The 144,179-nt window shown below is 42.8% G+C and overlaps 1 protein-coding gene and 2 pseudogenes across 1 annotated transcript; all 3 read left to right on the plus strand.

Moving 5' to 3' along the window:
• The first annotated feature begins 9,290 nt into the window (after positions 1-9,290).
• PARM1 (prostate androgen-regulated mucin-like protein 1) lies at positions 9,291-120,650 on the plus strand. Its single transcript, XM_024579491.4, has 4 exons — positions 9,291-9,640; positions 79,720-80,415; positions 105,348-105,426; positions 116,615-120,650. The coding sequence occupies exons 1-4, from the start codon at positions 9,598-9,600 to the stop codon at positions 116,697-116,699; spliced, it is 903 nt and encodes a 300-aa protein (XP_024435259.2). The 5' UTR covers positions 9,291-9,597; the 3' UTR covers positions 116,700-120,650.
• LOC128780772 (small ribosomal subunit protein uS3-like) lies at positions 82,691-84,449 on the plus strand (annotated as a pseudogene).
• Positions 97,760-105,335, plus strand: LOC112321899 (histone chaperone ASF1 pseudogene; annotated as a pseudogene).
• Positions 120,651-144,179: the final 23,529 nt, after the last annotated feature.

The following is a 144,179-nucleotide window of genomic DNA, read 5'->3' on the forward strand; positions in this document are numbered from 1 at the left end:
AGCTGGACAGAGAGGAGGCGGGGCGGGGAGGACTGCCACAGGGCAGAAATCAGAAGTACTTCAGTGATCTCCCAGCCTTTGATTCCAAAGACCTAATCCCTAAAGCTGGGAGACAGATAAAGTGTGGAGGAAGTATCTAGATTGGAATCGCAAAAGGAAAATAATTTCCCTAAAACAAGAAAAACTTCCTGGGACTTTAGGGAATAGGTTAAATCAGGAGAACAGAGAGGTCTGAGGTCTAAATACAGAGGGGGATTCCTAGGCAAAGCTGCTCAGGGAGTGGAAAGACTTCGGTAATGAAAGGCCTACCTTTGTGAAAATCTAGGCAGCCTTGCAAAAATCCCCCACACCCCACCATCCCCACCCCCCAACAGAGAGCCCCTGGATTTGAAGAGCTCTGTGGAGGAAAATGACTGATTCTCAATAGTGACCTGGATTTCAAAATAGATGACACAATAAACAGATGCTCTCATCCCCACTTCAAACTTCAGCATGGCATAAGATTCTGGAACTATGGGGGAAAAAATCAAGAAAGTTCAGAGTAAACCCTAATAACAACGGCTAAAGCTGTTCACCAACATAATGAGATGAAAGGCTTAAAATAGAAATCAAATTAGAGAAAGTAAAGGGAAGGACAAAGAAAAGGGTCCTGGGTGGGGAGAGGAAGGAGACCAAGAAAATACAAGGGACTTTCACATCTGTAATATATAGATCTAATCATTCTAAAATATCACTTCCTGATTGCAAAACATCTTTAACATGCTAAATGAAATACTATAAACTTTTTACAGATAGGTACCAGACTTACGAGAAAGTAAAGGAAATCCCCAGTTCCCTTTTCCCCTAAGAAGAGAGAATCAAGCTGTAATTAGAGTGGTCAGCAGTTGTTAGAGTTGTAGATGCCCTCGGTGTAATGGCCAAGTTGGGAACGAGCCATAACGGCTTGGCTTGCATAAGTTGAAGTAATGGGATCAGATTCCTTGCTTAAAGTGAGGGCCCTTGAAGGCTGATTACAAATTAAATAAAAATGTAGGCTAGAAAAAATATGATTGATAATAGAGACACAAAAGTTAATTTATCTGCCAAGGCCTCAGCTGAGCTCCATGTAAAAACGGAAAAATAATAACAATAAAGAAAATAGTTTTCCTTGGACGTCAGAATCATAGCTCTAACCTCACATGGATGTGGCGTTTCAATAGACATTACATAGTTCAGGAAACCCCAGGCCAGTAATCTGAAGCTGTTGCGCGTTTGAACGAGTGCAGTATATCTCGCAGAGCCCAATGCAAATCTTCCATGGCGCAGAGGTGGGCAAACTATGGCTAGCAGGCCAGACCTGGTCTTGTACCGCCTGTGAGCTCTCAATGTTTAAAAAGAATTAAAAGAAGAATATTGCATGACACATGAAAATTGTATGAAATTCAAATTTCAGTCTCTCTAAGTTAAGTGTGATGGGAACACAGCCATGTGTGTTGTACGTGTTGCCTATAGCTGCCTTCACGCTGCAACAGGAGGATCTGTGCGGACTAGCTGTGACAGGCACGGTGTGTGGCACCCTCACGGCTTCTCACTGGGGCTCGGTGCACTACAACCCACAGTGATGAAGTCGTGCTGGCAGCGTGTGGAGCGTCACGCATATCAGCACACCGCCACATTTTATTTCCTTACTTTTGACTACAGCATGCCCCTCATGTGAAAACAAATAAAAGGGAAAATGAAAAGTAGACTCTGAGTATCGCACTTTTAAGACACAGTGGAATGTGGATTATTTTCTTAATCTAATTAAACTGCAAACCATTATACTATTGCTGTAAAAATACAAATTGGTCAATATTACCAGGCTAAATAATTACTGCACTGTTGCCAATGCACAGTATTCCCAAAACAGTCAGAAAAATTAGAAAATGTAAAACAAAGACCTCATTAGAGCAGAATTTTTCCATGAGAATTAAAAATCAAAAGGAAGCTGCCATCAAAGAAATGTTCTAAGTGGCTCATTTTTTAGCCAAGCGAGAAAAATCGTTTACCGATTGTGAGTTAATTAAATTGTATTTAATTGTAGCAGCCAAGAAACAGTGTCCAGAGAAAATAAACTTGTTTGAATGATTAGACTTTCTGTTTCTCAAAGAACAGAGGACATTAGAGGCAATATCAATAATCAACTTAAAAACATCAAAATCAACTTTAAATGATTTTTAATGGTTTGCCTTGGCTCTGGATGAGTTGAGAGATGTTACCAATACTGTTCAGTTGTGGTTATTTGAAGATTCAATGCCAAGTTTGAAATGACAAAATAGCCTCTATTAATGGTTTGAGTAAAACTACAATCAAGAACATTTCTAAGAAGATAAAAAAAATGAATGCAGTACCCCTGAGGTGAATCTACTAAGATATGTTACAACCGATAGTAGCAAAAATATATGTACAGCAGGGGAAAAAAAGCTTAATTGAATAAATTTACAAATATTGTGAAAGTGTAAGGTGTTTAAAGCCAAGATTATTTGATGTATTTTTACATTATTTGTGGAAATTATTGAAGTTTGTCATGTATTAGGAAGGCTGTGGTGTCAACGGTGAACTTTATTTGCTGTCATGGACTTAACCATTTTTAGTTCCACGTCTTTTTTTCCCCCAAAATAGAAGCTGAATATTCTGACTCATTGTACCATACATTGGTGCAAATAAGTTAGCAGGGGTGTGGTCTTATTATGGGTTTTTTTTTTTTAGGTCAGATCTGAGAATGAAATTTTCCTCAATGAGAAGACCTGTCCTCAATCGTATCACTGAACACTGAATGACTTTGGAAATTAGCCTTTGCTGCCCTCTGCATTAGTCACCTTCTTCGTGTTGCGAGCTGCAGAAACCTAATTTGAACTAGCTTGACCAAAGGAGAAGTTTATCAAAATGCTCATAGAGTAGTGAAAAGGGTGAGGCTGTAGTTGCTCTTCAGAGACAAATGTGACTAGAGGCTAGAACACCACACATCTCTTTTCTCCCATTTCTCCTTCACTCTGAAAGTTGGGTTTCTGCTATATATCCTTTTTCTGACCAGTTTCCAGAAAAATCCACCAGTGTAGCAGAACCGCATACTTTACCTCCAGAGAGCAATTATAAGTAGAATTTCCTGGTTCCAAGTGTAAAAATCCTGAGAAAGTGCACTCCGTAGGGCAAACAGAGTCTGATGTCCACCCCATACCAATCATGTAGCAAGAGAGGCTGCACAGGAAGATGCAGCCACCACTGGACCACCTGCATAGAAAAGGGGACAGAGCTTTCCCTGAAAAAAAGGTCTGCTCTGGACAGATAAAACAACTGATGCCCTGCCCTAGCCTGGTGGCTTAGTTGGTTGGACCATTGTCCCATACACTGAAAGGTTGCTGGTTCAATTCCCTGTCAGGGAACATAAGGGATGTAACCGATCGATGTTTCTCTCTCACACATGGATGTTTCTCTTTCTCATAAGGATAATCTCTCTCTCTCTCTCTCTCTCTCTCTCTCTCTATCTATCTATCTATCTTTCTCTCCCTCTCAAATCAATAAACATATCCTCAGGTAAGGAATAAAAACAAAAAACAGTTGATGTCCTTAGCAACCTTGTAAGATGTTTCATTAAACCAATAGTCCTTAACATGTGGGCCACAGACTCCGAGGTCCCCAAGATCCTTTCAGGTCTGCAAAGTCAAAGCTATTTCCATAATAATACTCAGATGCTATTTACTTGTTGACTTTTGCATTGATGGTGTAAAAGCAACTATAGGTAAAACTTCTGGTGCCTTAACATAAATGAAGGTAGTGGCCCCAAATCGTACTACTAGTCAATATATTCTCCACCACTATGCAGTTTAAAGGCGGGGAGGCAAGTTCCACTTAAGAAGGTCTTATTAAATCTTAATTTCAAATACACATTTTTTCGTGTCTGCATAAATAATTGGGATATAACCCATAAAGCTTGTTGGCTGCATACCAAAATGAGATGACTGTTTCAAAGCAATGCACTTATGTGATGACTTCATTTGCAATCTGAGCTAACCACTTTTTTCGTGGAACACAATTTTTACTTCAAGAATGACTAACAGACAAACTATCGTTATTCAGACTTAGACATATGTATGGCATTTTCTCCATCCAGTTAGCCTATCACTTCAAGGAAAACAATTGCCAGTATTTGCCCATAATAACATTGAAGCTTTCAAGTGAAAATTAGAATTTTGACCAACGTGTATCCTCCACCATTAACTTTACAGCTTCCCAACATTTAAAGACTTTTCTGATTATACAGGTGGAGATATTAACAGATTTTATTGTTTGATGTTGTATAACAGAATGTGTTAAAATTTGGAAGACCTGCATAACTCAGAGAACCACTATTTTCTATATGACCAATTCACCAGGTTACAAAAATCATACATTGGTTAAAGATATGTCCAAAGTGCAAGATAGACCAAAGGATTTTAATGTAAAAAATATTAAATATTCACTGAGATGCTTTCACATTCCACATTGCTGCTAACTTTTAGGAAACTACTACTTGTTGAGTGTTGGTACAATATAAAAGAAAAAAAAACTATAATTATCTGAGAGGGCCCTTAAAATGCCCCTCCAACATAAACAAATGGTTTGGGGAGTTCTCAATCCATTTTAGGAGTGTAAAGATGTCCTAAGACCAAAGTGTTTGGGAAATGCTGCTCTAACCTATGCACACGGAGACGTCTGGAATCAGGGGCTCCTGTCAATGTCTCTGAGTAGTAAGGAACCTCAAATACCACAAGGACAGCAGGAAGATTTCACCACTCATAACCATTGTTCATCAAAACCATTCCTACCAAATGTAAGGGTAAGCGTTTACTGAGGCTCTGTCTAAGGTCTGCTCTAACTGCCTTCCATGTATTTAATCTTGACAATAATCCTTTTAAGCAAGGTATCATTATTATAATCTTCACCTCTATTTCATAGAAGGGGAAACTGAGAAAGAGGTTAAAGAGGCCTAGAAGCCATACGGTTAGCAAGTGTTACGCTTCCAACCACTCCCCTGTCAGCGAAGGAAGTCCCGCCAGCGCTGCTCTGTGCTTTTGCAGAACATACCCATGAGGGACGGGAACAGGCTGGGTCAATGGGCTGTAGCTGTTCTGCCCATTGCGACAGTTACTAGTTACATTTACCCAAAATGTGCTGAGTATTCAACTGAGATGTCATGTAAGTATAAAATACATTAGATATCAAACACAGATTAAGAAAAAGAATATAAAATACTACACTAATATATTTATTTTCATTATATGTGATGTGATAAATATTTTAAATATATTGTGGTAAATAAAGCACATTGTTAAATATACTTTGACTAATTCATTTAAATTCGCTTGTTCTTTCTCCTTTTTAAAAATGAGACTTCTGGAAATGTTTAAGTTACATGTGTGACCTGTATGTTAGTTCTATCGACAACACAGGTGCACGGTATTAACTCAATCAAGCTTTAGGCTCCTTTAAATTAGAATTTCCATTATGTGTTTCACCTCCTAAAAGTCTGTTTCTTCCACCCTGAAATATTTTAGGGGCTTTCTCCTTAATTAAAATACAAATGAGTGATACTTAGTTTACTGTCCTCAAAGAGCTCAAGCAGCTCCAAACAACTTTATATAAATCAGGAAAATAATCATGTTTCATCCTACTCCATTAAAACTGCCTTTGTTCAAGCAAATATTTCTTGGCAAAGTTCCAAATTTACCCTTTACACATCTTGCATAATTGTCTTTCATCTTCTTTTTGCCATTAATGCTTTCAAAAAGAGAGAGTCAGAGTTAAGAAGGGAAATTAAGAAGGGAAAAGCAAAGTGATAGGAGGAAGTGTAGCCGAGCCCATGCAGATGTTTCTGCAACGTGGCCTGGGGAAAGCAATGCAACCAGGGCAGGATAAACCAGGGTGTGGGGGCTGCTGCACTCCTGCCGTTGGGGAAGGAAGAAGGAGGGGTGAACCATGGGTGTCAGAGACAGTTCAGAGCTCTCCCCCGTGTCTCAGCTGTAGCCGGAGTGGAATTACTGAGGACAGAGCCTGAGTCACAGAACTGTACGTGTGAAGAGGTGGCTACAGCTGGCATTAATTTTTCTCCTTGTACTTTAGATCCAAAAATTTTTTAAATGTACCCCAAAGTTTGTCCTCTGATAGTAAATAATAACATTTACTGGCAGTTAGACCATGCCAAAATTTTCACATTTGTAATCCACTTAATCTTCCCAATAATGCCAGGAGGAAACTGAGGCATAGGGGTGTCAAGTAATTAGTCGCTCAGTTAGTATATGGCAGAGTGCAGGTTAGAATCGAGCCGTCGGGGCCCATGGGCTAGACATCAGCACCAGCCTCTAACCACTGCACACACTGTCTCACCCAGCTCTCTCATCCACGGCTTTCTGCTTCTCCAAGGCCACGATGGACCCCAGAGTCCAAAGCTAACACTTCTATGTTTATCTAACATGTATTATATGACATTATCTATAAATTATAATAAATTCAGGATATCAAAAACTAAGTCCACCAAGGACGATTTTTTTAAGGTGTTGAAAGTCTACAACACTAGAAATTAATTTTAACAGTAATAAAAAAAAAGTATAAGTCAGTATAAGGCAGATTTATTTTAGATTTTATCCCAGGAAAATTCTATAAAGGCACTAGCTTTTGCTGTAAGGTGTGACTAAAGGGTTGCACGCAAATTCCATTCCTGACTCCGCCGAGGAGTGCAGGTGACCCTGCTATAATATCTCATAGCATTTTTGGTTTCCTTCCTACGTAAACTCTCTTTAGTTATCTCTCAGTTTTCTGGATCGTGTCTTTCTTTCTAAAATTGGAATAACTTTCTAGGATGTAAAGTTTAAACAGATTACATAAAATGCTTGGATTAATTCCTAACACATAGCAGAAACTGCATAAATGTTAGTGGGTGTTATTATTTATATCATTTAACATAAGCTATTGCATATATTTTGGTGATCATTCATTCAATGTTTGACTCCTCACTGCTAGCATGGAAGCTTCCTAATGGCAGGAGCTATCAACCACCGTGGCACACATCACATCTGTCCCCTGCTGTCCAGCTCTCCTCTCCACCTGGGCACACTTCCTTGATTTCTTGAAGCTGAGCTTGACCGCTGATTTGCTTTAGCCAGTGAAGTATGAGCGGAAACTTCCAAGTGGAAGATTTAAACATTGCAGTGACTCTCTACTTCTCTCCTTCCCTGTCCCAGTGAGTGGGGAGGCAGGTTTTGATGTGGAGGTACGACCCTGAGCCTGGACATAGAGAACAGCTGGCCTGGGGAATAACCAGAATCCACAGCAGACTGTGATGAGTGAGAAATTAACCATTATTTTCGGAAGCCTCTGAGACTTCGGGGTGATTTATTATGGCAGGATAACCTAGCCTACCCTGTCTATTCCAATCTATTGCATTTCCACAGCCTAGCAGAGAGTCCGGCACCTAGTACGTGATCAAACGTGTTTTCACCAAATTGATAAATTAAAAGTTTTAATCATTAATAAAAATAAATGATTTTTGTTAAAGAAATTATTTCAACTCTATTCTGTGTACAAAAAAAAACCCTTGGAAATTTTAACTGATTAGTAATTTTAACTGATTAACTGATTCTGAGTACCAAACAATCATCGTTGGTATCAAAGTCAGAATCACATATGCTTTGCACTCCAGAGGGACTTCATTAAAGTTTTCTTGAATATTAATTAAATCATTCCTTCTGTGAAGTGGTTTTGAAAAAAAACTTTATTTCTGTCATAGAGTCACTTACTTAAATGGCCCTATTTAAAGGCCCCTGTTCCTTATAGAACGGCCCTGCAAAAATCCATCTGTGTGTGTGGTCCCTGCCTCCATGACAACCACAACCCAGATGCAGAAATTCTTTATAATCACATAGATTACACCAGAAGCCAGAAGGACCTAAGGTCAAAAGCATTCAGAGAACGGGTTTAACAATTCGAATTCGCAGTTTCTCTGGCCAGGGAGAAGGGAAAGGGGATGCACACAGTCGTACTAATATCTTTCACTTCTCATTCTAAAAGGAATCAATAAATTTACCAACACAAAAGGAAAACCATGAGCTCAGTTTTTGTCTTTCTGGTTATAGAAGCATAACAAGTTCTGCAGCGGAGACGGTGATCAGGCAGAGGAATTGACCTTGTCACAGATAAAATGATGAGGCCGGAAAGAGTGAAAAGATAAAACCTGAAGCTCTGGTATGTGAGAAAGAAGTCACAGAAAAAGCTGCTCTCCAGGGCTATTAATGGTCCTGAACAAATCAATTCTTTTGGGAGGCTCCTTAATTGCTGCAGCTCACTAGCTCTAGTGACTAGGGGACCGCCAGGCTCATAGTCACAAAGATATGAGGCGAAGATCCGACATCCGGTCTGATAGAGGCGTGAGAAGTAAACAAGTCTAAGACAGTGGGGAGGACCAAGCAAAGGCCAGCTTCGATCTGTGTGAACACACAGGACTTTGGGGCTTTGAAAAAAGAGTAGAGTACAGGGGGTGACCCAGGGTGTCTTGGCAGGCATCTTATCTGTATCATTAGCTAGTTGTGTGACCTTGGACAAGTACATAAAGCTCTCCGGCTTCTGTTTCCTCCCCCTGAAAATGAAGCTGTAACAGGGCCCACCTCAAAGGACTGTTGTGAGAACTTGACTTGGTCAAAACCTGTACTGCACAATTGTCCAGCATGCAGCAGTTACTTAGGAATGTCAGCCTTTGCCACTATGGCCCCGTTGCACACAAACTGTTCAAATACGGACCGAGCCCTCGCCAGCAATGCAACATTGAGCACATTACTTCTCTGCGCCTTAGTTTCCTCCTCTGTGAAATGGAATAGTTGTTATTATTATGGCAGAGGGTTGTTAGAAGGAGTCACGCTACAACACCTAGTACGAGGCCACGGTCAGTGTTACCAGACATTGGTACCGTCTCTTCCAGTGAGAAACTGAACAGGGCAGCCGACATCCTGGCTCAGGCACCAGGAAGTGCAGCGGGTCGAATGTGTGTGAGGCTTTGCTATACAATCAGGAAGGTTTGGGGAAATGAAGGAAAGGGTTCTCCTGCTTAGAAAGAAATGGGTGTGCTCTCTTATAATAGTGGGTTTGGCTCTTCGAGGTGACGCCTAAAATGTCATGCAGTCACTCCAAACATCTGCTGAATCTAGTCAAAAGGAGGGTCTCAGGCGCCCTGAGTGTCCAGCAGAGGCCGCCCTGGGCCGGGGCTCCCGGGCCTGAGCGCCGGGAGAGGGACGGCCGGGGGAGGCCGCGTCGCCAACGCCGCCGGGCCCAGGTGGGAGGGGTTTCGCAGCGGCAGGCGCGGCGGCGGAGGCGGCCCCCCGCTCCCGCGGCTGGGATGGAGCAGAAGCGCGCAGGGCGCCGCAGGACGCGCAGCTGACGGAGCAGCGCCGCGCGTGTCTGGCTTCACCGCCGGCCTCCCGATCCTCGCGGGCCTCCCGGCTCCCACCACAGCCCGCTGGGCAGAGGAGGAGCAGTCCGCGCCCCGTGCGCTAGGTCAGTCCGGACGAACTCTCCGCTGCCCGCGCTGCACTGGGCACCGAGCACCAGGATACCATGGTCTCCAAGACTCTGTTCGCTCTCTGCATCTTCACTGCAGGTACTTTGGGGCGCCGTCCTCCCGGAGGGGTCGGGCGTGGAATGGGCACCGGCGACTAGCGCTGGGGTAGGGGCTGAAGCAGAGAGGCTGAGAATTAAGTCCCCGCGCGCGGGTGGTCCGAGCGGTGCGGGCCTTCGAGGTTGTGTAAAGGGTTGCGCGCCTTTGGAGATCCTGAAGCAAGCCGGTCGGAACCCAGGGGATGACAGGGTCCTTCCTGGGGCAGTCGGCGTCCCCACAAACTCTAGGCTGAGTTTGTAGAACAGGTGGCTGCGCGACGCGTTCAAGCCCCGGGTGAGCGACACTGACTTACGACTCGTGGCTTCGCAGGTCTGCAGGCACACCCTGCCAGAGTCGGGCAGCACACTTGTTGACGCGGTTGGACCCGGGGAGGAAAGAACAGTGGAAGAAGCTGGGCGAGGGTGGGGAGGTGGGGATCGCAGCGCGGAAAGCTTTAAGCAGTGGCCGCGCACCCCGCGGAGCTAGCTTGCGTTCACCAGTACTTGGTGTTCTCTGGTTTCTGGTGTCCCTTCCTGGGGACGACGATGCGGCATTCAAATCCCACCAAAGCTGCCCCGACCGGGTTCAAGATCGCGATCACCACTGGGATTTACAGTTTTACGCATTGGTCCGGAGCCTCCAAAAATGTGTGCCATAACAGAAATTGTTAACTGGGCTAAAACTAGCATTCCCCCGTTTCACCCACCGCCCCGACACGCACGCGCCGCCTCCAACAGCTGCGTTGCTAGCCCCTCGCAGGTCTTTCGAGCACCGACGGCAAGGGGCTGGAGGGAGATGAGCAGAAGAACTGAGCTCGGCTTGGTGCGGGCCGGGGAGAGATTCGGGCCAACGCTTTGAGTCTAGAGTTGTGATACCCAGTTTTTGCATAATATGCTGCCCGACAACGAAAAACAGTATGGACAAGGCACGGATGGAAACAGTAGCTCCTGTGCGCGGTCACTGGCATGTTTACATAATAATGTTACAGAACCACGTACACACTCCAAATTGACTCCTGCTGGTGGTCCGTGGATATTTTTCCTCCTGAATTGCTTGGGTTGCTGTACTTGTGGACACAAGTCGCGCTACAATCCCTTGAAAAGAAGCTAGGGGTTCTGGCAGCTCCCAAAGCATAATGCCGTTTTGAGGAAAAGTTTCCTAACCTGAGGCTATAGCGTGCGTTTTCCCTCTACTTGCTGAACGCCTGAGAAAAATTCCCCCTTTTCTCTCTGGCGTCTGCACCATTTGGAGACGCGGCAGCAGACGGTTCCGAACAGTCTCAGGTGACTTTGGCTGCGAAGTCCTGGTTGGGACTGCGAGCGCCCGGGTCCGGCAGGTGTCAGCCGCATCCAGCCCCAGGATTGCCCTGCGTGGCAATTGCCGTCATCCTCCAACCTAGAGATATTTCGGAAGTGACATGAAAGGTTCCTTTCTCTCCGCACTAGAAATCCTTTCATGAGGCTCCAGAGAGGCTCAGAACACCCTGAGTGAGACAGTAGAGAGCTAGTAGGCAGGTTTGTTTGCTAATTCTGTTTCGTGGCTTGTCTTATTTTATTTTTAACAGCGTCGGTGGTTGACTAAACCGGGATTAATCCTACTAGGCTGGGTGGGACTGTGACATGTTTTTTCCCAAGGAGCTCAAGAGTTTTTTATTATGATTATTTTTAGCTAGTTTTAGATTTAACCCCACTATTCCAGGGACAGGAATCTTGCCCTTGCTCACTGCCGAATGAGGAGGCTGGTGGCTCAGGGGCCAGCCAGGCAAGCCGACTCACCTCCATCTCTGCACACTTGTGTGGGGGTCCGGGCCAAGCAGGTCACAGCCTCCCAGTTCGAGGGCTCTCCTGACCCCAAAGACAGTTACATTTCTGTGTACTTCTCCCCAAGAGAGTGATGAAGCTTCATTCTTTCCTCTGAGTTTGCACTTCTGAAGGAGTCTATTTAGAGGGTCAGTGTGGTGTTAAAGCTACTTGACATAAATACCTCATGCGGTTCTTTGCATCCCAAAGTAAAGTGTTTACAGAAACTTAAACAAAGCACTTTTTAAGGACTAAATAGATGTGCCAGTAAAGGAAAGAGGGCTGAGTGGCCTAGAGGTGGAAGCAGAATGCGTGTTTCAGCGGCTCATCCTGGAACTCTTGGCAAAGCTCTAGTTTGTTTCAGCAAGCAGTTGCTTCTTTTCTGTTTTCTTCCCCCACCCGTCGTCGCCCCCTCCAGCTTTACAGGCTTCAGGGAATTTTCTGTAAAACTTTAAAGGTAATACTATCTTGACCCAAGAATGGGGTTTGGCAGAGGACTTTTTTTTTAGCTTAATAAATCAATATATACATAGCATTTCCTCCCACCCACATAATAAACATTTGCAAATATGTCCATTGTCAACAGAGCAAAAGGAGAACTCTATATTTACTCACTTGCATTTTTAAAAGAAGGAAGAGAAAAACATGAGCAATGTCTTCAGTTCTCTTAAAGTTAACTGTGGGAGAAAACCAGCATGGCTACTGTCCAAGCCATTCCCCAGCACCTCTACTGCGCTTGCAGGGCGCACAGGAGGTCTGCCTACGAGCTGAAGTACGAGCCGGAACTCACGAGGTTTGGCAGCAGAAGCTGGAGTGAGGGAGGATGGCCGGCCACAGGAAGCTTCCATCTTCTTCCCTCTCCTTCTCCCCTCTGGAATCTCTTCCTCCATTCCCACCGCCATTATTGCCACCCTCCATGTTCTATGACCCAATTTATTTTTAAAAACTCCCTCACTGAGACATCTGAAATATACTGGAACTTTCAAAAGGACTTTTCCAAACATTCAAGAAGGACAAAGAAGAAACACAGGTTAAAGAGGCACAAATCCCAAGGACCCAACTTTTCCTGCTCTGGGTTCTGCCCTGTCTGCCCCTTCTCTCCTCCCCCAGGAGACAACTGCATTCCAGCTCACTACACAGGCCTGCTTGCTGGGTCCTTGGCGGCCAAGACCAGGAGCCAGGTTCCAGTCGGCCACCCTGCTAGAGATCCTGTTTGTGTTTTGCGCCTGTCCTGGCTCTTCTCCAAGTGACTAACATCTAGAACGTCCTTGTTCTTGAAAGAAGACCCCACCCTACACATTTCTTACCTGTGGTTCTTACCACAGGTCCTGATATGTCATAAGCATATCGAAGCCTTGTGATAAGTCTTATCACAAACATGCGGAAAATAAACTAAAAATATGCACACACATTTACAGGAGCAGCAAGGTTGCCTGTGGTTGGTTGGGAATAGGGGTAAAGCGCTGTTTGTGTTCTTTTAGCCTGGTTACCTCCTGTTCCTCCAAAGTCCGTGTCACAGTTCAAGAAGTGACACCTTTACCTGAGAAGGTGGAAGTTCTTCCTTATTACCTGATACATGTACTGGGGTAGAGTTGCAAAGTGGTAAAGCACACAGATTCTGCAGGTAGATTGCCTAGGCTAAGTTTTACTGTTTACTGATTGTGTGAATTAGGGCAAGTAACTTAACTCCTCTGAGTTTTCTTATCTACAAAATTGGGGGATTAAACTTCGTAATGTTGGTGAAGGTGTTAAATGACCGAAGACACCTACAGGACCTGGGACATGGTAAACACTCAGTAAATATTAGCTATTGTTGTTGTTATTAATTAGTCTTATTAATAAAATTTACTATCTTTGGCAGTGATTAGGTCATCCTCTCCAAAAGCAGAGTTTACATGTTTGCTCTTAGGCAACGTAAATCAGAGGGCTCCACTAATATTCCAGCACAGTGCCAGCTGTTCAGGCAAACCCTAATGTGCAAATTAAGAAAAGACTCAGCCTAGCCTACTAAATGTCTGATTTGAAAAGGTTAATAACATGCCAGCTCAGATTTAGCACAACAGTCCCAAAAATGCTCAGTAACAAATAGAAGTAAAGCCTCACTAAGGACTTTATTTCTTCCACGAAGTCATTTGCAAACTGGTATGTTTTAAATGCCCAACTCAGCTAAACCTTAAGGTCAGGTTCCAACAACTTCGGAAAAGACAGTTTCATGGTATTGGAATGATCCAGAATGGCTCTCTTCAGTACCCAAAGTCACATTGCCCAGATCACTAATTTAACTTGAGCATTTGGACCTGATCTAATTATGCTTGTGTTTTTATAAGAAAAATGTTGGCCAAGTATTTTCATGGTTTGCAGAAGTCTTTTTTAAGCAACAGTTTTTCCCTAGGGGAATGGTGGACTGGGGTGTGGGGAAGCGTATAGAATCCACTGGAGAGGGCATTTAAATGGAGAGAAATGTTTAAAAAATATTTTCAAGAGGATTGGCTGTCTTAACACCCAAATGAAAGGAATTCTGCCATTGCATTTACAACTGTTTGCTTTCTTTTAGAAGTATCTGTCACTGAAATTGGATATGTTAGTTCAGGAACCAAATATTTTCTTTGCTAATGAGAAATTGAATGAGCCAGTTGCTTGGAAAAATTAATGTTTCATTTAGAAGGCAGAGGCAGTTCTAAAAAGAGGGGGGGCAAATAATGAGTACATGTGCCTTACGCAATGCTTACTTTTCACTTGGAAATGCGGGGCTAATAGGTTATCATCTAGTTCCTGTGCAAGCAGGGTAACAATAAAATAAGACTGATTTATGTATGTAGTACACGGCATTACTTTTTATAGTCACAGCTTAGATTATTTAAATGACAAGAGTTGACATAACATCAGATTTTCTGATTTGTGGATCTTTAAATGTTCGCCATAATCCTTTACAACAACATAGTCTATTTCTTTTGTTTTTAATGTCATTTATAAATCTTGAGACCTTTGCTGTTGTATAAGTTATAGAAGTCAATAAAACAAAACAGACAATGATCTAATTCATTTTTTTCATTGGTGCAGGGTGATATAATGTCGATCAAAAATAAGCTGTTTTAATTTTCCTTTGGCTAATGTTGCCAGATTTAGCAAATAAAAACACAGACTGCCCAATGCAATTTGAATTTCCAATAAACAGTGAATTCTAATGATATCCCGTGCAATACTTGGGATACGCATAACCTAAATAATTCTTTGTTGTTTACCTTAAATTCAGATTTAACTGGACATCCTATGATTTATCGAGAAACCCTACCTTTGACCTTTCACCTGCGGTTCATCTGTGCAATGAGTTTGATATTACGATTAGCTTTATTTTGAACCCTGCCTCCCTGGGCTTTAGTTGCCCTGCACCATTTCATTAGTAACAATCTTTTGATGGGAAGGTGCAGAGATTTCATAGCAGCTCTCTCTAGAACAGCAGCTACAAGGGTGAGGATTCAGAGGCAGCTCTTCAATGAAATATTTTGAATCTGACGGCTTATCCAGTAACAGTGCATTGTCGTGTGTTTCTGAACAGTTGCTGGGATTTCTGTGGCCTCCCGGAGGCCACATTGCCGGACCCCCTTATAACCTTCCCTTTTCACAGAACGGTATGTTTAAAGGGTAGGAATGTTCTTGCATAGGAGCTGGAACTAGAAGCCTTCTAGAGTCCAGCTGGCAGCTGATTAAAAAAGAAAGTTATAGAAGAGCTTTGGATTTCAAATATCTCTTCTGTGCCAGGATCTTAATACGATCACAAATATTGATTCGATAAGGTTTACATAATTCTTGCAGGATAGGCCTGTTTGTATTACTTGAACGCGGTGTCTACGTGGAGCCTGAAGCAGGTACCTGACAGAACTTCAAGGCAGATTAAAAAAAGTCTCTTCAGCTATTGGACTGTGGTAGAAATTATACCTTATATATGTACCTAAGGCAAAAATCTGTGAATAGATAACTGTTAAATGAGGAAAACCTGTGGGAAGTTACCAGGTATGATATTTAGAAAACACGTTTATTCAATTCCAAATAAGATGAATGGTACAATACAACTTTGATGATAACATCTTCCAGTTAGTGTCCAAATTCTGATACCTGACTTCCGTTTCACTGGTGAGGAACTATGTACATGGGAACTTGACTGCAGGTGTTAAACATGAAAAGAATTAAAGGAGAGAAGGTTTTATTTGTTTATTTTTGTGTTTTTGTATTTTGGCCATGGTTGTCAACTCTCAGCTCTCATTTCAACTTCTTATCAGTTAGAACATATATTTTCCTATATGGGGTTATTAAAATATACAAGGGAGGGCAAAAGTAGGTTTATAGGTGTGAGTATGTGAAACACAGAGTTTATTCTTATATTAATTAATTTTATTATATTGTTTATTTGTATTATTTCTCATTTTATTATTATTGTTATTATTTCTTATTACTTATGATTTATCTTTTAGGCAAAGGTGGCTGGTAACTTAGCCTACTTCAGCCTACCTCTGTCTGTCATCCTTTAAATTACGGTATTCTTGCCAGCTCTGCGTAATCCGGGAGCATAACCTCGTTCCTGACAGAGTTCATTCACCCACTGCTGTGTTCATGATGGATTGTTGCTGGCGCTGTCTGCCCCTTATGAAACCTTTTCAGTTTCTGCTGGAAACGCTTTTGTGATCCCACAGATAGACAGCAGAATGACACCACTATTCTGGCATTGAACTTTTATTTGATTGTACACGCTTTATACCATAGGATTTTTGCTTCGTGCTTTGTGATGTGGATCTTTTAGGAAGAACAATAACAATTATTATGAGGATTAAAAGATGCTCTCCTTATTCATTATGCAAAAGCTACAACACACTGTCTGCATGTGTTTAGGGAAATGTCTAGGGAATGTTTAGGGAAGTATTTAGGGAATGAGCCTTCACTCATTCTACTGAGTTAATGTCATGTGTCATATTATGAGAGAACTTCAGTACATCTCGCAGTTACAACATGAGGGGGTCCGAGTGCCTATTTACTCAACAGAGGGTCTTAAAGAAATCTGGTGGACTGAACACCTCCCACTTTGCCTGGGCAAGAGGCAAGGTACTGATGGATCACACTCTTCTGGCCATGGCAGTTCTTGCTCTTGGTGGAGCTGCTGAGTGAGAGGTAAAACTCAAGGTGGTTACAGCCATCAACCAACCCATGGGGAAACCCGGAGGTTTTGACTTAAAAATTGCAATTGTTGATGGAGAAGGCATGCAAGTGGGAAGACCCCTGGAATTCCCCTGCTTGAAAAACTGTTCAGGCAGGCCTGAGTAGGAGAAAGGATTAATCAGTTTCTGAGACTAAATGATCAATCATTCATCATTTACATTCCAGGAGGTGTTGGTGAGGAAGGAAGTGTGATATCAAATTACATGTGGAAACTGGATAAGAAATGAACAGTAGAAAGGGGCCACGGGGCAGTTTCAGAAATTCTGGGGAGGATTCGTGGGAGAGGCTGGAGGTAGTCTGTTGTATGAGGCCGAGAGAATAGCAGAACAGGAGGGGGCTGATAACTAGAAATTATTTGGTGCTACTAAAGAGCAAATCACCCTCTTCGATGATGCTGCTGGGAATGGAAGATTCATTGTTTCATTTTTAGGGGGCAGGATAAGAGAGTCTTCCTCAAATATATATATGAATATAAAACATATTTTAGTACACTGTTTTAGTTTTGTGAAAGGTTGCCAGTGGAGCCTCTTAGATTTAAAAATGTGATGGCCCTTAATGGCAGGTGATTAAAGTACCCTCGGCATTGTGAAAGGGGGTGAAAAATGACAATATGCCCTGAGATGTCGAGAGGAATTCTTCTGCATGGTTTGGATCCATTAGGGAGGGCAGAGTGCCCTGGGGTTATTCCCTTCCAGGCAGGCTTCCTAGAACTGCACTTCAGAAAGGGTCCTGTTTTGAGCATATTTTCCTTGAAATGCTTACAGGAAGAGAAACACAGCTCAGATGAGAATGGGATTTGTGTTAATTTATATGAGAAGCAACATGGGTAGAAGGGGCTTTGGACTATGACAGGCTGGCATGGAATGCCAGCTCTGGGATCTTAGTTTTCCCCCTGCAGGATTATAACACGCGTGGAGTGCCGTGTGAGGAAACATTCAACACGTGTTATTAAGCAGGCGTACCGACAGACAGAAGGTTTATTTTATTTTACTTCATTTACTTGTCTGCCTCTCACTACTAGATTTTAAGATGCATGAGAGCAGAATTTTAGCTATTTTTGTCCAAGCATTTTCCTCAGCACATAGAACAGAGCAAGACATGTAATGAGTGCTTAGCAAATATTAGTTAAATTAATTGTTCATTGAGAACTTACATGTGCTAAATACTGTCCAAGGCTCTGGAGATACAGCAATGAACAAAATAGATAAAACTGGACCCTCAGGGAGCTTACATCCTCTGAGGATGACAGATTTTGACTTGGTCAGAAGAAAACCAAAAGTTGAATATCCAAGTGTCATCTCAAACTCAGCATGTCCACATCTGAGCTGCTGGATTCCCCTCCCCTGAGGCTGCACCTGAATTCAGCCTTCCCCATCTCGATTAATGGCAACTCCAGCTTCCAGTTGTTCAGGCTGAAAATCAGGAGTCATGTTCCAGTCTCTCTCTGAACACCCCTTATCTAATTCTTCAAAAAATATGTTTGTCCTACTTTTAAAATATATACAAAATTCAAACACTTGCCACCACCGTTGCTCTTACTCCAGTGTGAACCACCTTCATCCTTCCCCTGGGATAATGCGGTGGCCTCCTCTCCGGTCCACCAGCCTTTACTCCTTCCCTTGCAAGATCTGACCTCTGTATAGCAACAGTTGATCCCGTGGAAATGTATCAGATGATGTCATTGCTCTATTCACAGTTCTGCAATAGCTTCCCATTGCATTCCGAGTGAAATTCCAAGTCCTAAAATGATTGTCAACACCTGTTTCAGCTGCTGCCCCATCCATTCTCAGACCTGGCCATCTACCGCTCCTCTGCGCACCCTGCACCAGCCACACTGGCGTCCTTATAGCCTGCAGTGGCTCACTCCTCCATCTGGAGCATGCTTTCTCCACATGTCCACATGGCTAAGTCCCTCACCTCCCTTAAACCTTTGGTCAGATGTCATCCTCTCAGTGGGACTTGGCCCGACCAACACGTAAAAGTCGCATTCTGTTTCACTTGCCAACACCATATTCCCAGTGCCCCTCGGCTGCCTCTTGCCTTTACTGTTTCTTTCACGTGCATCTCTCTGCATCCCTTCACCCCCCTTTGCCCCCCGGAATGTTGGCTTTGATGACTACGGCATCCTCATTGCTAAAGACTGTGTGGCACTAAGGGGAACCCAAAAACAGCTGTTGGACTGAACGCTTAAAATACATTTTTGAGGACTGGCAAAATGAAAACTTAATCTGAAATTATCCTTAGCTTCCCCCAAAATGAGACACTGGTAAACTTGCTTACTCTCAGGGGCTTATGTCTAGTGCTTCCACGTGCTTTTTTGAAAAATGAGCCAGGTAGTGAGTTTTCACTGAGGGCTACAAAACCGGAACTTTAAAAATCAGCCTTTTTGGGGAGCTGTGCTCATACAAAACATTTTTTTATAAAAATGTACTCCTTTTTATTTTTGCCGTGGATATCACTGTAAAATAGCTGAAACCTCTGAAACCTTTCGGCCAATTTAGAAACTTCAAGCTCAGCTAGAGAGATAAAGAGACCTCCACTATTTGAGCATTTTTGAGCATTTTCTGAGTAACCGAAAACAGCCTGCCGATGAAGAGTGATGTGGGTCTGAGGGAAGCGGCACCCGCACTTTCCCGGCCACGTGTGAGAAAGTCAAGTCCAGTGAGGCGCTGAGAGCTGAGCGCATGAGTCAGTCACTAAGAAGCTGAAGAATAGAATGAGAGTTTTCTTGGCCCTATAGACTCTGAGTTTTGCTTTCATTGGTGATTCTGAAACATATACTGTGTTTTAGTCCAAGCAATCCATAGAAGTAAAGTCCTGCCTAGAACCAAAACTATAACCTCTGAGCAACCTGCAGGGCTGACACCCCTCGGCATGGCTGCTGCTAAAATCAACCAGTCTCATCCTCCAACAAATCTTCATGGTACTCTCTGGCCTCAATAGGAACACTTGGTTATTCAGCAGCTGCCAAAAAGAACATGAGCTTAAAATATAGCACCATATTCATCTTGAAGCCCTAAGGATAATGGTAAAATTTCTGATTATACCAACTTGAAGAACGACTTATAAACACACAGAAAGGGAAGAGATAATACCTTATATTAAAAGCATGTGCCTTGCTTGTTCATTGAGGTCCACTTCTCCCTTCCTGAAGTGAGAAGTCACTCAGCCACCTTGAAATGCAGCAATGTTGACTGGAAGCAAAGGAGTGGCCAAGGAGAGTAGCCCTGGCCTTGTGCTGGAGTACCCACAGGAACTCTGTGCCAGGTGTTACGGGTGTGATGCTGAGGACAGGTGACCATTCCCACCCCACCTCTCCTCCAGAGGAGATAGCATGTGCCCTGATTAAAATGAAAAGCAGGACCTAAGTCCTCACTAGAAGTTTAAGGAGCACGCATTGAACAGAGAAGACTGCTAAAGGAGAAAAAAATCCTCATTACTGAGAAGAGTTTCAGTTTCGAGGGTTATCAGAAAAAGGGGAAGTGTGGTTTTTGAGATTCAGAAATTTACAGCCAGTTTTTTGTTAAAACAAAGTTAAATGCCATCAAGTGACAGTTGTCTCTTGTTTTGATAACAGTTTTTAAAAGCAGCATTCAAGCACTGATTTTTTTTTAATTGTTATGGTAACTATAAACATACACAGAAATTGACAAGAATATACCTATCATCTGTCCAAACTCCACTTAGAGTTTGTTTTGGTTTAGAACTTTTACAAATATTAATACATTGGAAACAATGTAAATATCTAACTAAAAAGTGCTAGTCAGAATAACTAGAATACGTTTAACATTTATTCAAGTGGACCACACTAAGCAACTGCTTAAAAGAAAGAGGTAGTTCATCTCTGTACTGACAGGTAAAAATGGTTACAATATATTGACCTAATTTTGTACACTAATAGTTCACAATATATTGAAAAAGTAAGCTACAGAATAAAATGTACATTGTGATGAAATATTGAAAATATTATGTTTATGTGAGGAAATGGTTAAGAAGGATACAGTGGTTTTCTTTGGGCTAGTTTCACTTTTTATGCTCTTTTGTTTTGCTTGAATTTTTTAATAGTTCATATTGCCTTCATAATTAAAAATAAATATATAATCAATATTTTAATCCCTCTTTATCAACAGTTATTATGGCTGTATAACTGCTGGGTGGCTGTTCATTTCTTCACATCCTGATTCAAAAGTCCATCTGACACAGCCCTCGAAGATAAGATCTCAGAAAGGTTTGCAGGATATCACTGATGTAATGGGCAAGGAAGTTTCTGGGAAGAAATTGACTTAAAGTAATACGTTTTCGAAAACCAGAGTGCTGCATAAATCATTGATCAGGACAGCCATCCTGGACAGTCTTTTAAGAGGCTCTGAGCTAACTGGCCAGTATTTAGGCTGCTTTGTTAGTTTTTAATATCTTCGACATTTGTCACTTATGGGAGCAATTTAAAATTAAAACATTATTCTGAGCTTTTCTAAAAAGATATTCGTCAACTTAGATATCAAATAAAAACAGCCTTCAGAAGAATAGATGATTTGTTTTTCTTTTGGCAACACTAAATTTGTTACATTTTCTTTTCAATAAAACAATCAATAAGATGTGGTCTAGGCAAATGCTGGAGGATCCATTATTAATACTCCGAGGCATTACCAGAGAGCAAGGCGAGAGTGACCAGAGAGGGGGCTGGAGCAGAGAGGACTGGAGGAGGCTTTGTGATCTGCACCAACCCCTTCCCTCACATGACAAATAAAGGGGAGTCGGGATTCAACATTTTTAATTTTTAGTTGTACTAAGTATCACACATTATACTGTGTTCACTTCATCTGCAACTTTATCTAATCTTTTAACAGCCCCATGAGGAAGACAGTGATGTGCCCACTTAGCAGTTCAGGTCACGGAGGCGCACGAGTCAAGCAATGAGCTGTACCCACATGTTGGTGTGAGAGAGCTAGGCTTTGAACCCGGGTTACCTTTTTCCCATCCCAGCCCCTACTGCCTTGAACTGCCAAATCAGTTGATAAATCCTCTTCTGTAAATTTAGTTTCTAGAATTTCTCCCAACTCGATCCTCTTCCCCATCCTACAGATACTGCCTTGGTTGAGGACCTTACCATCCCTTCCTGGACTCTTCTAGTAACCCCTAAATAGTTCTTGTTCACCCTTTTTTTTCTTGCAGTCTCTTGCCACTCTTTTAGGACTCATCAGGCAAGGCCAAAGTGCCTGCCCCCCTCCAAAGAATGAGAAGCAGACCCAGATCTGCTTCAGAGTCTTCCAGGTGTTTGGATTGTGATCGCTAAATTCCATGTCCACTAACAGGAGTGAAGCCTTCTTGGAGAGGCAGCTAATTCCATGTCTGGGTTAAGAAAGGTACATGATAAGCCTGGAATATCTTGTTATACCAGATAGCGAGGAAGCTATCAGAGACTACCAGGGTCCTGTCACAGAAACTCAAAACCACTAATGAGGCTCCCATTGGCCAAAAATAGGACAATCGGAGCATCAATAAGGATAATTGCAATATTGAATCACATAGTTTAAACTCATGAATTCATAATATACCAGAAACAAAACAACAATAACACAAAACTTCATTGATCTCCATTGGAAGGTGCTGATAAACCAACACATTATTTTCAAAAAATAATAGATAAATAGAAAGAATTAAGTGATACTGATTGATTGACCTCATTTTGCCTTTATGAGGTACAACACTGGGTGACCAAATATTGAATGATGGAGTGACTGACTGTCTCCATACAAGTATTACCGCAAATAAATGAAGATGGCACAGTAGAAATAGAGTATCACCGTATTGCATGACGTAATGAGGTAGTAAATCTCGGCACTGACCATCAGTGGCTGTCAACGCCATGCAGTACGAAACAACCAGAGCCTGTATATATATCTCCTGGTGAAAGAACACATCATTCCCTATGAATCCGTGTTGCCACATTGAAAGGAAACAACACCCGAGCAAGCCTCCACATCCAACAATCGAGTTATAGGAAACACAGAGGGCCAAGGAAGATGTTAAATAACACCACAGCAGTAAAGTCAGCAAACTCCAGACTCTGGAAAGCTCCACAGGACAAACAACATGGTTTTGTCAACAAATGAAATGGAAGGGGAGAAAAAGAACAAGAATGAGAGAAAGGTTGGGAGGGCAGGGCATATAGACTGAAGAGAAATGTAAGAGACATAGCAATTCTGGATCTTTATGGATCCTGAATCAAACCTAAACTCTAAATGTCAGTAGCGGCATTTATGAGACAATTGCGAATTTAATCATTGACTAGATATTTGATGACATTAAGACATTATTTTCAGCATGATAATAATATCCCTTTTATGTTTTCAACTAAAGTCCTTATCTTTTAGAAACATATGTGGTTATATTCAGATAAGAAAGGGTAACTAATATGGGAGTGAAACAATAGGTGGGGTTATTAGAGAAAAAATATTGTGAAATAATTCTTGAAACTGAGCAGAGGGTACACAGGGGCTCATTATACTATATCTCCCATTTCGTAGATGATTAAATTTTTCTATTATTAGAAAAATTGTAAAAAGAATCTTTCAAAACTCCCCATTTCTTACAGAAACAAGTCCAAACTCCTTAGCAAGTGGCTTAAGATCTGAATTAGACACAGAACAAAAGAAAGACGGTACAAGTAATTATGTTGTGACAGGCTGGAGGAGTACATGGGTCATTCTTACTTGAGAAATCTTCCCCAAGACAGAAACACCTGTCACGTGCCTTCAGGCCTTTGCCCCTGTCAGCCCCCAATCTGCAGCATCGTATTCCTCCATTCTCTGCCACCCAGACCCTCTTCATCCCGCAAGTTCAAATGTCCCCTGACGTCGTTTGCACATGTGAGCCTCGGCAGACTTCCGGCCTTCGGAGGGCAGGGATCTGTCTTGCTTTCACGTCCCTCCCGCCCAGGTATATATGAGTGCACACACGTGCGTGCTCAGTACTTGTTCAATTGGACTAAGGTAACTGAGGCTCAAACATGTGGACCCTGAGGTCTCCCAGTGGTTTAGTCCAAGTCCAGTGGCTGAACTTGGACTAAAAATCTCATGTACATAGGAATGAAGTCCCCAACTTCAAAGTCTCCAAAACCCTTTCAGCTTTGGTCACACACTTCTCCCCTTGAGAGTTAGGATTTAAGATGCATGGTCTCTGAGGAAAATAACACATTAGCTTAGAGTACCTGAAGTTATTTCTCCATGGCCATGCCCTGACAGGCAGAAAGCAGAAAGCCTAGGGGAAGTGGCCTAAGAACAAAAGGTTTTGATAGCAGAAAGTGGCCTGGGAGCTGGGACCCCCGCCGGGATAAGGACTTGCAAAGTGAGGAGTTACACTGCAAATGCACTGGACCCCACTGCCAAAGGACCCCAGAGAAGCAAGGAAAGGCGAGGAGGTCCATGAGGCCTCCTTCGCATGGTCACACAACAGCACATGAAATCTGAAAAGGAAATAGAATCACTTCCAGACAAGCTTGCAGTCTGTGGGAAAGCACCCTTGCCCGCACGTCTTAATAGAATAATATTTCACTCAAGGTAAGTGAGTCCAGTAAAGATCGTCCTTTAAAGGATCCACAGGTGGAGAGAACTTAAAAGGAAGTGTGCCCACCGGGATAGAAAGGAAAACCTTCTCCTGTCCTCTCAGTTACCCAGCAGCCTGGGCTGCCAGTGAGTAAGTGTCCGGTCCCCAAGCATTACTGCCCCCGAACTGCTGCAAACTGCTCTCCCCTTGAACTGTGTCAGCCTGCCGAGCTTGGGATAAATGCGGACTAGCTATTGTCTTAGTTTCCCAGGGTTGCTCTAAAAACTTACCCCAAATTTGGATGGCTTAAAACAACAGAAATTTATTCTTTCATTGTTCTGGAAGCGAGAAATTTGAAATCAAGGTTTCAGTAGGTCCATGTTCCCTGGAAAACCAAAGCCTGGAGGGGAGCACCCTTCCTTGCTTCTTTCAACTTCTGGTCGCCCCAGGCATGCCTTGACTTGTGGAAGTCTTAACTGGCATCTCTCCCTCCATCTTCGAGTGGCCTTCCTCACCTGAGTCTGTCTTTACCCAGATTCCCTTCTTACAAGGACATCGGTCTTCCAGCCACGTGGGATCAGGACCCACCCGCACTCAGCATGACCTCGTTAACTTGATTACATCTGCCAAGACCAGATTTCTTTATAAGGTCATATAAAAGGCAGTAGGGGTTAGGACGTCAGCATATCTTTTTTGGTAGGGACACAACCCAAACTAGTTTTATTTTCACAGCTAAACCATGTTCGTGAAAGACCCTCCTCCCCACTGATAAAAGAAAGTTAATAATGTAATCAATTATAAGTTACTTTTATATTCAAGATAGCAGCTACTATCATCCCAAGTATTTTTTATTTGTTTACTTGTTTATTTATTTAGTTATTACCAGTCTCAACCAGCCTCTCCCACAATGATAGGAGGCTGGTTGAGCCGATTTAAACTACATGTTTCTCAACCACAGTGCCGTGAGCACTTGGAGGGCACGTACACGTGGAGACAGCATCCTCGGTCCCTGAACACTGAGTAACACCTGAACACTGCATTAACAGTAGTCCTCTACAGGCATTGTGACAAGCAAGATACAAGAAAACAGAGGGGAAAAAGAAAAAAGGGGGGAAAGGAGGAGAAGAGAAATGCCTTCATTTATTTCTAAACTTATCAGACTCATTGAAAGCCAACAGTCGAAGTTAATGAGATTTTTAATGGCCCTTCTTAGAGCCCCACACAGAATGGGCTGTGCTGAGCAATAGCAGGTCTGATTACTCAGCCAGCCTGCTAACTGTGAGCGGTCTCTGGGTGCTGCAGGGACATTCTGACCCGGCCATGGCTCAGAGCACGTGTGCTGCTTGGAAGGCATGTGGCACATTTTAAGGGCACTCTTTCACTTCTTATTTGACATGTTTAATACTATGTTGTTTTCAACGTTGTACATAAGGTAGAGTCAGAAAGAAAATCGAAAAAGCAAAAGGTTGCAGGAGGCAAAAATAGCTTCTGCTCTTTTTCGGTGTAGCTCCCTGCGGTAAGGATGTGATGCCTGCCTTTCCTCTGCGCACAGGGAGAAAGTGAGCCACTCCTGAAAAAAGCATCTTTTCAGTTTTTCAAATTAAATGTATTGGGCTAACATTGGTTAGTAAGATTTATAAGTTTCAGGATTACAACTGTTATTGGGTGTAGGGCATAGGGGATCACAGGAATCTTTCGTGGAAAATACAGAAATCATGAAAGGACATTCTAGAACAGTGGGTTTCTGTTTGCCTGTGTGTGTGATGTGTGTGTATATACAGGTGTTGGCAAAAGGAGGTCTACATTTGTGAGTATGTGAAACACAGTTTATTCTTGCATCATTATGTATTAATTATTGTATTATTATTTGTATTACAACTCTAAATCTACTTTTGCCCACCCCGTATGGATATTTGTGGGTAGGATGTCTGTTTCTCTTCTTCCTTACCTGCATCCTTCCTTCTAAAATAATTAGAAGAATTTTAAAAAGTGGCTTGGGAAAGAATGTCTTTTTCAGGAAGTATGAATATTCAGTGGATTCATACATTTCCTGAAATATCTGAAATTCATCTTTCTTTTCCCATCAGAAAAGTAATGTACCACATACATTTAGCAGCTATAATCATATATATATCCATGCCTTCTAATTAGTAAGCAGGATGTTTATCAGGTAGGACATGGATATTTATTTGTTTCTGTAGCTACCTGTTTAATGTTTTTTGGAATCATAGCTTCCCTTATAAGACAGAGTAAAAATCAACATTTGAAATACTTGCCCCTGGAAAATTATAATTTCACTTATTAGGAGATTCAATTGCTTAGATAGTTTTTCTTATAAAAGCAAGAGAAATATTTTAAGAAAAATGAGAGGTCTACTGTTTAAAGCTTTTATTGATTTGGGTTATTCTTAAAGGAATAAAAATTTTTAAGCTCTGATACTAAAATCAAAGCTGCTGGATGAGAACTGAGTTCATGCTGAGCTAAAAAGTTACAAAGCAAGAGAACAGCCTCATTATATTTTTAAAATCCCAGGGAGAGCCATTGTTTTACCAAAGCAATGTGATAAGACAGCCTGGGACCCAACATTGGTGCCCAGGAGACTACGAGTAAAAAGCTTTGGAAGCTTTGAATTTTTTTCTAACACAATTAAGATTAAAGGACTTAATCAGGAAATCTTAGGTTATATAAGGGTGAGCAGGTCAACCAGCTCATATATCTGGTTCGGGGCACATGCCTGCAATGACCAAACTTTCCCGTGGAAGATCGTACTTTGCGATAATTCTTCCAGAATGAAAGAAGTGACAAGAAACATTAAAGTTTGAAAGTGATCCCCACCACCACCGACATCTGAGAACATCCTGGCCTCTCCAGAGACATCTGCCTGAGGAAAGCAGATGAGCCAGCTGGGCCTTGAACCCTGAAGGGATGGACAGGAAGAGGAAGGAAAGTGGGTCACATTTGGTGAAGCAGCTTGTCTGCCTTGGCAAGTCAAGCTGGCCAATTTGGAGGCTGCCACCTCTACTGTGGCTGGCCTGACCACCTCAAGACCTCTCTCCAAAGGTGGCATGGCTGCTGCTTGAGACTTTACATGGCACTGGAGGCAGAAACTAGACATAGATGTGGACTATATCCTCTGAAGCTCTGAGGCTCAATACCCACAGTAAATTATTCTCAAAATTAGTGGGAAGAGATCATTCACTATTTAAGCAAGAACCACTCAGGAGAAAAAAAACCTTTCTGAAATGCTGTGTGAAGGGACAGGAGTTCTAGGGGAATGATCCAACTTCATCCTGACTTAAATCGGGGTTGCGTTTCTAGGAAGGCACAGAAAATTTGAACCAGAGGACAAAGATCATTGACATGCACCAGTTGATATCTCATTAAGCCTTTGCTAGTCAAAGTGACATCATTTATATTCTTCCTTAAGCTGTGCCTGCTCTGGTCAAACTTCACTGACAGCTTGGATTGGAAAGGGCACCTATGTTCTTTGCACAGCACTTACTGCAAGGTTTTTAACAACCAAGACTTCCCCTGTGTTTGACCCACAGTGCCTGACAACAACAACAGCAACAGCAACAGCAACAGCAATGCCACTATTTTGACATTGCACCGTGAGCATCCTGTAGCTCGGACCTTGCTGCAAACTCAGTGGTTCTACCTGCTCATTCTCTTTTCACTTGCAACTCACGGCCCATTCTAGCGTGGTGTCCAGAAAACACAAACAGACCCCACCACACCTACAGGAGGGCAGTTTCCCCTGGTTGTGATGACAGTGAATAAGTGACAGGCACCAAGTCCCATCTGTGATGGGAGTGTGGGCCCTCATCACCTGGACTCCTGAACATGAGAACTACAGTGTGCATGCATTTTCTTGATTTTTTTTAATAAGAAATATGCTTTTCTTGGCATCAGACTTAAGCAACACTTGATTTTTCTTTTTGATACAGAATTTGACAGAACATAGGCAATGCCAGGAGCTGAGTAAATTCAAGGAAACTGATTTTAGAATTTAGGGTTAAGCCCTGGTAAATACAGTATCCTCCTAAAAGCATTAGCTGTTTGTCTTTAAATGGGACACTGGATTAATTCAGTCTGTGTTTCCTTGCTACAAAGCATCCTTTCAAGGTATAAATTCAATTTATGGTATGGAAAATGGACACGATACACATAAGCTTGTCTTGATTTAATGGCATGATGACTTCAATGTTCTGGTAAATAAAATATTCCCAATAACTATGCTTCCTCTATAGAATGTTGATTGCCATTTTTGAAAATGGGAAAGAAAAAACTCAACATATTTAAAACTAACTAACTATGCTTTCTCTATAGAATGTTGATTGCTGTTTTTGAAAATGGGGGAAAAAACTCAACATATTTAAAACTACAACATTTACATTAAGGTCACTGATAAGCTCCATGCCCCATTTGTCATCTGTGAAATAAGAGTTCTAAATCAGATGAGCTTTAGTATTGGCTCTTTATGATCTAAAACAGATTCTTGCGCTGAGGTCGACCAAAACGTAGATGACCCATGAATGAGCACGAGGAAGTCCACAAAACACCTAAAATTGTATCCAATATTGCATGTATGTACTATGGGCCTTTTTTGCTTGGGAGAAGAACCATGGATTGTATCCAATACTTGAACTCTGGGTTCCCCTACAAGGTGAAGAACATCTAACATTCATTCTGCAATGAATTTGACCCTTAAGTGATTTACTCTTTGAAATTCATAAGGCTCCTTGGGATGGTCTGGTATGTGAGGGTACTATACTAGCCTTGTACTAACAGTAGTACTGACTCAGGTTTATTCAGGCCATGGCTTTCAACCTGCAGGTTTCTCTTGCAAACAGCAAAGGCGAAGCATGTCCTTTCAAGTTATGGATAAGGAAATGGGGAGGGGGAACGGCTCAGGGATACGTTACTGAGGTGGACAGTGAGAGACAGCCGTGGGAGTCGGTCATGGGTGTTTTTACTTCCTGGTCTGGCGTTCTTTCCATTATAATCTGTTATGTAGAACGCCGTAAAAGGTACACTTTAATGCACACAGCTCACTATTTTGGAAGTCCCCTTTGTTAGTTAAGATCTTCCAACTCTAAGCCCCCCAAAAAACTGATCCAAATTAATCAGACTAGTGGCAAGTATGACTTTCCATTTTAAAATGGAAAATACCACCCTGAGCATACATTTTTTTTCAGGCTCTTGCTCCTTAAATTATAACAACAACCTCTGAATAGCACCTTGTGGTTTCCACAGAGCTTTCAGGTACAAAATGACCCTCAGTCCTCACACAGTATTGGCAGTCAGCTAGTACCTCCATTATGTAGATGAAGAAAATCAAGACTCCTAGAAGTGAGGGCACATGTCCAAAACCACAGACAAAGGGGCAGAGCCAGAACACAGTGCCGATCCCAACTTTGCACCTGTTCATTTTACCACAGTTGTCTCTACAATGTGCTTAGGGCATTGGGGGTGGAGTGCACAGCCTGGGAAATACTCGTATGTTGTCCAGCAAGACCATTTTCATGGACTTAACCAATGAAAGGGGTGCTGTGTGCAAAAGAAATTCTATCGTAAGATAACAGTGCATTTCCTCAAATCTGGATTTGAAGGACAAATATACATACCTCTGACCAAGTATGAGACTGGAAATCCTCCAGATTTCTGTAGGAAATCTCCTGAGACTGACATCCTCCAAATGCAGCCCACAACTTCTCTCTCTCTCTCTCTCTCTCTCCCACACACACACACACACACACACACACACATTGTAGACTTACATGTTTTTTCTTTCCAGAGGAATACATAGCCTATTCCAAAGCAGGGGAGCTAAAAGAGAGATTTAGGACAAGAAAAGCCATTGTTGCTTCCTATTTCTTACTGGCTTTTTGCAAATTCCATAGGAACTGAAACCCAATAATTATCCTATTATCTTTTGCCAGCATTAAGCCTTTTTCCTAAGCAGTTCTACGACATTAAGTAACTGGTAGAGATATTTATATGATCAGGTTGTGCTGAAGGCACATTATAATGCACTGGAAGATGCATGATTTATGGATTTTGATTTTCAGTTCTAAGATATTTACAACTGGGCACAGATATGTAAAATAATAGAGAGTGTTTTGCCAATACAAAGGAAGAAAACATTCAAGTTCAGCTAGTCTGATTCTATCACCACGGTGGTAGAGGAGCAACTCAGACAAGTTCTCATCCCACAGCTGCAAAGAACTTGGATTTGGGGCCTATGACCCTGCTTTCCAATTCCAACTCGGCCATTTGGCAGACAAGAGAAAGGATCTAACGTTAAATCTAATACAGTATTAGCCATGGGTTAGGCACCTCACAGATATGTTCTTATCTGACTCTACAGCAGCAGCCCTGGAAGGTTGGTACTGCTGGTTTCTAATTCCAAATGAGGAAACGGCTTAAGGATGTCTAATAATTTACCAAATCCACAGAGCTAGTGGCACCCAAATTTGAACCCAGAACTCTCTGCCATTAAACCCATTCTCTTTCTATTATTGCTGGCTTCTTTTCTGGGCTTCAGTGGCTCTATACGTAAAATGTGATCATTCAACATATCTTTTAAGATTGTTGGACTATAAAAGGTTAATCTACCCAGAACAGTCTTGATATACAGGAGGTCTTTGATAAATAGTATTTCTCTTCCTACCCTTTGCTCTGGTAATAGTTCTGATTTTGTTTGTGTGTTGATTCATTTGTGAGGTTGGTTGATTTGGTTTTATTTTGCTTAACTCTTTAAAATACAGAAGCAACTCTTTAAAATACAGAAGCAAAAAAATGCCTGTAAGTAGACCTGCCTGTATGACCTTAGAGGACAGGAAGGCAGGGGTAGCTTTTTGTTCTTCCATTTGTGTTTGAGGGAAGAGCTGCTGGGCAGGGAGTGTGGTGGTGTTCTGCTCCCGTGGAGGATGTGTGGAGTTTGCACGTGTCTCTTTAACTGTGCACCAGGCCTTGTGAAGAACTGTAACATCCCTTCGTAAAGCAGCTGCAGTCCCATTGCTGCGGGAGGAGCTGAGGCAAGACACAGCCAAGCTGCACTCTGACGGGTCTACAGTGTTTCTGAGGGGCCTCTGTCAAGGCAGGCAGGGATGGCAGAGCGCTGCCCAGGCCTGGTGCATGGTGGGAAAGGTGGGCAGGACTTCACAAGAATTGGTAAAAAGTGGCTGTATTTCCTTGCCTGTAAATGACAACCTGCTTGCTAGTAAGGAAGAACTCCTAGTGTCCAAAATAATATTTAATTATGTATGTATGTGTGTGTTTGACTGTCCTCCCTATCTGAAGGCTCTAGAGTCCTCTGCTTACAGATTATGAACTATCAAATAATAATGAACTACCTAAACTGAAAGTTCCAGGGAGAAAGGAAAGCATCCAGATAAGCTGGAGTGGTTGAAAAAGGAGGTGACTCAATCTCGGAAAGATATCCTGACATTTTCATTCAACAAATAGTGACTCAGCACCTTCTTTGAAGGGGGGATACAAAAAAGTGATTGAGGCACAGACTTCATCTTGAATGCACTCAAGGTCTGGTGGGAGATCAGACTTTCAAGAAGATATTATAGCACAGCCTGGTGGGCTCTGTGTTTGAGGTGTGCATGGAGTACAGTGAGACGCCAAAGCAGTCAGGGCAACCATTTTGCCTGATGGAGAAGTGATATTTGAGTTAATTTTTAAAAGATAAACAGGAAGTTGCCAAGAAAAGAGAGGTGGAGAGGGAGGGCATCCTAGGACAATGCATAGGCAAAGGCCCAGTGCCCACAACAGGGGACTGGGAGGAATCTATGAGGCGTGGCCATAAGCCAATGAGACCAGATGCCAAGCTTGGGGCCAGGGTGAAGCATGTGGGCTCTGGGTTATGATGGTCAGGGGGCTCAGGTCCTGGCTCTGCCACTTCTAGAATGTGACTGAACAACTCAGTCGCTCTCACAGAGGGTTGTTGTGAGCATTAAATCAAAATAGCCCTTAGTCCAGTTCTAGCAATGGTAGCACACAATAAACGTCAACTCTTAGCAGTATTGGTGGCAGCAATAATCAATTTGATAATAAAGTCAATAACTAAGAACATGAATAGTATTCACATTAGGCGTCTCAAGGGTATTTTCTAAAGAAAAAAATCTAGAAAAGGGCAATCCAATAAAACCTACTGTGACGATACAAGCGTTCCCTGTTTGTACCATCCAATTCAGTAGCCATTAGCTGCCTCTGGCTATGGAGCATTTCAAACGTGACTAGTTCAACTGAGAAACTGCTATTTTAATTTTATTTAATTTAAATGGCTCCTGGCTCCTGTATTAGACCGTGGAGGTCTAGAGTCATAGAATCATACAATGTTTAACTTGTAAGAGAACTTGGAGGTTGATGTAAACTCTCCTCATTCTCCCTCACCACTGCCATTTCATAAATGTAGAACTGGAGGTTCAGAGAGGGAAAGTGACTTGCCCGGGGTCCCACAATTAGTTAGTGGCAGACCTAGCACTGGAACCCAGCAGGTCTTCTGCTCTGTGGGCAAGGTTCTTATTATCCTGAAGTCTGGCTGGATTATCCTTTCCCCTTTAGGAAGTTCCCAATGCCCAAGCATTGTGAGTCCTCCTCGTCCACCTCTCCTGTCCCCACTAGGCACGTTTATTCTCCTTTCATTTCCAACACACAGGCTGCATCCAGTAGATCCCCAAGAATCCACAACTCACACTGACAGGTACTTCAGCTCCCAGCTTTCACAGCTGCTAACGGGAACATTATGTATTGGCAGCAGCTCATGTAGTACAAGATGCCCAGCACCATTGTTTTCATAACTAGTGCTTTTTGTTGTTGTTACACTATTTTTATTTTTTGTTACTTTACCTGGGCGTTAATACAAAATGTCAACAAAAATATGACTCCTCTTATGCTATTTATAAAACACCAGCCCAAATTCTGTTTCACTGGAATTTTGAGATGATTAAACCACTTAACCATTATTAAGGAGGGAAAATCAGATGTAGACACAAGTCTTTGCAACAACCAGTGTCGTCAGTTATCCTTGAACTCAGAGGCAGATATGCTGAGGGGACTGTTGTGATCCCCGATCCACAAATGTAGCTCTTCCCTTCTTCTGCAGAGAGAAGCATTCACCTTTATCTGGAGCAGACCCGGGTTAGGAAACCGGCATGTGGTACCAGGAAGCTGAGCTGCAGATTTGCTGACTCACTCACCTCCTTCCTGAGCCGTGGCTGTGGCTGTCGGCGTGGAAGGAGCAGGGTGAATAGCTAGGGAGGTGCGGACAGGTCATTTAGCATTTAGTCACACAGTGCTCTTCTATGAAGTGCAGGAGCTACTCAACTCTTATCCTCCCAGCACTTCTCATTGCCGCCTGCATAAAGCACAGCATCACAACCTTGAATGTGCTCTTAACCTGGCTGTCATGAGTGCTGAGGTCACATGGGTCTCTCTCTCTCTCTCACACACATACACACACTGTCCTCTGCAGTTCCTAGAACATTCCAGCAGGCCCTCCTTTCAGCCTGGGCTGTGCTTTTCATAGTCAGCATAGATAACTCTTACTCACTCTCCAGATCTCCTAGAAATGTTGGTCCCGCTGATAAGCATTCCCTAACCCTTACTCTCAAAGAATAAATCAGCTCCTTTAACACCCTACCAAAAAAAAGAGAAAAAACATACCCTGCAAATTACACACAAGAGTAGGTCTCATTGCATCCTTCCTTGATGTTTTCATTATGATTCTTGTCATAATGCTTGAAATGATCCCTTATTTTTATTATTGTGTTTAATATCTGTCTCCTTAAACCAGTGACTTTTAACCCGTATACCACAGGAATTTTTTTTTTTTAAATATATTTATTGATTATGCTATTACAGTTGTCCCATTTCCCCCCCCACTCCACTCCATCCTGCCCACCCCCCTCCCTCCCACATTCCCCCCCCATAGTTCATGTCCATGGGTCATACTTATAAGTTCTTTGGCTTCTACATTTCCTACACTATTTTTACCCTCCCCCTGTCTATTTTCCACCTATCATCTATGCTACTTATTCTCTGTACCTTTCCCCCCCTCCCCCTCCCACTCCCTTAATGACAACCCTCATGTTCTAGTTGTTTGCCTAGTTTGCTCTCGTTTTTGTTTTATGTGTGGCCATTAATAACTGTGAGTTTGCTGTCATTTTTACTGTTCCTATTTTTGATCTTCTTTTTCTTAGGTAACTCCCTTTAACATTTCATATAATAAGGGCTTGGTGATGATGAACTTCTTTAACTTGACCTTATCTGAGAAGCACTTTATCTTCCCTTCCATTCTAAGTGATAGCTTTGCTGGATACAGTAATCTTGGATGTAGGTCCTTGCGTTTAATCTTGGGTAATGTAATTATGATGTGCCTTGGCGTGTTCCTCCTTGGGTCCAGCTTCTTTGGGACTCTCTGAGCTTCCTGGACTTCCCAGAAGTCTATTTCCTTTGCCAGATTAGGGAAGTTCTCCTTCATTATTTGTTCAAATAAGTTTTCAATTTTTTGTTCTTCCTCTTCTCCTTTTGGCACCCCTATAATTCGGATGTTGGAACGTTTCAAGGCGTCCGGGAGGTTCTTAAGCCTCTCCTCATTTTTCCAAGTTCTTGTTTCTTCATTCTTTTCTGGTTGGATGTTCGTTTCTTCCTTCTGGTCCACACCATTGAATTGAGTCCCAGTTTCCTTCTCATCACTATTGGTTCCCTGTACATTTTCCTTTGTTTCTCTTAGCATAGGCTTCATTTTTTCATCTGTTTTTCGAATAGATTCAACCAAGTCTGTGAGCATATTGATAACCAGTGCTTTGAACTGTGCATCCGATAGGTTGGCTATCTCTTCGTCGCTTAGTTGTATTTTTTCTGGAGCTTTGAAGTGTTCTGTCATTTGGGCCATTTTTTTGTTGTTGTTTGTCTTGGCGCGTCTGTTACTTTAAGGGGCGGAGCCTTAGGTGTTCACTGGGGCAGGGTAACGCTGGTCGCTGCGCTGTGATGCTGTACGTGGGGGCGGGGCCGAGAGGGAGCAATGGCGGCCGCCTCACTCTCCTCCGGCTTTCAATCTTTCACTCCGCTACCCACAATCAAACTGGGCCACTCTGGTGCTGGTTCCCGAGTGAGTGGGCCTGTGCACACTCTAGGCCCCTGTGGGTCTCTCCAACAACCTCTCCTGTGAGGCTGGGAGTCTCTCCTGCTGCCACCCCAACTCCCACGGGCGTTTTCAATCAGAGGTTTGAGGCTTTATTTCCCTGAGCTGGAGCCCTGGGTTACGCGGTCTGCTTCTCTCCCCGCCGTTCGTCCGGTTTATCTGTGGGCGAATGTGGTGCCGTGGGGTGCTACCCGCTGCTCTGCCTGCCCCGCTCTCCGCCACTCTGAGTCCGGCCCTCTGGGTTTATCTGTGCAAATGTGGGGCCGCAGGGTCTGCTAGTGCTCAGACTGCCTGCGCCATTTGTCCCACACTCCGCCAGTCTCAGTCCCGCCACAGCCACACGAGTCCTCTCCACCCCGGTGCCCGTCTCCGCCCCTCCTACCAGTCTGGATGAATGTTTATTTTCTATTTTCTTGGTGTTGGTCCCCCTTGCTGTTCGATTCTCTGTCAGTTCTGGTTGTGCGAGGAGGCGCAGTGTGTCTACCTACGCCGCCATCTTGGTTCTCTCAGGAATTTTTAAAACACGTAAGACCTGACTATTTTCCCAGGGGCACTCACCTCTTTTCCCTTAGATTATCAAATAAAAAAATGACAACAGCCAACACAACAATAGCCATCCAGTGTGAATGAATCAAAATTATGCCTATTTGTTTTGTCAGGCTGTCAAAAAATATATCTTTTTTATGTGCAGCAAAATTTTAGTAATTAGTTTATGTGTGCCATGAGGCAAAAAAGGTTGCAAATTGCTGTCTTAAATTATAGATTCTATGAGGGTAGGGATTATGTCTGTTTTACTTATCTTATTCCTAGGATCTAGTCCAGTTCCAGATGCTTAGAACTTAGAAAATATCTGTTGAATTCACAAACAAATAAAAACTGTGTCATGGGTAGGAACTAACTTATTTTGCAACAAAACACAAAGAAGAATTTGTGTTGAGCGAATGAATGAGTGAATGACCTGCCCTCCCGAGTCTCTAGGTTAATTTCTATTTCTCTGGGAAGTGTAGTTGCCTACAGAACACAGGACACAGAGAGGGAGGAGTTAGTGGCACACAACTAAAGCAGTGTGATGAGTGAGTTTGTGTTTGCCTTGTAAACATAACTTTGAAAAAAGCTAATACTGAACACTTAGGCAAAATAAGCTTCTACTGACCCATCCTGCTGGACAAGTACTGGGGCCAGTACAATCTTCCCCAACTCCGCAGTTTGTCTTGCATGGGTGGACTCGTATTGAAGTCACTTCTAACCTGATAGTGCATAGAAAACATTTTAATAAACCTTCATTAACATAAAAGAAAAATACTGTTTGTGATTGAAAAAAATTTTCTTATTTATTATCCTAGGTGACTTCTGTGCAGGTGGGTCTTCAGAAGTGCCTTTGCTGAACCAAATGGTGGGTGGGTGCAGAGATGCATAAGAGGAGAGTTGGGGAATATGGGATACAGATCAGCTGGAATTAGTGGGTTCCAGGGCCCACTGAGCCACGTAGGCTGCCCCTGCTGTGGAAGAAGGCAGAACACTGATACTAGTGGGGATTTTCATTAACCTGTGCTGTGTGCCATGCAACTTCTTCCTCCTTCCCCTCTCCCACTTTCCACCATGAAGTCTTCAGTGAAATTCCTTACTAATACCTTGCAGTGTGGCTTTCCCTTTGGATAGCTATGGCATGTGAAGGAGGGTCTTGCTCTACGATTAACAAGCAAAAGCTGCCATATTTGAGACACTCAGAACAGTCGAAATCATCCAAAAAATATGAACATGTGATAAAAAGGCATTCTTTCCAAAACTCCATCACACCGGTCTCATGAGAAAAACATCAGACAGACCTAGATTTGGGGACATTCTCCTGCATACCTGACCAGCATTCCTCAAGACTATAAAGACGATGGAACAAAAAAAGACTGAGAAACTGTCACAGATCAAAGGAGGCTAGGGAGACGTGGACATGGAATGCAGGGTGGTGCCTGAACTGGGTCCCAGAACAGAGGACATTAACGGGGAAACTAATGAAATCCAAGTCGGGTCTAATTAGTAATAACATTAATTAAATTGAAAACACTTATTAATAGTAGTGCAACAATTGTGATTTCTTAGTTTTGATGAACGATACTGACGGGTAGGGGGCACAGGGTGAGGGACATATGGCAACTCTGTACTATCTCTGCACTTCTCTGGACATCTAAAATTACTCCAAAATTAATACTTTATTTAAAGGTAGAGCCTCATTACTAAAATAGCCAATGTTTTCTGTAAATCTAAAATTATTCCAAATAGTTTGTTTAAAGATAAAACCTCAAAACTAAAATAGTCAGTATTGGCTTTTTGTTAAACTAGTGAAGGGAGTAAAATAATGACTAAAGTTTTTCTTTAAAAAAATATTTATTTAAACAAAGTAATCACAAAAAGAAAAACTTCAGCTGCCTGCTGAGCAGACACTGACAGCCATTGTTACCAAAATGCCTTGACCTTTAGCACCTAATGCAGCACAGTCATCACCGTTAAAGAAAAAATCATGTGTCTGTTGGCCGCTGTGTGTCCTCCTTGGAGAAGGGTCTGTTCAGGTTCTTTGCCCATTTTTTAAATTGGGTTGTTTGTCTTCCTGGAGTGGAGTCATGTGAGTTCTTTATATATTTTGGAGATCAAACCTTTGTCCGAGGTATCATTGGCAAATGTGTTTTCCCATATAGTTGGTTCCCTTTTCGTTTTGCTGATGTTTTCTTTAGATGTGCAGAAGCTTTTTATTTTGATGTAGTCCCATTTGTTTATTCTTTCCTTTATGTCCCTTGCCCTAGGGGACATATTGGTAAATATATTGCTGTGTGGAATATCTGGGATTTTCCTGCCTATGTTCCTCTAGGGCTTTTATTATGTCACATCTTATATTTAAGTCTTTTGTCCATCTTGAGTTTATTTTTCTGTATGGTGTAAGTTGGTGGTCTAGTTTCATTTTTTTGCATGTAGCTGTCCAGATCTCTCTACACTATTTGTTGAAGAGGCTATTTTTACTCCATTTCATGTTCCTGTCCCCTTTGTCAAATATTAATTGACCATATTGACATGGGTTTATTTCTGGGCTCTCTGTTCTGCCCCATTGGTCTATGTGTCTGTTCTTATGCCAGTGCCAGGCTGTTTTGATTGCAGTGGACTCATAATACAGTTTGATATCAGGTATTGTGATCCCTCCTACTTTGTTCTTCTTTCTCAAAATTGCTGAGGCTATTTGGGGTTGTTTATGGTTCCATACACATTTTTGAAATGTTTGTTCTGTATCTGTGAAATATGCCCTTGGTATTTTCGTAGGGATTATGTTGAATCTAGATTCCTTTGGGTAGTATGGATGTTTTTTTTAATGGTGTTAATTCTTCCAATCCATGAACACAGTATATGCTTCCATTTACTTGTGTCTTCCTTAATTTCTTTATTCACTGTTCTGTAGTTTTCTGAGTACAGATCTTTTACCTCCTTGGTTAAGTTTATTCCTAATTGTTTTATTTTTCTTGTTGCTATAGTAAATGGGATACCCTTCACAACAGCGTGGATGGAACTGGAGAGTGTTATGCTAAGTGAAATAAGCCAGGCACTGAAAGGCAAATACCATATGATCTCACCTATAAGTGTAAGCTAATCAACAAAACAAACAAATGAGCAAATAGAACCAGAGACATGGAAATAAAGAACAAACTGACAGTAGTCAGAGGAGGTGGGGGAGGGGGATACAGAAGGGGAAGGGGCAAGTCAAGGAACATGAGTAGAAGACTCACGGGCACAGACAATGGGGTGGAGATTGACTGTGGAGGAAGACAGGGGAGAGCCATGGGGGAAAAGGTGGGACAACTGTAACTGAACAAAAATATTTTAAAAAAAGAAGACACAGAAAGCACTACAAATAAAATAAATTGAGAAATAACGAATTAAAAAAAAAAGAAAAACTCATTCTGACACTTGTGAAAATGGTAAGGAAGACTTTATTCAAGTCTTGCAATGCCATCACAATAAAGGAGAGAGGCTGGGCTCAACTCTGAATCCAGCAAGGACACGTGGGGACTCACAGCCAAGGAGCAGAGTGAGGGGGCCGATGGATGGCAAATCACAAAGAGGAGACATCAATGGCAGGGGGTTGTTGCTAAAGCAACAGGAAATCAGGCCAAGACCTATGTATCAAAGGTGGGGGATAAGGAAATTGGTCAGGTATCAAAGGGGATCAGATGTGAAGCGGGGCAGGGGGTTCTCAATAAACTGGCCTGGCACAATTCTCGATAACATTGGGCTGTGCAGGCCAAAGACAGAATGGGGAGGGGGAAGGGAGCCTCCAGTTAGAGGACGGTTCACAGGAGCCTGACCAAAGTTTGGTTAAGGAGAGTCTTTGTCATCACCAGCCATGCTAATACCATCTGAATTCAACTGGAGAGGCACCCGTGCTACCAGCTTTGCTTGAATCTTGTCCAGATGATTTGGTTGCATCTCTAATGTTGGCATGCTGTAGCCAGAGAGCAGACTCCACCTGTGATCTCACATCCAGCATCTGGATCTAGGCCACTGACATTGCCTCGTTAACGTTATATGAGCCGATTTCTTCCTAAATTGATTGGCTGGGGGGTCTGGAGACAGCAAGCTTTGACGATTCGGCACGTACTCTTGTAGATGGTTTGGTATCCACAACCCACCAGGAAGTTCTTCCCCAAGCAGAAGTCCTTTTTTCCAGTCCAAAGATCCTCAGGCAGGTGTGAGAACTATATACAAAGAGTGCAAAGGCGAGGCCTGCAGTCCTGCCAGTTGTGGTGAAGAAAATGAACTGCACGAGGGCTGTATTTCCCCATCCGTCACATTCGTTCACATTAACATGTCCAGGTGCACAGGGCTTTGCAAAAATTGATAAGCTCCGTCTCCACTTTGCATTCCTCTTGGTGTAGAAAGAATGTCATGGTTGTTTGTCATTTGGGTAGGTCCTGGAGTCGTGTCTCTCCACGGAAAGCCAAGTGATAAAATGAGGACAGCCAGACAACTTCCAAGCAGAATCAGTTTTGGTTTTTGGCCGGTAGTCTAACCTAAAATTATCTTCCCAATAGCCCTATTTCTCCAGCTGGCCTAGGCTATGGGGTCCCTTAGAGCTCCATCTGCAATGAGACAGACTGTGTCACGGGGGGCATTTTAGGGGACGGCCTGTGGGGGAGGTTGATGTTGGAACATGGGCTGAATTGGTGAAAACTTAAATTCAAAGCTGTAGGGTTCCTTTTTTAGTTTTAGTTCCAAATAAAATTTCATAAGCTAACACATTTTGACTCTCCCAATTTCTTAAATAAATTCTGAAAGGACATGAAAGGTGGTCATAAAATCCAACCAAATTCATGTCTACCTGTAAGGTCCTCTGTTCAGCTGCTATTTAACTTACGGTTTTTCTTCAGAGGTAGCTTGACATATGAAGAAGGTGAAACATTTGTTAGAATACTGGGCAAAACGGAACCATCATCAAGCAACACGCTGACAGATAGTCAGCTAATACCCCAGTGCTTCGGTGGATACTTAAGCCTCCCACCAGCACAGTGGATGAAGGAACACACACAGGATTCTGATGTCTTAGAAGAAGCTGGCAAGGAAATGTAGGTGTTTCATTATTTTTGAAGGCTTTGCAGGATTTCGTTTTCCCCCTTCTTTTCATTTCCCTTCTTGCAAAACTCTTTAATTTTAACTCCATATCCTAGCTAGCTTTCAAAATAAAATTATGTATATCTATGACTTCATTTCTTTTCAGCTGTTTATAATATTTAAGGACAAGCCAACCATAATTTATTTATAGAATTTTATCCCATTTCTGTTTCTCTATTTTGTCTCTTAGAAAGCACAGGAAAATTGCTCTAAATATATCAGCGAAATTAGGCATTGAACTTCACTTTCCCCCAAATGCTACAAATAAAATTAGAACATTTGTCTCAAGAAAAATTTAGGAAAAGAACACTGCATCATCTGGAAATCAGATTACTAAAACATCAGTTCTAGATAATTAAGTTTGTACAGGTCAGGAAATAAAAAAAGTCAATTTGTTCTGGTTTTATGCCTCACCCTATACGTGGGTGCTGTATTCTGCAATAAGGCTTTTGTTCTTCTGAATGCCATACCATCTCAACAACAAGTGAGTTTTGACATTGTTATATGTCCTACCCTAATTATTTGTTGGTGTGCATAGAAGAAGGAAAAATAATACTGGCCCTTAAATGAACTGAAACAGTAATTAACTGTGAAACCAGCCTCCTTCCCCTGATGGGGTTCTGCTGACAGCAGAGACAAAAGGCTGTCTTTTGCTAATTTTTCATCCATTTTTTCCAGAGCAAAAGAAAGAATTTTTCCATTTGATCATTTAATTCTATCTTCCTATTACTCAAAGGCAGCAAAATACATGTCTTAATTTCACTGGACAGAATTAACCAAGCTTAAGTTTGAGAAGGCGTCAAACTTGTATTCTAGAAACACAGCCAAGTCAGTCGGACCCTTGGTTTCTGTTTATTCTGAGCAGCGGTGTTCTCTGATATTTAAGAAATGCTGTGATGCATCGAGAATGTTTCCAATGACATGATTCACTTGGTGTCATGGCAATGTCACGGCCCTACACCAGCGCACATAAGCCTGAAACTCTGGGGACGGAGCTTGGATGTTGCTCTAACGTACAACACAGAAGTGAAAACCACAAGTGCAAAAATATTTCTTTGTAAAAGAAGAAAAGAAATGCAGGGAAAGACAGTGGTACATAAGGAGCTGGCTTGCCAAAGTTGTTCATGTTCAAAAATAGAAATAACCTTCCAGACAGAGAATCAGAGTAGACTGAATACAGGCACTCAGTACACCGAGTTTTTGCTGTTAGTCTCTCCTTGCAGGTAGATATGAGCAAGGTGGCCACGGAGAGTGTGCACAGGGCTTCTTCTGAGGACGAGAGAGAGAATGGGGAAGAAGAGCTGATGTCCTTCTGTCTGTCTCACTTTCCAGAGCACCCAGAGGCTCCGGAACTGAGCTCACAGGCCCCTCGTGGTTGTGTTGGGGGGCTGAGCGCCCCTTCCTGGCTGTTAGGTCACTTTAGGTGTGTTTGCAAGCATCCGGAGGGAAAGCACAAACCTAAACTGCAACTTAACATACAAGAAGGGGCTTCCATGCAGGGAGCATAGCACAGCACCCAGAGTGTTACACGGTCCATGTTGCTGACATGCAAATACTGGATCTGAATACAATTGCCACCCCCATTTTGCCCAGCAGGAGCACGTGTATCTTGCCTTCCAGACTCTCCCAGCGGCCCCGCACAGCCAGGGGAAGACAGAGAGGGCAGACAGCCCCACATTTCATTACAGGAGCTAAAGCACCTGTCTTGCTTGTGAAAACAGTCCATGTCTCAAGAGGAATGATGCATTTTCTCAAGCAACTGGTCTGAAGGCACAGCTCTGAGAGCAATTCCTTTCTTCACACACACAGAAATAAGGGCCAGAAGACTGGACGGTGGCGTGAGGGAACCAGATACCTTGTGAGGAGGCGATGCCTTTGTTCCTCGCCCAGCACAGACGCCTGGCTGCTTCTTCCCTTTTGGGTGCCCCTCAGCACCTGACTGTCAGGCCCTGGGCAACAAGAGAGAGGCTGGGGAGCAGCGGGCTTTGTTTCCCACAGGTTTTGAGATCATAGTGCACCACACTGTCATCTTAAGAGCTGTAGGCTGAGCTCCCACAGCTACTAACAGGGGCCAAGTAAATGTGGATGCAACCTTATTTTATTGTCTGAGTCATTTAGCATACTCATAAAACAAGGCCGTTCCCAGCCAGATGGCCAGTGTGCACTCACCTGTAATCCAGGTGTTGGAGTGCTCTGGGTTAAAGGATAGTCATCGCACACAAGGAATTAGAGGCTACGCCTCCCTAAGCTAAACTTGGAAGTGACAGTGCGTGGACAGGAAGCTCACAGTATCTGGGGTGCCTGGGGCACCAGCCACACGAGACGTTCCAGATCATTTCCTTCCGAGCCTAATTTGTGCCTTGATACCAGCCTGGCCAGACTGGGCACTGCACAAGCAGGCGGCTGTCCTCTTGTGTGGCCTCGTCTATCTTCCCAAGACTGAGAGGTTTCTGGGCCACCTGGGGCTGGAGAGTGCACGTGGCCAGAGCATTTCGTGGCAGGCACAGCAAGCTGCCACCACTTATGTGTGGCACAGGAGCTGTGGAAGCATCTGAGCACGCTAGCTTTGGGGTGGAGGGGAGGGCCAGGCCTACAGGAAATAAAATTCTCTTACCCCTTTCTCATTATATGATAACTCTAGATCGAGTAAAACGTCAATCTACCTGCCATAAGCAGCTCTTTTGTTGCCAGGCATGCGGATTACCTACTTTATAGATTTTTCTGAGCCCATTTTCAGTCCAGAGGCACCATCTTCCCCACTGGCAAATGTCTACCCAGGCTGCTCCCAACCTGTATGAATGTGTCCAAGGCAGCAATTCAGTTTTTATTAAGTCAAAAGCAAAACCTAAGCAAGAGCAAATGGTCTGCAGATGAATTTAGTTTTCTTTTCCAGAGCTAGAGATAAATACCTTGAAATGAGAGGCCACACAGAGTCGTAGGGACCACATGTCTCCATTCCTGCCTCAGCTCCTTAGAAGCTCAGGACATGAAGTAAGCGACCCAGGCTCCGGACTCTGTGTTTCTCACGTGTGAAATGAAGCTACACACAATAGCGGCAAACAGAAAGAGACCTAAGGCCGAGTACTAGTGTTTGGGGCGACTTGCGTACTTCATCTCATCAATGCTCAGACACCCACTTTTTCCCTCACGTTTGCCACCTCTGAAACTGTAGTTTATTGGCAGCATTTGCCTCGCTTTTAATGGTGCAAAAAATAATGGTACATCGTTTCACCCCTCCTTTTCAGGTCATGTTTCTGAGCTGGGTGTGCTTGTATGAAAGTGAAGTGGTTGGGCGAGGCCAGGGCTAAGGTTCTGGGTTCTGCTTTGCTGAAGTGCCCATTCCGTGGCTTTCCTCCATTGGTTGGGCTTATGAGGAGCTGGCTTAACCTTTTAATGACCTTACTCCTGATCCCAATTTTCTCCCAGGCTGGTCTAGATGCTTCTTTCCAGAAGAAAGTCCTCAAAGTTTCTGAGAAGTCTGAGATATTGGAAACATTCTTCTGCAGCACTGGTTAGCAGGGTGTTGCCAGTCGCTGCCAGGACCAGAGCACAGCCACGAGCATAGTGATTTCAAGGGACCGGTCCTTCGTTATTCACACAGAGCTCCTGGAGGTCACAGGTAGTGGGGGCCTGGCTAGGGTTGCGCGAGGATGAACAGGGGTACGGGCAGCATCCGACTCGCTGTCTCTGGGCAGCGCAGGCCTGAAAACACTGACATCGCCCAGTGGAGCAAGGCTGCCAGCGCTCCCTGCCTGGGGAGCTATAGAGACTTCCCAAGGATAAGCTGAAGGCAGTGCCACATAGCTCTCACAGGAATCTTCCTCGCTTCCCTTTTTTAGGTGTGGCCCGGGAGGGTTTGTCTTTTTAACTAGAACCAGCACCTGGAAATTTGTGGACACTGAATTACAGTTTGCTCTGGCTTCCCTTTGCCCCTCAACCCTTCACCTTTCAGTTCAGATATCCTCCACGACCTATTTTGTTATCTTTATTCTTTATGTCAATGATGTCTTCCTGGCTGCTTTTGTTCATTGTACTCTTCAAAGGCTGTCTGGGCCATGAAGAACTAACCAGTTAGTATGACATTAGCATCTCCTGTCCTGCGGGAGAAGCCTTTCCACAGTCACCTGGGATCAGCAGAGAGACCTCAAGCCCTTCTGAGGCCATGCCTCCTGCACTCTAGCTGAAAATAGTGGTCTGAACGTGTAAAGCCTCTTAGGTTATACACCAAAGCTGTACCTTACAAAACAATCACTTAATGACTTGAAGCAGTACTTAACAACTTATGTCATGCCTTGGCATACCTAGGAAATGATAATATTTGCATAGCACACTGGAGTTGACAAAGTAGAGTGTCTGGGGCCAGTTGCCTCGCTGCCCGAAGGCTGAGGGGCTTCATGTCTACACACACCCATTCTTGGCTCCGCATTGGGAAGTGTGATATAAAGAACTGTTCTGTTACCAAATAAGCAGAATTCACTTGTCAGAGTAGAAAGAAGTATTAGATGTGCCTTATAGGTGTACCAGAAAGTTCTCTGTTATCTGGAAGCATTATTTTGAGTACTACCAGGGTTTCCTTATGTTTAGAGAAGAACAAAACAAAACTCATGCACTGTGAGAAGAGCTAATGCTTTTTGAATATTCACTAATCTAGTACCTGGGGTTTTGAGTGCATTATGTGGCTACCAGGGAAGAACACCAGCCTCCTAAGAGTAGGGGTCCTATAAGCCCTCAACCTATTTTAGTTCAAGTTGTGAATGAAAATGGTTTTTATATTTTCAAAAAGTTGTTCTAAAAACACAAAAAATATGCCTAAAGCCTAAAATACTGTCTGGTTCCCTATAGAAAAAGTTTGCCAACTCCTGTCATAGAGGATGGCAAGAGGTAATAAGACTCCAAAAAACATCCAAAAGGCATGAGTAAGCAGCAAGAGGAAGGCTGGCTTGCCAAAACTGCATAGCTGCTGAATGTAGACAATGAGACTCAATGGATAAGAGCGAGATGATTTTTATTTACAGCACTGCCAACAGCCAAGAGCATCACATGGGAGGGCCAGCTCCTCTGCCACTAAGTCCCACAGGACGCTATGGGACCAGATGATGCCCCTATTGGCACTTGTGCTGCAGCTGAGAAATCCAGGACCAAGGGCTCAGCACCTTTTATGGCAAGTAGTAAGCCAGCCAGCCTCCCCCTGGGGAGCCAATAGTCAGATGGCAGGCACTCTGTGTCCCTTTGACCTACTTAATTGGCTGTGTGACTATCTACAGAAATGGCTCAGTGTCAGAGGATCATTCAGGCTTGTAGCTGGGCACGCACAGTGGGAAGTATACAGACACCTGGGCTATGGCAGACCACCTGTTCCAACAATGGGTTGTCCCTTTCATCCTCATTACAATCCTGTGAAGTAGATATGACTACTACCCCATTTTACACATGAAAAAACAGGGCTCAGAGGAAGAAAGTAACAAAGTAACTTGCCCGAGGTCAAAAGTAACTTGCTCAAGGTTGCATAGCAACTAGGTGGTGAGCAGTGGTTTAACCCTGAGCTGTCGAAGTGCAGAGCCCAAACAACGTACAATCGCCTCATTTTATTCAGCAAGAAGCCAAGAACCACAAGGACTAGACTTAAATTATATACTGATAAAATAATTCATTGTGTTTTCTTCTTTCTCTAATAATAATAATGCTAAAAGATGGCACTTTTACAATACATAGGGCCTGCCATGCATAATCCATTTAAAGATTTACAAATGTTTAGATGCCAGCAGAAGTTTGCCAAAAACTTTCCTGGTTAAAAAAAAATGGATTTGGCCAGGTTTAACATCTCCCAGTTGTTGTGAAAGTTTCCCTTTGCAGTATGAAAGGCAAAATACAGATTTAATTACTCTTCTTCAGCTTATGTTCAAAATGCCTAATTACACTAAAAGCATTAATTGCAGATATTATGAACGGCAACTCACAATAAAATATTTCCTCATAATTTAACCAAGCCCATCAATTAAACAAAGTCCCAAACATCTTCTTCCAAACCGTTTTACATTTTCTCTCTACATTTCCACAAACAAGCAATTGGTTTGTATGCATAGTGTAGAAGCAGGTGCAAAGACGTGCTGTGCGTGTGTCTGTGTGCAGAAAGCAGCACATGCAGCAGAGGAGGTAGTGGAAATGGGAATGCGGGCATGTGCACATGAACCTGGATGACAAAGCCAGGTCTGACACAGGGGGTGTAAATAAAGAAGGCAGGGCTGTTGTATGTGACTTTTGGGCTGCAAGTAACTGAAACCCCTGAAGGTGTTTAAGCAAAGGGGGAGAATTTAGTGAAAGAAATTGGTCTTCCTTATAATATCCACAGGCAGTAAATTCAGACAAGTTTGAGGCAAGGTGAAGAAATCTCTTAAGGAATCCAGCACTCTGACGCCCAAGTCACAAGGTCCCACCCCCCACCCCCGCTCTGCTGTCCAGGGCAGAGTAATGTCACACTGACAAGCCGGGCTCTGACCTCAGACTGCCGGATTCACGCCCCTGCTCTGCCTTCCATTAATCTCTCTTTGCCTCTTGACTGTAAGCACTTGAGTTGAGTTGTGTTCTAAGAGAATTAAATGAGATAGTACCTGACACATACTAAATTCTCAATGTTATTTGTGCTTCTCTTTCAGGTTGCTTCCTTCCCTTTCATCTGCAAATTGCCTTCCCCTTCTATTTTACACACATGGATTATGCCCACCCAATTTAAATGTTAATTCTAACAGACTACCTGGTATCTCAGTCACACATACAATTTCCTGGAGGAAGATATCTCACTGAGCCAGCTTGGGTAAATGGGTCAAGCGTGTACCCCGGTCCAGTCAGCTGTGGTTGAAAGACAGGACTCACTGTTTAGGGCTGACTGCAGGGACCTATTCCTTTGAAATGACACAGAATTTTCATAACACTTTTATATGTACTATAAATATTCATAGTTACAAATGAAAGAGAGTGAATGCTCTAGTAGTCTTGTTCATAAACAGTGATGATATTAAGGACACGTGTGAAAATTAAATCCTATTTTAAGTAGTATATGAGATCATGAAATAAAATTATTTGAATGACTCCTTTTAAATGTGAAATAATAGCTACACCAAATATTCATTTTGTACATTAAAATATAAAATATTTGAGTTGTTATTCAAGCCAAGTTATATTAAGATCAGGAGATAAAATTGTGGAGTTTTCAAGTCTGCTGCACTGGAAAAATAAATTAAAAAATAAAAACAAGTCTGCCGCTCAGTTAGCTTGACTACCTTTCAAAGAAGGTAAACTTGCCAGACTGTGTTGTTTCGGTGTTCTCTTATGATGGATTGATAAGAACAGAGTTCTGTTCCATTTTCAAAGGGATTCAAGTCAGACACGCAGAAGCAAGTCAGCACCTACTTCCTCCAAGGATATTAAAAAATCTTTGTCCTCCGTTCAAGTATTTGAGACATAAACGGACTGTCAGGCTCCTGACTGTTATCTGAACTGGGTTTGTTTCACTAATTCAGAAAAAATCCAATCCTATTCAATTCAGCATTTACGGTGTGTCACGCAAAGTCCTATGCTGGGCTCCCTGAGTCGAGCCAGGAGGAATAAGATGTGGTCTTTTCCCTTGGAAACTTCACTGTGGGAGGAAACGGCCATGTATGCAAGTGGACACATTCACACTGCTATGAGGAAGACAGCCATGTGTACACTGGACACATTCACACTGCCATGGGATAGATGCCCCTGTGTACACTGGACACGTTCACACTGCCATGGGAGAGATGCCCCTGTGTACACTGGACATGTTCACACTGCTATGAGGAAGACAGCCATGTGTACACTGGACACATTCACACTGCCATGGGAGAGATGCCCCTGTGTACACTGGACACGTTCACACTGCCGTGGGAGAGATGCCCCTGTGTACACTGGACACGTTCACATTGACGTGGGAGAGATGCCCATGTGTACACTGGACACGTTCACACTGCCGTGGGAGAGATGCCCCTGTGTACACTGGACACGTTCACACTGCCGTGGGAGAGATGCCCCTGTGTACACTGGACACGTTCACATTGCCGTGGGAGAGATGCCCATGTGTACAGTGGACACGTTCACACTGCCATGGGAGAGATGCCCCTGTGTACACTGGACACGTTCACACTGCCATGGGAGAGATGCCCCTGTGTACACTGGACACGTTCACATTGCCGTGGGAGAGATGCCCCTGTGTACACTGGACACGTTCACACTGCCATGGGAGAGATGCCCCTGTGTACAGTGGACACATTCACACTGCCATGGGAGAGATGCCCCTGTGTACACTGGACACGTTCACATTGCCGTGGGAGAAACCACCACTATTAGTTAACTCCACAGTATGGGCCCTTTGCACATCATGGGTGGTCAGTCACTTCTTGTTGAATGAATTAACCACTTGGTATACCGACGCAGGATGATAAAAGTTCTATTGAACAAGTACTAAACGTTATGAAAGTGTGAAAGAGTAAGAGTCATTCATTCACCAAATAAATACGTCTTGTTTGCCAGGCACTGTTCTAAGCGTAAGTGTCTGACTATTACTTCTGGCTAGAAACGTTAACAAAGTGACACAGAGTTGGCATGAGTGCTGGCCCTTAAAGATCAGATTCATAGGTGTAAACAGGCATAAATGGGCCTGACAGAATTCTGGGAGAAGCTAGAAATTCAGTTTGGCTGGAGATGACAGGTGAGGCAAGATGGCTAAGATTACAAAGGTAACAGAAGCCAAAAGCACTGAAAAAGGGCCCTTCGTTATTGGAGGATTGGCTTGCACTTAGTTTTGTAGACAGTGGGAACTACTAAAACTTTGGAAGAGGGAATTCACATAAGCAGGCCATCCTTCAGGGAGCTTTACCTGGAAATACTACGTGGGATGAATTTGTGATGCTGGAGGCAAGGGACTGATAATGGGAGTGTAGAAGGAAAAATGAATAAGAGAACAATTGGAGTGTCGGAATTCATTAACATGCAAGAGACACCATAAATGTGAAACTGTTGGGACTGGAAAACACACTGGGTGAAAATAGTAAGAAACCAAGGTGCTGAAGCTGACGCCTGAGCTCCATGCTTGTCTAATCAGCAGACTGAAGCCACCACTAATGAAAATAAGGACCACAGGGGGAGGATCAGATTGGCAGGGAAAATGAGAAGGCGAATATATTGAGCTTGAGCCAAGAACAAAGAATCTACAAGGAAATGAATAGCACATCCATTGACAGAGTTTTTAATTCAAGCAGGACCAGGCAGCCACAGCCATTGGCCCTGAATGGAGGGACCTTCACCTGTGAGATAGTAATTTTATTGATATTTTCACCTATCAAACCCGTTTCTCCAGCTGGAAGGAGGAAGCATTTTACAACTACAGCATAAATAGGGACTTGGTGAGCTCCTCCAGAATACTGTTGGCCTCAGACCAACCCAGATCTAGCCAAAGATGAAACATAGATGTGTGGAAACTGCGAGAAACCTCAGGCTCTGTCTGCGATCCAAGAGATGAGGACTTAGAACCATCCAAGGAAAGTCTTAGAAAGTCACAGGTTGCTACCAGCTGAACTGAGAAGACAATGGAAATCCCAGCAGAGTGTGGGAGCTTCAGATCAGAAGTCAGGGAGATAGCCAAAATAATGGGTGTCAATCAAGCATAATAATTAGGATGATCAGACGAACTTTGTCAGGTGGCAGTTTTTCACTTCTGTTCACCTTTAAAATATTTGGCACATAAATTCCAGTTTGAGGCCCTCTGGTGCTATTACTTTGCCACTAAGTATTTGACAAAGATAATAACTAAAGCCAAGATAAAAATGTTTCCAAGTAATTTAATCATATCTCAGAACAAAGTTCAAAAATAGTTAAAATAGTAGAGGAAAATTAACACCCAACAGCATAAAAAGTTATAATGTCATGTAACAAAAAATTACCAGGCATGTAAAGAAGCAGTAGAATACAACTCAGAATGAGGAAAAAAGTAATTAATAGGTCCAGAATTAGAAGTGATATAGATGATAGAATTAGTAGAAAAGAACATTAAAATAATTATAGTAAATATACTCCATATGTTCAAGAAGATGGAGGAAAGAATGAGCATTTTAAGGAGAGTCGTGGGAGATATTCAAAAGAGCCAAATCAAATCTGTGGAGAAGAAAACTACAATGTCTAATATGAAAAATATACTAAATGGGACTAACAGGGCCTGGCATGGCATAAGAAAAATTAGTATATTCAAAGACAAAACAATAGAAATTTTCCAAAATGAGACAGTGAAGGAAAAAAAAACTTAAAAATTAAATGAACAAAGCAGCAATCAGTTGTGGGATGGTTCAGCTGGCCTAACATACATGTTCTCAAAGGCGGAGGGGGGGGGTACAGAAAAAATATTTTTTTGATATATTTATTGATTATGCTATTACAGATGTCCCATTTCTGCCCCTTCACTCAACTCCATCCTGCCCACCCCCTCCCTCCCACATCCCCCCCTATAGTTCATGTCCATGGGTCATACTTATAAGTTCTTTGGCTTCTACATTTCCTACACTATTCTTACCCTCCCCCTGTCTATTTTCCACCTATCATTTATGCTATTTATTCTCTGTACCTTTCCCCCCTCTCTCCCCCTCCCACTCCCCTATTGATAACCCTCCATGTGATCTCCATTTCTGTAGTTCTGTTTCTGTTCTAGTTGCTTGCTTAGTTTTCTTTTGTTTTGGTTTTAGGTGTGGTTGGTAATAATTGTGAGTTTGCTGTCATTTTTACTGTTCATATTTTTTATCTTCTTTTTCTTAGGTAAGTCCCTTTAACATTTCATATAATAATGGCTTGGTGATGATGAACTCCTTTAACTTGACCTTATCTGAGAAGCACTTTATCTTCCCTTCCATTCTAAATGATAGCTTTGCTGGATACAGTAATCTTGGATGTAGGCCCTTGCCTTTCATGACTTGGAATACTTCTTGCCAGTCCCTTCTTGCCTGTAAGGTCTCTTTTGAGAAATCAGCTGATAGTTTTATGGGAACCCCTTTGTAGGTAACTGTGTCCTTTTCTCTTGCTGCTTCTAAGATTCTCTCCTTATTTTTAATCGTGAGTAATGTAATTATGATGTGCCTTGGTGTGTTCCTCCTTGGGTCCAGCTTCTTTGGGACTCTCTGAGCTTCCTGGACTTCCTGGAAGTCTATTTCCTTTGCCAGATTAGGGAAGTTCTCCTTCATTATTTGTTCAAATAAGTTTTCAATTTTTTGTTCTTCCTCTTCTCCTTCTGGCACCCCTATAATTCGGATGTTGGAACGTTTCAAGATGTCCTGGAAGTTCCTAAGCCTCTCCTCATTTTTCTGAATTCGTGTTGCTTCATTCTTTTCTGGTTGGATTTTTCTTTCTTCCTTCTGGTCCACACCATTGATTTGAGTCCCAGTTTCCTTCATATCACTATTGGTTTCCTGTACATTTTCCTTTGTTTCTCTTGGCATAGGCTTCATTTTTTCATCTACTTTTCGAACAAATTCAACCAATTCTGTGAGCATCTTAATAACCAGTGTTTTGAACTGTGCATCCGATAGGTTGGCTATCTCTTCCTCGCTTAGTTGTATTTTTTCTGGAGCTTTGAAGTGTTCTGTCATTTGAGACATTTTTTTTTTTTTTTTGTCTTAGCGCGTCTGTTACTTTAAGGGGCAGAGCCTTAGGTGTTCACTGGGGCGGGGTAACGCTGGTTGTTGCTCTGTGACCCTACACTGTGACACTGTATGTGAGGGAGGGGCCGAGAGGGAGCAATGGCGCCCGCTCCACTCTCCACTTTCAGCCACTCCCTCCGCTTCCCACAATCAAATTGGGCCCCTCTGGTGCTGGTTCCCGAGTGGGTGGACTTGTGCACACTCTAGGCCCCTGTGGGTCTCTCCAACGACCTCTCCTGTGAGGCTGGGAGTCTCTCCTGCTGCCGCCCCAACCCCGAGGGGCGCTTTCAATCAGAGGTTTGAGGCTTTATTTCCCCGAGCTGGAGCCCTGGGTTACATACACTGCTTCGCTCCCCTCCCTTCGTCCTGGTTTATCTGTGCATGAGTGTGGGGCCACGATGTGCTACCCGCGCTCTGCCTGCCCCGTTCTCTGCCACTCTGAGTCCGGCCCTCTCGGTTTATCTGTGTGCGAATGTGGGGCCGCAGGGTCTGCCAGTGGTCAGACTGCCTGCCCTGTTCGTCCCACACTCCGCCAGTCTCGATCCCGCTGTGGCCACGCGAGTCCTCTCCGCCCGGGCTGCCCGTCTCCGCCCCTCCTACCGGTCTGGATGAATATTTATTTTTTATTTCCTTGGTGTCGGACTTCCTTGCCCTTCAATTTTTCCATCAGTTCTGGTTGTGCGAGGAGGCGCAGTATGTCCGCCTACGCCGCCATCTTGGTTCTCCCAGAAAAAATATTTAGAGACCTAATGACTGAAATTTCCCCAAACTTGATAAAAACTATAATCCCAGAAATTTAACAAGTTCAGAAAACCTCAAACAAAAGAAACACAAAGAAAATTACAGCAAGCCACATTTTAATCAAATTATTTAAGACCAGTGAAAAAGCGAAAGTCTTTAAAGCAGCCAGAAAAAACAGACACAATTAATAAAGGACAAAGATAAAAATGACAGCAAACTTCTCACTAGAAACAATGCTAATCAGAAGAAAATGAAGCAACAGCCTCAAGTGCTGAAATCCTAGACTGACAGTCTGAAGTACTGTGGAGCTAGAATTCTACAACCAGCTAAAATAACTTTCAAAAGCAAAGGCAAAGTAAGGTTTCTTCAGACACACTAAAGCAGAAAGGATAATCCTGTCAGCAGAGAAGCAATGTAAGAAATGTTAACGGAAATTCTTCAGGCAGAAGGAAAGTGATGCTGGATAGAAATCAGGACCTAAACAAAGGAATGAAGAGCTCCAAAAATTGTCTTTTTAAAACAAACGTGGTAACAGCGTGTTGTGTGCCTCATAATATATGTACCTCCAAAAACCACAGTTCATAGTAGTAAGCTTCTCAAATGGCTCCCAGGGATTCCCACTTTCGGATGTAATCCACTCTCCTGTGTGTAAGATCTACCTAGAGACTTGCTTCTAATGAATGGAATACAGCAAAAGTGCTAGGATGTCACTTCCAAAATTAGGTTATAAAAGACAGTGACTTCACTGCTTGCACTTGCCCTCTCTCCTCCTTCTTCCTTTCTCATTCAGAGGCAACAATCTACCATGTTGTGCGCTGCACTGTAGAGAAGCCCAAGTGGCGAGAGGGGAAGATGGCGGCAACATAGGTGGGAGCGGAATCCACTTCCCCGCAACGCCAGGGAAATACCTAGCTGATCTGAGGAGCAGAGCGAGCAGCCAACAGTATTCCAGCATATACGAAGATCAGAGACCAAAGATAGAGGACATTGAAAGATCTGACGGTGCGACAACAAAACCTGGAGTGCTGAAAAGACTAGAGTTAGACCGTGTTAAACACAAAAACGTCAGCTGAAGACCAGTGAGCACAGGAGAGTAAGGAGACAGCACCACCGAATCCATTGGCATTCTACCATAGAAGTTCATATCATAAACCCAGGGATTCAGAACAAAGCAATTTAAGAAGCAGAGGCCAACAAGAAGAGCCTCACAAACAATGGGAAGACAAAGAAACAATTCCCAAATGAAAGGAAAGGAGGAAGTCTCAGAAAGAATACTAACCGAAAAAGAGGCAAGTCAACTATCAGATACTGAGTTCAAAGCAATGGTCATCAGGAAGCTCACTGAGCTCTCTGAGCTCAAAGAGAACTACCAGAAACTACAAGGAAACTACAATGAACTCACTGCAAACTATATCAACATGAAAAAGGAAATAGAAAATATCAACAAGAGCCAAGAGGAAATGAAGAATACAATTTCTGAATTGAAGAACACAGTAGAAGGAATGAAAAGCAGACTTGATGAAGCAGAGGATCGGATCAGCGAGCTGGAGGATAAAGTAGAAAAAAACACCCAGAAGGAGCAAGAAAAGGAAAAGAGGCTCAGAAAGAATGAAGAGGCAATAAGGGAAATGCAGGACAACATGAAACGTAACAATATCCGTATAATAGGAATACCAGAAGGAGAAGAAGAGGAGCAAGGGATAGAAAACCTGTTTGAAAAAGTAATGATGGAAAATTTCCCTAATCTGAGGAGAGAAAAAGTCACCCAAATCCAGGAATCACAGAGAGTCCCAAACAAGAGGAACCCAAAGAGACCCACTGCAAGACACATCATAATTAAAATGGCAAATTTCCAAGACAAAGAGAGGATCTTAAAGGCAGCAAGGGAGAAAAAGGAAGTAACATACAAGGGAGCCCCAATAAGGTTAGCAACTGACTTCTCAATGGAAACGCTCCAAGCCAGAAGAGAATGGCAAAAAATATTCCAAGTAATGAGAACCAGAGGCCTGCAACCAAGACTACTTTACCCAGCAAGGCTCTCAATCAAGATAGAAGACCAAATAAAGAGCTTCCCAGACAAAAGAAGTCTAAAAGAATATAGCTCCACCAAACCAGCTCTGCAAGAGATGCTAAAGGGACTGCTTTAAGGAAAGGAAGGAAAAGAGAAAGACAGAGGAACACAGGTAGGAAATAATGGCAATGAATAACTACCTATCGATAATAACCTTAAATGTAAATGGATTAAATGCTCCAATCAAAAGACATAGAACAGCTGAATGGATAAGAAAACATGACCCACACATATGCTGCCTACAAGAAACCCATCTCAGGACAAAAGACTTACACAGACTGAAAGTGAAGGGCTGGAAACAAATTTTCCAAGCAAACGGACAGGAAAAAAAAGCAGGGGTAGCAATACTCATATCAGACAAAATAGACTTCCAAAGAAGGGCCATAAAGAGAGACCCAGAAGGTCACCTCATAATACTCAAAGGAAGAATCCACCAAGAAGACATAAGCATTATAAATATATATGCACCCAACATAGGAGCACCCAAATACATAAAGAAAATCTTGGAGGATTTCAAGAAAGATATTGACAGCAACACAATTATAGTAGGGGATTTTAACACCCCACTATCAAAAATGGACAGGTCTTCCAAACAAAAGATTAACAAAGATATTGTGTCACTTAACAATACCCTAGAGGAAATGGACTTAACTGATATATACAGAGCTTTTCATCCCAAAGAAGCAAAATACACATTCTTTTCAAGTGTCCATGGAACTTTTTCAAAGATAGACCACATGATAGGACACAAAGCAACCCTCAACAAATTCAAGAAAATTGAAATCATATCAAGCATCTTCTCTGACCACAAGGGTCTGAAACTAGAAACCAACCCCAAGGGTAAAAACCCGAAACACTCAAAATCATGGAGACTGAATAGCATGCTATTAAACAATGAATGGGTCAAGAACGAGATTAGGGAAGAAATCAAAAACTTCTTGGAAACAAATGAAAACGAACTCACAACAACCCAAAACCTATGGGACACAGCAAAGGCAGTCCTGAGAGGGAAGTTCATAGCAATACAGGCCTACCTTAAGAAGTTAGAAACAGTTCACACAAACAACCTAACCCTACGCCTACAAGTACTGGAGGAACAACAACAAAGACAGCCCAGAGCAAGCAGAAGGAAGGAAATAACCAAGATCAGAGCAGAACTAAATGACATAGAGACTAAAAGCACAATTGTAAGGATCAATGAATCCAGAAGCTGGTTCTTTGAAAAGATAAACAAAATCGACAAGCCTTTAAGTAGGCTTATCAAGAAGAAAAGAGAGAGGATCCAAATAAACAGAATTAGAAATGAAAGTGGAGAGATTACAACTGATACCACAGAAATACAAAGGATCGTAAGAAATTACTATGAAGACCTATATGCTAAGAAATTTGAAAACCTAGATGAAATGGACACATTTCTAGAAAAATATAATCTTCCAAAACTGACTGAAGAAGAAGCAGAAAACCTGAACAGACCAATATCAGCAAAGGAAATTGAAGCAGTCATCAAGAAACTCCCATCACACAAAAGCCCTGGACCAGATGGTTTCACAGGAGATTTCTACAAAGCATTTAAGGAAGAGCTAACCCCTATCCTTCACAGAATATTCGAAAAAATCCAAACTGATGGAATACTCCCAAACTCTTTTTATGAAGCCAACATCATCCTAATCCCAAAACCAGATAAAGACACAACGAAGAAAGAAAACTTCAGGCCAATATTGCTGATGAACATAGACGCTAAAATTCTCAACAAAATATTAGCAAACCGCATCCAGCAATATATTAAAAAGATCATCCACCATGACCAAGTGGGATTCATCCCAGGGATGCAAGGATGGCACAATATTCCCAAATCAATAAACATAATACATCACATCAACAACAGCAAAGACAAAAATCACATGATCATATCAATAGATGCGGAAAAAGCGTTCGATAAGATACAGCACCCATTTCTGATAAAAACACTCAGCAAGGTGGGAATAAAGGGGTCATTCGTCAATATAATAAAGGCCATATATGAGAGACCTACAGCCAACATCACACTCAATGGACAAAAACTTAGAGCTTTCCCACTAAGATCAGGAACAAGACAAGGATGCCCTCTCTCACCACTCCTATTCAACATAGTATTGGAAGTCCTAGCCACAGCAATCAGACAAGAAAAAGCAATAAAAGGCATCCAAATTGGAAAGGAGGAAATGAAACTGTCACTGTTTGCAGACGACATGATAGTGTACATGGAAAACCCTATAGACTCCACTCAAAAACTACTCGACCTAATAAATGAATTTGGCAAAACAGCTGGATACAGAGTCAATACCCAGAAATCAAAGGCATTCCTGTACACCAGCAACGAAACTGCAGAAACAGAAATCAGGAAAACAATCCCATTTGATATAGCAACAAGAAAAATAAAGTACCTAGGAATCAACCTAACCAAGGAGGTAAAAGACCTGTACTCAGAAAACTACACAACACTGAAGAAAGAAAGTAAGGAAGAAACAAACAAATGGAAGCATGTACCATGTTCATGGATTGGAAGAATTAACATCATCAAAATGGCCATACTACCCAAGGCAATTTATAGATTCAATGCAATCCCTATTAGAGTACCCATGACATATTTCACAGATATAGAACAAACACTGCAGAAATTCATATGGAACCATAAACAACCCCGAATAGCTGCAGCAATTTTGAGAAAGAAGAACAAAGCAGGAGGGATCACAATACCTGATATCAAACTGTATTACAAGGCCACTGTAATCAAAACAGCCTGGTACTCGCATAAAAACAGGCACATAGACCACTGAAACAGAACAGAGAGCCCAGAAATAAACTCAAGTCTTTACTGTTAATTAATATTTGACAAAGGAGGCAGGAGCATAAAATGGAGCAAAAACAGCCTCTTCAACAGATGGTGTTGGGAGATCTGGACAGCTACGTGCAAAAAAATGAAACTCGATCACCAACTTACGCCATACACGAAAATAAACTCAAGATGGATAAAAGACTTAAATATAAGCCGTAACACCATAAAAGTCCTTGAGGAAAACATTGCCAGGAAAATCTCAGACATTCCACGCAGCAACATCCTCACAGACACATCCCCTAAAGCAAGGGACATAAAGGAAAGAATTAACAAATGGGACCTCATCAAAATAAAAAGCTTCTGCATGGCTAAAGAAAACAGCACCAAATTACAAAGAGAACCAACAGTATGGGAAAACATATTTGCCAATGATACCTCAGACAAGGGCCTGATCTCCAAAATATATAAAGAACTCACACGACTCCACTCCAGGAAGACAAACAACCCAATTAAAAAATGGGCAAAAGACTTGAACAGACACTTCTCCAGGGAAGACATACAGAGGGCCCAGAGACATATGAGAAGATGCTCAGCATCACTAGCCATCAGAGAGATGCAAATTAAAACCACAATGAGGTATCATCTCACCCCAGTCAGAATGGACAACATAAACAAATCCACAAACAAATGTTGGAGAGGTTGTGGAGAAAAGGGTACCCTAGTGCACTGTTGGTGGGAATGCAGACTGGTGAGGCCACTGTGGAAAACAATATGGAATTTCCTCAGAAAACTAAAAATGGAACTGCCCTTTGACCCAGTAATTCCGCTGCTGGGATTATACCCTAAGAACACTGAAACACCAACCCAAAAGAATCTGTGCACCCCAATGTTCATAGCAGCACAATTTACAATAGCCAAGTACTGGAAGCAACCTAATTGCCCATCAGCAAACGAGTGGATCCAAAAACTATGGTATATTTACACAATGGAATTCTTCGCAGCAGAGAGAAAGAAGGAGCTTATACCCTTTGCAACAGCATGGATGAAACTGGAGAGCATTATGCTAAGTGAAATAAGCCAGGAAGTTAGGGACAAATACCATATGATCTCACCTTTAACTGGAACATAAGCAATAGAAGAAAAAAGCAAACAAAATATAACCAGAGACATTGAAGTTAAGAACAATCTAACAATAGCCAGGGCGGGGGCAGGGGGTGGGGGCGTGGACAGTGGGTAGAGGGTATTACAGGAACTACTATAAAGGACACATGGACAAAACCTAGGGGGAGGGTGGAGGGGGGGAGGGGATGGGTTCACCGGGGGTGGGGTGGAGGGATGGGGAGAAAAGGCATACAATTGTAATTGAATAACAATAAAAAAAATGTAAATGAAAAAAAAAAGAATATTTTTCAATTTTCCAGAATAAAGATTTAAAAAGAAAAAAAAAAAGAAGCCCAAGTGGCAAAGAGCTAAGGGTGGCCTCTAGCCAATAGCCACGAAGAAACTAAGTCTTCAGCGCAAAACCTCGCCAGGGCCTGAATCCTGCCAACCATCACAAGAACGAACTTGGAAGCAGACACTTCCCTTTGAACTGCATGAAGCTCCAGACACCTTGTTTGCAGCTTTGTGGAGGTTTGGAGACAGAGGGCCCAGTGAAGCAGCACATTAGTTCCTGACCCACAGACACTGTGAAATAATACATGTTGTCTTAAACTGTTTCAGTTCTGGGGTAATTTGTTATGCAGCCATATATAACTGATACACCAGGAGAAGGGAAATCTATGGGCATAAAATACTTTGTCCTTTATTTTTTACATATAAGATAATTGAGCATTTATGACAAAGATAATTTTATATAACAAATGAAGAAGAGAAATGTATGACAGTTTTTGATTTTTTTGGTGACAGAAAGCAGATCAGTAGCTGTCTGGGAACAGGGATGACAAAGGGGTACGAGCAAACTTTGAGAGGTGATGGATATGTTCATTCTCTTGATCATGGTCATGGTTTCATAGGAGTACACATATGTTAGAGTGCATCAGTTTTGTACACTTTGACTATGTGCTGTTAATTGTACCTTATTTATATGGAGAAAAAAAGATATAAATAAAAGAATAAGGAACACACAACAGAAGTTGAAAGAAGGGAAATGTCGATGTGGGTTGTAATTATTATAAAAGACTTCACAGAGGACAGAGGACCCAGCAGCAGAGCCAGGCTCTGGTAAGATGTAGAAGAGGGCTGAGTACCAGCGAGACCAGGAAGCAGGAATTGGTACGTGCAGGGAGGAGATAAAGACACTGATGCCCAGCACTGAGCATGGTATGCCTTTGGAAGGCCACATTCTTCCCCAGTCTTTCAAGGGTAATTTCTTCCTGAAAACCTCCATAAGGCAAATTTCTGTAAGTCTAAAACATTCAAGAGATGTTGATGCTTCTTGAGCCCCAAAATTAAGCCAATTATACCAAAACACCACCAAATCGCCTTTCTGATGGACAGTATCATTTCAGTAAATGACACCAATTGTCACAGCATGGCCTCCAAGGCAATCCTCCTCCATTAATTACTCTGTGATAAAGCTAAATGCCTTTGTTCAGCTTATTTATGGCTATTGAATAACATACACTTAAGCCTTTAGTGTCCTTTCCTTCTTAAGCCCACAAAAGACAAAATAAATCGATAAAAGCAAAGCAAATGGTGCATAAGACTGTCACTATTACAGACTTGCAAACCAGAAATACTGGGAATACTTCACCACTGGGAAGATGACCTCATAGGGCTCTTCCTGGCATTCAGCTACTTGGGAGGTCCACACCATCCAAAATAGTTCTCATACATGTGAATAAATGCATCAGCACAAGCCAAAGCAGATATTACATGAAACTCCTTGCAAATTTAAATTCTTGTAAACCGAAAGGGCATTCCCTGAGTTGTATAATGGGAAATAAATAAGCTTAGGGAAGAGTAAATAAGACTAGGTTAAGGAAGGGTTTTAGTTAGATTAAGGATTTTTTACTTAATTGGGAGGCATGTCAGAGCTGTAAAGGGGAGCGACATGTTGAAAGATGTCTTGAAGGTTAGTCAAGAAGTCATGTGCAGAGTAGAATTAGGCAAGGAAAGAATAAGGTGGGAAGGCTGTGGAAGGTACCATCATGGAGTTAACAGAGTAAGGTGTGATGAGGCTGTGAATAAAGGAAATATCAATGCAATACCAAACACATTTAATAATAAAAATTAGTATTTACTGAGTGTTCCTTATGTGCCTGGCACTGTACATATATTAGCCATGCGTTTACTGTATTTTTACTGTGGGATGTGTACTATTATTATCCCTCTTTTACATTTGAGAAAACTAAGGCACCAAGAGATTAAATACACAGAGCAAACGAACAGCCAAGTCAGAATTTGAACAGCGCAGTCTGGATGCAGAATTCCATGCATGCTCTGCAGACCTCAAGTATTCACCGTGTGCAGGCCCATGACAAGTACTGAGAGTGACATTCAAGGAGCCCAGTCCAAGGGAGGTCCTGAGTACACTCACTTCTCTCATGGCCATGGCCACTACCATCATGCAGGACAGCAGCTTCTGTTCTCTGAAACAGTCTCGAGCAGCTTTCCCAGGCTCCAGACTTGCCAGACTCCAATCAGGTTTCTACCCTCACCAGAGTCATCTTCCAAAGGCCTAATGCTGATCACATCAACCCCCTGTTCAAAATCATTGGGATAAAGTCCAAAGTTCATACGTGTCTTATAAGTCCCTGCATGATCTGGTCCCAGATCATTTGTATTCTAGGTTCCAGACATAAGATTTCATTTTTGGGATTTTGTACATGATGCATTTTCCGTTTAAAATGCTGTTCTGTTCCCCCTTCTTCCCGCCCTCTTCCCTTAGAAAGTCTCCTGGAACACCCTAACCCACACGTGCCTTAGGCCCTTTCATGTGCTTGAACGGTACCCTGAACCATCACTAATTACACAGCATTCTAACCTCATGCTTAATCACTGACTCACTCCACTGACTATTAATCTCTGTGAGGGCAATGACCTTATTTATTATTTTATACCAAGACTTAGCAGGGCACCTAGTACATAGTGGCCTCTAATTTTTTTAATTGAAAGATATACCAGGATTGAGTTTGACAGAGTATAGAAAACAAAAGTGAGAAAGGAATCAAACTTTCTTCTAATACATTAAACCTAACTAGTGCCCTTGGCAGCATGAAGGGAGCATTTTGGGGAATTGTTTTGGAGTTGCTCAGTTTAGATTGGGAGCTAATGAATATGGTGATAAAAATGTCTTCCAAAAAGAAATGCCCTATTTGCAGCTGAAACAATGGAATCAGGTCTCATTGGAGAGGCTGGAGATTCAGAGTTGCTAATTTCTGGAGAGTTTACCACTTTTTTAAAAAAAGAAAATTTTTTTCCTCCTTTTTTCTTGGTAGTGTTTACCTAGACTGTGGCTTTATAACAGTAAAACAAATTAAAACTATTACCAAGTAATTAAATTAATTACCATTAATTATTTTATTACCAAAATAATCAATAATTATTGCCAGAATTATTATTATACATAGAAAGGAGAATTAATTTTCTCTGCGTGGTTCATAAAGATTTCTTGTATCTTTTTTATTTTACTGTTGCCTGCTGAGGTCGTGAATGAAAGGGTGGATTTCAGAGAGAGAAGCCAAAGCTGAAATGCTCTTGATTCAATTACACAGCAAATAGAAATGCTATTTCTGATCTTGCAAAGAATACTTTTGGCTTTTCTACATAGCATTATTTGATAAAGACTTAGTAAAAGGTAGATTTTCTGGATGAAGACTTGTGAATGCAATTACAGCCCCGGGGTCATACCAAGTGGAGTGCTTTTGCTTCAATCCACAGAGACCTGACTAACAATTGGTGAGTGGTTTCAGGGTAAGATGTGAATCTGATGTGCTAAGAGCAGCCTTTAAGCTAGAGACAATGTTTGTCAGCAGTTTGCGTGTCAGAGAGCTCCTGCCAAAGGACATGCGGGTGTCTGTCCTGTGGCTTGACCCACCCGTTTCCTTCTGGCTAGCTCCATGTGGGACTTCGCTGGACCAGCAAAAGTTCTTCCTCTCTGGTGGACCATTTAGAACGGTGTGTGTGGGCATCTGTGTGTCTGTGCATTTGTGTGTTCAGGTGTCACTTAACATTTCACTGCAAACAAAGAGCTTCCCTTGGTATTCTCCATATCTGCAGGGTAAGGTCCTCCTTACAACAAGACCTGAAGGGTTACTGGAATAGTCAGACATATCTGGGCCCAAACCCCAGTTTTGCTTCTTGTGAGCTGTGTGACTTTAGATGAATGGGTAAAGAAATTGTGAGATATATATACAGTATATATAAATACATAAAATTTAGCCTTAAAAAAAGAAAGAAATCCTGCCATTTGCAACAACGTGGATGAACCTGGAGGGCATTATGCTAAGTGAAAGAAGCCTGATAACAGAAAGGAAAAAAGCTGCTTGATCTCTTTTACATGTGGAATCTGAAAAAGCCGAATACATAGAAGCAGAGAGTGAAATGGTGATGACCATGGTGGGGAGGAGGGGGAATAAGATGTCGGTCGAAGGGCACAAAATTGCAGTTATGCAGGTTGAATAAGTTCTAGTGGCCCAATGCACAGCACGACATGTACAGCTTATATTATATATTGTATGCTGAAAGTTTGATATGAGTGGATTTCAGGAACTCTCATCACAAAACAAATGGTAAATATGGGAGGAGATGCTATGTTAATTAGCTTGACTGTAGTAATTATTTCATTATATATATCTCAAATGATATATTCAACACCTTAAATATATACCATTTTATTTATTTTTATTATTATGTAAGTTTCAGGTGTACAAATTATAATTCAGTGTCTTGTATACTACAAAGTGATCACCCCAAAAAGTCTAGTTACTACCCATCATCATGTCGGCCCCCATCCCCTCTTTTGCCCTCTGCCAACCCCCTTCCCCTCTAGTAACCACCTATCTGTTCTCTGTGTTTATGATCAGTTTGGTTTGGTTTGGTTTTAGAGCCCACATATGAGTGAAATCATGTGGTATTTGTCTTTCTCTTTCTGACTTATTTCACTTAGCATTATACCCTCAAGGTCCACTTATGTTGTTGCAAACGGCAGGATTTCATTCTTTTTTATAACTGAGAGGTATTCCACTGTATGTAGCCTATACTACATCTTTTTTATCCATTTACCCATTGACACTCAGGTTGTGCCCATATCTTAGGTGTTGTAAATAATGCTGCAATGAACATAGAAGTACATACATCTTTTCAGATTAGTATTTTTGTATTCTTCAGATAAATGTTCTGATGCAGACTAGCTGGATTATATTAAAGCTATATTTTTAATTTTTTGATGAATCTCCATACTGTTTTCCATGGTGGCTGTATCAGTATACAGTGTACAAGGGTTCCCTCTTTTCCACATCTTCTCTAACACTTGTTATTTCTTTTCTTTTTGACAATGGCCATTTAACAGATGTGAGGTGGCGTCTCATTGGGCTTTGGATGTGCATTTCCCTTATAATTAGTGATGCTGAATAGCACTGCATGTGCCTGTTGGCCATCGCTATGTCTTCTTTGGAAAAATGTCTATTCAGATCCTCTGCCCATTTTTTAAATGGGTCGTTTTGTTGTTGTTGAATTGTATGAGTTCCTTATACATTTTGGATATTAACTCCTTATTGGATGTATGACTCGTAAATACCTTCTCCATTCAGTAGGTTGCCTTTTCGTTTTAATGATGGTTTCCCTTGCATGTGGACTTAGATCCACAAAAACATTGCTAAGACCAATGTCAAGGAGCTTAGTGCCTATGTTTTCTTTTAGAAATTCTGTGGTTTCAGGTCTTATATTGAACTATTTATTCCATTTAATTAAATTTTGTGCATTGGGGTAAGATAGTGATCCAGTTTAATTCTTTTGCATCAATTTTGGTTTAAAAAATAAAATAAAAAGAACTTGGATAAGGAGAAGGGTGATGACAAAGATAAAGGAAGCCCTGAGGAGCTGGCTTGATGGGGAAAGATAAACCCATTGCTGGACTTACTGACTTTGAGTGCAAGGCTCGAAAGGCATTTGGAGATAGAAGACTGGAACACAGGAGAGGACGCAAGCCTGGATATTTAAACCTGGGAGTCTCAGTCAGAATAAAGTCACGAGGTAGAACTGCCTTTGCCTCAAATTAAGCGTGTGCACACTAGGAGTGTCAGTGCATAATCCCAGCATGGCCAGAGAGAGCATGGAATATTTTTAAGAAGTGGTCCATAAGGTATAGAATGGGCAGTTACTTTTTGAATAATTTCTCTCTAAGTAGCAACATTTATAAAGCCATTCTAAATTATCCTTCAAGTTGAGCTACCAGCAGAGCCAATTTTTATATAGCTCCGTAATTCGCCCAAGTTAGCGCACGTTGCCAGATTCCCTACTTCCAGATTGATGTGTTTAATAGCATCTGCCAGCAGTGGCTGTGGAGCAGCATTTTAATGGATCCCAGGGATTTTCATCAGAATCTGCTGTACTCCAATAACAGGGCCAGGAGGGGCCTCCCCAGGTGGTGGTGCTGACACTTTCCTTAGCCGAGGTTGCCCTGCCGCAGGAACTTAAGAGATACTGAGAGGAGCAGCAGTTGGAGGTTGGTTAACAAATGAAACCCTGAACACCAAGTAGTGATTTATGTTATTTTAAGCCGAGATGCAAACTCCTTCAGTAAGAAGAGCAAGTGGCTTCTTTCTGGAGTAGTGAATGTGTTAGGAAACAAGAGCATAAGAGAGTCCGGATTTTTAGGCAAATTAAAAATCAGAAAGCTTATTACACAGGTGACAAATTAAGAGGTAATTAATCACATTAAATAAGGATTCACTGTGGAACTTCTTCAAACAGCCAGTCCCCCTCATCACGTAAAGTATTTGATTAAAATTCATTACCCACAACATCTTTTACATAAAGCATGGTTCCTCATATTGATTTCAATCAATTTAGTTCATTATGAGGAACATTTCTACATAAGGCATTCACTCCTGTGAAGTTAATAGTTTACCCTAATGACACGTAAATGGGAAATAAGATTTGTCCCCACCCCCAACTTAGTTTATGTTCTTCAAACCTTTGTGTGAGCTACAAACTTGTACACATAAGCGGGGCCTCCTAGTGACTGAGCTCCCACTCCCTGGGCCTCTTCTTCTTATTCAGGGAAAGAACATGGGAAGAGGCATGGTTCCCTTCTTCCCTAGGGTGGTCTGCCTATCTTGAGCCACATTGCACAAGAAAATGAGACACAAAATCCTCCCCTGGAGTCTGTGGTGATGAGTGGGGTCTTGCTGTACAACATGGTAGAATCCACAGCCTCCATCCTCCAACCAGACCCCCGTCAGCAGAAAGGCCAACCAACCACAGGACTGAGGGTCCTTTGTAGGGAAAGGAGTTAATAATCAGGGAAACTGGATCTTAAAGAGGAAAAGTAGCTTGTCCATAAATTACAGCCTCAATATACACAAAACCAGATAGAGACTTCAAGTTCTAAATTCTGCCTCAGCACCTCTAGCCTGGAGCACTCAAGTAAATAACAAAACTCATTCTCATTTAGATGTCTATAAAAGACAAAAAGAGCTAAAGGGCAAAAATTATAATTAATTAATACCTTACTTTAGTATGTTAGTAAATTGCCTACCAATCCCCTTCACCTACTTGTTTATTCCCTTCCACCTTAGTGAGTTTGGGTTGATGTAACAAAATTCTACAGACTGGGTGGCTTATAAACTACAGAAATTTATTTCTCACAGTTCTGGAGGCTGGGAAGTTCAAGATCAAGGCACCAGCATGGTCTCATTCTACTGAAGGCCAGCACCTCTCTCTGTGTCCACACCTGGAGGAAGTTTGCTGGGGAGCTCAGTGAGGTCTGTTTTGTAAGGACTGTAATGCCATTCATTAGGGCTCTACTGTCGTGACCTAGTCACCTCCCCAAGACCCCATCTTCAAATACATCACACTGGGGATTAGGTTTCAACATATGAATTTGGGGGCGGGTGTGAAACCCAAGCATCGAGTTACTACTTGATGAAACAGATGATCTGTGTGCAGAAAGGTGGTACAGGAGGAAACAGACTGTGCCAGTATGAGAGGTCATTATTCAGAAAGGTCAAGTACAAAGGGCATTAAGCACCAACATACATGGGGGAAAAATAAAGCCAAATTGCAGCTGTCAGTGACAAGACTATGTGAAATATAAAACAAATTTCTTTCTCTTCCTGTATGCCCTCCTCCATGGCACTTAGATACCCGGGTGCCTTGGTCAGAGCTGGCATTCAGTACGCATTGGTTGCCTTGGACCCAAACAAACAAAAGTCTAATAGAATATTTAAAATGGAAACTCCTAAGTGATGCTTAAAATTTAAACAGCAGGATGCCATTCCAGTGAGCGTGTTCTTGCCTGCACCGCACAGCACGATAAAGGCAGGCCAGCTTGTCTGATAATGACAAGGTACAGATCCCTGGTTGTTGCTCGGTGCTATTTCCTCCGCTTCCTCAGCCAGCTGAAGCTACTTGATCTCATGCATGTCATTCTAAGACTCATGGTGAAAAATGTCCCAGAAGTTTCTGAACCACTTTTTAATAAAATGGAAAACTACAGATCACGTGTATCAGGTTTTGTTTTTTTTTTTTTTCCTTTCTGATGCATTCTCTGGGTTTGTGAGGCAGCTCAGCTTTCACAAACATCAGCCTAGAGAATACATCCAGGTATGCTGGTAGGCCCAGCTGCCTGTTGCTTTGCTGAAGGATGCTGGGAGCATTCTGTCCCTGAGGCTGCAGCTGACACCATAGTCTCCCTCTGATGATGCCTAAAAAGTAACTTTAGAAAATTAAAGGAACTTAGAGGTCAAAATAATAGCCTAATATGTATTGAACTCTTACTTTGTGCCAGGCATTGCGATAAGATTTTTACATAATCCACCATCCATACTATAAGAAAAAGAAACCCTGACCAACAGTGCCTTAAACCCCCAGGGCATCTCCTGTTTATTTAACAGGAAGTCTGGAGACCCCCAAACCTAGCTTGGCAGAATCAACAGTATTGTTAAGAAGAAAGCTCTTTCTCTTTTTTACTTTTGTGATCCTTAGTGCATTGGCTTTCATCCTTGGCGTCACAATATGACTGCCACTGTGCCAGACATCACACCCACATTAAAGACAGGGAGGAGGGGAAAGGAATAGGCACTGAGAGAATTTTCTTTTCTTCCATATTCCTCTAATAGGTAAGCAAAATTTTTTGTTCAAAAGTCCCTTAGCCTCTATCCCATGAGTCTCGGCTGTGTAGATACATACAGCAAGATTGTTAGGAAGGTGAGTCATTGAAGTCGACTGCTTTCTTGAGTTTGCATCGAGCTCCACTACTTTACAGTTATATGTATTGATAAATTATTTTAAGGCCTTTCTGCCTCAGTTTGCTTACCTGTATTTTTATTTTGAAGAGTAATGTTTTTATTATTTTATTTTTTATCAAATTTATTGGGGTGACATTGGCTCACAAAACCACACAGGTTTCAAGTGTACAGTTTTCGACAAAACATCACCTGCACACTGCATCGCATTCCCATCACCCCAAGCACAGTCTTTCTCTGCCCCCAGTTCCCACCCTTTGCCCGCCTCCACCCACCCCCACCCCTCTTTTCCTGTCCCTGCACTGTTCTCTGTGTCTATGCATTTTATATATATGGCTTTTTTGCTGTGCAAAAGCTTTTTAGTTTGATGTAGTCCCATTTATTTATTTTTATATGCATATATATACATATATTTATATGTTTTTACTTAATCCCATCACCTTCTTCCATCCAGCCCCACAACACTGCTCCCTTCTGAGAGCTATCAATCTGTTCCACATGTCCATGCCTATGTTTCTATTTTGTTTGTTAGTTTATTTTTTTCATTAGATTCCACATATAAGTGAGATCACATGGAATTTGTCTTTCTCTGACTGCCTCATTTCACTTAGCATAACAACCTCCAGGTCCACCCACACTGTTGCAAAAGGTAAGATTTTCTTTTTCTTTCTTTCTTTTTTTTTTTTACGGCTGAGTAGTATTCTTTTTTGTAAATGTACCACAGCTCTGTTATCCACTCATCTACTGGCGGGCATTTGGGCTTGGGTTTCCAGAGCTTGGGCATTGTATATAAGGCTGCGATGAACTTAGGGGTGCTTATATTCTTTCCAATTAGTGTTTCGGGTTCCTTCGGATAAATTCCCAGAAGTGGGATTGCTGGATCATAAGACAGTTCCATTTTTAATTTTTTGAGCAAACTCCAAACTGTTTTCCACAGTGGCTACACCAGTCGACATTCCCACCAACAGTGCACCAGGCTTCCCTTTTCTCCACATCCTCTCCAGCACTTGTTTGTTGATTTATTGATGCTAGCCATTCTGACAAGTGTGAAGTAATGTCTCATCGTGGTTTTAATTTGCATTTCTCTGATGACTAGTGACTTGAGCATCTTGTCATATGTCTATTGGCCATTTGTATGTCCTCTATGGAAAAGGGTCTATTCAGGTCCTTGGCCCATTTTTTAATTGGGTTTTTTGTCTTCTTGGGGTTGGGCAGTGTAAGTTCTTTATGTATTTTGGAAATTAACCCCTTATCAGTTATATCATTGTAAAATATGTTCTCCCTTTTCATTTTGTTGATGGTTTCTTTTGCTGTGATGCAGTCCCATTTATTTATTTTCTTTGTTTCCCTTGCCTGAGGAGATAGATATATCAGCAAAAATATTGCTACAAGAAATGTCTGAAATTTTACTGCCTATATTTTCTTGTAGGATTTTTATGGTTTCATGATTTATATTTAGTTCTTTAATCCATTTTGAGTTTTTCTTGTGTATAGTTTGCTTACTTTTAAAATGAGGACTATATATAATAACACTTATCCTAGGTTAGTTGTGGAGACTGACTTACCATATTTTTCAGACTATAAGATGCACTTTTCCCCCCAAATTTGGGAGGAAAATGGGGGTGCATCTTATAGTCTGAATGTAGCTTACCTCACTCACGAGGGTGGGGGGGGGCAGCAGTAGAGTGAGGTCATAGGAGGCAGGAGCAGGACCACATTTTTTGCATCATAATTTTTTTTCCTATTTTCCTCCTCTAAAACCTAGGTGCGTCTTATGGTCCAGTGCATCATATAGTCCAAGAAATACAGTAATTCTTATAAAGTGCCCAGAATTTGGCATTAGGAAAGTGTTAACTAAGATGCTATGAAACCAGCAGCTTCATTTATCCGACTGCAATTCATTGGCATTGTCTTGTGATTAGTCAAACTGTCTACTAATTCTCCAATGAGAATGCCGGGAAACATCAGCCTGGAGTGACCCTAAGAACTGTCCTTCCAGAGGCAAATTGCCATGGAGCTGACCGTCTAAAGATCTGTAGGCCCTGGGTGGTGTAGCTCAGTGGATTGAGCACAGACCTGTGAACCAAAGGGTCACCAGTTTGATTCCCAGTCAGGGCACATGCCAGGGTTGTGGGCCAGGTCCCCAGTCAGGGGCACATGAGAGGCAACCACACATTGATGTTTCTCTCCCTCTCTTTCTCCTTCCCTTCCCCTCTCTCTAAAAATAAATAAAATCTTTTTTAAAAAAGATCTACAGCTCTTTGTAGAACAAGAAGTCATGGAGAAGTCATGGACGGGGCTGTCAGCTGAGCGGGAGGAAGTGAGGGAAGAAGTGAGCAGGTGCATTTAGTCTGAGGAGGCAGTGGTACAGAGGCACTAGGGCTATCTCAGCTATTTGGGCAATGCCAGGTCTCAAAAACAATCCTTTGAAGTAAGAGGTTCAGATTCACAGCAGGCCGATATTATGGGCTTTTTTAAGTTCTAGGCATTTCCAGGGGTTGCAGGGTATGAGAAATGACTTGATTGTATAATTTGGGCCTGTAGGAGGTGGAATGGAAGGAAGAGTCTGTCTCCTTGCCCTTGACCAAGCAAGACACTGCATTTTACAACCCCCCCAAGTACAAAGCCTTTTTTTTTCTTTTTACTCCCATGAGGATTTTTTTTTAAATTTCAGTAACTGAAGAAAAACGAGAGGCTACTGGATCCGAATTGGGCCCCTGGACCAGAGGGTGTAGCAGTGAGCACAGGAATGTAAGGAGGAGAGGTCAGAGCCTCAGCTCTGAGCCACCAGCGGAGTGGCTGCCTTTGTTTGAAGTTGGTCACTACAAGTCACCCATGGTGCTACCTGCACTCCCTCCCTGCTCAGGAATGCCTGAAAATTCCACCAGAAAAGTGAGGCCTGGGATAGGGGAGTCTGCCCACCATAGCTGCCAGGGAAACGTGTCCAGGCCAGTCTCCATCCTGGGTTCAGGTGAGCCCAGGCCCGGCTCTGGCCTGCCCTGCCCTGGAAGATCTCTGGTTCTGTTAGGTCACTAGAAGGATCTCTGGGAGAGGGCTACAGGGCCCTGGATGGAGCACAGGCCAGGTCACAGACAGCTTAATTTATAGTAGTTCCATGTTTAGACACTCTTCGTGTGGGCCTTGTGTGTACTCTTGCTCTCGGCCCCACTAATGTTGGACCTGGGCCCAGGAAAGGGAACCTGAGAACATGACTTTGTGACTCAGAGGTACCCTGCCACCTATAGAATGCGTTTGGTCTTCTTATCCTATTCCACTACCCAAGGTAGTCCCCCATATTCACCTTCAACCACAGAGCAGTCGAAGAGAAGGTACTAGCCCTCTCTGTGTGGTCTGTTTCCTCTCCTCTGCCCGCCCTGAGAACCACTGACAGGGTACTTTCAGAATATGGACAGATGGGAGCACCTGGTCACTTTAAGCTTTGATATTAAGAAAATATATATATTTTCAGGCATCTTTGCTCAGCAGGTCCTCCTCCTGAGGTCAGCCAGGGCTACCACAGTCCCACCAAGCTAATGATAATGCATTTGGGGTGAGGGGGTGGGGGGTGGGCATTTGACTGAAAAAGACAGATGTTGCCTCTGGGGAAAAGAAAGAAAATGGTATATTTTTTCCCAGGAAGCACAACATTCTTCACAAATGTTATTCTCTCATTAGCATTTGTGGCACCCACAGGAGCCTGGTGATGCCATTAGTCCTGGTTTTGTGGATGGAAAAACTGAGCCACACACCAGGTCTGCAGGTTCTAATTCAGCAGCTGGAACACAGAGCACTTTTCCTCTTTTCGGACTAGAATTGTATCTCATTTCCATAAACAAAATACTCAGGAGAATATGGCTTATCTACTTCAAATAAGTGTCTTCTTAAACACAGTTTGATGGCTTTGGGGCATACACATTCTGTCTAGTCATATGATAGCTTTCAAATACCATATGGTTGGACCAGACTGATTAGTAATGGTTTTGCAAATGTTAGATGAACCTTCTGGAATGTTGGAGGCCCTTAGCAGCCCCAGCCCAACCAAAGGCAACATAGGGAATTTTTATAAGTGTGGGAGTCTGAAAGGTGTCTTCACTCAAGATGAAGAATACAAAGACGTAGCTTTGATATTAAGAAAATATATATATATATATATATACCTTTTTAAAACTACATTTACTCTATTTCTCTCTCGAAAATGCTTGCTGGAGTTCAGTCCACTCAGTGCAGGAATGGTAAGTCCAGCCTACCATTGTTTGAGCCGACTGACTGATAGTCAGCATTTCAAGAGCTGGTAACTCTGGTCTATATCACACACAGAGAGAGAAAATCCCCGTGGTATGCAAAGTAGAAATGAGCCAGCAAACATAGCAAGAGTCTGTTTAGAAACCCATCCAAAATGTCCCATTAGCTGGTGGTTTTTACAGAACTTACGGACAAAGAAAGGGAGAGTGCATTTCTGCTATCATGCCTGGCGTACGAGCCAGAGAACATTCCTGTTTTCCAAAGTGTAGAAAACCCATGTTTTTACTCGGTGAATATTTATTGAGTGCTTTCTCTGTGCCAGGCATTAAAACACAAAAACACAAGACACAGTTGCTATTATTAGGGCTGCCAGCCTGACTGGAGACAAGCATGGGGAGAAATTATGCCTCAGGACAATGTGTGCTACAGCTAAAGTTTGTATCAGGTGCTGTGGCCACACAAAGGAGAAACTCTCTGTCAAGTTGGAGAATATTCATAGAGGAGGTAAGGCTCTAGAGTTCTCATAACTAGGGGGGTGGCAAGAGAGGAGTCAGGGTGGCAAGAACAGCAGGTGCAGAGGCAGGGAGGCAGACAGTCAGATTGTGAGATTTCGGACAGCCAGGTGCCCCGGTCACTCAATCACTAAGGTCATGGGACTCATGAATAGGTGGGATCAGGGAGTCATGTAAGGTGATGTGTGCTATGCCCGCGAGCTCAGGACTTCTACGTAGGGAGCCTGTTACAGGATTAAAGGGAAGTAGAAGCATTCAGTATGGTCAGACAACTTTTCAAAAGATCATTCTAGTGGCTTCTACTAGAGAATTTATTAGGGGAGATCGAGAAAAACTGGTGATTGCCTTAGAAGCATGGGGCCCAGACTTCAAAATGACCCTTGCATTTCCCCATACAATGCAGGAGAGTAATTAAAAGGTTAGCCTGGAGCCAGAGAGTTTCGGGTTCAAGCTTCAGCTGTGCCATATGGTAGCTGTGTGACTTTGGGGAAGTTACTTAACTTTTCTGAGCCTGTTTCATCATCTGTGAAACCAAGATAATAATGGTTATTATGATTAAATGAGATGATGCAGTGAAGTGCTTAGCATAGTGCCCTGCACAGAGCACAGAGCTCATTCACATACATACCAGGTCTGTCTAGAAAAAATCCAGCCATTGTTAATATAATGAGAACAATTTGTACAACATGGATGTAACCTGGCAGCCAAGGAGAGTGGACTGAAATACGCATGTGCGAACAATGATGAGTGGGAGTGGTAGATGCTGCTGAGTGAGCCTGTGTACTGTGTGGCTGTTGCATTCAAAATGACTGAGTAGAGCAACGAATCTGCATCAAATTTTGCATTAAGTTTGAACATTCCTCCACGGAAACTATTCAGATGTTTCAGAAGGCTGCAGCTATGGGCAACTGGTTATTGGCAGTTCGTCACGACCACACGCCCATTCACGCATCACATCTCATGCAGAATATTTAGGCAAAACATCAAATCACCCAGGGGTCTCAGCACCCCTAGAGCCCAGGTTTGGCACCCTGCAACTTCTGGGTTTTCCCAAAACTAAAATCACCTTGGAAAGGGAAGACATTTCAGACCCTCTATAAGATTCAGGAAAATACAACAAGGCAGCTGATGGTGACTGGGAGAACTGCGTGAGGTCCCAAGATGTCTGCTTTCGAGGGGACTGAGGTGGCGTCACTCTCCTATGTACAATGCTTCTTGTATCTGTCATCTTCTTCAACAAATGTCTCTATATTTCCTATTACGTCCTGGATACCTTCTGGACAGACTTTGTATATTTAAATTCCTCCCATGGGCTGGGCAGTGAGGACACATGCGGAGCAAATCCCTAAGTCCCTGTTCCACATGAATCCTAGAGTCTATGGGGGGAGGGGGCACAAGGACTAAACAAAGCTCCCTGTAAGCAATTACATAGTTATTGATATGTGGCACTTTCAGTGCTCTGGAGTTCTACAGCGTGCTTTGAGCACATACAGGGTTGAGGGCAGGAGGAATGGATTTAGCAGGGAATCAGCAAAGGCCCTAAGGCTGACACTGGAAGGATAAATAGGAATAACTCAGGCAGAGAGAAGATGGAGCCTTGTTTAGGCAGAAGAAATAAAGTAAAGGGCCTGGGGTGTTTGCAGATCTGGTGGGGAGCAAGGCTGAAGAGGCAGATCGGGGTTGGTTCACAGACAGCCTTCTAAGCCCTGGTGAGGATTTGAAGTTTTATCCTCAATGCCGGCAGGAGCCAGTGCAGGCCTCCTTTCCTCCCCTCCGCCCTCACAGGGGAGTGTACGGTCCAGTCGCCTTTCAAGAAGCTCCTGGGCTGGCTGTGTGGAGTAACTGTTAGTGATTACTTAGCACGCAGACCTCCAGCAGCTGTGGGGCCTCTGCCAGGTCGGCCTGGCAAGATCCGCTGAGACCACAGGCAACACTCGGGCTGACGCGGCAGCAACAGGAGAGGCCTTGACTGTGTTTTGATAGAGTTTCACTGAATTTGCCAAAGCTTTGTCAGATGTTTTCTCAGGTACTTGACATGCCAAGGACAGGCAAGGACATGTTGGGGTGGGGGTTGGGGAGAGAGAGAACAGATGAGAGAGCAACACAGGTAATCAGGCTGCCTGGGACTGGCACTGGCCCAGGTTGCCGCTCATGAGACCCAGGAAAAGGTGACAGTTCTGGGCACTCACTGTCCACTGGCAGTCGATGTTGCAGATCCATATTCCTGACAACTAGTCAGGCTAACAACACGTGCAAAATGCAGACTCACTGGCCTAGAACGTCCTGTAACTCTTCTCAGCACTGGGAGAACTCACCTACCTCTCTCAGCCATCAGCCCCCAAATCCCTCCTCCAAGGCAAGACAAGAAACCAGGATCAAGCCAGACACAGTTCTTGTGTATTATCAAAGAAACATAAACTACAATACTGGTCTCCTTCATAAAGAATAATTGATATATATGGAAATGAATAATTTTCTATACAACTACAATCTGTTTTCTTCTGAAAAACAAACAATTCATCAGCTATTCTTGCAACACAAAAGCTGACCAAACTTCAGGTAAGATGGTCATTTATAAACTTACAGGGAAGAATTTCAGACTTAATTGGCCATCATACCCTTTCATCTCTGATCTGAGCCAAGTCTAAGAGATTTCCTCCCTTCATTCAATCTATTGGCCTGTGGGTCCATCCCTGCCCAGACAGGGCAATACCGTATCTAGCAATGTCTCTCTGTTTGGGAACAAGGCTCATGCACCTCTAATTTAGAGATTAATGGGCTCAATTTCTTCATTTTATTTCTTCTGCCATTTTCATAAGGAAATATTAGAACTAATTCTTTTCTACAAAGGAAAGTGACTCTACTTTGGATGGGAAGGTGTATGGGGTACTACGCTATTTTAACTTCAGTGGCCCAGTCTCGCATGGGCTCCTCCTTGCTTGCTCTGCAATGATAGTTGCTCCAGCATGTTCTACCAGCTTTTGCGAGCCCAGGGCACAGTTTGGTGGTGGGACAGGGGCCAGGGGACAGGGGTGGGAATTCTAGTTCTGACTCTGCCCTTACACAATGTTTTCCAGACAACACTGCCCAAAACTTTTTTCAGATGCTTAAGTTCAATCATATAACTTCCCCTCTCTGTGTCTGAAGTTCCTTCATTTATCCAATGAGGGGCTGCACTTACTCATCACTTAGGCCCTCTTTAGCTCTAATTATTTTCTTATATCCTGAAGAAATACATACATTCTTAGCTGTTTGACTTACTCAGTTTGGTATTCCTGTAGAAACACAAGTCCTACATGTGAGAAGGCAGAAATAATATTTCCTCTGTGATTCTGAATGTTGGAAGCCCTAATCCCCAATGTCATGGCATCTGAAGATGGGGCTTCTGGGAAGTAACGGGGGTGGGTCCTTCACGATGAGATTAGTGTCCTTATAAGAAGAGCACCAGAGAGGTTGCACACTCTTTCCCTTCTGCCTTCCCTCCCTCCCTCCCCAAGCACACATGCAGAAAGACCACTGAAGAACACAGCTGGAAGACAATCACCTACAAGGCAGGGAGAGAGCTCTCACCAGAAACTAAGCTGGCCCGCACCTTGCTTGGACTTCCAGCCTCCAAACTGTGAGAAGTAAATTTCTGTTGTTAAAACCACCCAGTCCATTGTATTTTGTTCTAGCAGCTGAAGCAAACTAGGATAGCTAGCATTCTCCAGGACAGTCATGGTGCCTGAGCTTTGGATATTTTTATGCTGAAAGACCACCCTCATTAAGTCAGAGCAATATGAATGTGCCATGAAATAAGGAAAAGCAGAGGTTTTCATGTTTTAAATGTTTAATTAAACATTAAGGTTTGCTGTTAATTGTTTAAGTAAAGATAACCAGTACTGCTCCATGGCTTCCCACATGGTTGTCTTGTTAGGAGGAGGAATTGCCTGAACGAGACTGCAAAGTCCTTTACGGAAGTACTCAGAAGGCAGCCATGGGAAGTCAGTGACCACCTCCAGTGGTCTTTGGAGGAGGAAGGGTAGGAGTTATAAAAGTATATTCGTCAGAATTAAACAAGAAAATGAGTGTCCTCCGTACAAAGTCAGTTCCTGAAACATGTCCTTTCAGCACTGGAATAATTTCCATGGCACAACTTTTAGCTCCACTGGAAATGACAATGCAAGTGTCACTCGGAACATCACACATCTTAAGTGGTGTATTGTGTGTCCTCATCCTTTCAGAACCCGCTCGAATGTCTTCTCTTCTGTGACTTTTCTAAATGTCATGGGAAACTGACATTTGTGTGTTTTTACATTCCACGGTTCCCATACCGAATGTGTTCATCTTTCCTTAGGGCTTTCATTGCAACTTGCTTTGACTTCCCTAAGGCATTTATCATATCACAGTACAAAAAGACAGTGTCCTTTCTGTCCTGCTAAATGATGAACTCTCTGAGGGGAAGACCGTGGACATTCAATAGAAGCTTGAATGAATGAATGAATGAATGAATGAATGTTCCTTTGATTATGACTCATTCCTCATTTACCCTAGACTTCCAAAGACTCTGACTCATCTACTAGACTGAGGCTCTCTCTCCCTCCATCTGCGCATCTATTATATACACTATAAACAATAGTAAACATTGTCATTTTTGTTTTTCTGGCCTCAGAATCTCTAATGAGCCAGGGGAGCGACTGGGATGCAGAGCCAATAAGCTCTAAAGGTCACAAATAAAGATATATGCGACATTGTTATTTTAATAACATTTGTTCCAATTGTTGTTTTGCCCACATTTCAAAAATCTCTTGCTGCGTATTCATCCTGAGATTGTTGACACTTCACAGCTGCCAAAAGTCCACCATAGCAACAGGGACTGTTATGTGGCCCTAATTTGAGAGGACCACCCTCATGTTTACTAGGGAATGACTCTCTTAGAGTTTATGGTCTTGACCAACTGCTTTTTAAATAAAAGAAAACCAATTATTCTGATAACAATCCAAATGCTAAGTTTTGTTAAATCATGAGCAAACTATGTTTTCAGAATAGATTCTGGGCAAAACTTTCCATCAGCTACTGAATCTATTGTGTGGCAGAATGAAGGAGGAAGCATTTTTACCCCCAAGTGCTTGAATGCCCCTCATATATATTTTCTCCTTTCTTCTGTGCTGGAATCTAGCCCAAGTTTTATTCCTTACTAATCTTGATTGTGGTTGGCTGTATCCTACATGCTACCCTACATGTTTGAGAAAATCTCCTCGAGGTATGGAGGGTTAAATAGTCGAAGACCTAACAAGACAGCAGGCATAGGGATATGCACAATAAAATGGCACAGAGTGAGGTTGACTTTTTCAGCAAGGTTCCTGAGCTCATATAACACCAGGTAGGCAGTCATCCTCGAGGAAACTATGATGGATGTGACCACACTGAGGGGTATGTAGAAGAGACTAGAGAGATTCTAGAGTGTTTTTTAATGACGTTCTTAATTAATTTTTCCTACCTCTCTTCTCCTTCCTTCCTTTCTTCCTTCTTTTTTTCCTTCTTACCTTCCTTCCTTCCTTCTTTTTTTCCTTCTTTCCTTCCTTCCTTTCTTTTTCCCTTCCACAATTATTTATTGAGTGTGTCTTATAACCTAGGCACTGTCCCAGGCTTGGGGAAGACAGCAGTGACTAAAACCAGATCCCGGCACCCTATGCAGCTTACACTCTGGTAGAAGAAAGAAATAATAAATAAGTAAATAAATAATTTGTAATTTCAGGAATAAACTGTTTTATGGAAAATAAAAGGGAGCAAAGAATATGGCAATTCTTAAAAAAATAAACATAGAATTACTATATGATCCACCTCTTCCACTTCTGTGTGTATGTATACCCAAAACAATTGATAGCAGGGCCTCAAATAGATATTTGTACGCTCATGGCCCTCAGCAGTCCAAATTCCCATATAGTCAGTCCCCCAGAGAGTCTCACTTTTTAAGGGCATGCTTTGAAGCAAGAAGGAGACAACATTTCTTCCTTGCATGGATTGGCTGGACTTGCTTTGACTGATCCACTAATTGCTCTTACTGAGCCTCCAGGCTGGTTTCGACTGATAGCCACAGAGGAAAGGGAGAGCAATTAGTGGGAACAAACCTATTTAAAAGTCACCTTCACAATTGAGGAGGCACCATGCAAAATGAGTAAGACCTGTGGAAATGCTGTAAAACAGCCTTTCTTCTCGGGTTTTCACACATTAACCACTTTTGTACTGGCTCTTCCACAGGACTGAGGGTACAGAGCGTGCCTACTTCAGCCCCCTTGCCTGCTTCTTTGTCTGAAAAGATTGTCTCGCCAACGGCCTTCTGGACGAGCTCTCCACAAAGCCCTTCAACCTCTTCCACCAGTGGCACCCCCAGCAACTCGGTGCTCTCAGTTACAGTGCCGTCAGTGCAGACATCTCTACCCCCCAAGAATGTTTCTGAAGAGCCCAGAGAACAGGAGACCACCTTGACATGGGGCAGCACAAACAGAGACCTCTTATCGACAAGCAGCGGGGTCCACTTAACACCCATGCCCACAAAACACAGCTCGGGCACTCCAGAAGCAACTGTGCCAGCTACAGGGTCGCAGTCCCCTACTGAGTCTCCTGCACTCACCTCCCCTCAGGCCTCAGCCTCATCACCTCCAACCCTATCAACCTCACCACCAGAGGTTTCCTCCGTCTCTGACAGCACCAACGAGAGCTCCACTGAGCCCAGCAGCACAAGCACAGGAGCCTCAACCACCCAAGAGTCCCCAGCACAGGAGTACAGCTCTAGCCACACCCCCACTTCACATGGCACCTCAGAGCTGGTGCCCGTGGAGACAACACCCGAAACAACTGTGCCAGCCAAAGTGACATGTATTCTGGTAGATACGGAGACCACCACCGCCTCCCCCAGGGTGATCATGCAGGAAGTGGAGCATGCACTAAGTTCAGGTGAGTCGTCCCTGTCTAGAACACTACTAGCATTCTTGGCTATGTGGACATGTTAAGAAGTTCAGTTAACTAAACACAATCTATCAACTTTGAATTTTAGAGGGTAAAATCTGAGCTGAAGTATAATTCACAAGAATTTCCACAGGAGTGCAAATTTTATTTATAGTCACATAGTCATTTCCACATGATAGCCCATTAATTGCGGCCAAATGCCAACTCTGTCTTTACATATGTCACGGGGAATGTAAATGAATTAAGACCATGTAAGTAAAAAGATTAATAGCATGGCTTTTAGTTAAGCTTCCTAGGTTTCAATGCTGGGTCCTGACCTTGGGCAACTTACTTCATCTCTTTGTGCCCTTACTCATCTTCATCTGTAGAAGGGGAGTAACATGGGTTCTCCGGCATACAGCTCTTGTGGAGAGTAAGTGAAATGACATACAAAGTGCCGTTTCAGCGTCACTTGCAACGGTTCCTGGCAGGGTGTCAGTGCTCGGGAGATGGCAGTTGTTACAATAAGTTTGCTCAGTGGATCAACAAAGTGCTTATGGAAACCAGCCAAAAAAGTAGGCTGGTGTAGAGAACTTATTTATTCCTATAGTCATTGGTATGTTTCATGGGAGAGACAATAAATTTTAGTGGATGTCACAATTGTTTTTATTTTCCCAGCAACCCTAAGAAGTAGTAGTATTTTTATCTTGATTTTACGATCTTGGGAACTATGGTTAAGAGAGATTTAGGGTCTTTTCTGAAGTCACATGCATCTGGCATTGGCGTGGAGACTGTAATCATTAGGGCATTGAGCAGGAAAAGGATTTAGTGGGGACATTTGGAATCTTGATTAAGAAACAGGGAGGTTGGAACAGCCAGAAGGTGAAAGGGGAATGTGGAGCCGCAGCCCCTTCCCTGGATAGTCCTGTGGGGGGGGTCAGACTGAGAGGGGGCTTTGGGGGGGCAGAGCCACAGCAGGACCACCTGCGGTCAAATGAATGGCTGTGAGAAATTAATATCTTTTAACAAACACTAAACGATCACAATGAATAGGAATTCTATTAGACCATGGAGGGGAGAAAGATAAAGCTAAGATTAATAAGACCTGATTCCTCATGGAAGAGCTCAGAGTTTATTAGGGATAAAGTCCCAAAGAATTACAAATTCTTATTTCAAAGACTCAGTTTATCAGTGAAAGTCCCAAGAAAGGGAGGTGCAGCCCAACAGGGATAAAGGAATAGATTACAAAGGTTTGGATGAGGTACAGGGGAACCACAGGGAATCGTAAGGGCAGAGCTGCTGTGAGTCAGGCCTGGGCGAAGAGAAGGGTAGCCCGAACCCAGAGCAGAGGGCCTTGTAGAATGGACCACCGTGAGAGGGGCAGTGACTCTTGGTTGAGAGACACAGCTCACCCAAGGTTAACCTGAGAGTGAAGGGAGTCAGGACCCTGACCTCACTGTCCCCCCCTCCCTCTGATACGCTGCCAAAAGCCAAGGGCAAGGAAATGCATTGATATAGTCCTACAGGTCAGACTCCTAGAGGGCTAGTCAGAGAGCATGGTGGAGAAAAGTGGGGAGTGGGTCTGCAGAGGCGAAGGGAAGAAATCTGGCACACCAGATTCGAATGTGCGGCCGCCATCCCATTAGCATCCCGTTTATCCCTCCAGCCCGCACTTACCACACTGTACTTAGATGTGCACTTTCTGTCTCTGTCTCTGCCCCTGCCCCGACCCCCACACCCGCACCTCTGCCTGATTCTTTCCATGCCCCCAGCATGCAGGTAACATCTCTAGCCTTGTCTGGGACCGGGAGCTCTTTGTTCACTTGCTCAGTGTCTGAAGGACTGTCCTTAACAAAGGTGCTGTCAAAGTTCAGACTCACACGCAATGGCCCATCTGTTCTCTCCTCCCTGCTTCAGGCCCTCATCACCACCTGCGTGCACTGTTGCTTCCGTCTTCTAATTGATCTCCCTTTTGCCGCTCTCTGCCCACTCTGCTATGCTCCAGACAGGGTAGCTCCACGAATTCTGAGATTGGCACGCAAGAATCTCCATAATCTGGTAGATCTTAGTGCTTTTCACGAGTGCTGTGATTTCATGGGCAAGAGTATCCAAAACATTTCTGTTCCAATAACCTGGCTTGTGTTTTAGACCACGTGTCTTGATTTCCTCAATTCTAAGCCAGCAGGGTCAAGAGGCACAAAATTAGCGTCAGAGCTGCATCACAGCTGTGTCACGACCCTTTACAGTTCTAAGGAAACTGTAGCCAGCAGGAACTCCAGAGCAAACGACTGCGTGACTGGAGAAAAGATAAGTGTGGCAGGATAGAGATTGCTGGGCACGGGCCAGGCTCCACTTTATGGACCAAACAGGATTTATCCCCTATGATCTATTAAATCAAAAAATATTTACTATAAAGATGGCTGTGCAAATTTCCAAGAAGAGGAATTTTGTTGCTGATGGCATCTTCAAAGCTGAACTGAATGAGTTTCTCACTCAAGAACGGGCTGAGGATGACTACCCTGGAGTTGAGTCTGAGTTACGCCAACCAGGACAGAAGTTTTTATTTTGGCCTCCAGGACGCAGAATGTTCTTGGTGAGGAGGGCCAATGGAGACGGGAATTGACTGCTGTGGAGCAGAAGAGGTCTGGATTCCCTGAGGGCAGTGCAGGGCTTTAGGCTGAAAAGGTGGCCGCAAGAGGGCTGTGCGCCATTGCCCAGGCAGGGTCTCTGTGTCACACACCCTAGGAGGCCTTGCTGTGCAGAGGGCCCGCTATGGAGTGCTGTCGACAGAGGGCTAAATCCATGCAGTCTGTCAATGGTCTGATGACCCACAGTGGGGACCCAGCTGACTGCCACGTTGACACTGCCATGCACCACGTGCTGCTCAGGTGGGGTGTGTGGGCGTCGCAGTGAGATCGTGCCTCCCTGGGACCCAAGTGGTAAGATAGGTCCCAACAAGCCCCTGCCTGACCATGTGAGCACTGTGGAACCCAAAGATGAGATACTGCCCACCAGCCCCATCTCAGAACACCAGGGTGGGAAGCCAGAGCCATCTGCCATGCCCCAGCCAGTGCCCACAGTATTACAGGGTCTCGATGGAAGCTGGATCTAGGGTCTGGATGTTGCTCTATAAAGACGTTTAATAGACGTTTTTTTTTAAAAGAAAACAATATTATTAGGCATTTTCCAAGCTCCTGTGCTTGATGCAAAGAAGTATAAGAAGTATAAGACCGGGCCAAGATGGAGGAGTAGGTAGACACACTGTCCCTCCTCGCACAACCAAAAGAAGGACAACAACAATTTAAAAACAAAAACAACCAGAACTGACAGAAAATCAAACTGTGTGGAAGTCCAACAACCAAGGAGATAAACAAGAAACATTCATCCAGACCAGTAGGAGGGGTGGAGACGGGCAGCCAGATGGAGAGGACTCACAGAAAGGCAGCGGCTGGTGGACCCCGCGAGGTGGCAGATTGTGGAACGAGGCAGGCCAGGCTGCAGCTAGCAGACCCCACAAGGTGGTGGCTGGCAGACCCTGCGGCCCCACATTTACACATAGATAGACCGGGAGGAACAGAGGGAGAGCGAAACAGACTGCGCAACCCAGGGCTCCAGCGTGGGGGAAATAAAGCCTCAAACCCCTGACTGAAAACACCCATGGGGGGTGAGGCGGCAGTGGGAAAAACTCCCAGCCTCACAGGAGAGTTCGTTGGAGAGACTCACACGGGCCTAGAGCGTGCACAAGCTCACCCACTCGGGAACCAGCACCAGAGGGGCCCAATTTGATTGTGGGTAGCGGAGGGAGTGACTGAAATAGGACAGAGAGTGGAGTGGGCGCCATTACTCCCTCTCGGCCCCTCCCCCACGTACAGCGTCACAGCACAGAAACCAGCGTTACCCCGCCCCAGGGAAGACCTAAGGCTCCGCCCCTTTACACAACAGGTGTACCAAGACAAAAAAAAAAAAATAGCCCAAATGAAAGAACAGATCAAAGCTCCAGAAATAATATAACTAAGCAACGAAGAGATAGCCAACCTATCAGATGCACAGTTCAAAACACTGGTAATCAGGAAGCTTACAGAATTGGTTGAATTTGGTCGCAAATTAGATGAAAAATGAAGGCTATGCTAAGAGAAACAAAGGAAAATGTACAGGAAACCAATAGTGATGTGAAGGAAACCGGGACTCAAATCAACAGTGTGGACCAGAAGGAAGAAAGAAACATCCAACCAGAAAAGAATGAAGCAACAAGAATTCAAAAAAATGAGGAGAGGCTTAGGAAACTCCAGGGCATCTTTAAACGTTCCAACATCCAAATTATAGGGGTGCCAGAAGAAGGAGAGGAAGAACAAAAAATTGAAAACTTATTTGAACAAATAATGAAGGAGAACTTCCCTAATCTGGCAAAGGAAATAGACTTCCAGGAAGTCCAGGAAGCTCAGAGAGTCTGAAAGAAGCTGGACCCAAGGAGGAACACACCAAGGCACATCATAATTACATTACTCACGATTAAAAATAAGGAGAGAATCTTAGAAGCAGCAAGAGAAAAGGACACAGTTACCCACAAAGGGGTTCCCATAAGACTGTCAGCTGATTTCTCAAAAGAGATCTTACAGGAAAGAAGGGACTGGCAAGAAGTATTACAAGTCATGAAAGGCAAGGACCTACATCCAAGATTACTGTATCCAGCAAAGCTATCATTTAGAATGGAAGGGAAGATAAAGTGCTTCTCAGATAAGGTCAAGTTAAAGAAGTTCATCATCACCAAGCCCTTATTACATGAAATGTTAAAGGGATTTATCTAAGAAAAAGACGATAAAAAATAGGAACAGTAAAAATGACAGCAAACTCACAGTTATTAACAACCACACCTAAAACAAAAACAAAAGCAAACTAAGCAAACAACTAGAACAGGAACAGAACCACAGAAATGGAGATCACATGGAGGGTTATCAACAGGGGACTGGGAGGGGGAGAGAAGGGGGAAAGGTACAGAGAGTAAGTAGCATAAATGGTAGGTAGAAAATAGACAGGGGGAAGATAAGAATAGTATAGGAAATGTAGAAGCCAAAGAACTTATATGTATGACCCATGGACATGAACTATAGGGGGGGAATGTGGGAGGGAGGGGGTGGCCAGGATGGAGTGGAGTGAAGGGGGGAAATGGGACAACTGTAATAGCATAATCAATAAATATATTTTTAAAAATTTTTTAAAAAGAAGTGTAAGACCTATCTTATGAGATTTCATAGTTTAAGTAGAAAAAAAGGGCCCAGGTCACTCTTAATGTGAATGAAATGAACCGAGGTGGATGGACATATCTTTGAGCAGATGTGATACCGTCTGTTCATTTCAAAGGGGAAGAATTATGTCCCAGAAGTTTGGAGTGCCTCACCCAAGGTCGCACCACTCAGTGGCAGAGCTGGGCCCGAAGCCCAGATCCTTAAAACCACAGTCAAGTCCTCTTTCAGCACCCAGCACTGCCGCGCTGCTACTCGCTCAGCCCTGCACCCCAGGCAGCACCCTTGCCTGTGCTCACAGGTTACTGTACGGGGGTGTTTTTGTTTAGAGACTTTGTGCTGCCTTAATAGTGACAGTAACAATATCACACTGTTGTTTAGCATCTTGTCTTATTCTGTGTGGGTTCACATAGCACATTTGGATTAATCCAAGAACTCATCAATTCAGTCACCAATGAATAATTCTAAAACAAGGTAATGGAGGTAAATTTGACTAGAGGAAACAGGGAAGATTCCATGACGGTGCTGAGTTGTAGGAGATGAAGGAAATTTAGGCCTAAGAAGGCAGTTGGAACCTCTGTGTGCAAAGGTAGGGGACCAGTGGCGTGGTAGTTAATGCTGCACACACCTGGCTTCAGAATGCACTCAGCAGCTGTAAGCGCCAAAACTTCTCTTGTCAAGGTATCCAATGCCCTTCACTTGGCCAAGTGGGAGGTTAGTTCTTAGGCCTGGCTTCGCCTGACCTATCAGCAGCATTTGACACAGAGGGTCACTGCCCTCATCTTGAAAACACTGCCTCTCTCCACTTGACCTCCAGGACACATTCTTTCTTGGTTCTTCACCCACCTGGCTGACTGCTCCTTCTTAGTCTCTGTTGCCATATTTCACCCGCATCTTCCTATACTGGAGCACCCCAGGGCCAATACTGCCCTCCTGTCTCCCTGACCTCTCCACACTCACACTCCCTCTTCTCTCCACACTCATTCCTGAGATGATCTCATCCTGTCTCATGACTGAACATGCCATCCATATGCTGATAACCCTGACATGTAAAAATTCTATCCCTGTTTTGTTTCACTGAAGTAAAGACGTGTATATCCAGCTGTCGACTAAGTTATACTCCCCACGTGGGTGGTTCACAGGCAGAGCACACTCAGTGTGTATAAGATGAGTTACTGACTTCCTCAACCCTCAGCCTGCTCCCCCCTCAGCCTTTCCCCATCTTGAGTCCTCAGGCTGAAAACCTTGGACTAATCCTAGATCCCGTTCTTTTTCATATACTCCACATCCCGTCCATCAGAACCCCATCTTCTCTCACGCCTCTGTCATCTCTCACACGTGTGACTTTAACATTCCTGCAACTGATCTCACTACTCAACATACTCTTGCCGGAGAGGTCCTTTTCAAACCCAGGATGGCTCTGTCACTCCTCAGCTCTAGTATTCCAACTGCTTCCCCTGAGTCAGAGCAAACCACTGTCCATGTCCTGGCTGCAGTGCTCAGCACGATCTGAACCCACAGACCTCCCTGCTCTCACTTCCTTTCACTGTTACCTGCAGGCACACTGGCAGCCTAACTGTTTCCTAACAGACCAGGGACACTCCTGCCTCGGGGCCTTAGTACCTACCATTTCCTGTGCCTAAAACATTTTCCCGCCAGGGCTCTAAGGGCTCACTTCTTGTCAGAGGTGACAGCTAAGCAAAGTCTTGACCCATGAAAAGGGAGCCTTTACTCACACTGGCGTCTGAAATAGCAGTCCCATCACTGCTGATCCCTTCACCCTGCTTTATTTTCCTTTGGTTCACTTACCACTTTCTGACTTTATCTTATTGGTGAGTATGTGTCTCTTTTCTGCTACTGGACTGTCAACTCTGTGTGAGCGAGGACCTTGTTCACAAAGGGGAAGATGTTACATCCAACCCCCAGAACAGAGCCTCAATAGCAATTGTTGAATAAACGAATGATAGTCAGCCAACCAATCCCAGGGATGCTATTTAATCTCTCTGAGTCTCAGCCTTCTCTTCAGTAGGGTGGGAAAGGACAGTATCCACGTGATGGGTGGGGTTATTGTTAGAGTTAGTTGAGGTCATAAATTTGCAGCATAGTAACTATTGAGCAATGGCTCAGTCAATCCCTATGGTTGTTATTTTACTGTGATTTAGTGTTATCATTATTATTACCATTTTGCAATTCTTATTGTTGTTATAGTTATCATGATGAGGAATGCTCACCATCTTCAATATACTTTTACTGAGCTTTTACAATGGGTCAGGCATCTGGCTGAGTTCTGGGACTTTGGCCATGAATAAAACAGTCACTTCCTCATGGAGTTCACAATTTAGCATGTACCCAGCAGGGCAAATAACCTGGGTCGGTGGATCCCAGATGCCTGGAGGGGAACAGTGCAGAACAAGCGGGAAGGAAGATTTCAGGACAAGTGTGAGAGGACCCCTGAAGAGCAGGTTGATCCTGCTTACGTTACTTACCGGGCCATTGACAGTCACCAAAGGCTTTTGGTCAGAGGAAGGGAATGCTGAGAATTACATTTTAGGAGAACTCAACTGGCAGAAATATGTGTGGTAAGTTCACGAAGTTCAGGCCCAGAAACATGTAGACCAGTTTATACTTGGCTCCTGGCTTGCCACTGTCACTGAAAGACCGTGTCACTTAACTACTCTGACTGTAAGAGCTCTTAGCTATAAACTAGGTGCAAGAGAGGCAATCTTTCAGGGCCTTTTGGCTTATTACACCAAAAAAATTGTTTATTACAATTATCTTGTGCAAAAGATGAGATTCATATTCACATGAGGCTTACTGAGTATAGACATGTTCCAAGGATGGAGCTAGGGACTGAGGTGAGCTTGCGACTATCTGTTCCACAGGTGAAGAAATGGGCCCAGAGAGATTAAGTGACTTCTCAAATTCTCACTGGAGTGACTGGGCCAGAATTCAAATTCGGTTCTCCTGACTGTCCTTGAATCAGGTGTCCCTTTCACTACACCCATCCTACCTGAATTTGTAGAAATGAAAATTTGGGAGAGGACCAGCGGCCTCCAGAACTTCCGTGGAAATGAGTGAGATGGGATGTTGTCACATGCCGAGTGCTGCCTGCTGGGTCTTGGGGGCGGGGCTGCCCTGTTGGGGGAGAAGCAGGTGCTGGTAGCAGTCATCCCAAAGCAGCTGCCCAGAAACATAAGTTTTGATTTTTGCTTTTCAGTTTCTGTTTTGCTTTTAAAGGAAGAGAGAAAACAGTGATGTGTTAAATTTGGGTCATCATGTATTATTAAGTCAGAGCTCTTCAAGGGTGGAAACTATGACCACGGAGTGTGTCTGACTCCCTGAACTACACTGAATGGCGCTGTGCACAATTAGGTGCTCAGCGAATGCTTCAGGGATGAACTGATGTTGCATACCAAGTTATATTTAAAACATCATCAGTTCTTGCAAACTAAAATTATAGCCACTCCACTTGTTGCAAAATGGTATTCTCTTTTGTCTGTAAAATCCATGTGTCCACTGGTCTTAATGCTATCCTATACTTTCCATTACAAAAAGGACACATAATGGGCAAAGGACTTGAACAGACACTTCTCCAAGGTGGACATACAGAGGGTCCAGAGACCTATGAAAAGATGCTCAGTATCACTAGCCATCAGAGAGATGCAAATTAAAACCACAATGAGATACCACTTCACACTGGTCAGAATGGCCATCATAAACAAAGCAACAAACAAGTGTTGGAGAGGTTGTAGAGAAAAGGGAACCCCAGTGCACTGTTGGTGGGAGTGAAGACTGGTGCAGCCACTGTGGAAAACTGTGGAATTTCCTCAAAAAACTAAAAATGGAACTGCCTTTTGACCCAGCAATTCCACTGCTAGGATTATATCCTAATAACCCTGAAACACCAATACAAAAGAACCTATGCACCCCAATGTTCATAGCAGCACAATTTACAGTAGCCAAGTGCTGGAAGCAACCTAAGTGCCCATCAGCAAATGAGTGGATCAAAAAACTATGGTACATTTGCACAATGGAATTCTATGCAGCAGAAAGAAAGAAGGAGCTCCTACCCTTTGCGACAGCATGGATGGAACTGGAGAGCATTATGCTAAGGGAAATAAGCCAGGCGGTGAAAGACAAATACCATATGATCTCACCTTTAACAGGAAACTAATCAACAAAACAAACAAACAAGCAAAATATAACCAAAGACGCTGAAATTGAGAACAGGCCGACAATGGCCAGAGGGAAGAGGGGAGGGAATTTCAGAGGAAAAGGGTGAAGGGTTTGTAGAAACAATTATAAAGGACACATGGACAGTAACAGAGCGAGGGGTGGAAACAGGAGGTAGGTGGGAAGGGCTGGGGGTTAGGGGCGGGGGAGAGCAGATAATTGTATTTGAACAATAAAATTTTTTTAAAAAAGATCGTTGCACAAGATGAAAAGATAAACAAAACACATAATCGTGAAAATTGGTAAAGGTCTTTGAACTTTAAATTGCTAATCTGAACTCCAGTATTTATTCAGCATGAACTGTTCTAATAAATATCCTTAAATAAGGGGCACTAAGTAGGCACAGACATCTAAACATCTCTGTAGCCATACCTGCAAGGGACCCTCAGCTCCACATGACATCTCCTTATTCCAGACTAACTCTTAAAGTGAATATACATTTGAAAAAAGAATTAACTCCTAGAAATGGTGAAAATAACTTTCAAAGTTGGCATAGAAAATTTTTAGTTTTTCTAAAACACGTAATACACGTAAAAAAAATGTGTATTATAGTAAGTTAATGACCATCCTATTTAGATGACACTAAAATATGTTAAAGGTGAAAATGATTATTTAATTTTTAAAAATCATAGGTGTGAAGACCATGTAAAAGAATGTTAATGAACATGTACTGATCAGATTCTTTTGGAATGTCCAGAATATATCAAGAAGCAATAATCCTTAAAAGTATTATATCTAAGTTCAGCTCAGTTTTACAAATATGTAATCATTGTACATGCCCAGGCCCAGCCTCTTATAGTAAATGGTGCCACTATCTTTTCAGTTCACTGTCCACTCCCCGTGTCCAACTACTATTGATTTTGAATTCTTCGTAGCTCTCAATTCATTTACTTCTTGTTACTTTCACCCTAATGTCAAAGATCCCATAATCCCACCAGGAAACCTTCCTAACCGGCCCCCTCATTTCCTCACCAGAGTGACAACTAAAGACAGATCTGGGTGGCTCACACATAATCTCACTACACCAGCATCCCGCTGCTTGTAGGGTTAAATCCTCCATCCTACAGGGTGGACCTCCTGCCTTCTATCCCTGCCTCCTCTGGCCCCCTGCACCCCGATCCCCACCACACCTCTCCTTTCCCACCATGATGGCTCTAGCTTTGGTCTCCATGGATTTAAGGACTGACAAGTTATAAATTGTTATAAACTCTCACTCACATATTTTTTCTTTTGCACTCAATTCTTTAAATGTAGACTAAAACTCAAAGCTTGCTAATGCCAGCTGCCACAAGAAGCTCCAGCTGTCAGATTATATTTTAGACTGAAATTACTCTGAATTCTTTTCTCCACTATGTTTATTTCTCCTTTGATTTACTTTTACTACTTAAATCTTAATCTCGTTCTGAAATAGTTACAAAAATAACCTTTCAAAAACATATGTCAAGGTAATAAAGTCAGCTAGTTACCATTTGTATTGTCTACTAGATTACAGCTCCCTACAACATATCCACAAGGTAAACACAACGTAGTGTAATTGTTTCACTGTCCCCTTCCATTACATTTGGAGAGTTTCTGTCTCTGTGGAATAATTTCTTGTTGCTGCTTCAAACACTTTCATCAGTTACATATGACTGAAATGATTTTGGAAGTGCTTCACTGAGAAAGCAAGAGTTAGCGTATAAGCACAGCTGATATCGTTAATGAATCTATGGCTTGTTGGCTCATTGAGAAAACCGATTGGACTATATGATTCCACATCCAGAGTAAATCTTACTGTAATCTTCTTACTCAATAGCATGTCTTTTTAGTTACAAAATACTAACTGGGAAAAAGTGGGAATGGATCAGTTCCAACCCATCATCTTTATCGGAAACGGATCTAAAGCCCCACCCCAGTCAAGGGCACTGTATTCAGAGCACACAAAACGGACGCCACATCGGTAGTTCCCTCAGCATGCTGTGTTTCTCAGTCCCAGCAAAGAAAAATACTGGCCTATAGGAGACAGAATTGTATATAACAATACCTTGCTTTTATCATTAGACTCACCTTCAGGGGTGGACCACAGGCTCAAAAATGAAGGTGAATTTAGGTTAAAGTTATACAAGCTCAGTAAGTCCATGGACATGGGCCATCAAAAACAATTTGCCATATTTCTGTTTGGAGAAATTGGAATGGGGTCATTCCAAAGCCAGGCTCCAGGAAAACAAGAAGGTTACTAACAGTACAAACTCGGGCCTCGGGCCACCTGGTGCAGATCACACTGATGCCATTTGCTAGATGAAAGACTTGGGCCATTTTATTCATCACTGGGCGTCACATTTCCCTCATCCATAAAATGAAAGTAATAATAGTACTGTGCTTGCCTTGTAAGGTTCTTATTAGGATTAAATGAGACAAGTATATAACATAACAATAATAAGTCTCACGTAGTTAGCACTAAATAAATGTTAGCTGTTATTATTATTACAGTTGGGTCTCTAATTCTCAGTGTGGATAGCAACAACAGCTGACGTTTCTAGACTTTGATTTTCCTAACTTAAACAATATATTTAATGGTTATAAACCATTTTAAAACTCCCAAAGGATTATTACGATAAGCATTAGGTAATAAAGATCCATTTAAGCACCCGCCAAGAACACAATACAGAAAAGGATAATCCAAAAAGTGAGAAAGAGAAAAATAACCATGTTCACATTTGAAACAGTAAGGCTTTCACGACCCTTGGGAAATCCAAAGCAAAGGGTTAAAGAGTGCAAACAACTAGAGATTTCCAGCGGGGAGAAAAGAAATCTTGGGGGAGGGAGGGAGCATACAAAGGCTGAGCTACAGGACTTGGCCTGGGCCCCACTTGCCCCTGAGAATGCCAGGTAGAGCTAGAGGTTGCCCTCTCCCCTTAACTGGCATCAAAGTTCGGAAATTATTTTCTTTACAGAGTTTTTAACTATAAAACCATGGGAGCCTCAGTCTGGAAAAAATTAAAACTTGTTAAAATACAGTATGCAAAACCAGATTCCTGCCTGGCCTTGGTGATTAATTACATGGAGGCAAAGCTAAATGAACTAATGGTTCTGCAAAACCCCGTAAGTCCTTGGGCTGCAGTAATTGTATTGATGTCACTGACCTTGGTCAGAGTGTTAGAACAAGGGATCTGAAACTGTGACTCTGCTGCACACATGTTCCATAATTAAAATGATAAATTCGCACACCGCTTAGCAAACAGCATCAATGCTCTGAGTATTACCTCCCTTCCTTCTCGCCAATGTCCTCTGAACCAAGGAAATACCAGTGTGGAAGGTCTTACTTCCCAAGACTGGTGAACCTCAAAGAAACCTGAGCCTTCGGACCTGTAGGCTGGACGAGTCTCACAAAGAGCGCATGCCAACCTTTCCCTGCAGTACTGTGTGATCCATGGTCAAGCCTCATTTTCATCATTGCGATACTAAAGAGATAGAGGAGAGGGTAACAACAAAAACAAAAACCTGTTTCAGGGTTTATGAAGATCAATGGCAGCTCTTAAGCAAGACAGCGACATGCTTTCTGCGATACATTATTTGCCTCAACGTGTCAGTCCCAAAAAGATGAGTTCCGTGTTGAGATCCCCAGTCTGGTCCTGAATGCTGAAAGCCAGAGGCTACAAAAGGCTGGCTTCTCGGCCTACACGCACTTCCTCTGCCCACTGCCACACAGCTGGTTGTTCCGAACTGAAAATACCCCAGGACATTTTTATTTATAACTTCAATATGAATTGCATTAAGGATACTCAGATAGCAGAGAGATGCAGGGACCTTTTTCCCTCTTTCTGACCTGACTCCTGAACAGAAATACCTGTTTCCCAGCCAAGGGGTTTAGATGATCTCACTCGACACAGACAACCCACTCGTGCTATAGATACGAATTTTCAGAAGAGCAGGAGAGTTCTCTTCATCCAGGACAAACAATAGAGGGGATTCTCTGGTTTTTCTTTCCAATTATGCTCCAGAAATCTCTCCAGCCCTGCCCTTCTCACCATCCCGAGGAGATCTGGAATGGGGCTGACACATAGTTGAGGTTCCTCACCCACATCAAGGGGTGTTTCTCTTGGCCCAATGGAAGTTATAGTTCACCACAGGCTGCATACTCATTATAGAAAATAATTTTAAAATAGTTATGATAGACTTATAATGCCAGGCACTGCAGACCTGTCCCACAGGAGAGGTATGAAAAGGGCGGAAACTGGCATAGAGCATGTTAAGGGACAGACTCTTAACATCACAGACCTAAAAGTGAAGTATTTGTTCATGTCCGCACTGCTGCTCCTGGGAGAGGCTGAGTCAGGACACTTGTCCCTCCTGTGCCACATTTGCTCCCGTTTTGACCTCCACCAAGAAGCAGTATTCGTGAAGCTGCCACATTTCCTGGACCAGTGGCAGGTGGTGACATTGGCACTGCTGGTCCCAGCTCCTTCCCTCCGTTCTTCCTGGCCTCTCCCAGGGGCTCTGGGGGCAGCTGACTTACCCCCAGCCCAGCTTCTCCTGCCTCCCCGGCCCCTTGCGAATCTGGTTTTCCTGGGAACAGTATTCTCAGACGTATGGTTTAAGTCCCTACATGAGTAGCATGCAAAATGATGAACTTTGTTTATTCTAGTAAAAACTAGTTTTGTTTTAATGTGAATTTTAGATGTGAATAAAACAACAGGCCAAATTTATTATTTCATAGCTATTATTGCTTAGGGTGAAGCTAAAGGTAGTGGGTATCCAAAGAAAAACAATGACTTGATTTAAAGACAGGCATTAAGAAGATAATAGTATAGGTGGTGTGGACTTGGCAAAAAACATGAGAGTGTTATGGAGATGTTTGAATTTTAAAAATGCTGCCCTGAAGTTGAGGCTGGCATCTTGTCCTTATTTACTGCCTCAGCTACCAGCACTTTACGGCTTTTGCTTGGGATGAGACCAAGGGGTAGAGAATTTAAAAGATGCAAAGCAGATATCAAAAGGGCTTTCTAGTCCAAACTCCGTTACTAATGGACTCTGATCTCAACCAAATCTCTTAATTTCTATAGACTTCCATTTTTAACATCTGTAAAACGAAGAGGTTAGAGTCAATGAAACTTCGTAGAATTTGCTTTCAACAATAAAATTACATTATTCCATTGGTCATGATCTTGCTGAAAGCAAAACTTGAACTTGAGATCCTCACTCATTTCTAGTACCCAGGTTGGCTCAAATCTCCTCTGGATTCAAGGTTCTTTCCTGGCTTCAGAGTTTTATGGGGAAGGGGTGCCCAGAACTTAAGTGGGAGCTTAGTATTGCATTCTTGCTGAACACAGCATATTAAACATGCTAACTTGTAAAAGCACTCTACGAGGAAGCAAGTGTTTCATCAAGTTCAGCACCCAGTAAACAGCTGTGTGAATGACTGAACGAATCCCCGCAGACAGGCAGGGATAGGGGCCCACATGAGGCCGTGGAGTCTGGGAGGTATACAGTGACTTCCCCAAGGCTCTTCAGCTAACGTGTTTATTAAGCCAGTCTCCATGCCAGGTCTTCTCATCACAGAAAGTGGAAAGCATAGGTTGGGGAAATGCAGCCTCCATGGTTGAATCCTCTCTGCCTAACCAGGTGAGGAGATTTTTTCAAAAAATGCTTCATTTCCTAAACTCCAAAATGGAGACACCCAACCAGCTCTGCCTAGCCATAGTCACGATGGCTTCTATGACTTATGACCAGGATTGCTTTTCCTAATGCTTCCATTACTGCTCTTGGCACAATACTACAGATGTCCCCTGGGAACTGTCGTTAAGCCAAGACTGAATTTGGAGCAGCCTTTGAGGAGAGTCTGTTAATAGCATTCAGATGGAGGGGTCACCTGTGTTTCAGGAGGAATTCTCCTTCCCTACAGGCTCCCTTAGGTCTGGGCAGCACCTTCAGGCAAACTGAACGAGAAGAATGCTCCCTGACATTGACCTGGGGCTGCTGTGTGGCCATCAGCATGTCCTACTGTTAAGGGAAAACAGATGAGGTGTCCCCTTTGCTATTCTTAGAAATCCAGTCCAGTTCACACATTATAGGTGTCAAAGCAGAGCTGGGACCTGGCGACCTAAATAGGTAGTTATAACTAAATTTCCCACCTCTAGTAAATAGGTGGGAAAGAAGCCTCATTTGTGTTGGCAAAGATTGTAATTGTAAGTGAAGTAAAAAAAACTAAAACTGTGATAACTGGGGATTGTGCTGACTTGAGTGCCCCGGTTGCATTAATTGCAAACCTGAGCTCCCCGTGTCCTTGAAGTACAGCTGATGTTCCCACACGAGGGAGAAATGCAGGGAGAGGTCACAAGCACTTGCAGGGGCAAGCACAGAGATTTATGCTTCTGTACACATTTTTAACCATGTGCTACCTGTGTAGGTAAAATGCTCTCAGATAAAAGTAAAGCCAATCCCCAGATCAGGCCCCCTGATTATAGGAAGTGGAAAAGTAAAGATATTGGGGATCCTGCCCCAAAGTTTGAATCCCAGGTCTGCTCATTGACCGAGTCCACCCACTAACTAGCTTTTAGGTGAGAGTATAAACAGGAGGTAAAAGATTCTGGTTGTGATAATATTTGACTCATTTTCATAAAGTTTACTTCTGTCACACTTCTGTGTGAAGAAATGACTATGCAATCCTTCAGTGATTTAGAGATTGGGGGGATGGGCCATGGGGAGAAGGACTGACTGACTGAGATAAACTTAGGTTGTCTTAAAAACATTTCTGTAACATATTTGTGTGCAAGCTGTGTGCCTTATAAAGAGGTTTTATTTTTGCACCTTTACTAAAAAAGTTCAATTTAAAAAGTAAGTTCACTTTCAGAAGAAATCAGTTATTTTATGGATTTCTAACTTTGTACCTGGACAAATAAAGTACACTTGGTATCCTTAGCTCTAAGGGACTTTCAGTCTAGGGGGTAGATGGAACATGTTCACATAAAACCATTAGTGTAACAGTGTATTTCATACATCTTTACCTGGTACGTACATGCATAATGACCCCCAGCAACACATCAGTGAGACTGCTTCAGCTTTTGTACACACACACACACACACACACACTCTCTCTCCTTGTTAGAGGCAAAATGCAGAGTTGGCTACCACCCACCTCACCTGTCTGCCTGTCTGTCCATCCAGTCCCTCACTCCCCTGTGTGATTCCCGGGACCTGACCCTCGTCTCTGCAGCTGGGTGGGCAGACCTCCACGCTCTGGCCTATTGCCTCTCCACACCCCACACTGTCCTCGCTCCAGGGGAGCCTTTGGAATGTATTCAGGAGAAGCTTGTGGCATTAATTTGGGGTCAGAGAGAGGTAAGCTTAGCTTCCTCTGGAGTGGGGTACAGTGGGAGGAAAACAGGAGTGAAATTTAAGCAGCAGCCTTCAATAACGGTAAAATTAGGATCCACCCAGGTAGTGGTATCCAAAAACAGAGATTTTCTTTTTCACTTTTTCTCCCCCACATCACAACCTACACACACCAGTGTGCACACACAGTCCAAAGGGAAACAATCAAACAGACAGACCCTGAGTTATTTAATATACTGCAACCCACAGCGTTTGGCAGCACCCTTGGCAGTGGCTGTAGACCACAGTACATGCTAGAAACCAGTGATGTCGCCATCTTAAGTCGCTGTTGTGTGACTGTTATCTGTTTCTAAATAGTCCCCCTCCCAATTAATCTAAGTTATTGAGCTTTGACCACCTTCACCATAACCGCAAGAAGAGAAGACCCGGCTCATCACCCAGCCCTGAGTTAGGCCCGATTCCCAGAAGGCCGACAGAAAGCAGACGGAGAGCGTACCAGAGCAGCAGGTTTCCTCCACACGCAGATGCAGAGCTGTAGCTGGAGCCGCATGGGGAACAGCATGGACTCTGGAGCCCGCCTGCGTCCCAGTTCTTCTAATTACCAACCGTGTGGTTCTGGGCCTTTAGTGCCTCTGTGCCTCAGTCTCCTCTGTTGTAGTATGGATATAACAAGGGTACCCACCTTATGGAGAATTGCACAAATTGAAATAACCGAAGCTCATAGAACAGTGCCTGGCACAGAGTAAGTAACAAGAAAGTGTCTGTGACTATTGTTGTGGTTATTGTTGTTGTCTGTTACTGCCGTTATCATTGTCGCATGGAGGAAGGAGTTGCAATGTGAGGCTGTTGCGGTAGAGATGGAGGAGGCTTCTCCTGGCATGATGAAGAGCGATGTGGGCATGCGCAGAGCTCTAACATTCACGCCCCTTTTCTCACCAGTCGCCCCTTCCCTCCGCCGGCGCCTGCACAGACACATGCTTTTAAAGAGAAAAAATTCCTTTGAGACAAAATGTTCCCTTCCTCTGGGTGACCTTGACTGAAGGAGCCAGCACACTGTCTAAAATGGCCATCTGCTTCTATTCTCCACTTCTTACCTGCGCTCTGGACCAGGAAGGGAAAGAAAAGAGCAAGAATATTGAAAAACAGTCAGGAGGATTGTTAAAGACTCTTCTCAAAATAGATCAGACGTGCACAGACCCAGGAACGTGGTCAAAGCATTGTACTTAACATGCATTCTAAATAAGCTGACGCTGACTGTGGAATTTCCAAGGAGAATGTGGTTCAGGAGCCACCTACAGATAGGAGCAAGACACTTCCTTTTTGTCACCCCTGAAAACTCCCCACCATCAATTCCTGCCCCTGGCTGTCTCGGAGCAGTAGCAACTTTCTAAAAGAGCGTAGGGCCACTGCAAAACCGCAGGCCTGCGCTCGGTTGGGGTCTGCACTCTCCCCGGCAGCCATGTGCCGGGCCTTACTGTGCCGCAGCAAGCCCCCCTTCCCACTGTTTATGGTTTTTTCACAATATGGCAAAGGTTCAGGTGAACAGTGTGGTGGTGCTTTATAACCCTTCTTTCTACAACCCATTCCAGTCAAGGTCAACTTCGAGTGCACTGAGGACCTGTCTGAAGACCGGGGATGAAAAATTACCTATGTGGACTCTGCGGAATGTGAAGAATACAATTGTTTTACACTCCCTTAGTGGGCCCTGTGCCTGCAGAAAGGCACAGCTTTGTATTTCAGGCTGATGACCCGAATCCAAGACTCATTCCAGTCGCAGACGCAGTAGATGTAACCGTTGTGCTAATCACGTGCACCTACTGAGATCAAGAATTTGTTAGAGTTGGCTATTATGTAAATAATGAATATACTGAGACAGAATTGAGGGGAAATGCACAAGTAAAACCAGACTTTTCTGAGCTTCAAAGAAACATTTTGGCATCTAATCCCAGAGTCACAAGATTCTGCATCAATTAGGAAGATAACACAGAAAATACTGGGAGATGCAGGGAGCAGTCATCCAAATCTACAGTCACATCTCTCTACGAACGCATTACCTTCAGCATCAAAGGGATGGCCCACGTCAGAAAACTCACTAAATGTCGTGTGTGAGTCCCACGTGGACTGCACGTGACCGCCTGCCATCCCTTCAGTACAATTAAGCTATAGAAACACACAGAACTCTTTCCCTGAAATTCCATAAGTCACATCACAGACACTATGTGAAGAATTTGTTTTAAAACAAGTCCTATAAAAAGTTTATAAGAAAAACAGTATTCAAGTAAATTGCAGAATATAAATACAACTATTTTTAAATAACTTTTTCTCTGTGTTATTTCATCAGTTCTGAAACTAATCTGATGAACCATATATATTATTTTCTTCTCCTCTATAGGTAATTAAAGCACTTGTAAAGAAATATGAATCATTAGACCAGGTTATAAGGATTTCCTAGCCTCCTGGACAATAATCTTTGAACCACTAACTTACTGGCCTTCAAAAACACAAAATTCATAAAATATTTCCTCCTGTAATAACATAGTTTGGTTTAATTTAGGGGTGAATTTCCATTATTTTTTGGTATATCCTTAAAGAAGGGGTCTGAAGTCCACTATGTGCTACCAAGAACATGAGGATCTGATTCTCAGGCCATCTTCAAGCCTCCTACGGCTACTATTACAGTTCACATAATGTTCGATTGCACTCCATTTGGTTTCTAAGATAATAACAACTGTGGCCACTCATTTACAAAGTCTCTGCTTATGGTTTTTGTTTTTATAACAGTTGAGGACATCAGAACACTCTCTGAATCTTACATCATTATTCCCCAGTGAATTCAGCACGTCAAGAGCAGATACCAACTCCCTGAGTTTAAGAACAGGAGAGTATAATGTCTTTGATCTATTCATTAGATTTATAAAACTACTGTAAACTTAACTCACAATTGTTTACGTAGGTCATCTAGTGGCAGCATTTACATAAAATAGTGGATTTGGGGAGGTGTATTTAGCTTTATCATAACCAATAAGTTACTATTTTGGAGATATATGTATTTCTCACACACGTAGTATTCTTCTCCTTATCCGCTGACACTCATGCAGAATAAGATTAGATATATATTTGTAGTAGGCACATTCTGGATAGATTTTCCACATAAGCTTTTTAAAAGCAATCCTGGAAAGGAATTCATCAACTAAATGGGCCAAAAAATTCTTTTTCTTTGAGAAGAGCTAGGTCCTTCCTCAAAAAGTTTCTTATGCTCCATTAAATTAAGTGTAGGATATTCTCATCACTCTTGCTGCTAAGCAGGCCATCAGCCGTAGGATGCAGAGCTACGCAGTGCCTTCATAGCTGCGACTTTCATACTGCACGTTTTAGGGCTTTTATTTTGAGGGCGGAAAAAGGGCATTTATCAGAATATGTAATCTAAGTTGTACATATTTCCTGTCATTCTAAAAGAGTGAGTCTGTGAAGCAAAATTTTGCTGTTAAACTTTGAAATTTAATATACCAGATTATTAAAATAGTGTCCACTACCTAGTTGATAGATTTTAAAAATAAAATACATCCTGCTGTTAAAAAATCTACATAAATAAATAAGTAAATAAATAAATAAATACCTGAAAGAGCCCAGGAAAGCACTTCCTTTCGGAGGTGGTTCGGTTTCACCCCATCACAGCCTAGTGATGGCATTTGGGATGTGACTGGCAAGTGTGCTGCCAAAGAGGTCAGGTAAAACATTTCTTTCATGTTTAAAGTGAAGAAAAAAGAAAATGACTCAATGAGAAGCGTCCCTAGAGGAACGTGTGAAGAACTGGGAACCTTGCTAAGCCCAGGGAGACAGGAGGGCGCGTTTAGGTTGCGCGAGGGAGAGGTAGTTCGGTCAGGAGAGCCCCTTCTGAGTGTGGAAGACTTCCTGTGACCCGGAAGGGCTAACACATGTGTGACAAAGACAGGGGTGTGTCTGTGGTGGGAGAGGCAGCTGTGGGGAGAAAGACCCCTTAAAATTATGCCAGTTTAGTCCAGCACTGCACAGGGTACAGAACAGAGTCCAAGCAGGTCAAGAGATGACCTCCAGGGCAGCCTCCTCCCTCGAGTCATCTGACCAGGTCTGGCCAGAAGCATGGCCTTCTGAGAGTTTGCACTCTATCCAGACAGTCATCCCTAAAATAACTCTCCTCCAGCTCCATAGTCCCTGGGGACTCAGAGGCACATGATGCAGTGGTTGGTCCATAGCTGTAGAGTCATAGGAATACATACTCAGGTAAGACCTGCAGCGGGGGCCCCCATGATGGATAGGTGAGGAGCCTGCTGCTGTGGGAACTTTCTTAGCACAGTGACTGAGCTCAAAGACTGCCAGTTACCTTTCCTGGGCCAGTATCACATTTATTTCTTTGATGTTAAATGAATGAGTTAAGTACCCACTATGGGCTAGAGACTGTAGTTGGAGCTAAGAGTGTGGTAAGAAGGGGAAAGAGATGCAAGATGAATAGGATTAGAATCTCCCTGGGGAAGCTCAACCCAGAATGTCGGAAAGAAGCAGACACAAAGAGCTAACACACACAGCAACCCTGTAGTTTGCTTGGGGGTGTCAGAAGAGCTCTCAAAGTTGTCATGAACAAAGAGGAGGAGTTGGCCATGCTGGGAAAAGGGCCGGGGAAGTAACCAGTGCACCAATGATTAAAAATGCAAACCCTGGAATGGAATAGTCCTGGGCTCAAAGGTTAGCTTCCTCATTTACCAGATTATAAAACCTGAATCAAGCCCTAATGTCTCTGAGCCTTAACTTTCTCATCCATACAGTGGGAATAATTCTACTCAACTCAGAAAGAGAGTGAAATGAGATGATAGCTATAAAGTTCTCAGCACAGTGCCAGCGCAAAGTAATCACCTGCAAATGAAGAATAGATTAATGGCACTGAGAAATCCCCACCAGAGAGAGCCCCAAAATTCAGGAAGGCTTTTGTTCACAGATCTTCACAGCACTCTGGGTGTGGAGAGCATGTTGGCGGGGTGGGATGTGCTAGCACAGTGGAATGTTCTTGTATCTTGGATTATGAAATATACACATAAATTTATTCAACCCTCTCTTAATTTCTTCTGGCTCCTGGGCTTTGCTGAGTAAATCACATCCAGTCTGTAACTTCAGATGCCAATGAGGAAGAACTGTAATGCCACCCTCTATCCCACCCCCACGCCTAATGCACTACCCACCGAGTGCCCACAGCTTCCTTTATAGGGAAAAGCTGCCCCTGCCCCAGCTACACCTTCCTTGTGTGCTCCTTCCCTGCCCTGTCTTGAAAAAAGAAAAGAGTAGGAGGAAAGGGGGAATTCCAGTCTAGTTTAAACAGAGCTCAGTAGGAAATGACATTCATTTTCACAAAGAGGAAATTAAGCCTTCTCTGTTACCATTATAAAGCTGTGCTCATGTTGGCTCAGCCGCCCCCTTATATGTTCAGACTATAATGCCCTGAGGTGTGGAACCTCCAAGGGTGAGGTTCCCAGCTGCTTCTGAAAGTAGCAGCTGCTGTGGAGGTGACAGGGAGCTCAGGACACAAGCCCTCCTAGGCTAGGGGCCTGCTAAAGGTCTTCTAGTTCTAGAGGACCCTCACTACCCAGGCTGGCACCCTCTGAGGGGAGCCGGTGGGCGGCAGAATAGTTAATAAGATGGTCCAGAGTACAGTCTATTTTACCTGCATGCGTTGGCCCCAGAGTGGGCAGTGCCCACCCTCAGAAGTGCGCCCCTTTGCTTGGCTGCCCTCAAGGACCCATCGGGTGGAAAATCACCTACTAGCTCCAGCTCTGGTTGCTTGGCCTCTCTGTGACCAAGAAAAGGTGGGCTTAACGGGCCCCATTTGAAGATGACATTAACTGAGAGCTGGACAGCCACCAGTCACGTGGAGGAGAGGCAAGTCACTGTCACTTGATGTTTTTTAAAGGAAACAAGAGCACCTGAGTTGGGGAACTGCCTGATTTATCTTTAGAACAAGGTGGTATATAAATAAATTCAGTAAATCACAGAACTGGAGGAGATCCAACTGCTCAGAATTAGGGAAGAAACTTTGAAAAAGGTCAAACCTACAATTCCCTATGTTAAACTACCCCTGGGGCATGAAAGAAGAGTTATAGGGAAATCAACTGTATCCCATTTTTTTAAAAGAGGGGAATTAATTTAAAAGACCAGCTTTCAAAATTGCTCCTAATTGCAATCACTGTACCTTTTTGAATCTTGAAATACTCCCAATTCCTTACATTGCAGTAATAACTCCTCTCACAAGCTCTTAAAGGAGCTGTCAATAGGCTTCCATGAACTTTGAATTGTTCTGATTTCATCCCAGTTTTGAGGCTGATAAGCTAAGTGCAGCCTTTCAAAGTAAGAGTGGAGGCTTTTCATAGAGTGGACCTCAGACTTTCTCTGTTTGATCTGGTCTGCACATTTGAGTATTTGGTGCCATCATTCTATCTTGACAATAGGAAAAAAAGAGAAAAAGAAAGAAGAGAAATGTACTGATAATTATGCTAACTGTGCTCTAGAACTCCAGGAGCAAGGAGATGGGCGTGTGAGTGTCCGGAAGTGTGGAAGCTCCGAAATGAAGCAACACAACCTGTGCAGCCTGGTTTTAGTCTCTGCGTTAGCGATGAACCCCCTTGGCTCACTTTTAGAAGTTATAGGCATAGGTGTCTGACATAGCCTTCTTCCGCCCAAAACTTTTGGGGGAGTTACTACAGAGTTAATTAGTAGACTGATTTGCTTCTTAGCTCTACTCTAATTCCCTTGGTAGAAGGGCTAATAAGAACAATATACAAAAGATGGGAAAAAATAAAAGAAGGCATGGCAAAATAATCTACAAAAAATAAATCTCAAAAAATGTGGGGCAGATCCGTCACCTTTGAGACCTAGTCCATGACAGACAGGCACCAGTCCAGCATGTTCCTTTTGGAGAGGACTTCAGCTTGGCACACAGGGCATCTCATTTAATCCTCTGAAAACTGTGGGCAAGAGCAGAGTGGCTCTTCTTTCTCTGTCTCTGCAGGTGAGTGGGATACGAGTGGACAGGGTTAAATAGTTCGTGGTCACACAGCTCATCATAGGGGAACCACTCTTGAATTCACATATTCAGACTCCAAAATCTCTGATGCTCTTTCCAGTGTGTCTCAGAGTCTTATTCATTTGCTGAGGCAGGAAATAATTTCCCAGTGGCCTGAAAGAGTAAATGGGGTCCCTAACACCAGTGTTAGTGCCAAAAAGTCACTTTAACTATAGAGGACAAGAGCTCAATTGATTCTTAGCATTTCAAAGGTGAAACACAGCTGAAGTATATACATTATTAGCCCAAAGCTCACACAAAAAGAGTGTTGTGCTTCAAAGTAGTAATCTTTGGAAGCAGTACGGTAATTCTTCCAAGGCCGCATGCTCAACGGGTTGTTTTGTTAACTGTTCATTTACAGTTGCCTTTGGACCCAGATTTCAAACTACACAATAAAACATTCATGTTACTTTGTAATTGCACCAGGTTAATTCTGCAAACAAAAAATACTGTTACCTACCAGACTTGACCTTATTTTTACACCAAACTTAACTTTATTCTCTATGAAATCAAGCTTACCTTTCAAGGGTGAAAACTGGACACACTTCCCAAAGAGGAATATTTTAAAGTACTTTGATTTGATGGCTTCATTAAGATCAGTGCATCTCCTACCACGATGACCCTTTTGAACTGCCCGGGACTGATATAGCTGTGTGAGTCTGGTTTCTTTTAAATCCAACCGTATCAAATACCTTGTAGTAATCCTTGAATAAGACATCCTAAGTCTCCCCCTATTTTGCAAATGGTAGAAAGAGGAGCCAGAGCTTTTAAGAGAAGAAAACAGGATTTCAGGAGATTTGTGTCCCCTACCCCTGTAAACAACAGCAGCAACAACAAATTGGCATCATTGTTACAAAGATAATCAGATATTACTGTGCACTGTTCTTTGATCTCCAGGCCAGCCAAAAGGTCTTAACAAACATTGGCCATTTGTCAGAACCTCACCTAGCATGAAAAGCATTTTGGTAATAGCATCAAGACCCTGGGTTTTGTTCTAGCTCTGACTTCTGTGCGGCAGGATCTGCAATGAACACCTTTCTCGTCTTCTCTCCCCGGCCTTCCTTCCCTCACAGGCAGCATCGCCGCCATTACGGTGACTGTCATCGCCGTGGTGTTGCTGGTGTTCGGAGTTGCAGCGTATCTGAAGATCAGGTGAGACCTCCCTCTTCTTTATAAGGGAAAGGATCCCATTTTGTGGGGCTCCAGGCTGAGCGCTGTTGTGCTGAATGCTTGTTTCTTAGTAAGTATCACAGCTCCCAGATGTACTGGCAGGGAAGTGAAAGTGGCCAGGGTATTCCGCAATGGGCAAGAATAGAGGCCACGGTGTCTGAACCTTGGCAAAGCAGAGGAAGTTAGCTGAAGCACACAGTGTGATGATGTAATGGAGCGAGAATGAACCTGGAGTCAGGAGTCGGAGGCCTCCCCACTCTGCCCTTAACTCACCTCCTCACCCTGAGGGAGGAGCGCGGGACTCCCGACCCTCAAGTGGTATCCTCTGTGAAGTGGGCCATGAAGGTGATCACAGATGGTAGCTGAGATTTTTACCTTTTTTAGACAAATAGAAAGTGGCAAAACCCTGGGAGCCCCCACTTTTGTTGTCTACTGCTCTGTGGAACCCTGAAGTCTCAGAACCACATCATTTTCCCTGAATGTCCTCCCAGCTGTAAGATGCCAAATGTCAAGTGACAGTCTCATTTGCCAGTCTGTGCCATGCCCCTAAAAAGGGACAGGAGGACATGTGCTGCCATGCTGAGCACAGTCACTCCTTGACGTCTGTCTCCCAACAGCTGAAGCCATCTTTACAGAAGCCCCTTTGACCCTGTGCCTCACTCCCTTAAAAGCCCCCAGTGGCTTCCCCAGGCCCTTAGGATTAAACCCTAACCCCTCAGGTTGGCCCTCGAGCTCATTCGTGGACCTGTCCCTGCCCACCTCTTCTCATTCATCACAGCTGTCCCTCCTTGGTAACCGCTGAGCTGCAGTCACACCGGCTTTCTGTCCAAAGCTTACAATATGCCATAACAACATGAGATACAAGAACCATTGTACACAGGACAATGGCACCTCAGTCCCCTTCAAAGTAGGCACCTTGGGACCTCACACAGTTCTCCCCATTGCCATCAGCTGCCCCATCGTATTTTCCTGAATCTCATTGATGGTCTGAAATCTCTTCCCTTTCCAAGGTGATTTCAGTTCTGGGAAAAGCCCGAAGTCACAGGGTGCCAAATCCGGGCTGTAGGGGGGCTGAGTCACCTGGGTGATTTGATGTTTTGCCAAAAATCTCTACATGAGATGTGAGGCATGAGTGGGCACGTTGTTGTAATGATGCTGCCAATCACCAGTTGCCCGTAGCTGCAGCCTTCTGAATCATCCAAAGAGTTCCTGTGGAGCAATGTTCAAGCTTAACACAAAATTTGATGCAGATTCATTGCTCTCCTCGCCCAGTCATCTCGAAAACAACAGCCACGCATTAAGTATACATGCTCATTCAACATCATCTCCCGCCCCCACTTACTAGCACAGCGAAGGCGTCATTGTTCACACGTGCGCATTCCAGTCCACTCTCCTTTGCTGCCAGGTTACATCGCTGTCACGTGAACCATTCTTGTTATATTATCAATGGCTGGATTTTTTCCAGACAGACCCGCAGTCACTCGGGCACTGTTGTGTGCACTCACGTACACTCCCGACTGACTTCTGTCCACACAGCTGTGCTTCTTCTTCAAGAGGCACCCTGTCCTTCCCTCTTGCCCTGGTTCCCCAGGTGGAGCTCACGTATTCAAGGTCTCATCCCTCCACACACATCGCCTTTGCTGCCCTCTCTCCAGGCCCTTCCTCATTAACTCCAGTCATCCTGCACAGACCGGTGCCCACCAGGGAACTCTCTCCAGCTGCTTCCCTTCTATCTCCCTCTTCCTTTTGTTCTAAATGTGCCCCAAGTCAGTCGGATGACAGTGCCAAGTATAAGAGTGTCCTGTAACATCACCTATTCCTAAGGTACGAAGAACAGGAAAGCCAGGTTTGGAAGAGAAATTGGAATTAAAGGGCCAGTACTACCTGGTTTTTTTTTAAGTCTTTATAAAAGCATGCTTAAGTCTTCTTCATATAAAAAACCCGCTCTCTTCATTAAGTCTATATTTCCTAGAGCAGCAAACTTAATTTTATGAATCATATCTGACTGAATGGCACTCTTTTTTCATCTGGTTTAATTACTGGCTTATTATTACAGATACATTGTATTTTAATTGTGAGTTGAATTGCATTTATGAACTAGTCTAGGAACCTCATTCCCAGTTTATAACAGTGTTTCTTTTTCTGTTGGTGGGGGAGATGTCAGTGCTCAAAAAAAGAGACCTACAGATTAATTTAGAGTCATTCTGGAACCACCACTGGTGAGTTTCTGAAGGGCTATGTCACCAAAAACATGACCTTCACTGGAGTGTGGCTTGAAATAGAAATTCTTCCCTCTTGCCACATACTTGCCAAAAATGATGTTGAAAAACTTAAAGACTCTTTTCTTGACTTCAAGCAAGCATTCAAGTTTACCATCTCAAACTCCTCACCGACTATAGACAGGCCGTCTCAAACAGTGATTAAGAAACAATCGAGACCCCACGAGCAGGGGGGCCCCGATTTAAATCCCAGTTCTACCGTTCTGGAGCAGCTTCTCGTGTGACCTGAGCATGTATGGAGCTTCACTCACCCTCACATCCCTCCCTGGTAAAATAAGTGCTGTGATTTTAACTCCTTGACAGCATTGCTGGGAGGATTACTAAGATGCTGCTTCCTAAGTACATAGCCCTGCCACTGCAGCTAGCATCATCATCATCATCATCATCATCATCATCATCATCATCAAAGTGGTGAACTGTAAGGGTCCCCAACAATAGCACAGCTGCTTGATGATAGTTATGGAGTGTTAGCCAGGCGCCAGGTGCCCTTCTGAGCCTGGGAGCAGGGGGGTCACATCAGGGATGAGACACAGTCCTGCCACCACAGAACTTGCTGTGTTTGGAAAATTTCGTTAGCAGCTATTTAAATGGGTTCTAATGAGTGCTGGTTAAAATTGTATAACATTTTATTCTAGAGATTTAAACTATATTTTCTCAAGGCATTGTCAACACTGGATAAATGTGGTGAGTGATGAAATTGAATTAGCCATGGTTTCTCTCCCCCAGATAGGTCCTCCCTCGAAAGTGTAGAAAGGTCCCCAGTGGTATAAGGGCTGCTATTCATCTTTGGCACTACAAACTTAGGAATGAATAAAATGATCAGATCTCTGTTTGAAAACCCCCTAAGGAAAACCCCATTCTGTTGATCTGTTAATTATTTTGGCTAAATGATGGCATAAGGAGATTAATATCATGGATCTTCAGGCTGAGCTAAAAAACCTCTTCAAGTATTGTTTGCCGGATTCTTGGAAAGCCCCGCTAATCACTCATCAAACACACATTTGGCTCAATTGACAGATGCCTGTGCCTGCAGGTACATGCGTGTGCATGTACCTAAGGCTGGGCTCTGCCTTGGCTGGAAATTTATGTTGTTCCTATCATCCCAGATTTCTGAGAACAATAACACAAGAAGAGGCCTGTTGTCTGTGGTTGTTTAGCTCACTTGGCTGGAGCAGCAAGTGACTGAAATCACAACCCATGAGGGAACCATTAGATTCTGGCCTGAAGCACGGGCTATGTCCCTGCAAATGCAAAAGAAGAGTCCACTTTGAGAGCTCAGCCTCACGACCAGAAGAAGGGTGCACCTTGCAAGCGCTACTGACAGCATCTTAGCAGTTTCACCGTTGCCCCCAAGTCCTACTTCCCTCAGAAGGCATCAGTAAACTCATTAGCTCTCTGTTTTCACACTCCTGTTCTTTGGGGTCCATGACCACTAGGTTTGTCACAGTGTCCTCTGCCTAGAGAACCACATTTTCTGAGAGCTGAGCCACCTTTTGGATGTGGATTCAGGAAATGAGCTGTCCTGCACCTTCCAGGGCTCTTCTCTGTTATCCACCCACCCCCACCGCCGTTCTAGCCAGCAGCAGTGCAGTTAGGTTCTACTCACCATTTAGGCAAATTATAATTTCCTTGGTATTTAATATTTTCATCTGCAAAAGCAGAGCTAATAATACTTCTCTTCAAGCTTGTTTTCAAGATGAAGTAACAAATGGAGAGTCCCTGGAGAGACCAGATAGCATGGTGGTTAAGAACACGGACCGCGGAGCAAGTGTATTAATCATTGTGCGCACAGTTTCTTCCTCTGTAAAATGGGACTGTACTGATGATACCTAGCTCATGATTGTTACAAGGGTTAAATTACGATACAAAGAAACATGCAGTGCCAGGTGTGAGATGAGGGTAATGGAAGGGCTAACTACCGTTGTAATTGTCATTAAAACAATGCTTGCTACTCGGGTGCTTAGTAAAACGGTGAGTGCCAACAGCCCCATCCAGCAGGCCTCAGGGAATCAAAGGAGAGGGGAGTCCCGAGCCCAGGGGAGAGATGGCGCAGCAGCTCCGTTTCCTCTTGTCCCATCAGGCAGGTTCAGGTGTGCTTTTTCTAAGTGCCCGTGAAGTTGCATCCATGTCGTAACTTCAGAAATAGAGACGATCTCTGAGCAATCTGTATTCCAGGGCTTGTTTGCAAGTTTAAAAGAAAGCACAGGCCTTGCCTGTCCCTTGCAGAAGGGTGCCTTTAATTAGTGATGATTGAAGAATGAGGTAAGTGGGGTTCGTTTTATTTGAATTGGCCCAAAGCCGTTCAGCCACGAGACAATCTCCGGCGCAGGAGGCCGCAGCTGCTTTCGCCAGCAACGTGGACGCTGCTGTAATTAGGCGCGCTGGTAGCCCAGACAGACAAGACGGCTGCTCCCTTCACAAACGTGAACGCGATATTGATTTACAGACACAACAGGGCCTCGCTCTGAAGGCATCTTGTCAGAAGTCACCTGTTTTGCTTTAAGTCTTCTGGTAATTATATTTTTTACAACTGGATTATTTCTGGTTGTTGTGAGGTTTAAAGAGTAGGCCCAGCCAGTCATAAAGGCTAAGATCTTCTAGGATTTGTGACCTATAGGTTGCCTTTTTCAGATCAGCTTTAGCATTCTGAAGGTCTAGGTGACTTGATTCGCTACCTCACCCTTTAGTGTGCATAGCAATCAATGGGGAAGTTTGTTCAAAAAACAGTTTGCTGGGTCTCAGCCCCAGTGGTTCTGCTTCAGTAGGTCGAGACGGGGCCCGTGCATCAGCATTTCTCACCAGCTCACAGGTGACGCCAGTGCTGCTGGCCTGATCTCCCCTCATCTCCTAACACTGCAAACACACACCGTGCTCTAGCGTTTCCCAGATAGATCGCCCCGCTGTTTCATGCCTGTTACTGTGAACACACGGATCCCTCTGTCCGAGGTATTTTGTCCACCTCCATTGTATCTGGCTGGTTCCAAGTTGTCTAACCCCAAAGGGACCCCCTCCAAAAGTCTCCTCCCCACCCTCCCCACGGTGAGTCCCTTGCTGCGTGTGCCTCCTCCGTGCCACTGGAACCGTGTGCGCTGCCGGTCTCCTCCACCACAGGATGCGCAGCTCCCGGCAGTACCTGGAATATGAGTTGCTTTCCAAACCTTGCTGCCTGAGTGAATGGCTCTGGGAGCATTAGGAAAGTTTGGGGCAAGCAGTATTTGTTTCCTCCAAATCAGGAGAAACTAGCTTTAGAGAAGGGAAAGTCATGGAAACCACACACTTGCACTAGTTACCTCGTGACTCTGAACTTGGTTACAAATAGGCAGGTGTTCCCACGTGTGTGCCTTTTTGTAAGGAGTGTCTTCCAGTGTGATATCTGGTAGATAATTTTAAAAAATAGAATTAAAAAATTGTATCTGTTTCTTCAAAGTAAATGTGGTTATTTCAAGATTGGTTTGAAAGTGACTGCTTTTTAAAAGAAACCCGGGCTTTGTAAAGAACACTTTGAAAATGATGTATAGAAATGAAACATGCAGATACAAAGAAACATGCAGTGCCAGGTATGAGAGGAGGGTGATGGAAGGGCTAACTACCGTTGTAATTGTCATTAAAACAATGCGTGCTACTTGAGTGCTTAGTAAAACGGTGAGTGCCAACAGTCCCATCCCAGTCTGAAATTGGGATTTTGGTAATAAGAAGATGAAACCGATAGAATTCCTGCATTATGATATTCATTCTATCACTGACTTGCTATGGTAACTGTGGTCAAATAAAATCATTCTTAATGATCACAGTATTCTTGGCTTCAACATTATAGCTCACAATTCTTAGTTTTGACAAATGAGCCATGATTATGGAAGGTGTTAACATCAAGGGAAGCTGGGTGAAGGGCATGTGGGAATTTACCCTTGCAGCTTTTCTGTAAACCTAAAATCATCCCAATATAAGATGTTTATTTTTTAAATTATAGATCAGTAGCTACCACACAGATGTGTTGTCTGCTCCTGCCCCAGAACCTTTGCACTTGCTGTTCTCTCTGTCCGCAGGGTGCATCTCAGGAATCCATGTGGTTCATCCACATCTCCTTTACGTGTCTGCTGAAATGTCATCTTAGTGAGGCTTTCCCCGAGCGCCATATTCAGAAGTATAATCCTCACTTCCTGCTTGGAATTCCTCACTTCCCTTTTCCTGCTTTGTTTTCCTCCACTGCATTTACTACCATCTACCATATTATTTGTCATGTCTTCTCTATTGTCTCTGACCTCACTAGAATGTAAGCTCCTTTAGGACAGGGATTTTAGTGTTTTAATTCACTGAAGTATCCCCGAGGCCCCAGAAGAGTGACTGATAAATGTAACTTTTCAATGACTTGTTAAACGAAAGGAGCCAAGCAGGGAAATGGCAATCAGAGAAAGAAAGCCACAAAAAAATAAATAAATGAAAGGGAGGCAGGGACAGCTATACCAGTCTAGCTTTGCTAATGGATGGTAAAAATCTACGGCTTAATTACTAATGATGAATGAGATGCAAGTTCAGCTGTGATTTCACAGCACTAAGCCGTGTCTTCTTCATATATATATATATATATATATATATATATATATATATATATATATATATCTCCTTCCTTCCTGGCACATAACAAGCACTAATGATCGAATGGCAAGCCTGCTTGACTAAAGAGCAGAGGGAAGTTAATAAAGTTGGAGCCTTGAGGGAGAACTGTGGTTGCCCCTCATAAAGGAGAAGGTATTTTCTAAAATATGTTAGTTTCAACACAGGAAAGTAAAACATCATTCATTTTCAAAGACAATTGATTCTCCGTTAAGTATTAATGCTACAGTTATCTTAAAGCAGATACCGTTTTGTCATAGTGGAAAAGGCCTCTAACCACAATGCCACTACCACATTCATGTACCAATTGTCATCAAGAAGGATTCACCAAATGCGGAGGGGGGTAGCAGGGAGGACTGCTTCCTGTTAGAGCAAAGCCCATTGAGAAGGAAGCCGTGGGGCAAGGACTTAACATAAATCATCCCCTGTTACGTCCCCTGGGTTCTGCCCTTAGCTAACTGAACCATATGATACAGTCGGATAACACTGACCATGAGCACTGTGCCGACTGATTTAAACCACGTCATCACGTGGGAGAAATTTAGCTGCAATTCTCTTTCTTCTTCCTATATTGAAGGTGAACATAGTGGCTTTGACCCTTCGTGTTCTTTAATGAGATGCTTTCACTTTGCCACAGTTATATTGTACAGTGAGTTGCCACAGGCCACGCTACGCCCTGCTGGCATCGACCAAGCACACTCCGCAGATGCTATTTATGTGCTGCTGAATATGTGCAGTTGTCATCAAATATTTATAAAAGAACCCCTGCATCAAGAGCGACCTATTAGATGTTCAGAAAATAAAATGAAACGTAAGACGCAGTCTGTCCCCAAGAGGTTCACTATCTCAGGGGAGCCCAGTCACAGCAAGCAGAAACAGCTGTGATGGACGTGTGCCAGCCTTCACTGAGAAACTGTAAACACAACCGCTTTGACCTGCGGTGATGTCATTCGTTCAGATTGCTATTCAGATTGAAACGAGATGAAGCAGTGTGGCATTACAGAACGGGGAGACCGAGGTGTTAGTACCAGCTCTACCATTAAATCACACGGAAAAGTCATCTAGTGTCCCTGAGCGCCACCTTCCTAATTTGGGGAATGGGAGCTTTTTCATCTCTTCGACTCCACAAATGCCCGTCTGAAAACCTCCCCCATTTCCATTTAAAACATGCCATGATTTAAGAAGCTTTGACCTGGAGAGAGAGTTTAAAGTGATCATTAATTATTCTCCCCTTATCTCACACACATACACACACACACAAATGTGTTTGTCTAGCTCTTTCCATACATGGTCAGATTTAAACAAACCTGGCTTGAATCCCAGCACACCCAATTCTTCTTGTTTAAGCTCATTAATATATGTATCATGCCCTACGGGCTGGTTGAGTACATGCCCAAATAGGGTTTATCTCTATCTCTTGCTGTGCTATCCTCATTTATCAGTATTTTGCTTAACTCACTGTTTAATCAAATGAGAAGACTAAGAACAATGAACGATCCATCTATCCCTTTTTTTTACTATTGCGTGTGCCGTGGATGTGTCTTCCAATACAGCAGACTCAGATACAGCTCTGATCAAATAGCCTTCCCTAAAATAGCCATCGCCGGTAAAACCTGATGGCCAGAAGATTTTTATTCCTCTAACCTCGCTCCCACCTAATAATAATTTTTAACAATTCAAATAACCACACTCGAAGAAGTTAGTCTTATGACTGTACCTAGGGCATGGTTTCAGGAGTTTCTGTTGGGAGGGAGGCTCACTTTTCACTCAACGTCTTTTTTTTACTATTTACAGATTTGCCATGGGCTGATGTAAGTTTCATTACAATAAAAATTAAAAAACAACATTGGCCGACACGTATTGTGCGTTGACTATGGGCCAGGCCTTTTATATGCATTACCTCATTTAATCCTCCCAGTGACCCTAACACAACTTTTTTACGTTTCTCCACTTTATAGATGAAGAAACGGGGGGTTAAAAACACATTCGAGGACACACATCCATCGGCCCCACCGACACCTTAAGGGAATAAAATTATATGACAGAAATAAAAATGGTGTGAGAAGTTGAATTACCACACAAAGGCAAGGCAGGAATGCCCTAGCAATAAGGCAGCGTGCTTGTCAGGTGGATGCTGGCCAGGCTTGAATGCTCAGTCAGGCTGAAATTGAGGCTCGACTCCAGTCTCGTAATCCTTCGATTTTCACTTCTCCATTCTACAGCTTCCACTTTCAACCATCCTGTTAAGGGATTTGATTGGAACTGGAACTTCAAAATGTGTGGGAAATGTTGGCAATGGATAGCCGGTGACCCCAGTTACCAAAACTGGCCTCTCCATTCAGTAGGTCAGAAGATCAGCGTTGTGCTATTTGGGATCTCTTTCCTTCGCTCACCCACAGAAATGAATATGGACCTTTAGCGAAACAAAACACACTGGGGAACATCATCAAGTTTCCAGGTGTATAGACTGGGTCAGCTGAGCCAACCTTCAAGACAAAAATCAGGATTTTGAAGGCTAAGAGTTTGGAACCAGCATATCAAGGGTCTGGGTTTTTTTTCAACAGATCATCTCTTTTCAATTACCTGGCAGATGGAAATAAGCTTCAGACAGTGACAACAATTATTTTAGCAACAAATATTAATATAGCAAATCTTTCTCTGCTTCTCAGATTATTTTTCACTTTGTTTAATTTTCGTATCTAATTAAGACAAAAAGTAGGGGGACTGGGTATGCTTACCTGCGCTATGTATGGCATAGCTGATTTCAGCGGCAAGGTGCAACAGCTCACGTGCAAGCACAAACCTCAGAGGCACCACATGCTCATTTCATGATGTTTTCCCCATCCTGTCCTTAGTTTTAATACAAAATGACCATAGTACTTCCCAGGAAGCTCCCAATATGTGAACAGATTGGCCTTCCAGGATGTACTTTTTTTCCCCAATCACTGTTTCTTCCACCAACATTTATTGGTGACTAACTATGTGCCAGATAGCCTTCTGGAGATAGAGCTAACAACAACAACAAAAACAGCAAATAAGCCATACCTATGGTCTAGTTAGGGGCGGATTGAAATAACAAAATAGGAAAGTAAGTTATACAGTGTGTTAGAAGGTGATGAGAACAATGAGAAAAATAAAGCAGGGAGTACTGGGGTAGGAGGGGAGTTGCAAGTTTAAACGGAGTTCTTAAGGAAGGCCTCACTGAGAAAGTGCCTTTTGTACAAAGACTTTTGAAGAAGATGAGGGAATGCGCCATGTGTGGAGATCAGTAAGACAATTGTCACAAGCTGAGGGAACCAGTTAGTGCAAAGGCCCTGAGGCAAGAGTGTGCCAGGCATGAGGGGGAAGAGTGAGGAGCCCAGCATGTTGGAGCAGAGGGAACAACAAGAACTGGAATAGTAGCTGATGTGCTCTGAAAGTAACAGGGGCCAGATCCTGTAGGGCTTCACAAAGTTTTTTAATGACTTTGGCTTTTACTTGTGAGAGGAGGAACCACTTAAAGGTTTGAAGAGAGGAGTGATAACAATCTGACTTTAGTTTCTCATAGAAATAATATTAATTGTGGGACAGGTTCCCAGAATGACTCACCAAAGCCTGCTCAACCCACATTGCCGTTGAAGTAAGGTGCTAATCAGACTGTGGGAAGCTGAGCTCAGAGCATTGGACACAGGTCCAAGAGGTAAAGATTTGACTCATAGCTCAGTTGGGTTACAATGAGCACATCAGTTATCATCTCTGAGCCCCACTGGAGGGGCTCACTGGAGAAATAGATAAACAATACCTGCCCCATGGCTTTGTTCACTTGAGGAACACGTGGAAACAAAACATAGACGCACTTTGTAGACTGTAAAACACTCTGTAAACATCAGGAGGGGTGGCCACAGCAACAGTGGTTTTGACTACATCATTCTTATTTCAGGGGAAATGAAGTCCAGGACCTAAGTCAAAATGCCAGGAATGCAACCTTCCCTTTTTTCCCTTTACTTTTTTTAAATAGCCATGGAAATGGGCCTCTCTTTCTCTAGCACTAGAAGTCAAGGAGAAAGACAGTACACTGCTGATCTCAACAGAAGGCACCATCTGGGCTCCCAGCTGATCAGTCGTAACTTACAGGGTGTTTGCAGACGGGCCTCCGTGGTTGCCAGGGTTGCCCTCTCGCCGCATCACAGCTTCCGCGCTGTGCGCCCTGTGAGCCTCCCCAGTTCAGCTGCAGGTTGTCAGGCTGTCCTCAGATGGGCAGCTTCTCCAAGTAACCACAGCTGTCTTCTCCTTCCCACCAGGCATTCCTCCTATGGAAGGCTTCTGGACGACCACGACTACGGGTCCTGGGGAAACTACAACAACCCTCTGTACGACGACTCCTAACAAAGGAACGTGGCCTGGGACGAGGGATAACTGCTTTTTATTTATAAGTGCTTAGCCAGTAGATTTAATAACAAGTACCTGAAGCGCATTGAGCGACAATCTTAAAGCCTGTTTTATGGTTTGGTTATTTCATTTTCCTCCCTCTTCTTTGGCTACTACAACTTCCTCTTTCTGGCACAAAAAGAACCATATTTCAAGGTGTGTGGAGGCTGACGTGCAGCTGAAATGGGCCTGGGCGGCCAGGCCAGAACGCCACGGTGGAGGCTTCCGTGCCCACCACAGGACCCACTGCGAGGACTGAGGAAGAGGAATCCACTTGTTTTGTCAGGGGTTAGTTTTAGGGGAACTTGTTGTCTGTGGTATTTCTTAAAACTTTTATTTAGGAAATTATATTAAATCTCCATCAGTGGAAAGGAAATGAGTACTGGGAGGATTTCACCCTGCAGATGAGGAAGCAGGAATTTCTCAGTCCTTTTTAAACTCTGTTCATCCAGTTGTGTCTGATAGGACCCCTGCTTGGCTCTACAAGATGCACCCAGCTTCTTAGCTGCCTAGTTTACGAAAAAGGAGACAAGAAAGCGCCCCCGAGGAGGCCAGCAGGCAGAGGGGCAGAGTTGCTGGCTGCTGTCAGATCTCAGCGTACCTTCTACCTGTTCTCCCCTCCAGGCCTCCTGTCCCTGCTAAGGATGCCTGTGCTTGTCAACAGCAGCTGGCATCCCAGCCCATAAGCTTTCCGTGGAGTTGCAGTTCCACGGAAAAAACCTGGAAGATGAGCTGAGAGAAGAGAAAGCAAGAGGCGTGTGGAGGGAGTGTGCAGTGGGAGTGGGGGGAGTGGAGGAGGGAGGGAGCTGGCATGCACTGAGTACCTCGTTATGTAAAGTGGGAATCAGCTCTCAGTAACTCTCAGAGGTGTCCACTGCTTGGAGGAGCCCATGGATTCCCTGCTTTATACCCGCAAAGCAACTGGTTCACTGCCTTACTGTCTGTTGGGTAATGGAGGTATTCTGTTTTTTTAAAAAAATAAGACACTAGTCTATCTATAATTGCTCAGTGAGGCATTTCCATAGAAAACAGACACAGTGATTAGTCCATTTATTATTCCCTTATACTTACCTTACTACCATATTTTACAGTGTATAATGTGCACCTTTTTGCCCAAATTTTTGAGGGGAAAATAAGGATGCGCATTACACATGGGTATAATGACTACACACCATGGGCATAATAATCGGTGTTTAATGCCCACAAAATGTGGATGGGCATTATACATGGCAAAATACGGTAATTCCACCCTTTAATAAATCAAAAGGTAGATACTCTTAAAATCCCACATAGCAAATTTTGAGAAAGAGCTGATCGTTTTTGCAGGTATCCATTTATTGCAGTGGTTCTCAACCTGCAGGCAGTTTTGCACCCCCTCTTGGGAAGGGACATACGAAGATGTCTGGTGACATTTTTGATCGTCACAACTCGGGGGTGCTACTAGTGGGGAGGAGACAGTGGATGCGCTACACCCTGCAGTGCACAGAAGAGCCCACCACATCAGAGAATCATCCGGCCCCAAGGGCCGCCAGTGCTGAGTCTGAGAATCCGTAATTTACTGCAGTGCCCATTGTGACACATTAAACGCTCCCAGATTTTTAATTAAATAAAATGATTCCTTAAATTTTTATCTCAAAGTGTTTAATTTGTTAGCTGATGGGTTGCCCTGGGCCCGCACGCTGCCTTGTTTGTTTCTTCTTGTGTTCTGGGTAGCTGTGCTCCACAGCTGCGACTGTCCTCCTCGAACACTGGATACTGGCAGCCAGCCGATGTCCTGATTTCAGGGCGGAGAAAACATACACCGGGTCCTGTTACAAAATGTGTTATGTTGTCCAACAGTGTCATAAAGAACTTGACACTGGTCAATTTTTATTTCTAAACTTGGACCTGCTGCCACGACTCTGTCAGTTTCCAGAAACTTGACCCTTAGCTCATTCTGTCACTTGTTGTGGCCAGCAAGTGCTGGCTCATAAACCACCATTGCCATGCTGTCCTAAACCCCACTGGTGTCAAAGACACCAGGGTCTGGGCCGTTTCCACAAACCTGCCATCCAACACTCCAAACAGAATTTCCTCCTAAACTCCTTAGGGACCAAAGGAGAATGGGCAACCTCCAGAGGGATTTTACAAAAGCTATGGGTAATGAGGAGTGGAATTCTGATGTCTCGATTATTTTTTTTTATTTAAGTGTTATCCCCCCCCCAAAAAAATAGCCAGAAATGACCAAGGATGCCCCCTCTGGCCAAGCTTGGCCTGAATAATTGTACCTGTTCCCTACCTTCACTCCTTGCATGGGCTTTCAGTTTAGCAAAAATAAAACGGAACATTCCATAGTTTGTCCCTCAGTCAAAAACACTTTTGACAAAGTGCCCATGAAACCTTTGTAGAGGTGCACTTCTGATACTGCTTCCATCATAAACACTGGATCAGAGGACGCAGCCTCTTGCCAAGAAACTCTGACCAATTATAAGCCGTGGACCCAGCCAGCCTCTTTCCTTACCGAAGGCTGCAATTGTGCAAGAGCCATTGGTGCATTAATTGCTTCTATTAACTTCCAAATCCTTATGAAAAAGAGAGGGATCTGGACCTAAAGCAGATCTCAACCAGCAGGCAGTGTTACACACCCCTCCCAAGGTGACAGCTTCCTATAAAAACGCTCACACTCCTCGTTAATGTTAGTATAAAATACCAATGGGTAGAACCTCATTTTGCCAAATGCATTTCTTTTCTATTTTTGAACTGGCCAAAAGATTTTAGCAACTGAATTCAATAGACGTTGCTACACATACACACACACGAAATATGTGGCTAATTGATGACCTTTACCTCAGGGAGAGTCTGTCCAGCTATACTCAAGGGAAACGGCTCCAGTGGATCTAAACAACCAGGCACAGGGTGAGTGAAAGCATTAGAGGCATGTCAGAGCAGGAGGGAGGCGAGCAGCCTCTTCTAGACTGCAGCCTGCAAATGATGAAATAGTGAGATTCAACTTGTTTTCTTTTCCCGTGGCCCTAACGAAGTCTCCCACCCTCTTTGAATATCTGTCTTCATTTCTTACATGGGGGTGATGCCTTCACATTGACCTCACCCCATGCTACCTCACAAATGTGTTGTGAGGACTAATGAAATCATGTCTACAGTGTTTTCAGTTTCTGCAGAAGAATATTTATAGACATTTTAAGTATTACATAGATATATAAGTGATCTGTTTCTTGTTTGTTATTATACTGGTGTGCTGTTTTTACTTAAATCTATAAAATTACAGCTGTGTTGTAGCCACATCAGACAGCTGTTGCAGCTCCAGGCTACCCCCAGTGCAGCCGACTGACTGAGGGTAACCGTGCCTGGAGCCACAAAGGTCAGTTTCCGTCTCCAGACGAAGGATGGCCTGAAGGATGGATGGCCTGAGACAGAGTCGCAGCCTGGTGAGTTAGGATCCGGGAGGTCAGGGTAGCACGGTACAGATACCTGAGCACTAATATCAATAGAACTCTGGCCTTTACCTTCGAGGTCTTCAGGGTTCTTTGTGGAGGTGATTTTGGTTTGATATCATGTGTTTGCCCTTCATCTTGCTTGTAAGGGTGCGTGGTTCAATCCCCTGCATCTGGGAGATGAATTTTGGGTCAGATGCTAATTTGCACGTTGATTCACCTTCTTTGCCGTTAACCCCTTTTTGGCAAATGAATGTATCATTTCAACTTTGATGTTAAAGTGCTAGTTGGTATTGGTAATAGTGCTAACCAAGAGACCAGTGCCAGATTGTTGTCTTGGGGTGACTTAGCCGATGTGATTTAAAGATGGAAACACCTGCAAATTCTTTGATATTTGATGTGATTGTATCCACATTTGTTGTAAGATATATTGCATACCACTTATATCAATTAAAGTTGTTAAAAGCTTGCTCTGACAGTGGTGATTCACATTTTGACATGTTTTATTACTCGGGCTATTTAGTTGATATGCCCAATATTGCTTATATTAAGTAGCCCTGGCTTGTTCTTATAGAAAGCTTATCCCACATCAATAAATAATATTTACTGCAGAGCAGGACGTCTCTCTGATCTTGAAAGAGAATTGCAGAATATCAGAAATGGAGAAACTTTTCAGGCAGTGATTTTACTCTTAACTATATGCCATGCCTTATAAAATAAATGTAAAAAAAATTTTGATTCAATAAATAAATGGTGATGCATAATCAAGTCATATGAAAGCATATTGGCATTAGCAGTGCATTTGATAGTACTTGGTTCATTCTCTTTCAAAAAGTTACATTCAGCACACCCATCTTTATCTGACAGTTAAATGGCAAGGAATATCAATCATCCAGAACATAACCTCAACCCCTCAGAAGCTAACCAAAGATTATTCTGGTTCTGAAGAAAAGGGCAACACCAAAGCCCATGCATTTTGCAACATAGGAAAGAAATGGCACCATCGGCAAACTAGAGTTTATTGATTTCACAATGCATATAAATGTCAGGTCAAGTTTAATAAGTTTAGGTAGCTGGCTTTCAGGGGCACAGCATGGAGGATTGACTGGGAAGAGTTAAGACCAAGATGGAATGGGAAGAAAGCACGTATTATTTGGTATTTTTTTGAGGACCTACTATGGGCATGAAAACCAATAAAAGCTCCATTATTCCAAATATGCCTGAATAGGATTGGTCAAAAAGCATTTTAAATGCACATAGAAAGAGCTTGCTAATAATTTGTGGTGTTTGTACATTTTGAGTTCTTGGATTCAAATCAATATTTTTCCCACCATGACAGCTTTTTCAAGTAAGATCACCATCTGTCTTGATTATTTAGCACCTATCTACATCTTTTCCTCTCCTCAAATTCAATAGTACTAACCAATCGCTGGCTGTATTTTGACTGTTGTTAGAAAGCATTGGTCCATAAATGACACTTCAAAAGCACTGATCAGACTGAAGGAAAAAGGCTGTAAGACGTATGGTCTCTTCTCTTAAAGGACCGAGTCCTTGGCGAATGCAGAATGAACTGCATCTACCGCACTAAAACAGCACTAATCAATTTGAGTCAACAAATGTAGTAGGCTTCTGTTTTAAGCAAGACACTGAATATTTACTGTTAAAAAAGGAATCTAATTAACATTCACTATGGACTTAGTGCCTGTGGGCATTGTCTAATGCAATCCCAGCATCAGCTGTAGTGGGCCTTGCACTCTCTCTCTCTCTTACAGACGGGGAAACTGAGGTTCCAGCATATTAAACTCATTCGCTCATGTGTGGAGTCGTTTGTACTCCATAATGAATCAGATGGCTCCTGCTCTCCGTGTATTTACAGTTTAGTAAGTGTCAGAGGTGGGATTCAAATGAAGTTCTTCTGTCACCAGGGCCCTTGGTCTTTTTCCACCCAAAGAACTGGTATCTGATGCAAGTATAACCAGTTCTAAAGACTCTCACACCTCTTGCTAAAATGTAAACTCTACCCTTTGCAAAGTCTCCCTAGGCTATTTTGGGCTGTCCTGGAGGTGTCTGGCATGCAGCCCATGGCAAACCCAGTCAGCTCCCAAGCACATGTCTGCTGACTCCTGCTGCCCTGCTGGGCTGTGTCCTCTGCCAAGGGAGAGACAGCCTCCCCACCCCACCCCTTCTGTTAGGGCACCAGCACAGGGCCTCTGTCTTCCAGAGTTTTAGTGAGTACCTCTCTCTTAGTGTCCCCTTGTGTCCTCCCTGCTCTCCACAGGAGTTAGGTTTGAGCCCACAGCAACCTGGTCTACGGATACTACTGCCCTTGGAATCACTCTTACCCAAAGTTTCCATCATGGTGCCAACTGGTCTGTCCTTGGTATCATAATAATAATGATAGCATACTCTCACATGGCACTTACTATGAGCCAGATACTGTTCTAAACACTTTACATGAGTTATCCTCTCTATGAGGTAGATGTTATTAATATCCTCATTGTACAGATGAGAAAACTGAGCCAAAAAGGTATAGGAAATTGCCCAAGGTCACACAACTAGTAAGTGAGGGGGCAGAATTCAAATGCCAGTGGTTAGCCTCCACAGTCCACACTCTTGACCACGTCCACAAAGCCCTCACTCCATGCCAGAGGCCCATCCATGTCTGAACCCCATGTGGGACAACCTGAGGCCAAGGCTGGGCACTCACCATAAGCAAGATCCCTCTCTGAAGGGAGATTTCTAGAGAGGCCAAAAGGTGGGGGGTCATTCCTCAGGCACCCAGCCTGGCAGACTCTGAACTGCCTCTGGAGTCTGGCACTTCCAGCCACTCAACATCCACCAGCTCAACAGCAGGGGCCTCCAGGGTGACCCTTCCCTTGTCCTCAGACGAATACAGCAGCTGTGATGAGACAGTCCAGACTGCTGCCTGGTTCTCCCATGAGCCATGTCTCCCTTGGCACCTGGTCAGAATTCACTGCAACAAACACTGTTGGGCAGAGTGTTGAAAAGTCCAAGTCAGTCAGAAGCCAGGAGGTGTTACCAGGTGGTGTGAGAGACAAAAGCCCAACCCAGCCCTTGAGCTAGGACATTCAGCTCTGTAACAGAGCTTCCTCAGGAAAAACTAGCAAGACACTTCCCCATGTATTCCTGGGATAGCTATTAAAGGCCTAATACAAGTTAAGGGTTTCATAGATCAATTAGAGTCTCACACAAACACTGCAAGAGAAGGAAAAGAAAAGGTAAGGGAAGCCACTAGCTGGTGACTGCTGAAATTCTTGGGTCTCTGGGAAGCTGCCACTGTCTCAAGCTGTGGCAGTGAGCCAGGAGTCCTCAAGAGCTCACTGGGAAGTGGCAGCTGCCTCCACACCTGATGGCAGCCGTGTCTGGAAAATGGCTTTGCCTTTTCCATGTCTCACCTGAGGAGCTCTCATGGACAAGCTCTAGTCAGAACCACACAGGACGGGGGATTGCAGTAAAAGCGGTTCCTGGCTTCATCTCTGTTTGCAAAGGAGATCTTAGAAAAGGGTGCCAATGATACTGGGCTGAAAATAAGGAAATGAGCACAGTCTACCTTTCTTACCCCCGATGAGCACTTTCCAAAAAGGACAATAAGGACATCACGTTAACCCTAATACGATGCAACCGTCTCTTACACAACTGAGGGTTCACTCCCCTGTCCCCTAAAAAGGAAGCGTCACATATGTTGCTTTAGCGCTGGGAATATTCACTCCTAGTTCCCATGCAATCTTCCTTTGATAGCCTATGACTTAAGTGCCAAATTATAAGATGTTAATCTTATATTCACTTTATATTCAAATTAAGGTAGAGGGTGAGGGAGGAGATAGAGAGAACTGATTATATATACATGTGTGTGTGTATATATAAAGGTGCATATATATATATATGTGCACCTTTATACCTGTCAAAGCAAGAATAAGAATAAGCAGTTGCAAAAGACTTCCTTTCTGCAACTAGTCATGTGACCATGTTGTTATTTATAACTTCCTTCTTCCACTAGCCATTCCTTTTTTTTTTTCTTTTTTGTCCTCAGCCAACATCTCACGTGGTCATGGCTTTTTATGTGGCTGGTGACTTAACCTTCTGTAGAAATGTAAAACTTAGAAACTAAAAACAGAGAAAGGGATACTGGATACTCTACTATAAACTGGATACTCTACTATTTCAATATTTTAAAAGAGGGAGGAAGGAAGGAAGGGACAGAGGGACTCGCATTGTATATAACGTGGCAAATACTCCCTGCTCCCTACTTTCATTGCTATCTCCTCTCTCCTCCCCAATCCCTCTAGCCTACTTCATCCACCCCCAACAAATATTTTTAAAAGGTTAGGGGGAGAAAATAGAGACGAAATTCAAAGCCATTCTCAGCACTTAGCTTGCTGCACGCACAACCCTGGATCATTCCACCCCTCTATCTACCCATCAAGTCCTCCCACCTCCCCCATTTCTGCTTGGGGTCTTCGCAGGAATAATATATTCTTCAGAAAGCCAGAACTTGATAAAAGACCTACTAGAAGGAGTGGGAGAGACTAAGAGCAGGGTTTTCTTCGATCTATTTTCTTTCCACATAGAAGTTCCACATACCACTCCTCCCTTCATATCCTCCCAGTCCCCCATCCCTCCCCTTGTGAGGAGACTCCAGGCTGTAGATAGTTTGCTGAGCCATGTGAGCAAACTCTCAAGCTCATTGAGTTGAAATGCAATGAAATTCATTTTACTGTTACAGAATAAGTAATCCCCAATGATAATTAATTTCAGGACCCGAGGCCCAGGGGCTGTTGGTGGGCTTATGCCATCTCCTCCAGAACAGCCATTTCTGGAAAGCAGCCAAACTCACTAAGCAGCCCTACTCAAGGGGGCATGACCTTGAGGCCTCTGCCTGACCACTTCTAAGAATTCTCAGTATAACCACTCAGGTGGAGAAGCTGGATTCATGTCCGTCTCCCATGGGCCAGATTTAATGTTCCCACAAAGTCAGGTAAATCCTTGAGCTAGCTTCTTAGGGACTGATCTGCTGAGTCATCCAAGGGACTGACATATGGCTCTTCAATGAAGAAAATCACAATCATTCTTTCCTACCCTCTCTGAGATCCTGGAAACTGAAGCAGCTTGTTCCCTGCAAAGTAGCAGGTCTCCATCCAACCACAGTCAAAATCATAAGCAAAGGAGAACTGGTAGGCTAGAGATTCTGCCAACTTTCTGTTCTTTCCCCTTGGCTCCTTCTCTACGCTGGGGTACTAGCTGGAGGAAGCGGGATGGGGCTGTGGGAAACCCAGGCTGCTACCTGGCAGAGGTTTGTGGGATTTGAGGCCAAAATGGATTCGTTTGCTCAGGCAGAACCTCGATGTTTGCTCTATTAAGGGCCCCATGAATTCTCCTAAGAAATGGACTCTGATAGAATTGTAGCATTGAAAGCAAAAACCTACATTCACTCATTCAACATTCAAAACCCCGTACTCATTATGCATTCTAGATGTATAAACAAGTGAAACAAAACACAACCCCCAAGTTAATATTCATCCTCAAAATACTTTTAATCTTAAAATGGTCAAATATGTGATTCCGTACAGAGTGATGGGTACCCTGGCAGAGTAATGTGCTGGGCACACTGGGAGCACAGAAAAGAGTGTTTTGAAAGGATCTGAAAGTGTTATGACAATTTTATTTCCATCTTCCTTATTCCAGATGCTTCTCTGCATTTCATTCTCATGCTGTCTTCCTTATCAACTCCGTGGACTCGCCCCTTGAGCTCTTCCTTTGAGGTGGTACCCTCTGCAACCTCAAAGGAAGAGGTTTTGTCCTGGAAACATAATTTGTTCCTCCTAACTGACCCTTTGGAACTAGGAGGACTGGCCTCTCCCAACCCTGGTCACTCTCAGATCAGCCCTCTTTTCCAGTGCTGTTCCAGCCAGACCTTGGTAAGTATTGTGTGTCCAATTGCAGAAAGAAAACAGGAGTGTGAGGAGAGGAAATGGAGGAGAGGAAAAGAGAGGGGAAGGGAGAGGGGAAGAAAAATTATCCTCTCTTCATCTTGCCACACTTTCTTAATAATTGTCAAAGAGCCCAACAGGTTTTCTTGACTGTGTCCTCTGATGGCAGGGAGAAGGGGAGAAGGGAAATGACATTTACTGAATGCCTGTTATATGTCTACACTGGGAGGATGGTAGTAAGATCTTTTAGAAACCAGAAAGCTGAGGCTCATATTGCCGGTTAAGAGACAGAGTTTCTGTTTCAACTGTGGACCTTCTTCCTCCAAAGCCCATGTTCTGTTTGGTATGGCAGTGCTTCTCAAACATTAACGTGCATGCAAATCCCCAGGGAACTTGTTAACATGCAGATTCTGATTCCCAGTCTGAGGTGAAGCCTGAGATTCTGCATTTGGAATAATGTCCCATGTGGCACTGATGCTAGAGGTTCCTGGCTGCCCTGATTTTGAACAGCAAGGCCATAAAAGACACAACCTTGGCCACATAATCCCAGGGAAACCCACAGGCCTGACAGGGAGCTGTTTTCAACAGGGGTGATATCACCATCTCTTACCCCAGGACAGCATATTTTGGATTTGGCTTTTAGTTGACACTGTGACTGGTAGAATTACTGGCATTTAGTATCTGGGAGTCAAGGATGGTACAAATCCTTCAATGTATGATAATCCAGGTTGATTTTCCCGGGGCCCTCCTTCATAGCACAGAGCTGCCCCACCTAATATTCTCACAGCATTCTCATCAAGGAACCCCAAACAGCAGCGTGGGGCGGTGCACACTGCTGTCAGAGTGATCCCTTCCACCGCCCCATCTCCATTGCTTGTTCTCAGTCATTAGAAATATCAGCTCTGCCCTCCAGCTGTTCTGTTCCAAACTGTGATTGCTGACAGCTGCTCTCCAGGATATGCTTTTGATACACACGAGTGCATGCTAATGTCTTGCTCCCTGGAACTCCAACATGTCAACCGACAAGAGGATCCAAGATGGGCCTAATCAGAGATCACATATTCCTGGGCACCCCCAAAGAGCACAGGGATGCTGTTATTACACAAACTTGGATATTTTAGGAAAGCATGTAGACCAGCTGAAAAGTTCACATCATGTTGCATTCCATGAGAAATGCAAAAGGTGTTTATTGAAAAGATGTCAGAGAAGCTAATATCTACTAAGCTCCTTCTATGTCTCAGGAACTAGACAGATGCTTTATAAATATGATTTCACTGCATCTGGAGCATGGAATAGTCATTACAAACTCAGACTATGGAGGCAGCATTGAATTTCACTTCAGTTAATTACTAGTTGTGTTACCTTAAAAATATTCAACCCCTCAGTTCCTCAGTTTCTTCAGCTGTAAAATGGGGATCAAAATGGTACCTGCCTCATTAGGCTGCTAAGAACGTTAAACAAATTAATACCTCTAGAATGCATAGAACAGCACCCAGCACAGAGCAGAGACTATAATAGACCTAATAGACCATGCTTGCTAAATAAATAGCCATGCAAGATAAATTATTTTCCCAGATTTTACAGATGAGGAAACTGAGGCTTACCCATGTTCACACAGTTACGATGTAGTGGAATAGGTCTGATTAACCACACACAAAAACTAATGTTCACTCAGAATTTATTATGTACCAGACATTGTTCTAAGTGATTTCTTAGCATCAACTCAATTACTCCTCACAATCACCCTGAAAGACAGGTCGTATTGTCCCTGTGCCTGAGAGTACATAATTGGTAATTGGTGGACCCAGGACCTGAGCCCGAGGGGCATGGACCTGGAGCCTAGGGGATACAGTTCTCAATTTCATGCTTTATTCATCTCCCCACCTACCCCTGTTGGTCTTCTAATGTGTGCCCAGCACTGAGCCAGTAATATTCTGGAGTAAGAAGAAGTAAATGTCATAATAGTTACTTTCATGTTAACAATGGCATATCTTTACCTGCTTGTAGAATAGCTTATTGGCAAAGCAGTGTATGTAAATAAACCTGCAGTTAAATCTCGGTTCTGCTAATTACCACCTTTAGTGACTCTGGGCACATTACTTAATTTCTCTACACCTCAGATACCTGAAAAAAAAAGTACATGGTAATAATTAACAATGGTGTTTATAAAGACCAAATAAGGTCCTTTATACATAGTACTCAGCAGCTGTTAACCTCATCTCTTCCTTTCTCTGTACCTCAGAAGGAACGACGAATTAGAATTAGAAATGCAGATATTGCTGACACGTGATTTTCAATAAAGTTTCTAGATGACAGCTAAAAGAGTCCCAGTTGACTCTTGGATTGGAGTTTTGTCCCTGAAAATCCATTTCATATCATTAACATGTCAAATAATCATAAAAAGAAAAAAACTCATGTTTTGGATATACACTGAAAAATATATTTAACATGTCAAACCAAACACATAATATAAATCTGTATTTGGAAGTATCTGGGGATGAGAGTGTGCGTAGGCCAACTGGTCCCTAAAGAATGTGAGTCCACCGAAATGTGGACTGAAAATGCCTTTCCTTCCTGATAGATTTCTTTTCTTCTTTTTTTTTTTAAGATTTTACTTATTTATTTTTTAGAGGGGAAGGGAAGGAGAAAAAGAAGGAGAGAAACATCAATGTGTGGTTGCCTTTCACATGCACCCTACTTGGGACCTGGCCCACAACTCAGGCATGTGCCCTGAGTGAGAATCAAACCAGCAAGCCTGTGATTTACAGGCCAGGACTCAGCCTCTGAGCCACACCAGCCAGGGCCCTGATAGACCTCTTTGTAGTCATAATCATCATTTCTCCCTGTTCTAGGAACCCTGGAAATGTTGGCTATTGGTTCACCGGGGGCAAAAATTTTGATTGATGAGTTAATGAATGTGAATGGTTAATTCGAAGGGAGGAGTTTCAGAGGTGACGTCTCTTACAGCAACCTCCCACTCTCTTTTCAAAAATAGGAAACATCTGTATTGAACAGTAGCCTCATCTTTGAAGACTTCAGCCAACGTCTCCAGAATAGGTGTCCAGGTTTTTATATCAGCCCTGTCAGCTTCCCCTGAGATCTGAGAAATTTTTAGCTAGCCCTCCTGAGTAATTAAGCTATTCTTTACCCCACTCATCACCTGGTCTTGATTGTTTCCCAAGCACTTTTCATAACAAGTGACAATCAATGTGCCTTTGCCAGAACTGGGCATGCCCCTCAGCCAATCCTGAATCCATGCCAGCAAGTTTTTTTCACCTCTCAAGTCAACACACCCCATTGTCTTATCACTAATTATTTGCACTGACTTTATTCTAACAGCCTATCAACTTCTGTGCTTAACTAATAATCATAAATACAAGTTTGTTCATTATGATTAAAGTGCTACTTAAGATAGCACTTAAGACTGAACTTCTCAAGCTAAGCCATCCTAAGTCAGATGGCGCCTATTTCCAAATATTCCATTAATCACATATGATGTCTTTACTCAAAATGAGAATTCTGCTTTGTTAACAAATCCTGCTAACATCACTTCTCTCAGAGCTAGAAAAAGATTCTAGGTCTCAATTGAGTTATTTTTGGCAGTAGGTAATTCCATGTTCCAGAGACCAAGTTCTTTGCATAATCAAGTTTTAAAATGTCAGTAGCAGTTTGGAGTGCATTAAAGTATTTCTAACTTTTGAAAAAGTTTCCAAATATCTTTAAGTTTGTTTAACTTGCCTAATGAAGTCAGATAAAAGCTGAAGTTTCTGTCAGCCTGAAGAGGATTCCAATAGAGGGTCATGGATGCTGAGAGCTATGTCTGTACATTTAGTTCTAAAACATGTAGCCCTTCATCCAGAAAAAAGAGCCCTGCCTTGGAAAAACTGAAGCCACAAGACTGAAAAGCTTAAGCAAACAAAGAGAAGTCGCGAAGTATATTTATAGTGTTTTAATTTTTTTAATCTATTTATGTTTCGCATATTTCCGACCCAATTCTCCACCCTATTTCTTTAATTGACGTTTCCAGGAATGTGAGTGGACAGTATAGTGTCTTATTATGGTAAGCCAGACTAGCACACTTCAAAATTTCTGCTTTACACCATGTGAAAGTAGAAAAGTGAAGAAGAAAAGGCCATTGGTCCAGGCGACATATAAAGACCAAGCCCAGCAATATTCATGCCTACAGACATTTTACAGATGAACATGTAAAAATATCTTCAACCTTGCTAGCAATTTTTAAAAGTCTACATAAAATTTAGGCACTATTTTGTGTAATACAACAGAAAATAAATCCCCAACTTTAAAAGCCAACATATCCAATGCCGGAAATTCTGTAATGAAACTATTAATTTCACATATTTCTAATGGGATGTAATTTGGCACAAATGTTCCGTCACAGGTCAGAAACCATACAAAGCTGTCAATCTTGTGTGCCACCCAGTGAATGAATTGAATCAATATTCCCAAAGGTTCAATAGATATGCTGCCTCCAGAAACCAGATACCTATCTGGAACAGTGTTCCTTCTTGGTGACAGAAAAATGCAAAAATGCAAAACTCTGCCCCGAATTTCAAAGAGAATGCTCCAGCATACCTCAGACCATTAGTCTAAAAATTATATTAATGCTGTGGGCCCCTGAATCGTCTTCGTGCTTATCACCCATTCTCTAGAACACACTGTATCGATTTTCTCTTATTGCATAAAAATTACCAAGCAACAGCTTACAACAACACCCATGTTCTCATAGTTCTCATAGCAACTCATAGTTCTATATGTCAGACCACCAGGCAGACTCAACTGGATCCCCTGCTTAGGGTCACACAAGGCCAAAGTCAAGGTGTTGGCTGTATACCATCTCAGTTCACCACAGTTAAAATGTTTAACATTTGCACCACTACCACATGCCACAGGCTACCTGTTCTCTACCTACCATCAGCAGATTTTACTTGCTGCCCAACTTTTTGCATAGTACACTAAACATAATGCACTAAGGAGCCACTATTTGTATTTACAATGTATTTCACTGTCCTTCTAAAATTCAAGCTCGTGGACTACTTACCACCAACCATCCCACGTGAGTAAAACATTGAGTGATTTCACATTTCAATGAAATTTCTTTTACTTGCTGCAAAATAAGGCTGGCCCTCCTTTAGAACTAATCTCAGTGTATGTTTTACTGTCTATAGTATGATTTACAACGTTATCATTAACTAAATGAACAAAATCTCCTCTATCATGGGGTTTTAGGAATAAATAGAACAACAAATTGTGGAGCAATTTCCCCTCAGATATAATGTGACAAATGGCAGCAGCTATTTGAAATGTTGAATTTGTGTCTTTACCGAACTGCAGAGCAAACTATTTGCTATTATTATGTACTTGTAATAGTAACTGGCCTTTCATATTTTATTTCACTGATATTGATCAACGTACAACAGAGTCATTTCACAAAGGAATTTTACCAATAACCCGCAAACATATTTATCACTAACTGTGAGTAATTTTACAAGATTCTTATTATTTGTGTGGGAATGACTCATTTTTATCATGAGTTGTACAACTTTAAAAGATTCATCTTCCATTTGAGTCTCTTCTTTGTCTTCAGCAACAAAACTTTTTGGTGTACTAGAAAGCATCATTTGGTGCTTCTTATTAGAAAATTGATTAAGTTTGCTTTTGAGGTCATTTACGGAGGAAACTGCTATACAGTCGATGTCCATTTTCCCTTCCCTTAGTGTGAGAACCTCAAATTCTAGATGCACACTGTGCTGCTCACATGGAGGACTACCACCACCCCTCGTAGTCAGGATGGTGATGTGACTAAGCTGAGATACAAACAGATGTGCTTGGTTAGGACTCTTGGGAAGTCTTCCTGAAAGATAGGTGTGCCTCTCCTTACTTCCTACTGGCTAGCGTGGGACTGGGATATCTGGAACTCCAGCAGCCATCTTTGACTTTGACCATGAAGTAACTGTAAGTTACACACTAATATGTCACACACTAATGTGGTAGAATAAAGAGAAAAGAGCCTGGGGCTTGGAAGAAACCATAGGCTTATGGCACCAACCCTAGAATGCCTGCCCCAAGTCGTCTTCAAAAAAGAGAAATTAATCTTTCCCTGTTCAAGTGACTATTATTTTTAAATAATTTATTTTTCAATTACAGTTAACATACAACATTATATTACTTCCAGGTTTACAATCCAGTGATTAGACGTTTATATATCTATAAAGTGATTACCCTGATGAATCCAGCTCCCATCTGACATCGTTACATAGTTACTACATTATTAACTACGTTGCCCATGATATACTTTAGATCCCCATGACTATTCTATAACTACCAACTTTACTTCCTCTTTTTTTTTAAGATTTTTATTTATTTATGTTTAGACAGAGGGAAAGGGAGGAAGAAAGAGAGGGAGAGAAACATCAATGTGTGGTTGCCTCTTGTGCGCTCCCTACTGGGGACCTGGCCTGCAACCCAGGCATGTGCCCTGACTGGGAATTGAACAGGCAGCCCTTTGGTTCACAGGCCAGCACTCAGTCCATATGGATGAACATATGGATGAATGTATTTTTTCCATTTAGTGTTTTGAGTTACTTGGGATAAATGCCCAGAAGTGGAATTTCTGGGTCCTTCTTTGTCTCTTGTCTTATAGCCTGTGCTTTAAAGTCTATTTGTCTGGTATAAGTATTACTACAAAAGCTTTTTCTTTAATTTCAAGTTCCATGAAAAATCTTTTCTCATATCTTTACTTCCAGTCTCTGTCTAGATCTGAAGTGAGTCTCTTGAGGACAGCATATGTAAGGGTCTTGCTTTTTATCCACTCAGCCACTCAAAGTCTTGTCTTTTCTGTTTTTTTAAAGTATATTTTATTGATCATGCTGTTACGGTTGTCCCGTTTTTTCTTCCCTTTATCCCCCTCAGCACTGCACCCTCCCCACCTGCCTGCATTCCCCCCTCTTACTTCACATCCATGGGTCGTACATATAAGTTCTTTGGCTTCTCCATTCCTATACTATTCTTCACCTCCCCCTGTCTATTTTGAGCCTACCAATATGTTTCTTATTCCCTGTACCTTTTCCCCCATTCTCCTCCCCACTGATAACGCTCCATGTGATCTTCATTTCTATTCCTGTTTTAGTTGTTTGCTTACTTTTTGTTCTTGTTTTTTAGACTTTTTTAGAGAGTTACCTACAAAGGAGTGCCCACACGACAATCAGCTGATTTCTCAAAAGAAACCTTGCAGGCAAGAGGGGGCTGGAAAGAAGTATTCAAAATTATGCAAGGTGAGGACCTACATCCAAGATACCTCTGTCCAGCAAAGCTATCATTTAGAATAGAAGGGCAGATAAAGTGCTTCCCAGATAAGGTAAAGTTAAAGGAGTTCACCATCATCAAGCCCTTATTATATGAAATGTTAAAGGAACTTATCTAAGAAAAAAAGATAATCAAAAATATGAACAGTAAAATGACAACAAACTCACAAATATCAACAACTGAACAAAACAAAAGAAAACAAAAATAAACTAAGCAAACAACTAGAACAGGAACAGAATCACAGAAATGGAGATCACATGGAGGGTTATCAGCAGGGTGGGTGAGGGAGGTGAATGGGGGAAAAGGTACAGGGAATAAGAAGCATAAATGGTAGGTATGAAAAAGACAGGGGGAGGTTAAGAATAGTATAGGAAATGTAGAAGCCGAAGAACTTATATGTACATACAACCCATGGACATGAACTAAGGGGTGGGGGGTGGGGAATGCTGGTGGGAGGGGAATGCAGGGCAGAGGGGAATAAAGGGGAGGAAATAATGGGACAACTGTAATAGCATAATAAATAAAATATATTTTTAAAAAGTAAAAAGAAAACTGTACTCATTTCAAGTCACTGTCATTTTAATGTTAATTTCTTAAATGCCACTGAAATTATTCCTATTATACTTTGTTTTTAAATGATTCAAAAGCTATAATATTTTCATGCCTCTATTAGATAATATTTTTCAGTAGACAATATATTAAGTATTAGGGAAAATTAAGTTGTTGGTCCAGCAACATTCGAATTTCAGATATTTATTGTTACGCTTCCTAATAATACTTTTTTCTTATGCAAATCATTCCCATGACTTTCTAGTTCCAGCTGATTTTCTAGTTCTAGTTCATTATATTGAACATACACTGAATAAAGAATTGGGAGTTCTGTTCATACATTCTGAATTACAGTATTTCTATTGTCATTATATTTTTACTTTGATAAGTGCTTTTAAGCCTTTGAATCATTTGGATAAAATCCAGATATCACGTAACAACCAAAACTAAAAAATAACAAACATAAACACCACCACCAAATAAAACAGAACGTTAGAAAGGGGCTGCGGAAAAATACTCAACTTGACGGGTTTTCTGTGCACAATAGTTTGTAGTGGCCTCACCGCCAGCGCAGGGGTGACAAGCACAGAGAGCTTGTGACTGCGACAGCTGTACAGGAAAGAGTTAGTGGTGTGGGAGCACAAATGAACGCGCAGATATGTCACAGCACCTCACCTCCATAAACCACCTAAGCTGATGACAAAGCATGGACATAAATTAGAGGCTAAGACAGCATTTACATGTTTAAAAATCTATCGTACAATATTAAGTTAAAACCACTTGCCAAGTTTTGGAAGGAACTGACTGTGAGAGTATAGTTCAAAGAAATTAGCTGTGGACAAACAGAGGGGAACAGAGTCTTCATTCCAGCCTAGGGCATGGCAGCTGGGCTCCCTACGCCCCTCAGCCTTTAAAACCACCCTCACATAAAGTGGTGTTCTGAATAGCTTCCACTGAAGTGTTTGCGAAGAGCCTCTGCTACTTGTACATTAATTTGGTGTAAGCCCCCCATGGCTGCCCAAACTTATCACATTATCTCTGTGGATCTCCACACGTCCAGCCAAGAATGAGAAAAGGTCACATTCCTCTGCATCCCTTGCCTGAGCCAAAAGAAATGAAGAAGGAAGGAATGCCTAAATGTGTAAAGAAATCTTGCTTCTGCCATTTATTCTTGGCCCCTGTAGTCTGGAACAAAAATTAGTCTGTATCTGGAGAAGTGATTGCAAACTTGAAAAGTTCACACCCAACACAGACACAGTAACTGAATGTTAGCAAGGACAGCTGACCCACATGTCATTTTGATATAGGAAACGCTTTTAGAATATTTTGGTTTGTTAGGAATGGAACTGTATTTCTCTGAAGCCTGTAATTCATCTTACATTGCAAATGTGTAAAAAATATATAAACAAAATCTTTGTTGCTTTTTTCCCTGCAAAATTGCCATACTTTCTGAGGACTTCTGATAAACTGCTGGGAAAACCAGTGGTCTTGGGGGCCCATTCATACTTCCTGGATGTCTGAAGCAGAAATATCACAGGAGAAAGTGAGTTTATAGCAGAAGAACCATGGAACCCTGAAAAATACCACTTTGGATTGATAAGAAGGGGCTATTACTGTCTTTCGCTCCTATCTGATGTATCTGGAAAAAAAAGAAGGGGCTCTGACATCACTGAAACGAACTATTTCTAAAACTGGAGTCCCTCTAAATTCATGGGGAAACCTGAAAATCACAGCAACCTGTCTGCGGGTCCATGGCAACATGAGGATACTCGCTGAGCTGTAAATGGCAGCTGCCCAGGAGAGGAGGTTGTATACTAAGAGGAAAAAACCCTGTCGTGCTTTACATACTTTTATAATCGTTGGCCTCTACTCTACTCATAACTCCAACCAGGTTTAGTCTCAGCTTTGAGAGAAAAACTCATCTGCCAAGTGCACTCTTATGACTGCCCCCGGGCTTGGGAAAGAAGGGTGTATTGTGGCTTTAGTTATTCCATCCTGGGAAGTGCTGAGTTAGAGTTCTCTCCACTCAGCCCCCTCATCGTCCTTCCTGGCTAGCAGGTGTAAGCCATCTTCTCAGGCATTGGCAAAGGAACCAGAGGATTGAATCGAAGAACACAAACAGAGTTCCTGCACCTGGCTGCTCATAGGGGGTGCCCTGCACAGTGGCAGCGGTGCAATTTCCAGGCTCTACAGTGTCAATGGCACCCCTGGGATTGCACAGTGTGGTAACGCTGGCCCCAGAGGCCCCTCTGCCTGAAGATATCTTCTCTCCCAGTCTACCCTAGTACCTAATTCCCACGACTCTAGAACTTCTTCAAAATCAGACATGAAAACATTTTACAAAGGATAAAGAACTATGCAGATCTAATGTTTTTAGGGAATATGGTATTATTTCCAGTAGCCCCCTGTTAACATATCATTGTGTTAGCTAGAGGGACTAGCTTATTAATATATTAATTCAACCTAATAAGTTGATCTAATAAATTGACATGATATAGTTAAAAAGCACTTAGCAAATCTTAAGGAATGCTACCATGTAGGGTATTTGGATGATGATACTGAATGTCCGGGTAAAGAAGTACTATAGTCTAATAAACAGCAGTGCATGAAAGCGGGTGAAGACAGGCAAAGTTTCATGGGAGGAAGAGTCATGGTTAGCCACGGTGTGGCATTAAAGTAGGAGGAGTGACCATAGAAACAATAAGGTCACTGAGATGCCCGGTACAGCAGGGTTAGAGAGCCCTCAGAGAGCAAATGGAGTTGCTAAAAATAAACATCCCCTTAACAATTTACCTTTTGCAATCACAAACTTAGTCTATTTTCCTTGCTCTCTATCTTCCCTACATCCATTCCTGTCAGATTTCAATCTGTTAAAATAAGAGCTCAACTTCTCAGTTCACTCAACCAGGGCTGTTGGAAGATTAATTAAATGTTCAGATCTCCTGGAGTTTCTTCTACTGGGAATAAACACCCTGCCCACTTTCTTCTGTTACTTAAATCTTAGACGGGCCAACGACTGAACACGCCTTCTCCAGTTTGAGTCCCCGGATCTCTGCCCTCTCTTCCCTAATGGCCATGTTTTCCACCAGAGTTCCTTGCTCATAAAGTTATCTCATCATTTTTTCTCTCCCTTCCCCCAAACATATTAGATTTTAAACCCCTTGAGACAGTGCCAGCATCTTATCCATCTTTCCATTCCCCAATGCTTACCAAGGAAGATGATTAATGCTTTAAACTACACTGATCTCAAGTGAGCAGCCTCACAGTTGCATAAGATAGTAGCCTGAGTAAGGGGCAGGAGGATGGGAATTTTATTAAGAAAATTTTAAGGAGCTTAACCATAAGTATTTATGAATCTTTACATTTATTTCTCCTCCACAAATTGGAGATACTATTTCATTACGAGTGTTCTGGGTCCACTGGCAGTATTGAAGTACAGGCATGAAAGAGTTCAGCCTTCTTGTGCCGGAGCCCCATGGGGCTCAGAGAAGAGATGGCAAGATAGAATATGGAACTTAAAATTTAGTGGGAGGAGCCAATAACAATTGAATAAACTATAAAAAACCTAGACGTTGTCATTGCTAGTGTATATTTAAAATCTAAACCCAGATTGTAATCAATAAAATCTCCCCTTGCTAGTTTGTAAGGAAATTAATATATGATCACACTAAACTCCTCCTCTCATGTGACAAGGCATTTCAAGTGTGAAGAAGGGGGCCTGACCCTTTTAGGTATTACTTTATATATAATTCCATAAGTTTAAGATCTTGGACAAAGGGTAATCTTTGGCATTTCTTGAGGGAAAAATAGTAAGTTTAAGCTAAAAGGAGTTAGCTACAAAATGGAAAACATTGGTATGGTGGTTTTTCCGGGTTGACTTGGTAAAGCTGAAATTACATTTCTGAGAATTCGTGTGCTTATATATGATACAGAGTTAGAGTTGCTCAAAATTGGAACCTGCATGGAATTTGGAAGGTGGAAATGAAGCAGCAGCCTTTACTCTCTGCAGGTCACTGAGCTTAAATGTGAGTGACAAATACATTCATATAGTCAGGTGCCGGTGGGTTCCATATTGTTTGTGCACTCCTCCATTCAGTCGAGCTCTTCCCCCTGACTGCTCAACCTGCTGTTTAACAGGCATCCCAGGCTCGTCGGCAGGTGTGTGGCTGTGGGTCCAGTCAGGCAGTAGTCCCCCGTACACCTCTCGGTCAGCTTCCCTTGTGGTTTCATTTTGGCAGCCGCATGTGCTTGGCTTTCGCATTGACTGGTTGGTATCTTCTACGATCCTCCAACTCAGCCTTCAGACTTTCACTACCCCAGCCTCCAACGCCTGCATAGGGTCTAAATCCTGTGGTCAATCCTATATTCATAGCTCAGAAAGGTCAGCTCCCTAACTGAATTGTGGTGTTACAATTACTACAAAGGACCACTCAATTCTATTAACATTTGATGAGCATCTATCTGGGCTGACTGTCATCACATACACTAACCTCATTTTATATTCATGACATCTATGTGAGGTTGGCATCATAACCCAAACTTGTGGATAGAAAAACAAAAGCTGCCAAGGATTTCCTGGTTTGTCTTAGAGAGCCCAACTAGAAGATAAAGATGAGGGGAGCGAGGCAACTCTGCTTAGTCGGCCATTCCCTGTCCCGTCCACCTCTCACACATACATACACACCCGGCAAAGGACATACTACATCTTCACATTCTCAAGACCAGCTAGAGAAAAAAAATGAATGACTTTATGGCTAAGGAAATTAAAGTAATCAAATAATTAGTGAAATGGGGCCTAAGGCTAAACGGGAAGCAGGTGGATTGGGGGAGAATTAGGCCTGCTGGGAACGTTGCACAAGTTCTCACAACAACACTCTAAGGTAGACTACTGCTACCCTCCTTTCACGGATTAGGAGACAAGGAGAGGATAAAGCCTCAAAGCAACTAAGTCACAGTAAGCAAGTCTTCGAACACTCCAGTTACTTAATAGCAGAATATTCAGCCAGAATTCTGAAAAAGCCAGATGAGTTTTTCAAATAAATAAGAAGAGAAAGAGAGGGGGAAATAATGGCGAGAGAGACAGAAAGAAAAAGAACTAGAAATTAGAGAGAAGAAGATGAGAAGCAAAACAGCAGAATGGGGAAGGAAGGGAGAAAGGTTAGCAGATGATCTCCATTTATTTCAAAAACATTTCTTCGTCACTTGCTGGGTCTGGAACTGTACAGACTCTGGGTATGTAATACAAGAAATCACCTCCCATGCCATGGAAATTACATTTCTGTAAGTAAACCAAACATTAACCTGCAAGTTCAACCATTGCTATATTGTCTGCAATTTACTTTAAATTACTTCACAATAATTTGGGATATATAGGTAGGCACTTTAATTTATACATTAAGAATGGTTGGTTGGTGGAGGGATGGGGAGAAAAGGCATACAACTGTAACTGAATAACAATAAATTTTTAAAAAAAAAAAAGAGTGGTCGATTAATACCTGAACTACCCTAAACCAGAAATACACACTCCAGGAGCGTTGCTTGCCATTTGAAAGACTATAATCAAAATCCAGACTCCAGAGATAGCTACCATAGGCTTTAATTACCTTGCTATCTATCTGATCAAAAGCAGATTTGTCACTTGGTATAATAAATGTTGAAAATTATTTTTCTTTGATGAAATAAATGAACTTCCAGTTACATGGAATGACTATAAATATTGTACAGGCCTGACCACACTCGCATGAACAAATACAGGAATCTAGTAAAGCTAACAGCCTCGTATCTTGTAAAATGATGCCCAAGGCCTTGGTATTTCTTCTGGTACCATATTCTACCATTTAGAAGTATTTAATAGTGATTAAAAATTCAGCTGAATCTTGCTGCTAGAGTATTTTCACATTCGCCTGAAATGAACCCTTTAATTAAAAGCTCATCTGGGTGCATAAAAAGAGCCAGGATTTCACTGAGTTTCCAGAACAGGCTGTGAGATGGGCTTTGTGTCTGCTTGATGACACTTGCAGTGCAGAGTCCATTTTGAGACTTGCCTTCAGTGTGACATCCCTGTTGGTGATGATGAGTTCTGGAGATGTAATAACTGTGAATTACCAAGTTAGCTTAGGTCATTTTACAACAGCAATTAATTTCAAATATTTTAAGTGCCTTCAGGGAGAAATATAGGGTAGCATGAAAGCATATGACATCTCTTCCTGATCTGATCTAATATAAATCAGAATTAGGGTTACATGGGTAGGTTGTTAATTCATTGTACGTAATAAAAAAAAGAATGTTTGACTATTTAAGGTTGAAAGGCCACCTATGATTAGCTGAGTCATGAAGAGGTAAAAATGGTTATATCAAAAAGGAGCCAAATCATGCAGGAACTTGTTGGTATTTTAACTAGATGGAATAAAAACAGGCTGAATGAATGAATGAGACATTTCAAAGGAAAAAACACAGGAAAGAATACTAGGTCTGAAAATACAAATCTTTTCCATTTGACAACTGAAGACCAAACTAAAACGAAGATGCTACAGGGAGAAGCTTGATCTAGGACAACTCAGACAAGCCTTCAACCGTAGCAAAGATTTGCTAGTCTGATCAAAGCCCTTTAGGTAAATTCTTCCCGAATTTTATCTTTGTTCTTGGACATAAAGTTTATCTTAGTTGGCAATAGTGTTTTCCTACCAGTGCCCAATTAACCCGCAACTCCTCCTTGGCAAACAACAAACCTCATTCATCTGCATAATTGTTTCCTCTGCTGGTTCCTTTAGAAAAAATAATGAACCATTATGCACATAATTAAAGGAAGCTTAACAAATGAGGGCCAGGCTGACAAGAATCACATGAGAAGGTCAAGAGAAATCAGCATCAAGGCCTGTCTGTTAAGCATAAGGCCAATCTAATATGCACTGTCCCCTGGGGACAGAGGGCTCCTTTGGGGCTTCGGCTTTGTGATGTGTACAGAGGTCAAACTTCTGGAAGAAACCATGATTTGATTTCATCCAGCCTTTCTCCTTTCTGGTTTTTTCCTTTTCCAGTTGTCCTCCTTCCCAATGAGAAGTGTCTGACATTCTGCAACAAATCTCTTCTCCCTCTTCCCCTGACTCAGGCATTTTCCCAATGAACCTTACTAAAAAGCTAATAGAAATAAACAAAGTTCTTTAACCCTCAGAAGTGCAGTGATAAGATTTATAGAGACCAATATTTTCTTCTTCAAAACAGTAATATTCTTTGATCAAAGAATGGCTAGAGCAAGACAGAGATTGGTAAGTACATTTTCTCTCTCTCTGCAGGTGAGTCTCCTGGTCATGTGACTTCTAAGGGTTTTATTTCTTCTGGTACCAGTGGGTTGTTCCATCTTAGCATTTTATACAGACCCTGGTTTCTGGAAGGTACTATCGGTCATTCTTGGATGTGCCAGATTTCTAGGTGATTAGGACATTGATGGGTGATACAGTAAATATTCCAGGTCTCCCTGGCCTGGATTCTGTGTCTCTTAGGGCCTTGTTTTCCATGTGTGGTCTGAGGAGCAGCTGCGTCACCGGAGAGGAGGATGTGACTGGCTTGTATGAATAATTCTGTGGGCTGGCAGGGAATGGAAACATGCTCCTGAAGAATAAGTGGGAACTGTACTCAGTCCATTTGATGCTAAGGATGGTTTTTGGCTTAGAGACCTTATCTGCAGGAGTAGAGTTAGAGAGAAGCTGTGGCTAGGGCATTTGAGGGACCTTCCCCCACCCCCCTGATTTCACCAGATGTGGAGGCAGCGCATAATATTGAACCTTAATTTTAGACTTTGTACCACATAGGAAAGTTATTTTACAAAGATACTTATTCATTCCATAATACCAAGTTATACACCTATAAACAACCAAGCACAGTGCCTGGATTGTGGAAAATGCTCCATTAATATCTATATCACTCCCCATCTCCTTTCTGCCTTTAGACCTAGCCATGTAACAACCAGAGCCTAAATGATTCAGGCCCTACCAACATGACTTGAATGCCTACCACATGCCAGACACTATTAATTGCTCGCACATACACGATCTTATTATAATATTCACCGCAACACTTTAAATCAGTTGTTCTTATTCCTGTTTTATAAATGAGGAAATTAAAGAGAATTTTACCCAGTCAAAATGGACTGTGTTTATGGTGTCTCACCATGGCATCCATCAATACAATCTGTGATCCGTTATAATAATACAGTGAGAATTTAGCAGTGCAATAGAGCCTTTATAAATATACAGATGCCAGTCACCATTTGTGAGAAACCAGCAACAGAAAAAAGTTGAATTTATTTGGCTAGCTCAATCATATGAACAGAAGGGAAGATGGGCAGGTGTAAAATGTTTTGGACTTGATTCGCTAGTCTGAAGCAGATAAAGTCTGACAGTAACTAGGAGGTTACCTGAAAAACAGATAATTGAAAGGGACAGTCCAGGAGATAGAGTAACTATCAATTTTTCTGGATTATCTAAGTTCTATCTGATTAATTTAGATCATCAGTGCACCTGGTCTGTATCTTTCTTATTCCCAAAATAAGTGTCTCTCACCATCTCAGGGTCAGAGGAAGTATAGCATAGTAATTAGTAGTAATGACTCTAAGTCTAGACTTCCTAGGTTCAAATCTCAGGTCCTCTGCTTTCTGGCTGTGGGACTTGGTCCCAGTCACTTAACGTTTTTGTGCCTCATTATCCATCTGCAAAACATAGATAATAACAGCTTCTGGTCATAGAGGTGTTGTGAACATGAAATATGAAATGAGTTAATATATATATGAAATGAGTGTATATATATGAAATGAGTAAATATATATATAATAGTAAATATAGTAAGTGTATATGTATATATACATTTACACACATGCATGGCACTAAGAACAGTCCCTGGTACAGAGTAAGCATTACTGACGTGAGGGCTATTATGATTATGAATCAGTGTTATGTCCTTGACTCACATAGATGGTCAATAAAGTAAAGTTATCATGTGAGGCTTATCCAAATAAATGGAACAAAATAGCCCAAGAACAGACCTCACTATATATAAGAACTTACATAGTTTATAGTAAAACAAACTATTTTAACCAGTGAAGAAAGATTGGGTTATTTGATACATGGCGTTGAGAGAACTGGATGACTTGACTTCCCATTGCCTCGCCCTCCGTCTGTACTCTGTCACATGCTACTACTAATGATACTTTGAGTAATCATGATGGCACCACATACTATGGATTACCAAAGTCGTATTTCCAACAGCAAAAAAAAAAAAAGAGATCATTCATTTATTCATTATATCATGTAAGTCAGAAGCTCATTTTAAAGTTTTTTTCTGCAATCACTCCTGGTATCATTTAAGTAACCCATCTTGTGGCAGAAAACACCAAGAATGGTGAAGAACCACAGGTCAGCAACAAGGGATTGAATACCATGCCTAGGTCTGAAGAGATGGAATGGTTATCAGAATGCAGTAAGACCTGTAGTTATTGGGCAGTCACCTGACAAGAGCCGCTATGAACCTGAAGCCTGGCATGGAGGAAGACATGGAAATACATGCTTTGCCTCTATCTCCTCTGGCACCCTCTGGACTTCTGGAAGCAAGGGAGCCTGATTGACCCAACTGATACATGTCAACCTCCGAGGGCAAAGAGAAAGACGGAGAGATTATAAGAGTAAACCTTAGGAGTAAACAGAGAATAAAAGAATATTCATATTACCCAGTAAGGAGGCAAATGTTTTGTTAAAAAAAAAAAAAAGTGAGGAAAAAGAAGCATCATCTTCTTAGTTTGCTAAAGTCTCCCAATGACCAGAGGACATCGGTCTTAGATAAGATCAGGTCCTTATCTGTTACACTGATAAGAAGTGCCCTACTTTTGTGACTGTATCAATGGCACCAAAATTATAAGACAGCCACATAACCTACATCCCCTAGACTTGCTCATAATATTATTAATCTCCAAATTATCTTAATGTTTATAACCCCCATCCAAACAACTTCAACCTTTGATTGGATTTTGAGATATGTAAATAAAACAAACAATCAGAAATATAAATTAAGAAAACAATCCCATTTACAACTGCATCAGGAAGAATAAAATATGGGTGAAAAAGGTAAAGGGATTAAAAAAACACTCATAGACCCCGATAACAGTATGGTGATTACCAGAGGAAAAGGAGGGTGGGGGC

This window comes from Desmodus rotundus, chromosome 4, assembly GCF_022682495.2.
Source record: "Desmodus rotundus isolate HL8 chromosome 4, HLdesRot8A.1, whole genome shotgun sequence".
Lineage (NCBI taxonomy): Eukaryota > Metazoa > Chordata > Mammalia > Chiroptera > Phyllostomidae > Desmodus > Desmodus rotundus.

Coding starts and splice junctions, on each gene's coding strand:
- PARM1 (XM_024579491.4), top strand. CDS start 9,598: ATGGTCTCCAAGACTCTGTTCGCTCTCTGCATCTTCACTGCAG. Junction 9,641..79,719: donor TCTCTGCATCTTCACTGCAG/GTACTTTGGGGC, acceptor GCTCTTCCACAG/GACTGAGGGTACAGAGCGTG. Junction 80,416..105,347: donor GGAGCATGCACTAAGTTCAG/GTGAGTCGTCCC, acceptor CTTCCCTCACAG/GCAGCATCGCCGCCATTACG.